This window comes from Zophobas morio, unplaced genomic scaffold (assembly GCF_036711695.1).
Source record: "Zophobas morio isolate AGI-343-1 ecotype UQ-CSIRO unplaced genomic scaffold, CSIRO_AGI_Zmor_V1 ptg000004l, whole genome shotgun sequence".
NCBI classification, from domain to species: domain Eukaryota; kingdom Metazoa; phylum Arthropoda; class Insecta; order Coleoptera; family Tenebrionidae; genus Zophobas; species Zophobas morio.
In genome coordinates this window covers 512,775-633,639 of record NW_026972109.1, presented here as the reverse complement: position 1 = coordinate 633,639, position 120,865 = coordinate 512,775, and the positions used below count along the sequence as shown (strand labels likewise).

The 120,865-nt window shown below is 34.8% G+C and overlaps 16 protein-coding genes and 1 pseudogene across 17 annotated transcripts; 14 read left to right on the top strand and 3 right to left on the bottom strand.

The window, feature by feature from the left end:
• Window positions 1-352: 352 nt before the first annotated feature.
• LOC135136751 (polycomb group protein Pc) lies at window positions 353-25,073 on the bottom strand. Its single transcript, XM_064066211.1, has 3 exons — window positions 24,598-25,073; window positions 8,810-9,337; window positions 353-1,322 (listed from the first exon to the last, which is right to left on the bottom strand). The coding sequence occupies exons 1-3, from the start codon at window positions 24,655-24,657 to the stop codon at window positions 747-749; spliced, it is 1,164 nt and encodes a 387-aa protein (XP_063922281.1). The 5' UTR covers window positions 24,658-25,073; the 3' UTR covers window positions 353-746.
• Window positions 12,694-14,265, top strand: LOC135136762 (uncharacterized). The gene is made up of 7 exons (XM_064066213.1): window positions 12,694-12,826; window positions 12,879-13,035; window positions 13,088-13,213; window positions 13,267-13,415; window positions 13,462-13,575; window positions 13,625-13,671; window positions 13,724-14,265. The coding sequence occupies exons 1-7, from the start codon at window positions 12,746-12,748 to the stop codon at window positions 14,196-14,198; spliced, it is 1,149 nt and encodes a 382-aa protein (XP_063922283.1). The 5' UTR covers window positions 12,694-12,745; the 3' UTR covers window positions 14,199-14,265.
• An 8,070-nt stretch (window positions 25,074-33,143) lies between the features above and the next one.
• On the top strand, window positions 33,144-34,227 carry LOC135133901 (protein BCCIP homolog). The gene is made up of 3 exons (XM_064062448.1): window positions 33,144-33,315; window positions 33,397-33,651; window positions 33,700-34,227. The coding sequence occupies exons 1-3, from the start codon at window positions 33,223-33,225 to the stop codon at window positions 34,195-34,197; spliced, it is 846 nt and encodes a 281-aa protein (XP_063918518.1). The 5' UTR covers window positions 33,144-33,222; the 3' UTR covers window positions 34,198-34,227.
• A 3,773-nt stretch (window positions 34,228-38,000) lies between these two features.
• LOC135133572 (uncharacterized) lies at window positions 38,001-41,384 on the top strand. The gene is made up of 9 exons (XM_064062024.1): window positions 38,001-38,291; window positions 38,394-38,708; window positions 38,756-39,178; window positions 39,228-39,396; window positions 39,443-39,601; window positions 40,169-40,575; window positions 40,627-41,034; window positions 41,085-41,247; window positions 41,297-41,384. The coding sequence occupies exons 1-9, from the start codon at window positions 38,249-38,251 to the stop codon at window positions 41,382-41,384; spliced, it is 2,175 nt and encodes a 724-aa protein (XP_063918094.1). The 5' UTR covers window positions 38,001-38,248.
• Window positions 41,385-45,661: 4,277 nt separating this feature from the next.
• On the top strand, window positions 45,662-52,649 carry LOC135133563 (uncharacterized). Its single transcript, XM_064062019.1, has 10 exons — window positions 45,662-46,109; window positions 46,163-46,236; window positions 46,283-46,403; window positions 46,454-46,653; window positions 46,705-47,136; window positions 47,187-47,605; window positions 50,742-50,847; window positions 51,580-51,972; window positions 52,024-52,299; window positions 52,346-52,649. Exons 2-10 carry the CDS (start codon window positions 46,197-46,199, stop codon window positions 52,588-52,590), a joined length of 2,232 nt encoding a protein of 743 aa, XP_063918089.1. The 5' UTR covers window positions 45,662-46,109; window positions 46,163-46,196; the 3' UTR covers window positions 52,591-52,649.
• A 95-nt stretch (window positions 52,650-52,744) lies between these two features.
• On the bottom strand, window positions 52,745-53,929 carry LOC135136743 (endothelial lipase-like). Its single transcript, XM_064066198.1, has 4 exons — window positions 53,840-53,929; window positions 53,425-53,775; window positions 53,004-53,378; window positions 52,745-52,953 (listed from the first exon to the last, which is right to left on the bottom strand). Exons 1-4 carry the CDS (start codon window positions 53,880-53,882, stop codon window positions 52,760-52,762), a joined length of 963 nt encoding a protein of 320 aa, XP_063922268.1. The 5' UTR covers window positions 53,883-53,929; the 3' UTR covers window positions 52,745-52,759.
• A 629-nt stretch (window positions 53,930-54,558) lies between these two features.
• LOC135136734 (serine/threonine-protein phosphatase 6 regulatory ankyrin repeat subunit A) lies at window positions 54,559-82,699 on the bottom strand. Its single transcript, XM_064066185.1, has 16 exons — window positions 82,347-82,699; window positions 75,319-75,569; window positions 75,109-75,210; window positions 68,655-68,756; window positions 68,225-68,341; window positions 61,615-62,118; window positions 61,439-61,537; window positions 61,299-61,392; window positions 59,584-61,217; window positions 59,103-59,268; window positions 58,370-58,947; window positions 57,624-58,293; window positions 57,436-57,531; window positions 56,906-57,135; window positions 54,976-55,111; window positions 54,559-54,927 (listed from the first exon to the last, which is right to left on the bottom strand). The coding sequence occupies exons 1-16, from the start codon at window positions 82,429-82,431 to the stop codon at window positions 54,569-54,571; spliced, it is 5,223 nt and encodes a 1,740-aa protein (XP_063922255.1). The 5' UTR covers window positions 82,432-82,699; the 3' UTR covers window positions 54,559-54,568.
• Window positions 82,700-84,171: 1,472 nt separating this feature from the next.
• LOC135136668 (medium-chain acyl-CoA ligase ACSF2, mitochondrial) lies at window positions 84,172-86,414 on the top strand. Its single transcript, XM_064066069.1, has 7 exons — window positions 84,172-84,334; window positions 84,377-84,916; window positions 84,964-85,081; window positions 85,132-85,376; window positions 85,424-85,589; window positions 85,636-85,892; window positions 85,946-86,414. The coding sequence occupies exons 1-7, from the start codon at window positions 84,279-84,281 to the stop codon at window positions 86,310-86,312; spliced, it is 1,749 nt and encodes a 582-aa protein (XP_063922139.1). The 5' UTR covers window positions 84,172-84,278; the 3' UTR covers window positions 86,313-86,414.
• A 78-nt stretch (window positions 86,415-86,492) lies between these two features.
• Window positions 86,493-88,787, top strand: LOC135136658 (medium-chain acyl-CoA ligase ACSF2, mitochondrial-like). Of its 2 annotated transcripts, XM_064066057.1 has the most exons (9): window positions 86,493-86,627; window positions 86,682-86,988; window positions 87,036-87,256; window positions 87,314-87,431; window positions 87,483-87,727; window positions 87,776-87,941; window positions 87,990-88,243; window positions 88,292-88,433; window positions 88,491-88,787. In XM_064066057.1, exons 1-9 carry the CDS (start codon window positions 86,584-86,586, stop codon window positions 88,716-88,718), a joined length of 1,725 nt encoding a protein of 574 aa, XP_063922127.1. In that variant the 5' UTR covers window positions 86,493-86,583; the 3' UTR covers window positions 88,719-88,787. The 2 variants fall into 2 exon arrangements, with proteins under 2 accessions (XP_063922127.1, XP_063922118.1); XM_064066048.1 differs by having other exon boundaries at window positions 87,990-88,433.
• Window positions 88,788-89,317: 530 nt separating this feature from the next.
• LOC135133895 (medium-chain acyl-CoA ligase ACSF2, mitochondrial-like) lies at window positions 89,318-91,534 on the top strand. The gene is made up of 9 exons (XM_064062435.1): window positions 89,318-89,437; window positions 89,493-89,802; window positions 89,851-90,071; window positions 90,119-90,236; window positions 90,282-90,526; window positions 90,578-90,743; window positions 90,791-91,026; window positions 91,078-91,219; window positions 91,274-91,534. The coding sequence occupies exons 1-9, from the start codon at window positions 89,394-89,396 to the stop codon at window positions 91,505-91,507; spliced, it is 1,716 nt and encodes a 571-aa protein (XP_063918505.1). The 5' UTR covers window positions 89,318-89,393; the 3' UTR covers window positions 91,508-91,534.
• A 338-nt stretch (window positions 91,535-91,872) lies between these two features.
• Window positions 91,873-94,463, top strand: LOC135133553 (medium-chain acyl-CoA ligase ACSF2, mitochondrial-like; annotated as a pseudogene).
• Window positions 94,464-95,293: 830 nt separating this feature from the next.
• On the top strand, window positions 95,294-97,435 carry LOC135133543 (medium-chain acyl-CoA ligase ACSF2, mitochondrial-like). The gene is made up of 9 exons (XM_064061998.1): window positions 95,294-95,337; window positions 95,388-95,685; window positions 95,734-95,954; window positions 96,018-96,135; window positions 96,189-96,433; window positions 96,482-96,647; window positions 96,696-96,952; window positions 97,005-97,146; window positions 97,208-97,435. The coding sequence occupies exons 1-9, from the start codon at window positions 95,294-95,296 to the stop codon at window positions 97,433-97,435; spliced, it is 1,719 nt and encodes a 572-aa protein (XP_063918068.1).
• A 362-nt stretch (window positions 97,436-97,797) lies between these two features.
• On the top strand, window positions 97,798-99,890 carry LOC135133534 (medium-chain acyl-CoA ligase ACSF2, mitochondrial-like). Its single transcript, XM_064061987.1, has 8 exons — window positions 97,798-97,841; window positions 97,892-98,198; window positions 98,247-98,594; window positions 98,648-98,892; window positions 98,942-99,107; window positions 99,157-99,413; window positions 99,463-99,604; window positions 99,663-99,890. Exons 1-8 carry the CDS (start codon window positions 97,798-97,800, stop codon window positions 99,888-99,890), a joined length of 1,737 nt encoding a protein of 578 aa, XP_063918057.1.
• Window positions 99,891-103,294: 3,404 nt separating this feature from the next.
• On the top strand, window positions 103,295-103,809 carry LOC135133527 (medium-chain acyl-CoA ligase ACSF2, mitochondrial-like). Its single transcript, XM_064061974.1, has 3 exons — window positions 103,295-103,365; window positions 103,414-103,555; window positions 103,624-103,809. Exons 1-3 carry the CDS (start codon window positions 103,295-103,297, stop codon window positions 103,807-103,809), a joined length of 399 nt encoding a protein of 132 aa, XP_063918044.1.
• A 3,053-nt stretch (window positions 103,810-106,862) lies between these two features.
• On the top strand, window positions 106,863-109,381 carry LOC135133518 (medium-chain acyl-CoA ligase ACSF2, mitochondrial-like). The gene is made up of 9 exons (XM_064061962.1): window positions 106,863-106,906; window positions 106,957-107,242; window positions 107,291-107,511; window positions 107,561-107,678; window positions 107,732-107,976; window positions 108,026-108,191; window positions 108,243-108,499; window positions 108,551-108,692; window positions 109,154-109,381. The coding sequence occupies exons 1-9, from the start codon at window positions 106,863-106,865 to the stop codon at window positions 109,379-109,381; spliced, it is 1,707 nt and encodes a 568-aa protein (XP_063918032.1).
• Window positions 109,382-109,949: 568 nt separating this feature from the next.
• On the top strand, window positions 109,950-112,116 carry LOC135136696 (medium-chain acyl-CoA ligase ACSF2, mitochondrial-like). The gene is made up of 9 exons (XM_064066106.1): window positions 109,950-110,029; window positions 110,078-110,375; window positions 110,423-110,643; window positions 110,694-110,811; window positions 110,867-111,111; window positions 111,165-111,330; window positions 111,379-111,635; window positions 111,686-111,831; window positions 111,886-112,116. Exons 1-9 carry the CDS (start codon window positions 109,986-109,988, stop codon window positions 112,107-112,109), a joined length of 1,719 nt encoding a protein of 572 aa, XP_063922176.1. The 5' UTR covers window positions 109,950-109,985; the 3' UTR covers window positions 112,110-112,116.
• Window positions 112,117-117,037: 4,921 nt separating this feature from the next.
• Window positions 117,038-119,515, top strand: LOC135133509 (medium-chain acyl-CoA ligase ACSF2, mitochondrial-like). The gene is made up of 9 exons (XM_064061950.1): window positions 117,038-117,072; window positions 117,480-117,777; window positions 117,829-118,049; window positions 118,098-118,215; window positions 118,267-118,511; window positions 118,563-118,728; window positions 118,777-119,033; window positions 119,084-119,225; window positions 119,288-119,515. Exons 1-9 carry the CDS (start codon window positions 117,038-117,040, stop codon window positions 119,513-119,515), a joined length of 1,710 nt encoding a protein of 569 aa, XP_063918020.1.
• Window positions 119,516-120,865: the final 1,350 nt, after the last annotated feature.

Genomic DNA, 120,865 nt, shown 5'->3' with positions numbered 1-120,865 from the left:
CATGAATGTGTCCAAATGATAAAACTGTACAACAATTACACTGTGACTTAATAAAACCATTAAAATGCGTATCAGAACTTACAAATAAGTCAACTCGACGAGTGCATTACTGTATTAAACACAATACAAAATAAAATAAGTTAAAATTAAAAAGTAATAAATAAGCTTTCAACAAGGTTTTCTAATACTAAAAGGTACAAAAAGGAGATATAAAAACTATGCTTAGTTAGTCTAAAGATGAAGTGACTTGATCATGGAATGAAATTTTACAACCAATCATGTTGCTGCTTACAAATAACTAGTAATTAAGTGGAAACCGACCTAAACGAGAGGACATGTCTATAAAAGAAAAATTGTGACCGAATTTCATCTAGTACGATTTGAATATCACAGTAAAAAAAAGAAAAAACGAATGAAGATTTGGGGTTGTATTTGGAGCAAACAAGCAGGACCTTTGGAAATGACAGCAGCGAAATATACACATTTATACAAAAATCGTCCTCGAACCACGACGTCCAGCCTCAGCACTACTACACAACAAGCAGTCAATGAATCGTGAAACCGTCCACTCCCTCAGGCTGGCCAATAAAAAAGCATATAGCACCAACAGTCTAATAAAACCTATCAGATCCTCGGGGAAACGTTGCTCTAAAACTGAGCTACCCTGTACGATACCCACCCTCGGATATCTAAAAAAGCCCATCACTGTCCTTACGACTTAAGCTTATCAACGAAATAAATAAAAGTCAAACAATATCACTAGAATGACTATTATCGTCCCGATCTTTGAAAAACCCCTTCTCGGTTTTACATTCCCGGATCGTGACAGTCTTCAGGTTCACCGTGACGTCGGTGATGAAAACCTGATCCGCTACGGGGTTCCTCGCCAGCCAGTACTCCGAGCCCGGACTCGTCAGCACCGGGAGTTCGTCAGTCACATTGTTATTGTTATTGTGTCCGTTCACCGTCAGCTCTTTATCGCCCGCTTTGCACTCGCCCTCCGCGCTGTCGGCCTTCGTGCTGACTTCGGGTTTCTTCGGAGGCGGCGACACGGGCGGCTCGGCGGGCGGCCGCTTGTCGTCGGTCCGCGACGCCACCGGCTTCGGCGACGCCGGCTCTTTCGTCGAGGAGTGGGGCAGAGTGGCGTCGAGGGGACTGCGACTCTTGTCAGTCGAGGTTCGGGGCGTCGTGGCGGTCAGAACGGCGGGACTCGACGCCGAGGGGATCGCCGACGAGGTTTCTTCTTCGCTTTTCTGGCGGCCGTTGGCGCGGTTCGCTGACGACGTCGAAGACTGCGGTTTGGCTGAGGAGAGTTTGTGGACCTAGATGAGAAAAACATTTTTAATCGCAATTTTTCATAAAATTTTCAGGAGCCAAAATGTGCGCAAAGCAATGTCAATGCGCACTTTTTTGGTTCGTGACAGTGTTGATTAATTTATGATAACTTTGAAAATTAATTTTCTGATAAAAATACACGATAAGTAATCCAGGTTGTTTGCTACATTTTCGTGTCGAAATATACACAAAGCAATTACAAAATAATAATTTGGAATGTGGTGACACAGATAAGTGTGATGGAATAATAGATTTCCGAGTACAAGGAAAATTCAAATTTTCAATTGTGGTGTTAATGTCATTTGAAGTTTCCTTGGCCTCGTGTTCTCCTACAAATGGAAATGTGCCTCATTTCTTGGATTAAAATACCAATTTAATCTAAATTGCAGTTTATAACTGTCAGCGCTGATGATAAAACCTCATTTTTTTAATCTGCATCACCTTTGTTTGGCCACAAAAATTAGGAAGTTCTATCTTTAACCATGACGATAATTTTCACGAAAATGAAAATACGCAATTAGAAATATCTGGAATAATTTTAACAACATTTTTGTCAAATTTATATTATCTTGTTACCATAAATAAAAAAACTATTATTATTTTTCACATACAATATATTTTTTAAATAATGGCAATGACTAATGCAAAAAACGTCTAGAGTGCACCGGAAATGGTATAATCGAGAAGATTCTGGTTATAGTCTTCCTGAGAAACGGAATCATTCTTGAAAAGTACAGTCGTATTAGTAATTATTCTATTCAGAGATTAAACTAAATTACTAATTTTTAAGAAATTAGTTAATACGGACCGAAGAATATCCTAGAAATCTGAACTGACATGACATTGAAATTAAAAAAATTGGTCGAAGGTTATTTCGACAGAACTTCTCGCGGCAAATCCCGCTACTTTAAAAATTATAAAATGTTTTTGTAAAAGCGAACAATATGAAATGTATTTAAAGCAGATAACCAACGGGAAAAAGGCTTTTGAAGAATTGAAAAACTTTAATATCAAAATCTCGAAAAATCGAAAAATTCGAAAATCAAAAAGTTGAAAAATCGAAACAGAGAAATTAGAAGTAAAAAACGTAAAATTTAAACAATTGAAAAACTAATAATCACAAAAACCAGAAATTCAAAAATTGAAAAATGGCAAAATTTTAAAATTCAAAAATCTAAAAGCGAGAAGGCGAAAAATCAAAACACCAAAAAATTTGAAAAAACGAAAACTATGAAATTTAAAAAGTCGCGAAATTTTGGAAAATTGAAAAAGTAAATAAAAAATCTAATTTTGGAAAATCCAAGCCGGAAAATCGAAACACTGATAAATCGAAACAGCGAAAAATTTAAAAACAAAAAAATTAAAAGAACTGAAAAATCAAAAAATTTAAAAGCTGAAAAATCAACAAATCCGAAAAATGAAAAAATTGGTTACTCGACAAATTGCGAGACCGAAAAATCGGAAATTCAGAAACACCACGAATTGAAAAATCGAAAAATTGAAAATCGAGAAATCGAAAAACCGACAAATCTAAGCATTAAAAAGAAACGAGGCCAGAAATGAGTTCCTACAAGAAAATGTATTTAGTTAATTTTCGAAAATGTCAAAAATTGGCCCAAAATTGAAGAAATTGAAAAAATTTCACTTTAAAAAAAGTTGTCTAAAAATTATGAAAAAAATTAGGGACGTAGATCTCGACATGCTGATTCCAAAAATATAGCGTATTGATGGTCACGGAGCAACATTTTCGCAAGAATCGGTACGAAATGAGAATTTTTGAAAATTTTTAAAAATTTCGATATTTCAATGGTCGATTCTGGAAAAAAGTTGGAGTTATTAAAGCAACCAGGCCCGAAATGAGTTCTAGAGCTCGAAATTTACAAGAAAATGTGTTTTGTTAAGTTTCGAAAATGTCGAAATTTGGCTGAAATTTGAAAGACTTTTGGAAAAATTTCACTTTTAAAAGTCGTCTAAAAATTGTAAAAAAAAATCAGGGACGTGGATCTCGACGTGCTGATTCTAAAAATATAGCATGTTAATGCTCATGGAGCAACATTTTCGAAAAAATCGTTACGAAATGCGAATTTTTGCAAATTTCTAAAAAATTCGATATTTCGACGGTCGATTCCAGAAAAATGGTTGGAGTTATCAAAGAAACGAGGCCGGAAGTGAGTCCTACAACTCGAAATCTACAAGAAAATGTATTTAGTTAAGTTTCAAAAAATTTCACTTTTAAAAAAGTCGTCTAAAAATTGTAAAAAAATTCAGGGACGTAGATCTCGACGTGCTAATTTTAAAAATACCGCGTGTTCATGATCTCGGAGCAACATTTTCGAAAGAATCATTACGAATTGCGAATTTATGAAAATTTCTAAAAAACTCGATATTTCAACGGTCGATTCCCGAAAAACGGTTGGAGTTATCAAAGAAACGAGACCGGAAGTGAGTTCTACCGCTCGAAATCTACAAGAAATCTATTTAGTGAAGTTTCGAAAATGTCAAAATTTGAAGAACGGGGGACCATTGGAAAAATTTCACTTAAAAAAAAGTCTTTAAAAAATTGTGAAAAAATTAAGAGACATAGATCTCGACATGCTGATTCCAAAAATATAGCGGATCAACATTTTCGAAGGAATCGGTACGAAATTCGAATTTTGAATTTTTGAAAATTTTGTAAAATTTCGGTATTTCAACGGTCGATTCTGGAAAAACGGTTGGAGTTATCAAAGAAACGACGCTGGAAGTGAGTTCCACAGTCCAAAATCTACTAGAAAATGTATTTAGTTAAGTTTCGAAAATGTCAAAATTTTACTTTTAAAAAAATTGTCTAAAAATTCTGAAAAAATTCAGGGACGTAGATCTTGACATGCTGATTCCAAAAATATAGCGTGTTGATGGTCACGGATGAACATTTTGGACAGAACCGGTATGAAATGCCAATTTTTGAAAATTTCTAAAAATTTCGATATTTCAACGGTCGATTCCCGAAAAACGGTTGGAGTTATCAAAGAAACGTGACCGGAAGTGAGTTCTAGAGCTCGAAATATACAAGAAAATGTATTTAGTTAAGTTTCGAAAATGTCAAAATTTGGCCGAAATTTGAAGAAAAATTTCACTATTAAAAAAATTGTCTAAAAATTGTGAAAAAATTCAGGGACGTAGATCTCGACATGCTGATTCCAAATATATAGCGTGTCGATGGTCACAGAGCAACATTTTCGAAAGAATTGGTACGAAATGCGAATTTTTGAAAATTTCTAAAAGTTTCGATATATCAGGAGTCGATTCTGGAAAAACGGTTGGAGTTATGAAAAAAAACAGGCCGGAAGTCAGTTCTAAAGCTCGAAATCTACAAGAAAATGTATTTAGTTAGGTTTCGAAACTGTGAAATTTTGGCCGAAATTTGAAGAATTACCATTGGAAAAATTTCACTTTTAAAAAAGTTGTCTAAAAATTGTGAAAAAATTCAGGGACGTAAATCTCGATATGCTGATTCCAAAAATATAGCATGTTGATGGTAACGGAGCAACATTTTCGAAAGAATCTGGACGAAATGTAAATTTTTGACAATTTCTAAAAATTTCGATATTTTAACGGACGATTCTGGAAAAATGGTTGAAGTTATCAAAGAAACGAAGTCTGAAGTGAGTTCTAGAGCTCGAAATCTACAAGCAAATGTATTTAGACAAATATAATAAAAAAAAGAAAAATCGAAAAGCCGAAATATCTAAAAACTAAAAAATCCGAAATTTGTAAAATCCAAACTTAAATAAAGCGACAAATCGAAAAATTGATAAATCGAAAAATTAAAAAACAGAAAAATCTAAAAGCTAAAAGACGAAAAACCGTAAAATGAAGATCCAAAAATCAAAATATCTAAAATTTAAAAAATAGAAAAATTAAAAAAAAAATGATTAATCGAGAAAATGAGAAATCGTAAAATCGAAAATTCAAAAACGCCAATACATAATTGAAAAATGGAGAACTCGAAAATATCAAAAAATTGAAAAATTAAAAAAATTGAAAAACTAAAAAATCCAAAATTTGGAAAATCCAAATGTTCGAAAAAAGGAATATTCAAAATTGAATATAGATCAATTAGTCCAAAATCGAAAAATTTAAACTTAAATAAACCGACAAATCGAAAAATTGAAAAATCGAAAAATTTAAAAACCGATAAATTGAAAAATAGAAAAATTAAAAAACAGAAAAGTCTAAAATCAAAATCGAAAAATGGACAAATCAGAAAAATCAAAAAATCGATTATTCGAGAAATTGAGGAATCGAAAATTCAGAAACGCCAAGAATTGAAAAATTGAAAAATTAAAAAATCCGAAAACTGAAATATCGGAAAACTGAGAAATCGAAAAATACAAAAAATGCGAAATCCAAAAATTCAAGAAACAAAAAATCGACAATCGAGAAATTGAAAAGCCGAAAAATCGAAAAATTGTTATTCAATTGTTTTTTCCACAAAAATCTCGATATATAATATAAAGAAAATGTATTTAGTAAAGTTTCGAAAATGTCAAAATTTGAAGAAGCAGGGACCATTGGAAAAATTTCACTTAAAAAAAGTCGCCTAAAAATTATGAAAAAATTCACGGACCTAGATCTCGACATGCTGATTCCAAAAATATAACGTGTTGATGGTCACGGATCAATATTTTCGAATGAATCGGTATAAAATGCGAATTTTTGAAAATTTCTAAAAGTTTCGATATATCAGGAGTCGATTCTGGAAAAACGGTTGGAGTTATCAAAAAAACCAATCTACAAGAAAATGTATTTGGTTAGGTTTCGAAAATGTGAAATTTTGGCCGAAATTTGAAGAAGGGGGGACCATTGGAAAAATTTCACTTTTAAAAAAGTCGTCTAAACATTGTGAAAAAATTCAGGGACGCAGATCTCGACATGCTGATTCCAAAAATATAGCATGTTGATGGTAACGGAGCAACATTTTCGAAAGAATCTGAACGAAATGTAAATTTTTGACAATTTCTAAAAATTTCGATATTTCAACGGACGATTCTGGAAAAGCGGTCGGAGTCATTAAAGAAACGAAGCCGGAAATGAGTTCTAGAGCTCGAAATCTACAAGAAAATGTATTTAGCTAAGTTTTGAAAATGTGAAGTTTTGGCCGAAATTTGAAGAATTGGAAAAATTTCACTTTTAAAAAAGTTGTCTAAAAATTGTGAAAAAAAATTCAGGGACGTAAATCTCGATATGCTGATTCCAAAAATATATCATGTTGATGGTAACGGAGCAACATTTTCGAAGGAATCTGGACGAAATGTAAATTTTTGACAATTTCTAAAAATTTCGATATTTCGACGTTCGATTCTGGAAAAACGATTGGAGTTATCAAAAAAACCAGGCTGGAAGTGAGTTCTAGAACTCGAAATCTACAAGAAAATGTATTTAGTTAAGTTTTGAAAATGTGAAGTTTTGGCCGAAATTTGAAGAATTGGAAAAATTTCACTTTTAAAAAAGTTGTCTAAAAATTGTGAAAAAAAATTCAGGGACGTAAATCTCGATATGCTGATTCCAAAAATATATCATGTTGATGGTAACGGAGCAACATTTTCGAAGGAATCTGGACGAAATGTAAATTTTTGACAATTTCTAAAAATTTCGATATTTCGACGTTCGATTCTGGAAAAACGATTGGAGTTATCAAAAAAACCAGGCTGGAAGTGAGTTCTAGAGCTCGAAATCTACAAGAAAATGTATTTAGTTAAGTTTCGAAAATGTCAAAATTTAGCCGAAATTTGAAGAAGGGGGGACCATTGGAAAATTTTCACTTTTAAAAAAGTTGTCTAAAAATTGTGAAAAAATTCAGGGACGTAGATCTCGACAAGCTGATTCCAAAAATATAGCGTGTTGATGGTCACGGATCAACATTTTCGAATGAATCGGTATAAAATGCGAATTTTTGAAAATTTCTAAAAATTTCGATAGTTCAACGGTCGATTCCCGAAAAATGGTTGAAGTTATCAAAGAAACGTGGGCGGAAGTGAGTTCTAGAGCTCGAAATCTACAAGAAAATGTATTTAGACAAATATAATAAAAAAAAAGAAAATCGAAAAGCCGAAATATCTAAAAACTAAAAAATCCGAAATTTGTAAAATCCAAACTTAAATAAAGCGACAAATCGAAAACTTGATAAATCGAAAAATTAAAAAACAGAAAAATCTAAAAGCGAGAAGGCGAAAAACCGTAAAATGAAGATCCAAAAATCAAAATATCTAAAATTTAAAAAAATCGAAAAATTAAAAAAAAATATTAATCGAGAAAATGAGAAATCGTAAAATCGAAAATTCAAAAACGCCAAGAATTGAAAAATGGAGAACTCGAAAATATCAAAAAATTGAAAAATTAAAAAAAATTGAAAAACTAAAAAATCCAAAATTTGGAAAATCTAAATGTTCGAAAAAACGAATATTCAAAATTGAATATAGATCAAGAAATCAATTAGTCCAAAATCGAAAAATTTAAAAACCGACAAATTGAAAAATAGAAAAATTAAAAAACAGAAAAGTCCAAAATCAAAATCGAAAGTCTAAAATAAAAGTCGAAAAAGGGACAAATCAAAAAAATCAAAAAATCGATTATTCGAGAAATTGAGGAATCGAAAATTCAGAAACGCCAAGAATTGAAAAATTGAAAAATTAAAAAATCAGAAAACTGAAATATAGGAAAACTGAGAAATCGAAAAATACAAAAAATGCATAAAACATCGACAAAACGTGAAAATAGCCAGTCGCTCAGAGAAAAATGTTATTCGGGAAGGACAATACAACGTCGACTATAAATTTTGAATTTACGATAAAAATGAGCAATAATCGTCATCAATGTTGAACATAAAGAAACAATTGTAAACAAAATCACTTTTATCTGCGCGACAATTTACTACCAAGCGCGGGTGCAGTGTTGTTAAGTTACGACGTCCTGCGATAAATTTATAGCCACCTTTGAAGCAGTTTTTATTCAACTTCGGTACGTATTACCCAAAAAACTAACAAGGACGCTATTTTGGTTTACTGTTTCTTCAAATTGATTATACGTTTTATTAACTATTTTCTACGACGTAAACGTATAAGATTCGAATTTACGTTTAACCTGCCATATAACACACATAACAATGGCCTATTATTATTTATTGCCACAAAAAAATGATGATAATCCCCCACAAATCCTTGATTGGAACATCTGGGGCTAATAAGGTGAAATTTATTTACTGCTTTCATAGTATTTATTATTTTGATCTGAATACAGAGTGATGCAGTGGCTTATTTTAACCATAAGTACCCATCATCTCCTGCTACAAATATAAATTTCATTGTGATTTCATTGTGCAAAATTTTTGCTAAACCGCCCGATTATACCATAATCCTTTATCGCGCTGAACGTCAGAAACCGGATTATTTTCGCCGATATTCAAAATTTCGCAAAACCCCTTATTCCCAAATACCTTGCTCGGTGGCGGACTCGAGCTCGTCGGACTGCTCGTCGTGATCGTAACCCCGATCTTCCCGCTCTCCTTCGACAACACTTCGGCCTTCCGCTTGGCCCCGATCTCCAGCCTGGCCAGAATCGGCCTCCTGTCCTCGCTGCTCGAGCTATTCGAATTCTCGTTGTCGTCCACTCCCGTTGGCACTGGCGACTTGGAGGACACCTCGGACCCGGCCCGCGTGTCCTCGTCGTCGGGGTTCGGCGTCGACTCCTTCTTGTTGGCGGCGGGCGTCGGCTTGCTCTGCTCGGCGCTGGTCACTGTGTCGTCCTGGCTGTCTTCGCCGCTCGCGCGCCCTTCGTCCTCGGTCTCCACTTGTTGCTTCTCGGCGTGGCGGTCTTTCTTCTTGGGGCCGCGCTTGTGCACGTCCACCTTCTGCGACCGCTCGAACAGGTCGATGAGCCGCAAGTCGAGGATGTTCTCCTCGGGCTCCCACGTGTTGTGCTTCTGGCTCCAGCCTTTCCATTTCACGTAGTACTCGACGACGCCCTGGAAGAGATAAATAATTCAGCTTTATTTATCTACATAAACGTGAATGTAACGGGTTCGGTAGTTCCATTATCTCTTTAATCCATACATGATAAAGAAACAACGGGAGTCTTCAGCAAATAAAAACTATGATCTTCTCTTATTAAACTGTCAAGCCATCACAGCAAATAAATGTGACATATTATATACGGATATTCTCCAAGAATATGGTAAGATAAAATTTTTGTGTCTTACTGAAACCTGGTGCACTGTTACCAACGTAGAAGCAGTACATATCCAGGGGTATAAACTGGCAGCATCATTCTCCAGGAAAAATTGCAAGGGTGGTGGTGTTGGTATTTGGTGTGCTACTGACTTATCAGTTAATGTGCTAAATTTAAATTTATCAGAACATTGCGTGGAAAAACATTTTGAAATTTGTGGAATATCTTGGTCCTTTGGAGAGAAAAAAATATTCTTATTTACTTGTTACAGGTCTCCTGACAGCGATATTCAAATTTTTTACAATAATATTGGTATTATCTTAGATTTATACTTTAAAAGAAATAATTATTTTATACTTTGCGGTGACTTTAATATTGATCCAAAACGAGATAAAAAACAATTTGAGTATTTAAATCAAATTTCTGCGTCATTTGGTCTTACAAATAAAGTTAATCGTCCCACTAGAGGTAGTAATACACTTGATCATCTTTTCACCAATCTTAGTAACTCTGATTTTTGCTGTATTCAGGATACTGTTTTGTCGGACCATAGGATTGCTTACTTTCAAACTGATTTGATAAAAATACAAAGTGATATAAGTTCTTATAAATTCACTCGCATATATGACGATTTGAAAATTCAAAACTTCTTAAGGGATCTTTATTATGAAAACTGGACTCCTTTGTACACATATAAGGACAGTACCGAAGCTTTTAATTACTTCCATAAAATTTTTATAAACTATTTCGAACAACATTTTCCTTTTAAAAAAATTAATGCTCGGGAAGGAAAATCCTGGTTAAATAACGAGGTCAAATTGTCCAGTACAAAACTAAGAGATTTATTTATCCTACAAAAATCTTTTAGTGAACTAGAACCGATCTATAAATTGGCTAAAGAGGAACATTGTGCTTTGATCAATCAAACAAAAAGAAAATTTTATCAAAATAAACTTGATAAATCGGATAACATAACAAAGACTGCTTGGGGCATCTTCAATGCGGTAACAAACCAGCAAAAACAGCCGCATAGTAACATTAAGTTAAACTTGGATAACCAAGTAATACAAAACGCGCACAATATTGCAGATGCATTTAACTCTTTTTTTGTCAATGCACCGAGAAACATAGTAAATCAGATAAAGAGTTCAGATCCTTCAAACACTCTAAGTTTCAGAGACTGCAAAAATTTATTTTTGACTCCGTTCACCGTCAGCGAATTGTCAAGTCTGCTTTTGGCTAGGCTTCATGCAAAAGGCTCTGGCGGTTTTGACGATGTGCCTGCATTTTTATTAAAAAAAACAGTCCCCATATTAAGTTCGCAATTTACGTACCTGGTCAACTTGTCATTTGAAACTGGCTGTTTTCCCGAAAAAATAAAACTTAATAAAGTCATACCACTTCATAAAAAAGATAATTCTTCAGACATGAATAATTACAGACCAATAGCACTAACATCCAGCTTTTCAAAAATATACGAATACTGCTTTCTATCGCGATTGCAAACACACCTTGAACGTAACAATATTTTAACAAAAAATCAGTTCGGTTTCAGGCCTAATACATCGACATTTCACGCCCTAAATCATTTTTATGACCACATTTTATCCTGTTTAGAGAAAAAGGAGTACCCAATTGGAATATTCTATGATTTAACTAAGGCGTTTGATACTATCTGTCATAAGCGTCTTTTAAATAAACTGGAAAATTACGGCATTCGCGGCGTTCCGTTAGAATGGATACAATCGTATCTACTAAAACGAACACAATATGTAGCGTACAAATATTTTGACACAAATACTAATTCAACAAAAAATGCATTTTCAAATATTATGGAAGTAAGTCTTGGAGTCCCTCAGGGGTCCATATTAGGGCCAACATTATTTATATGCTATATCAATGATTTAAACCACAATCTTGAAAGTAGTGTAAATACTACACTTTATGCTGACGATGCCACAATAATCATTTCTGACAGACTCTCTCACGAACTGCAACTTAAATGTGACAATACCACTAAAAATATGTCCAACTATTTTAACTCCAATAGCCTGTATTTAAATGAAACAAAAACCAAATATCTCAGATTCCATCAACATAATGTAAAAGCTGACATAAATGACGTAAGAATAATGCTTAATAATACGATTTTAGATAAAACAAATACTGTAAAATTCTTAGGACTAACTTTAGATGATAAACTGAATTGGACATTACATTGCAATCGACTTATCGTTCAGCTTTCAAAAGTATGCTGTTTGATTAGAAATGTTAGGTCTTTGTTGGATTTGAATCACTTGTTAATGATTTACTATGGACAAGTAGAGTCCCGTTTAAGATATGGCATCTGTTTTTGGGGTATGTCTCCATCTGCACAAGATGTCTCTGTTATACAAAAAAGAATTTTGCGTACAATTTTAAATGTTTCTCAAAGGCACTCATGCCGCGAACTTTTCAAAAAATATAATTTAATGACTGTACCGTCCTTGTATGTTTTTGAATGTTGTATGTACGTACATAAAAATAAAACAAAATTTGTTAAAAATAGTGAAGTCCACGACAAAAACACTAGACAAAAGAACTTATTCCACGTTCCTACAAAAAAATTGAACGTTACAAAAAATTCACTTTGTTCTTTAGGACTTGACTTGTATAATAAATTACCTAACGAAATAAAAAATCTTTTATTTATTGACGCCTTTAGGCGCAGATTGAGAGACTATCTTGTTACTAGATGTTTATACTGTGTAAAAGATTTTGTGTAGCATATGTCTGTATATATTTATCTAATTGTCTTTCATGTTCTGACGATTTTCCACACTGTATGTAATCTATGGAAATAAAGTATTATTATTAAAAAAAAAAAAAAAAACGTGTGAAATGTCAAGCCACCGTGAAATTAGGTGTTCATAAACGACTTTATTGCACTTCTTATTACAATCCAAGTTATCGCTTTAGTTTGATAAGCAATAAAATTGAAACGCAAAACCCAATAATTAGAGGAATTTTTTGAATTATGTTACAGGTCCCATTTTATTTAAGACTTTATCTGCACAATACCCTTATCTAGTGTATCATTCACAATAAATTAACTACGTTTTTCTTATCTGATAAGAAAATAACAGGGATTTATGTTTCATATTGGGTAACTAGAATTTCAGCCTCGATTGTTTCAACATGTACTGGTGACACACAAGTTTTGAAAATGACGCACGAACAACACAGAAAAGAAGTCAATAAATTACTGACGAAGCCGTTGGCTTACACCGCTGGGATTTTGGGACTGGTATGTAAAACAAAAAACACCGACAATAACAATTATTTTATTTTGTTTATAGATACAAGGGATTGCTTGGCTTGTTCTCTCAATTTTGAGTATATTGTGCTACTTCGAAAGTATATTCGTGAGCGGCTGTAACATTGAAATTGAGAATGGCACAGTAGTAGGTGGGTCGGACTATAGCAACTTACTATACTGCCTATTCCTTAAATCAGGTAACACACATCTTCGAATTTTTGATCACAACAAAAACAAAACAAATTCTAGATTTCAATAATTCAAATTTGACCAATATCAGCATCATAATAAAACCAGACGACTTTATCATTTTCGTGTGGTTCTATGTTATATTTTCAGCCATTTGGACATGTACTTCCGCCAGTATCATCTGGGGTAAGACTAGCCATTTACAAAGTCGATAATATGGACACAATTTAATGTTGTAGCGATGATCCACAATCAGTGGCAGCTGACGAAAACCCTGTTTGGAGCGTGGTCAGCCACAGTCATACTGACATCAATAGTGGATATTGTGCTCACCGGTTTAATCGTGGCTGACTATGTCACTATTGAAGAAAATCTAGTTCCAAATGAGGTGACTACAACATAACCAAATTCCCATAGAATACAATTTTTTCCAGATTGTGACCACCTACGGTATAGTTATGTCGCTCGCTGCGCGCGGCTACATCCTCTGGATTCTCAACGTCGTATTTGCCGCCATCATGACGAAATTTACAATTAAGATCCTTCAAGTACGACTAACAAAGTTTTAATTTTTCAAACTAAAATGTTAAATTTTAGGAAAATAACACGACTTTACCGATAATCCACGGATATGAATCAAACGAGTAAGTTTTTATTAAATCGATTGTTAAATATATTTAATAGTGACGTTGCTAGAATCAACCCCCCTTGGTTTAACGGTTCGGTGAAAGACTTCTGGGCAAGCCCCAACGATAACACGAACTCACCCGACAACGTCTACGACAACCAGGGATTTAGACGAAGTCAGTCTTTCTACCCCATGGATATGACCAACGAACATATCTATTCTACCCCTCCGACCGAGTCCTACATTAAACCCATCGACAACGCTAACTACAAAACTCCTAGTAATGTTTACTCGCCGCCCCCTGGCAACCCGTACAAGACACCCACCACCAACAAGAACAACCCAAGCAATAAAAACCCGATGTCGTTTTCTGAAGCCATCGCCCAGAGAACTGCTACTATTGGAAAAAATAAAGGAAAGAGATCTCCTTTGAATCACATTGCGCCACCGTATATACCCGATCCGGATTATACGCCGCCGAATTCTCCGCACGGGCTGAAGTCGGTGCTGAGGTCGAAAAGTAATTATAGTAATATGCAGTGATTGTTTAATAAATTATAAACCTGGAGGGATTATTTTAATAAAGTTAGCCCCAGCGGTTGTAACTAGACTAGTGGTAATTGTTGTCTTGTACGAGGATTTGTACATTATTGTACCTGATGGTTATTTTATTTATTAAAAGTAAAGGAATATTAGTTATAAAAGTTTCTCTTAAGTTTGTCAGTATTGAAACCTCAGGTGCCAAATTTATGGAATTTAAGCAACCCAAAATACACCCCATTTTTGAAATAAAAATCATAATAAAATTTTTTTATTACAACCCCTGACTGAAAAAATATGTTCGCAGTATACGCCTAACTTCGAAGGAATTCGACTATTGAGCACGTACAGATAATAATAATCAGCATCAGCGGCGGTATATCAAAGTGAATTTACGTCAAAAGAAAATGAAATTTGATTGATTTTGTCTCCTGGAAACAGAGGATAATACCGGGTGTCTGCAAAATCGCGGATTAACCCTTCAGTACGTTATGTACGGGGGTTTCGGGAGTTCCAAAATAATAATAAAAAAAATGTTGATGATGTAGATTACAAAAAACGCCATTTTATAAAAGTAAAATTGGTTTACTTTCTGATTTCTTTGTAGCGACAGTGACCAAAGTCCACCTTTTATTTTTTTTTTATGACAATAACCATAACAACCGCATTGTCATTAATAAAATAAGCTATTTTTCATTAATAAATAAAAAAAAACATTTAGTAAGACATTTATAGACCTCTAAATAAAACTGAGTTTGGCAAATAACATACCTTCCAAGGAAAGAACGGGTGGGTGGGCGGGGCTAGTAACTACTAAGATAAAACTGAATTTGGCAAATCACATACCCCCTAAGAAATAGAGGGTGGGTGGGCGGGGCTAGTAACTGCTAAGATAAGACTGATTTTAGCAAATAACGTATCCTCTAAAAAATTTAATTATAACATTATGCGGCACTCAAGACTTTTTTAATTCATAGAAAATAAAACTCTAAAAGCTCAAACAAATTTTTCAAGTTCATCCAGCAACAAAACACCAGATTCCTTTAAATTTATCCGAAAATAAAACACCAGGGGACCTAAAATTAACTGCGAACATTTTAAACGTTTTAAAGGTTTTAAGGGTTTTAAAACATTTGACAATTTTTGATACGTCAAAGACTCACCAGTTTTCAAATTTAATATAGTAAATTTTGTTTAAAAACAAAACACTCTGTATAGTTAAAAATTATTTTAGAGTAGAGTCCTCAAAGAACGGTGTAACTTTGGTCTTTGACTTTTTTTTTCTATTTTGAATAATTAAAGAGATATCTAGAAATGTGTGCTTAGTGATTAATCCTGTATATACATCGTGATCAAAAATTGGGGCACTAATTCTATGATACCCTGTTTCATCATACAAAATAATTTTGGTATGATCTCTTTAATCCATGGTGTTTCTCATTTTTGAACTTTAGATCTCGACTTGTGAACTTAATGTATTTTTGAGTTGGTACACAATTTTTTGATCACTAATCTGGTGTTTTGTTGTTGGATGAACTTGAAAAATTTAATTCAGGAGACTCTTGGGTATTTTGGGACCCCGTTTTTTTTTTAATGCTTTGGAGCCTCTAGTGCCTACTCTTGTAATAAGTTAGTTAAATTTCTTAAAGGATCCGTCATTTGCTAAAATCAGTCTAATCGTAGCAGGTACTAGCCCCGCCCACCCACCCTCTCTTTTCTTAGAAGACATCTCATTTGCCAAAATCAGTCTTATCTTAGCAAGTACTAGCCCCGCCCACCCACCCTCTTTTTTCTTAGAGGGTATGACATCTACAAAAATCAGTCTTATCTTAGCAAGTACTAACCTGACCTGACCTGACCTGATGGTTGTTTTATTTATTAAAAGTAAAGGAATAATAGTTATAAAAAGTTTCTCTTAGTTTGTCAGTATTGAAACCTGAGGTGCCAAATTTATTGAATTTAGGCAACCCAAAATACACCCTTTTTTTTTTAAATAAAAATTATAATAAAATTTATTTATTTTTATTTTATGACAACCCCTGACTGAAAAAATGTGTTCTCAGTATACGCCTAACTTCGAAGGAATTCGACTATTGAGCACGTACAGATAATAATAATCAGCATCAGCGGCGGTATATCAAAGTGAATTTACGTTAAAAGAAAATGAAATTTGATTGATTTTGTCTCCTGGAAACAGAGGATAATACCGGGTGTCTGCAAAATCGCGGATTAACCCTTCAGTACGTTATGTACGGGGGTTTCGGGAGTTCCAAAATAATAAAAAAAATTTTGATGATGTAGATTACAAAAAACGCCATTTTATAAAAGTAAAATTGGTTTACTTTCTGATTTCTTTGTAACGATCGTGACCAAAGTCCACCTTTTATTTTTTTTATGACAATAACCATAACAACCGCATTGTCATTAATAAAATAAGCTATTTTTCATTAATAAATAAAAAAAAACATTTAGTAAGATCTCTAAATAAAACTGAGTTTGGCAAATAACATACCTTCCAAGGAAAGAACGGGTGGGTGGGCGGAGCTAGTAACTACTAAGATAAAACTGAATTTGGCAAATCACACGCCCCCTAAGAAAGAGAGGGTGGGTGGGCGGGGCTAGTAACTGCTAAGATAAGACTGATTTTAGCAAATAACGTATCCTCTAAAAAATTTAATTATAACATTATGCGGCACTCAAGACTTTTTTTAATTCATAGAAAATAAAACTCTAAAAGCTCAAAAGATTTTTTCAAGTTCATCCAGCAACAAAACACCAGATTCCTTTAAATTTATCCGAAAATAAAACACCAGGGGACCTAAAATTAACTGCGAACATTTTAAACGTAGGGTTTTAAAACATTTGACAATTTTTGATACGTCAAAGACTCACCAGTTTTCAAATTTAATATAGTAAATTTTGTTTAAAAACAAAACACTCTGTATAGTTAAAAATTATTTTAGAGTAGTCCTCAAAGAACGGTGTGACTTTGGTCTTTGACTTTTTTTTCTATTTTTAATAATAATTAAAGAGATCTAGAAATGTGTGCTTAGTGATTTACCCTGTATATATACATCGTGATCAAAAATTGGGGCACTAATTCTATGACACCCTGTTTCATTATACAAAATAATTTTGGTATGATCTCTTTAATCCATGGTGTTTCTCAGTTTTGAACTTTAGATCTCGACTTGTGAACTTAATGTATTTTTGAGTTGGTACACAATTTTTTGATCACTAATCTGGTGTTTTGTTGTTGGATAAACTTGAAAAAGTTAATTCAGGAGACTCTTGGGTATTTTGGGACCCCGTTTTTTTTTAAATGCTTTGAAGCCTCTAGTGCCTACTCTAATAATAAGTTAATTAAATTTCTTAAAGGATCCGTCATTTGCTAAAATCAGTCTAATCTTAGCAGGTACTAGCCCCGCCCACCCACCCTCTCTTTTCTTAGAAGAAATCTCATTTGCCAAAATCAGTCTTATCTTCGCAAGTACTATCCCCACCCACCCACCCTCTTTTTTCTTACAGGGTATGACATCTGCAAAAATCAGTCTTATCTTAGCAAGTACTAATCCCGCCCCCTCCACCCGCACTCTTCTCATTCAAAGAACTAATTTTATTTCTGTTCAGTAAGGGGTCCACTTTCTATCAGACCATACCACGGTGTATAATAAGTTAGGTGTTCCGACGAGCGCGTGAAACGTGTCCCCAACTAGTCACAGATTTGGAGTGAGAGAAACAGAAGAGGGCGGCCATCATTTAATCGCACGGACGGGAAAGAGACGGGAGAAGTATTTGTCGGAATTAAAGCCATTTAGGTCCAAAAAACATCAAAACTAATTATCCGTTGTATTAAAATAAAAACTTTAAACATTTTTAAAATAATAATTTATTTAAAAAGATTAATGTAAACTCGTTGTTAAAGATAGTTCTTTTCGCCTTCACATATTATATTAGTATCACTCACTTCTGTTCGTTTCACAAGACAACTAAAAAATATCCATTAACCATTATCTGCTTTACTGTTTGAGAAATAAAAAGTTACCATTATTACGTAGTCTGTAATCGAGACTCTTTCCTTTTTTCTGCACATGCCTTGGTTGTTTTCTCTTGTTTCTGTTTATAAAATTGTGTAATTTACATAATTGTGTAAAAATATATTGCCTTTGAAAATATTTCCATTCTATGCTCTTCACAAGAAAAAGGAAAGTAAATAGTCATACAAATTTTTGTTGCGAATAGCTCTTCAATTGTTGCATCGAATACATCCACAAAATCGATATATTTCATAAATATCCCTTCCACCCATCGGAACATATTAAACATTAACAAATCTGGATGGTTTAACCACTCCCTGGATTTTGTACTAGTAAATTCAGATGTACTAGAACATGGATCTTCTTTGTTATATAACTGTTCAAGGCAAATATTACATTTTGAAGTATTGTACAATTTTTTTTGCGACAAATCCAGCTAAGTAATAAATGATGTTGTCAACAATTTTAGTTGTAGTGACATCTTCAAATAGTTGTTCGTCTATTTCGTTAATCGGTGAATCTGTATCTAAAATATATTCAATTTTCCTTTTTATTTTCTCAACATGATTTTTCCCGCAGTCTGGTATTTGTTTCAAAAATATTTTTGGAGTCATTAAATGATAACGAATGATTTGCATTACTATTTTCCTGCATCCGTGTGCAATTACCAAATTTCGGAGGTTTTAATAATTTATAAACCGATAACATTCGGTATAGCTGCAAAGAGTTATAGATAAGGGATGTCCATTGGCACAACCTGCTTGTCGAATTGTGCCGAAAAATCTCTGCAAAAAATATAGTTTATGTGGAATAAAGAAAAAATACATATCGCATTCAAAAACCTTCTGAAAATAAACATAAATTCTGTTTCTTGAATGTTAAAACATAACACATAACCGATAAAAAGGGAGTAATTGTTTTAAGTAAAAATAAAATTCAACATAAAATGCCTACTATTACTATAGCGACGAACAGTATTTTTTAGTGCAAAGTGTTGTTCAAAAGCAGCAGTTCACTACTGCAATAAAAGTGCCATTCCAGTAATCTGTCTTTAGGTACCCGAAACACCGACACTTTTTCGGGATTACCATTGTATCCGCTAGAACAATTAGGCACAACACATTTTCTACCCATTTTTATTGATAAATCAAAAAACAAGTAAGAAACCGCAGAGAAAACCTAGCAAAATCTGTCACACCTAGAGAGGGAAAAAGCCCGCCAAACGCTGCTAAACAGATCTAAGTGAGAGGTTACAGGCCGCCGCTGTCTGTCTCTCTCGACCGCTCATTGTGACTAAACCGGCGTCAAGTCGATGCACGGTGAGTACGCTTCGTCGTAACACCTAACTTATTATACACCGTGGACCATACGAAATGAATCACTGAAATGGAGGCGGGGTTAATTATATGTTCTTCTGTAGAATGGGAGTGAGGCTATTAAAAAAAGAACTAACCATAATTTTTTGTTACACTATTTACTTTAAAATTTATTTCTTATTTTCCAAGAAAATATGACAACGGGTGGGTGGGCGGGGCCAATTTTAACTTTTTCCTGTGGAATCTTTGATAAGGAAGCGACAGCCCCGCCCACCCACCCTTTCTCGATTGTGATAAATTTTTTATTCATGGTGAGCTGAAGGGTGGAGCTTAGTTGCTAAATCCTCATTTCTCTACAGGAAATTACCATACGAAATATGTTTTAAAAGGTAGAATTTTCTAGAGAAATTTTGATGTTACAATTATTAAACTCCGCCCCTCCGTCTAACAACGAATGAAAAATTCATCACAATTGAGATCGGGGCGGGTGGGTAGGGTTTAATCTTTGTTTTTTTTTTAATATATAGAGTTTGCCAAAATCGATCTTATTTTAGCAGGTAATCTTTGACCAGAACTTTTGTGCGGAGTCTGCCTCAGGCGTCTATTGACTTCCACTAATTTTTATGAGGGCTTAACTAAAGACGCTTGTAAATTTGTCGCAGTCGAGATGGCTGGGAGAGGATTTATCGAGATGAACCGTAATGAAAATTTCACTGCCATTTGTGTTACTCAAAATTAGTGGAAGTCAATAGAAGCATGAGGCAGAATCCGCACAAGAGTTCTGGTTAAAGTATACTAGAACGGCCCACTGACCCTTCCTATTCTTACAAGTTATACCAGACGCAAACTTTTAGTGCGTTTATGGCTTCACACTAATTTAACTCCCATTATAATTCAGTAGGCCGTCACAGCAGGATGTTTTAAACCCGCTTATTGATAACCTACCTGAAAATACCTTTTCTGGTAAAAGCACAGGGTCGTACTGTCTCGGGCGTCCCCGACAACTGCCATTTGCTAACTTTTATGAAAGGCTGTAAAGTACTTTAAACGTTAAAGCCATAAAAGCACTAAATATTTGCGTCTAGTATATCTCATTTGCCAAAATTGGTCATATTTTAGTAGATACTAGCCCCGCCCACCCACCCTCACTTTTCTTTAAGGGTATGACATCTGCCAAAATCAGTCTTGTCTTAAGGACTAATTTTATTTCTGTTCAGTATGGAGTCCACTTAGATCAGACCAGACAAACTGAATCACTGAAATAGAGGCGGAGTTAATTATATGTTCTTCTGTAGAATGGGAGTGGAATTATTAAAAAAGAAAAAAAAAAGCTAACCGTAATTTTTTCTTACACTATTTACATGAAGATTTATTTCTTATTTTCCAAGAAAATATAAGCACGGGTGGGTGGGCGGGGCCAACTTTAACTTATTCCATGTACGTCCTCTTCATTCTAATGACTACTCTTAATATTGTTGAATCCTATCTCAGCAAGTAGTAGCCCCGCCCACCCACCCTCTCTTTTCTTACAGAGTATGTCATTGCCAAAATAGTTTTATCTTTGACTAACTTTTACAAAAAAATCGTCAAAATTTGGAAAAATTACGAGCTTTTTTCTTTTGTTGGTTTTGTTTTTGTTTATAATTCCTAATGTCTTATTAAATGTGTTTTCTTGTGTTTATTTATTTATTAATTCCCATAACCAGCACTAGTAATCTATTGTTAAAGTCAATCGCTACGTTTTCTGAGTGGAATTTTCGATCTATGGTTTTGAAATTTAAAATATATGTTGTGCATAACTTTCTTTATATAACGCACGAGCAAATTTTGTTAAAAAGTTTGTGATCATATTTTTCTTTTAATTTTAGTAAAATTTTTGCATAACGTATTTAAAAAAAAACATCTCAATTATTAAAAGAAATTTCAGAACACGGTTTTCAACACTGTTTCAGCTTACAAAACTCCAGAAATCATACCAGATATATCGTCGATTTTTTTTGTTAGAAACGATACATAGTAAAAAAAAGCTTCCGTCATAGAAGTGGCTAACTTTTATTTTTACTATATCTCAGCCTCAACAAATAAAGTCAAAGATACACCTAGTACGATTTCTAAAGTTTTGCAGGCTGAAAACAGTGGTGACAACGCAGTTTCAAAATTTCCATAAATAAATGAAATATTGTTTTTTTAAAATACGTTATGCAAAAATTTCAACAAAAAATCGATAGAGCATACTAGGATAAAACTGATTTTAGCAAATGACATACCGTCTAAGAAAAGAGAGTGTGGGTGGGCGGGGCTAGTAGCTACTAAAATAAGATTTAGAATTTTTGAAAATTACAGAAGCTTCGTCACTTTAGAAAATCATTGTACTTTTGTAAAATTATTCAAGAAATTCTTTTAATGAAAGATTTGTACGCGGTATACCTACAATTCAACAATGCAATTGAAGTATTTACTACCAGAACGTTAGGGGTCTTTCTCTAGTCGCGCCAACTCGCCCTTTATTTGCTTAGAAGGTAGGTCCTTTGCCAAAATCAGTCTTATCTTGGCAAGTACTAGCTCCACCCACCCACCTTTTATTTTCTCAGGAAGTCATTTGACAACATCAGTCTTATCTTAGCAAATACTAACCCCGCCCACCCGCCCTTTATTTTCTCATAGAGTAGGCCCTTTGCCAAAATTAGTCTTGTCATGGCAAACAAAAATCAGAATGTAAACATTTGTCTACAGATTACAAACCTGTAATTGTTTGTGTGACACTTTTTAAATAACCGAAAAAATGAGATTTTAATTTCCAACAATTTCCCAAAAAAATCATGAAGTTTCCTGTATTTAGACGGGAAAAGATGTTTTATAAAAAAAACAAAAAATTGAGGATTAGATTTCCAATATTTTTCCAAAAAAACAACCAGAAAAAGTGACTTTGGATAGAAAAGGTGGCAGTGAATACTAATTTATTTTCCAAAAAGTTTCCAAAAAGATTAAAAAAATTACCTGTATTTTAGTGAAAAATAACTGTAGCAGCTTTTGCGACACCTATTAAATAAAAAAAAAAAAAAAATTAAAACAATTTCCAAAAATTAAAAAAAATATATGAAAGCGAAAAATTCACCCTACATTACGAATTTCTAATCTCATTTGTGATGTCTGTATTACTGAAAATTCACTCTAAATTCAGAATATGAAGTTTTTTTAGGACACCTATTTAAGTCTTTGATTAACTGAAAGAGTTCGGTTTTAATTTTCCAAAAATTTTCAAAAAAAAGGTGAATGTGCAGCTTTTGCGACACCTATTAAATAAAAAAAAATTAAAACTAAATTTCCAAAAATTAAAAAAAAAAAATATGAAAGCGAAAAATTCACCCTACATTACGAAATTCTAATCTCATATGTGATGTCTATATTACTGAAAATTCTCCCTAAATTCAGAATATGAAGTTCTTTTAGGACACCTTTTTAAGTCTTTGATTAACTGAATGAGTTCGGTTTTAATTTTCCAAAAATTTTCAAAAAAAAGGTGAATGTGCTATTTGATCGGAAAAAACATCGGTCTGTAGACACTTTTCCAGGGATTACGAATCTGAACTGCTTTTTGTGCGACACTTCTTTAAATAACCGAAAAACTGAGACTTCGATTTCCAAAAATTTTCCAAAAAATTATGAAGTCGGCCCTATTTAGCCGGGAAATGATAATATTTTATAGAAAATTGATGCTAGATTAAAATATGAAAATAAATTGTTTAAAAAAAAAACTGCCCTCGCATGATGTAGTGAAAATTCTGGACAAGTTACATTTAAAATTTCATAACCATTTTCCAGACACCCGGTATATTAAAAACAGCACGGGTAAAAACGCATATTACACTGGATGTTTCATAGAGATATTGTAATTATGATCAATACATGTTTGAACCACGTTCTATTAATTTGAAGAGATTTACTTCACGAAAATTTTAAATGACGTCATCAGCTTTTAAGAGGGGATATGTATATAAATTCAAAATAATTATCTTTAGCTGTATAACAAATCGCTACGGACATATTTTTTTGTGAAATTGTAAAGTTAAAAATCCCACGACTACCTACTTTACTTTTCAAATAAAAATTACAGTACTTATGAAACCGTACGAATGCTGAGTATGATAGTTTAAGCCTTGTGATCAAGATAAATTATAATTAAGTCATCGTCAGACATAGGATGAATAAAGATCTGTCGATAAAAAAATCACCTTGATCAAGCAGTTGCCTTTAACCTGTTTAAAAAATCCTTTGACCTTCAAAAATTTCAACCGATCGTAGAAAAAGTTGTTTGTAACACGTGTGGCAAGTGTATGAATTTATGTACATTTTGATGGCTCAATCAAAAAACACAGGCAGAAGACATGCTTATCACGATAAAGCAAACATTCTTGTTGATTTATATCAGATTTCACTTTCTGACGCAAAGATTTAAATATGCAAAGTAACTTATCTTTCTGGTGAATTTATCTGCATAGAAATTAAGTCAGTCAGTGCTTGGAAGACCCAAGTCCATAAAAACCAATGCTACTCATCCTTCGATCCGGTCGTAAATTTTATATAATGGCCTTGAATTATTTTATTGACTTTAAACCTCAATAAAGTATCTTACCAGTGTCAGTCAAATCGCCAAACTCGTTTTGTCGGTTTTGTTATTATTTATTCAGATTTCGAGTCAGGTAGTTTTTTTTCAATTAGCAACACCAGCTGTTGGTCGCAGCATCAATTCGCAAACACAACCACCACAATGATCCACCAGAACCAAGTTAGCTGTGGACTCTTCACTGACATTAAAACAACCCCCCAAAGCCACACTTGAATAAAGGCTTCCTGGTGACTCACGTCTTCGGCCCCACGAAAAGGGGTGACGAGGAAACCCCAATTACGTAAGGAAATACCCCTTGACTCACGATCCCGCAACAAAAATAAAACAACGGCCCTGGCGTCACCAAAGTTTCGTTGCGAAAACGCTAACTTGTGGGGACACATAAACAACAACCGCGGCAACTATTTAAAAGACAACCTTACCCGTCGGACTCTTTTTTTTATAATCCTTTCGGCGGCATAAACATGGTCACCAAGTTCCATTGTTATGGCTGGAGCGGTCACAAATAAATACCCCGAATTTCACTATCTACGTCGCATTAATCGCCACAGCGTACAACCACACACTAAACTGCTTCTTCATCAACATCTTCCGAAGAAAAACAATGCGGCGTTTTCCGCGAAACTCTAAAATTGCGTCCGCGACATCGCTGGTGCTCACATTTGCTGTTGGGGGATTTTGGCGTGCGGTTGGCGGCGCTGCGAAGTGCCTTCATGGCTGACGTCAGAGACGTTTATTTTTTCTCGAGTTTGGCGGTGCGAAGACGAGGTGAAAGGGGCGGCGATTTTGACTATTTCGTTGACACGGAGCGCTTCATTTTGACTGTTTTTGATACAATTTTTGCGGTTTTGTGCAACGACGCGCGACTGCAGTACCCTGTCAAAAATGGACTCGTCCGACTGGTGTCTTTGTCAGACGCGCTGACGAGCTGGGAGGGGTAACAAAAGCGACAAGGATGGAAACACACTAGTTCGAACAAAGTGCCTTCACGTAAACCGATGTAGCCATTAATTTAAATGATGTAGAACGACATGACAAGATTAAAAAAAAGAAACACATGTGTTCTAGTCCGTGTTTATTATTATTATGTAATACTCGGCAGTTTTTTCTTTTTTTTATGGTGGTATTAATTAAAATTCTGGTTGAGGTGTCTGGTTGAAATTGAAAAACGAAATTCTTACTAACCGCACAATTTAGCAAAAATTATTTTTTGGAGTTCGAAAATTTGTTTGTGTAAGTTTTTTCGTCACTTTAAAATTTTTCACACGTAAAAATCAAGTTTTTTAATTGAAAGAACGTCCAAGTTTAGGGTTATATAACACTAAAAAACACAATGCAAAATTTCCTCGAAATTGACCGAAAAGCCCCGAAACATAGATTAATATAGATGCGACATACAGGCTGATTTTGCAAAACCACTCTTATTGACATTGGAGTCCTCAACCGCCAAAGGCAAGCGCCAAATTTAAATAGTCGATGCCAATAAAAAAACTTGTTTGATCTACAGACCAGAGCGCGCTCAAGCCAATGTCGACTCTAATATAACTGATATTAACAGTAAAAAAAAAAAAATGAAAAATTAAAATTATCGAGAATTCGAAAAATCAAAACCTTAAAAAATCGTAAAACCGAAACATTGAAAATCGAAAAAATGTAAAATTCAAAAATCTAACATTTAAAAACCGAATAACGAAAAATCGAGAAATCGAAAGATGAAGAAATCGTGGAGTCGAAAAGTCGAACAATTGAGAAACCGAAGTAGGCCAAAATCGAAAATCGAAAAATTAAAATTTGAACAATTTCCAAACTGAAAAATTGACAATTAAAATATGGAAAAATCCAAATCTCGATGAATCGAGAAATCAAAAAACTTAAAAATTCGAATAATTGAAAAATTGAGAAATCGACAAACAAAAAGTTAAAAGTTGAAAAATTGGAAAAGCGGAAAACTCAGAAAACGAAAAAATGGAGAACTGGAAAAACTAAGAAACCGAAATAGGTCAAAATAAAAAATTGAAAAACTGATTAATCGAAAACCTGAACAATCAAATCTCGTTAAATCGGGAATGAAAAATTAACAAATCGCAAAATTGAAAAACAGAACATCTAAAACCAGGAAGTCGAAAAATCGAAAGATTAAGAAATATTGAAAAATTAAAATATCAAAAGATTATTATATATCAAATTAATTATTATTATTATGATTAATTGAAAAATCGAAAAATTTTGAGTTTATGAAAGTCAAATTTGAAAAATTAAAAAATCGAAAATTCGACAAAATGACAATTGAAAAACAGAAAATCTAAAACCGAGAAGTCGAAAAATCAAAAGATTAAGAAATCGAAACATTTGAAAAATTCGAAAACTTGAAAAATTGAAATATCGAAGAACTGAAATGAAAAATCGTAAAATCTAAAATTTTAAAAATTAAAAAATCTAAAATTTAAACATCGAAAAAGTAAAAAAATCGACATCGAAAAATCCAGGAGTCAAAAATCGAAAAGTCGAAGAATCGAAATATTGAAAAATGAAAGAAAAACTGAAAAATGGAAAACCTGAAAAATCTGAAAACTGAAATATCCAAAAACTGAGAACCTAAAAAGTCGAAAAATTAAGCAATCGAAAAATCCAAAAAGTCAAGTCGAAAAATAGAAACCTTAAAAAACCGAAAAATTGATAAATCAAAAACCTGAAAAATCAAAAAATTAAAGAATTGAAGAGCAGGAAAATCGAAACACTCGAAGGTCAAGAAATGGTAAAATCAAAACATCGATTAATTGAAAAATCAAAAAATTGAGAGTTTATAAAAGTCAAATTTGAAAAATTAAAAAATCGAAAATTTGACAAAATGACAATTGAAAAACAGAAAATCTAAAACGGGGAAGTCGAAAAATCAAAAGATTAAGAAATCGAAACATTTGAAAAATTCGAAAACTTGAAAAATTGAAATATCGAAGAACTGAAATGAAAAATCGTAAAATCTAAAATTTTAAAAATTAAAAAATCTAAAATTTAAACATCGAAAAAGTAAAAAAATCGACATCGAAAAATCCAGGAGTCAAAAATCGAAAAGTCGAAGAATCGAAATATTGAAAAATGAAAGAAAAACTGAAAAATGGAAAACCTGAAAAATCTGAAAACTGAAATATCCAAAAACTGAGAACCTAAAAAGTCGAAAAATTAAGCAATCGAAAAATCCAAAAAGTCAAGTCGAAAAATAGAAACCTTAAAAAACCGAAAAATTGATAAATCAAAAACCTGAAAAATCAAAAAATTAAAGAATTGAAGAGCAGGAAAATCGAAACACTCGAAGGTCAAGAAATGGTAAAATCAAAACATCGATTAATTGAAAAATCAAAAAATTGAGAGTTTATAAAAGTCAAATTTGAAAAATTAAAAAATCGAAAATTTGACAAAATGACAATTGAAAAACAGAAAATCTAAAACGGGGAAGTCGAAAAATCAAAAGATTAAGAAATCGAAACATTTGAAAAATTCGAAAACTTGAAAAATTGAAATATCGAAGAGCTGAAATCAAAAATCGAGAAATCGAAAAATCTAAAATTTTAAAAATTAAGAAATCTAAAATTTTAAAATCGAAAAAGTAAAAAAATCGACACATCGAAAAATCCAAGTCAAAAATAGAAAATCCGAAGAATTGGAATATTGAAAAATCCTAAAACTGAAATATCTAAAAACTGAAAAATCGAAAAATCAAAAAAGTGAAGTTGAAAAATAGAAACCTTAAAAAATCGAAAAATTGAAAAATCAAAAACCTGAAAAATAAAAAAATTAAAGAATTGAAAAACAGGAAAATCGAAACACTCGAAGGTCAAGAAATGGGAAAATCAAAACAACGATTAATTGAAAAATCGAAAAATTGAGAGTTTATAAAAGTCAAATTTGGGAAATTAAAAAATCGAAAATTTGACAAAATGACAATTGAAAAACAGAAAATCTAAAACCGGGAAGTCGAAAAATCAAAAGATTAAGAAATCGAAACATTTGAAAAATTGAAATATCGAAGAGCTGAAATCAAAAATCGAGACTTCGAAAAATCTAAAATTTTAAAAATTAAAAAATCTAAAATTTAAAAGTCGAAAAACTAAAAAAATCGACATATCGAAAAATCGAAAAAATGTAAAATTCAAAAATCTAAAATTTAAAAACCGAATAACGAAAAATCGAGAAATCGAAACTACCAAATTTAAAAAATCATATAACTGAAAAATCGAAAAATCAAAAGATCAAGAAATCGTGAAGTCAAAAAGTCGAACAATTGAGAAACCGAAGTTGGCCAAAATCGAAAAATCGAAAAGTTAAAAATTGAACAATTTATAAATTGAGAAATTGACAATCAAAATATCGAAAAATCCAAATCTCGATAAATCGAGAAATCAAAAAACTTAAAAATTCGAAAAATTGAAAAATTGAGAGATTGAAATATCAAAAGAACGTGAAATCGAAGAGTGATGAAGTCGAAAAATTGAAAATAGAGAAATCGACAAACAAAAAGTTAAAAGTTGAAAAATTGGAAAGGCGGAAAAGTCAAAAAATGGAAAACTGGAAAAACTGAGAACAAATCGAAAAATTGAAAAACAGAACATCTAAAACCAGGAAGTCGAAAAATCGAAAGATTAAGAAATATTGAAAAATTAAAATAGGAAAAAATTTGAAAAGTCTAAAATTTATAAAATCCAAAAATTGAAAAATCGAAAAAGTAAGAAGGTAGACACATCGAAAAATCCAGAAGTCAAAAATAGAGCCGGAGAATTGAAATATTGAAAAAACCTAAAACTGAAAAATCGAAAAATCAAAAAAGTGAAGTCGAAAAATAGAAATCTTTGAAAATCGAAACATTGAAAAATTAAAAACCTGAAAAATCAAAAAATTAAAGAATTGAAGAACAGGAAAATCGAAACACTCGAAGGTCAAGAAATGGGAAAATCAAAACATCGATTAATTCAAAAATCGAAAAATTGACAGTTTATAAATGTCAAATTTGAAAAATTGAAAAATCGAAAATTTGAAAAAACGGCAATTGAAAACAGAACATCTAAAACAGGGAAGTCGAAAAATCGATAGATTAAGAAATCAAAACATTTGAAAAATTCGAAAACTTGAAAACTTGAAGGTCAAGAAATTGGAAAATCAAAACCTCGATTAATTGAAAAATCGAAAAATTGAGAGTTTATAAAAGTCAAATTTGAAAAATTAAAAAATCGAAAATTTGACAAAAGAACAATTGAAAAACAGAAATTCTTCAACCGGGAAGTCGAAAAATCCAAAGACTAAGAAATCGAAACATTTGAAAAATTCGAAAACTTTAAAAATTGAAATATCGAAGAACTGAAATGAAAAATCGAGAAATCGAAAAATTGACAAAATGACAATTGAAAAACAGAAAATCTAAAATCGGGAAGTCGAAAAATCGAAAGATTAAGAAATCGAAACATTTGAAAAATTCGAAAACTTGAAAAATTGATCTAAAATTTTTAAAATTAAAAAATATAAAATTTAAAAATCGAAAAATTGAAAAATCGAAAAAGTAAAAAAATCGAATCATCGAAAAATCCAGGAGTAAAAAATAGAAAAATCGAAGAATCGAAATATTGAAAAATTCCAAAACTGAAAAATGAAAGAAATACTAAAAATGGGAAACTAAATCCGGAAATTAAAATATTGAAAAATCGAAAAATTTAAAACGACAATTGAAAACAGAAAATCTAAAACCGGGAAGTCGAAAAATGGAAAGATTTAGCAATCGAAAAATTAAAAAATCGAAAAAGTAAACAAATCGACACTGAAAACTCCAGAAGCCACAAATCGAAAAGTCGAAGAATCGAAATATTGAAAAACCTAAAACTGAAATATCGAAAAACTGAAAAATGGAAAACCTGAACAATCCAAAAAACTGAGAGCCCAAAAAGTCGAAAAATTAAGTAATCGAAAAATCCAAAAAGTGAAGTCGAAAAATCGAAACCTTAAAAAAACTAAAAAATGAAAAATCTAAAAAAACCTGAAAAATCTAAAAATTAAAGAATTGAAGAACAGGAATATCGAAAACCTCGAAAGTCAAGAAATGGGAAAATCAAAACATCGATTAATTCAAAAATCGAAAAATTGACAGTTTATAAATGTCAAATTTGAAAAATTGAAAAATCGAAAATTTGAAAAAACGGCAATTGAAAACAGAACATCTAAAACAGGGAAGTCGAAAAATCGATAGATTAAGAAATCAAAACATTTGAAAAATTCGAAAACTTGAAAACTTGAAGGTCAAGAAATTGGAAAATCAAAACCTCGATTAATTGAAAAATCGAAAAATTGAGAGTTTATAAAAGTCAAATTTGAAAAATTAAAAAATCGAAAATTTGACAAAAGAACAATTGAAAAACAGAAATTCTTCAACCGGGAAGTCGAAAAATCCAAAGACTAAGAAATCGAAACATTTGAAAAATTCGAAAACTTTAAAAATTGAAATATCGAAGAACTGAAATGAAAAATCGAGAAATCGAAAAATCTAAAATTTTAAAAATTAAAAAATCTAAAATTTAAAAATCGAAAAATTGAAAAATCGAAAAAGGAAAAAACCGATACATCGAAAACTCCAGAAGCCAAAAATCGAAAAGTCGAAGAATCGAAATATTGAAAAATCCCAGAACTGAAATATCGAAAAATTGAAAAATGAAAGAAAAACTGAAAAATGGAAAACCTGAAAAATCTGAAAACTGAAATATCCAAAAACAGAACCTAAAAAGTCGAAAAATTAAGCAATCGAAAAATCCATAAAGTGAAGTTGAAAAATCGAAACCTTAAAAACGCTAAAAAATGAAAAATCAAAACCCTGAAAAATCGAATAATTAAAGTATTGAAGAACAGGAATATCGAAACCCTCGAAAGTCAAGAAATGGGAAAATCAAAACATAGATTAATTGAAAAATCGAAAAATTGACAGTTTATAAATGTTAAGTTTGAAAAAATGAAAAATCGAAAATTTAAAAAAACGACCATTGAAAAACAGGAAATCTAAAACCGGGAAGTCGAAAAATCGAAAGATTAAGAAATCGAGACATTTGAAACATTGAAATATGGAAGAGCTGAAATGAAAAATCGAGAAAGCGAAAAATCTAAAATTTAAAATATTGCAAAATTAAAATACCAAAAAATTGAGAAATTTAAAATTTAAAAATCGAAAAAATTAAAAGTCGACACATCAAAAAATCCAGAAGTCAAAAACAGAAAAGTCGAAGAAGAGAAATATTGAAAAATCCCAAAACTGACGAATCGAAAAACTGAAAAAACCCAAAATTAAAAAATTCAAAAATCCAAAAAGTGAAGTCGAAAAATCAAAACCTTAAAAACACTAAAAAATGAAAAATTAACAACCTGAAAAATCGAATAATTAAAGTATTGAAGAACAGGAACATCGAAAGTCAAGAAATAGGAAAATCAAAACATTGACAGTTTATAAATGTCAAATTTGAAAAAATGAAAAATCGAAAATTTGAAAAAACGACCATTGTAAAACAAGAAATATAAAACCGGGATGTCGAAAAATCGATAGTTTAAGAAATCAAAACATTTGATTTGGTTTTTTTTGATTGAAATATCAAGAGATGGAAAAATCTAAAATTTTAAAAATTAAAAAATCTAAAATTGGAAAATCGGAAAAAAACCGACACATTGAAAAATCCAGGAGTCAAAAATCGCAAAGTCGAAGAATCGAAATATTGAAAAATCCCATAACTGAAATATCGAAAAACTGAAAAATGAAAGAAAAACTAAAAATGGGAAACTAAATCGGGAAATCAAAACATTGAAAAATCGAAAAGTTTAAAACGAAAATGGAAACAGAAAATCTAAAACCGAGAAGTCGAAAAATCGAAAGATTAAGCAATCGAAAAATTGAAAAATCGAAAAAGTAAAAAATCGACACATCGAAAACTTCAGAAGCCAAAAATCGAAAAGTCGAAGAATCGAAATAATGAAAAATCCCAAAACTGAAATAATCGAAAAACTGAGAAATGAAAGAAAAACTGAAAAATCTGAAAACTGAAATATACAAAAACTGAGAATCTAAAAAGTCGAAAAATTAAGCAATCAAAAATCCAAAAAGTGAAGTCCGAAAAATCGAAACCTTAAAAACACTAAAAAATGAAAAATCAAAAACCTGAAAAATCGAAAAATTAAAGTCGAAAGTCAAGAAATGGAAAAATCAAAACATCGATTAATTATTTTAAATTAAAAATCTAAAATTTTAAATCAATCGAAAAATTAAGTAATCGAGACATTTGAAAGATTGAAATATGGAAGAGCTGAAATGAAAAATCGAGAAATCGAAAAATCTAAAATTTAAAAATCGAAAAAGCAAAAAGTCGACAAATCGAAAAATCCATTTAAGTCAAAAATGGAAAAGTCGAAGACCAGAAATATTGAAAAACCCCAAAACTGAAATATCGAAAAACTGAAAAATGAAAGAAAAACTGACGAATCGAAAAACTGAAAAAACCCAAAATTAAAAAATTGAAAAATTTAGAAATTGAAAAATCAAAAAAGTGAAGTTGAAAAATCGAAACCTGAAAAAATAGAAAAATTGCAAAACCGAAAAACCTGAAAAATCAATTAATCAAAAAATCGACAAATAAAGAGTTTATAAAAGTCAAAAATTGAAAAATCGATATACATATTTAAAAATCGTAAAATTGAAGAGAAAAACTGAAAACCGAGAAATTGAAAAATTGAGAAATTGTAAAATCCCAAAATCGAATAATAAATAGAAGTAAACTGAAAAGTCCCCAAACTAAAATTTCGAAAAACTGAGAATTTGAAAGTTAAAACCAACATTTTACATTTTTTCGGGTTAATGTTATTCCTAATTAGAAATAAACACTGTTGCCAACATAAGTCGAGGAGTTAAGTTCCCTGGCAACCTTGACACGCTACCCATCTGGCAACACTGCCCCAACTCCCACTTGCTATTTGACATTCATGACAACCTAACCTAAAAATCGTGAACCATAACAGCGAAAAACGTGTCGACAAAAATGGCCGGTGCCAAAAAATCGAAACGAATCGTGAAACCGGAGTCCGATGAAGAATACCAAAGCGACGAATCTGGCAGTTATCACGGACAACAGGTAACATTTTGCAATAATTATTTCCACATTAACACGTGTTTCGCAATACAGACTAATTGTTAAATCTACCCGTGTTTGCAGGAAATCCAGGCCACTTTTGAGGGTCGAAACCCCGACGGTCAAGATTTCCACGGAATCAAGCAATTACTGCAGCAGTTGTTCGTAACAGCACACGTGGATTTGTCCCAAATGAGCGACATGTTGATCGCTCAAGCCGGCATTGGATCAGTATTAAAACAGAGCTATAATGACAGTGACGACGAGGAAGATGTGGACATGGTAGATGAGTCTGACGTGTTTGGAATAACAAGTGTTATCAATTTAACACAACATAAGGTAGGTATAAATGGATTTTTGTGTACCAATTGTACTAATAGTTTATAGGAAACACCATGTGTTCAACACTTATACCAACTCATAGACCAAGAAATCAAAAAATCTGAAGATAAAAATGTGGAAACACAGTTCAAAGAAATTTTACACGGGTGTCACAAGCTTGGCTTTTTAATAAATGAGAGGTTTGTGAATATCCCGTCGAAAATTTCATACCCAATGTTGAATTCGTTGCAAGATGAAGTACACAGAATGAAGAAAAAAAATGATAGTTATGATTTTGACTATTATTTAATGATCTGTAAAATGTGGAAAGGGAAAAGCGCAGGGGATAGTGAAACTGTATTTTCCAATGATGAGGAGGAAATTATCTACAACAAATGTGATTACTCTTTCACTTACAGTGTGGCTGGTAAAACTGACACAGGGTTAACAGGAAAGTGGCAAAGCGAAGACAAAGAATTAATTCCCTACCGTGGAGTAATTTTATTTAAAGCAGACAAATTTCCCAGTATATTGAACCAAATTCAGAATTTTGTTTTAAATTAGCTTAGTAAATAAATTTTATTACGCTATGCATTGTGGTGTATTTTTGGTTGCATAAGTCACGACATTTGCTATAAAGGTGCGCTTACACAGGCGTGCTGCTGGAAAACCATCACCAGAGCTGTGTAAAGTGTTATTAATTAATAAATATAATTCTTCTTTTGCGTTGGTTTATCTTGTCTACCATTATTTCAACAACAAACACTGTAGTGGCCAAACTATAACCTATAACCAAAATTAAAAACCAAATGGCAGTTACATCCAGTGACAGCGGTCTAGCACTTCTACCATCGTCGCACCCTTCAGGAAACAAAAACCCTTCAACAGTCGCATTAAAAATGGTCTTTTTGGCCCACAAACCAATAAACCCGGCCTCTTCCAACCGTCTCAGTTTCTTATTTAAAATCGGGAGAAGAGGAGAATTGTGAATGACTTTGTACGACTGAAAATTCGGAATGATGCTTTCTTTAACCAGATGATAAACTTGTGCCCCATTTTTTCGAAAATTTTTGCACCTTGAAATGAACACAGCGATGTCATGCTCTGTCAAAAACGCCGGCATTTCATCCACATCCGCACGATAAATCATTTGATCCATGAGACCTTCGTTACTACTTATAGAAATGAGGGAGTCAGCGTAGGCCTCATATTTGGTCCCGTTATATTTCTTTTTCACTTCGACGATCTGATTCGGGATTGAGTACAGAGGCAAACCCGACGAAAACAATTCTTCGATGGTGTTGATTTCCGGGTAGTATTTTTTTATAGCTAGGAAACTCGTGATTTTGGTTTGCAGGAAAATGTTTATTAGGAAACACGTGAGGACCCAGCTGAAAACTAAAATTCGTTCTAGGGATATTTTCGGGAAGGGGAAAATACTGTTGGCGATGACGATTCGGTGAATATCGAAGTACAAATTTAGTATATTGACACTGTTCCCTAGGGCTTTCTTAACGATAATCCAGATCGTCAGTACCACTAAAAAAGTTACTAAAGGTGGTTACTTTGTTAAAAATTGAGCTTACTTAGCGTTATTAAGGCGTTCACTAGCCAGACGGTGGGTGTGTACACCATCGTCAAGGACACCCCCATCGGGACTTCCGAGCTTTTCGGAGCTAAACTACACAAGTCGTTTTGTGCATGAGGGTATAGATTTTCCACAACTTCGTCTTCTATAATATCAAACTGTTCCGACTTAACTAAAATTGAAATATCTTTGTCTTGTAAAACGCGCATCTTGCGGTCGTTTTTGTCCGGTATAAGTAAAGATTCAAACCACGGGTTCAACAACACATTATCCATCTGAACGACTTCTATTTTTCCATTTAAATGCGTTATTAAAGTATGAATCGCTTCATAATCTTTACCTACGTACGACACCCCGTACGGAGTCTTCACTCTTGTTACTTTAGTTCTGTCGCGGAACGGCAACAAACAATTAATAGTAGAACCAAGAAGGTTTGTAGTTTTATCATAAAACAAGTCTCCCACAGAATTTGTTAAGTTTACCAATTTTTTGCGACTTTGTAAATACGGATTGTACGTGATTATTTCGATTTTCCCGTCAGACTCGTACGCCAAAATAACATTAATACTTCTAACTTTCCAATACGAGTTGAAAATATAATCCACCACAATTGGAAGCGGTTTTTTGGTCAAAATTAACACAACTCGCGCTCTCGAAATTCTAATTTTTCGAAAAATGTCGCCAGAGTTGGACAACTCGTCCTCTGGATCGGTGATAGCGAATTTAAAATGGTGCGGGTTCAGCTAAAAGCCAACTCTAAACCAAAATGTTTTCGATATTTGGAACTTACTTCAAATTCCACGTCTCTATCCTGGTAAAAATTTAAAATAATCACGGCGGAATATTTGTTGAGTTGTTGGGTTGCAAAGTCGGAGTATTCAGCTTCGATGTTGTTAAGCGCGACAAACAAGTAGCCGCTTTTTTCTTGGCTGTTTTCTTGGATTACTCGAGTCATGAATTTTTTCATAACGGGGGTGAGACAAGAGGGCTCGATTTCGAGCAATTTGGGGTTCGTGGGGGTACAAAAGTGACAACAGGAAAGAAAACTCAAGACGGAGAATAATTTCATGATGAAATTCCTAAAGCACAAAGAGTACGATGGATGGGCAGACATTAAGAAAATGTTAGGCGAGCATAACGCAGAATTATATTAAACGTGGATGGATGCGGTCAATTTTGTTTGGATCGTTTTAATCAATTTTGTCACATATAACGTATTTTCAAAATTACCCAATTACCTTTTCTTTACAATTTTAGATTGGATACTTCTGTGCAGGCGCGGATACAGGATTTCGTTTAGGGGGGGGGGCAATTTTTGTGTGATTTTATCTCCCAGAAATTCGTTCTAAACAAAAAAAATTATAAATTTTTAGCTAGTATACTCTTTTTCACATAACACGGGTGACATTTGGTTGTTTTCGTTACACGTATAGAGTACAGTAGAACCTCGATAATCCGAATTAATTGGCAAAAAGGTGTGTTCGGATTGACGATTTGTTCGGATCAGCGATTTTCCCAAAATCTGAAAGGGAATTGAAAAACAACTTCATATACAGTTGAAAACAAACTTCAAGAAATAAACCTTAATTTTATTAAACAAAATTAAAGAATTCTTACGCAACAATGATGGATAATAGACACATTTTAAAAAAATATTACACCGTGACCATAAACACGCTATCCTTTTGGAATCAACACGCCGAGATCTATACCCTGAATTTTTTCAGAATTTTTAGATGAATTTTTCAAAAACGAAATTTTCCGTGTTGTATTACCTCTATTATGCAAATTTCGACGATTTTCGAAACTTAACTAAATACATTTTCTTGTAGATTTTGGGCTTCAGAAGTCATTTCTGACTTCATTTCTTCGATACTTTAAACCATTTTTCCAGATTTGTACAGTTGAAATATCGCAATTTTTTAAAATTTCGAAAAATTCGAATTTCGCACCGAATTTTCCGAAAATATTGCTCGGTTACCATTAATATGCTATATTTTTGGAATCAGCACGTCGGGATATACTGAATCCCTGAATTTTTTCAGAATTTTTAGGAAACTTTTTCAAAAATGAAATTTTCCTCATGCAAATTTCGACCCATTTTCGACAATTTTCGAAATTTAACTAACTTGTATATTTCGGACCTCATTTCTTCGATAACTTCAACCTTTTTTCCAGAATTTAATTAGTTAATTAATTCAGTGCATTGAAATATAGCAATTTTTAAAAATTTCTAAATATTCCATACAACATAATATGCAGAAAGACCTTGCGTCATTTTTGCAAGTAGGTTTCCAAGTTCAGTTCGGATTGCAGAGCTTTTGTTCGGATTAAAGAAGCATCGACTTCAAATAGCCTCTGCTCGGATTACTGGATGTTCGGATAATCGTGAATTTGGATTATAGAGGTTGTATTCTATTTACAAAATGAAATTCGATTTCAAAATTTTGAAATTGGTCAAAATAAAGCCCCTCGGTCGTGTGTCAGGGGGGGGCAATTGCACCCATTCCCCCCCCCCCCCCCTGGATCCGCGCCTGCTTCTGTGTTTATTTTGTTTATAACGTCATCACAACCAGAAAAAACCCACAAAGCATAAGTGGGACGACGGAATTGCCCAGATCGGTTCATCACACTATCCACAACCAAAATGTAAATCAGACTCTTTATTATGCGAAACACTTTCTTTATCTAACAGTACCATTTTCCGAATGTACTCGTGAAATTTTAATCAAGCGTTAGTTGAAAGAAAGTGGTTTTGATTCTATTGCGATAAAAATGATTGTTTTGAGGTTTATTGCTTGTCTGGTGGCACAGAACGCAATTTCCGCTTTCCTCTTGTAATTCGATTTTTAAAATCGCTTCAAGAGGCGAATTTAAATATTGCAGTACCGCTATCCTTAAGCGAATGACTCGATACTTACTTCTAGCCGGATTTTTAATGATGACACTTAAGTCTTTAAATTCTTCGGTGTACAGCAAGTGCTGTGTTTTGTTTAGGTTGCATTGTTTATAAGTTAACAGGTTAGGATGTACAAAAGGTTCAGTGCCGGCTTAATCGTAATTTACGTTTGTGAGTATACAAAAACGTTTTAGACGAAATTTGAATAATTGGCGCGCTTTCACCGGTGACGTCATTGCCATTTTTTTAATACTAATATATAGTTTTCAACAGGTTCGTGCTGGGGCGAATTTAACCTTCCAACTTTACCCAACCAACCCATCAAGGACGCGCTCTACCTCCACAACACTAGCTCGTCGAACCTAACCCTGCGAGACTGCTCTTTCAGACCCACCGACTATAAGCAGAAGTGCCCAGATCCAGATATTCGTTTCATACTTTACAGCGACGACAAAAAGCAAAATGTTGACTACACCCAAAGCGACTGGTTGAGACAGAGCGCCTGGGATCACACCAAAGAAGACGTGCTTTTGGTCCACGGTTACGCTGGTGGTGACAACACTCTACCCATGACGGTGCTACGAGACGGTATTCTGGATTAAATTTACCTTCCAGACAAATATTGATACTTGTAGCTTACATCGCCAAGGGGTCCTACAACGTCTGGATCCTGGACTGGGGAAACTTAGCCCAGCCACCGTGCTACCGCGCAGCCGTCCATAATCTCAAAGCTGTGGCTCGCTGTACCGGGGAGTTGTTAATGGCGCTACGAAATAGTGGCTTCCCGGCAGACAAAATGACCTGTATTGGACACTCTCTAGGGGCACACGTTTGCGGGTTAATCTCAAACTACGTGCTTTTCCGAATACACAGAATCGTAGGGTTGGACCCAGCCAGACCCTTGATTGCGTCGTCGTCCAGACTTACTAGTGGTCACGCAGCCGTAGTCCACGTTCTTCACACCAACGCTGGACACTACGGGGAAGCTGGGAAAAGCGGCCACGTGGATTTTTGTATCAACGGAGGGCGCGTTATGCCCTACTGTGAAAACGCCGACAGTAAGTTCGTAATCGTCACCAGAAGCCCGAATTTTTGTCTTGTTTGTAGTCGATGAACAACTGTGCAGTCACGTTTGGGCCGTCTGTTATATGGCGCAGAGTTTACAGGAAGACTCGGTTAAAATGGCTGAGCCGTGTTCGAGGAGGTGTCCCACGGGACCTAGGCCCGGTCACAGAATCGGGATACCCATACCAATGGGACACTCCACCCCTCTAACGTAAGTATTATCTTCAGTGAGTCCCAAAATCCACGAAAAATTGCAGGGCTAGTGGATCGTACTGCGTCCACGATAAGTACCCACCGTTTTGTCCCAGTCACGTCGGTGCTGTAGGAGACAAGAGGTGTTGTCTTAAGGCTCCCAAAATCAAACCACCCACGACCACGGAACCGAGTGATTACGAAACCTCGACCCTAGGGGAAGGGTTTTAATGTGCATAACCCAATATGGGTGCGGAAACTTCCGATGAATCTATTAATAAATCAATTTAGAAACCTAAATATTCTCTGTTTTAGTTCCATTATGCAAATGAAGGGTCATTTTCAAGTCAGGTTCACGTTTAATCACTTTAGAACCGTTAACAACCTGTTCCAAATTTTCGATTAACGTTCCGAGATAAAATAGAAACCATCGAGCTTCAGATCTGTTTAAACAATTAAGAAACCGATTGAGGTGTCAATAAACAATATATCATGGTGCATTGGGTTAGGTCGCCCGATTGAATCCATTATCATTATTTTATCATTGTAATATATTACATCACGACAGCCCGCACAGTACACCCAAAAAATTACGAAACACATCTATTTAAATATGAATAATGCTAGCAATGATGCCATATTAAACCCATTTAAATGATCCTTATTAGAATTCAGCAGACTTGACATTGCTACCTCTACCTATCCAAACTTTCGTTTTATTTGGTTAAAGACCATCGAAGCCAACTGATGCACGAGATAATTTTCTCATTTCGTGTTAATTATGGCTGAAGAAACGAGTTGTGCCGTTATCAGTTTCCTTGGTGTGGTTCTCAATATGTGGCGGGAAGAAGTGACCAAGTGATTGAAAATAAGATGGTAATAAGGTGGTTCATAGAAGTGATAATATGTCTAGAAGTGTCGTGTTGGGTGCAATGTGTGCAATTCGTTTTGGGCGAGTGTCCGATACTTTATAATGAACCTTGTAGTACCGAAATGATTAAGTTCATTTTGAGCACTCGTTCCAACAACGGGACGAGTTTGCACCAGTTGGACCCCTTCAAGGTACGACTACCCGAAAATTTCGACAACCAAGTACCAACGAAAATCCTGATTCACGGTTACGGGGGTTTAATCATCGATAAAGCCATTATAAGCATCCAGAAAGCGTACCAGGAGTTGGGGTACAACGTCATTTTAGGTACGTATTCGTCTAAAAACGTAGCGAGTTACGAAATCGCAATTATTTTAGTCGATTGGGGGCCCCTGGCCGAGGTCCCTTGCTACACCACTGCGTATTTAAACACCTGGCACGTCGGACAATGCATTGCTATTCTAGCAGTGAGTTTGATACCGTTCGGGGTAAATCCAAATTTTTTGCATTTAGTGGGGTTCAGCCTTGGCGCACACATAGCGGGTTTCACAGGATCTAACCTCAAAAATGTCTTGAACGTGGTCCCGGCAAGGATAACTGGTCTGGATCCCGCTTTACCCTTTTTTGCAACCCTGAACAACGACTGGAAGCTGGATTCGGCGGACGCTCAATTCGTGGATGTGGTCCACACTAGTGCTGGTAGTTTCGGGAAAATTGAGGCTCTAGGGCACGTCGATTTTTACATGAATGGGGGTGTTTTGCAGCCGTCTTGCTACCAAGCTCCTCGTATGACCGCAGTTCGCATATTATCCAAAAATGTAGCGATTTGGTTGCAGATCCCCCTATTTGTAGCCACGTGATGTCGGGACTTTACTTCGCGGAGTCCATCACCAACGGGAAAAGTTTCGTCGGACTACAGTGTGATAATATTGCCAGTTATTTGCTAGGACTGTGTTCGGGGAGGACGAAAGCCGTAATGGGGGAATTTGTAGACAAGAGGTGCGTTACATTCTAACAACTATAATTTTTTAATTGGACTGTATTGTAGCATCCGGGGAAGTTTTTATGTCGAAACTTCAAACACAACCCCATTTGCCCTGGGTTACATTTACGACAATTTTATTACCTCAGTTTAAATATTTCTTTTGTTGTTTAGTAATAAAGTCAAATAAATTATGTTTTGTGACAGTGGCGTAGGTAACTTCCACTGCGCCCCCCTTTCAAACCTATCTTTAATTTGAATATTTAAAATATCAAGAGCAGGATAGAAAACGGTTGTTTTAAATTTTCCAGTGGTATCTTTGAAAACGGTATCTTCACATAATTCGTCATGAAACAGTTTTACTTTTTTTATACGTCTATTTGAAAAAGAATTGTTAATTTTCCAGGTATCAGCACATTTCCTTGATTCCTCCATTATTTGTTCAAAATTGTCACGCATACTTTGAAATTTGTCTTTTAGATGTTCCATCCATTTACAAGCCTCATCTAAAGTGATATTTGAACTCTGTAAAGTTTTTGAGACCAAATTGACATTTTCTAAAATTTTGCATTGAAATACTAATAGAGCAACAAATTCAAATGAATCCATTTTTTTACGAAGATCTACAGCTCATATCTGTTGAGATTATATCTAATGGCAATTAGGGAATCAAACCTCGACGACCATCTGGTGGGGCATAACTTTTTTAAAGTTTTTTTTATAACACACTTATCATTTTTTTTCATCTCAATGTTATGTTGTTGCCATCGATTCTTAACAGAATCATTAAGGACTAAATTGAGGTTATGTGTAGCGCAATGAACATATTCGGCGTAATGATGTTGTTTCAAGTTCTTCATTTTTTTTTATATCATATTCCCGATTTTTTAATTTTCATTTTCTGGATTTTATATCACAATTTTTCGTTTATTCAATTTTTCACATTTTCAATTCCTCGATTTTCCAATCTTCAATATTTAGATTTTACAATAATTTTCGTGTTTTCCACCGCAATTTTTCGATCTTTAAGTTTCTCAATTTTTAATCTTTCGATTTTTGAATTTTCCGTTTCTTCAATTTCTCAAGTTTTTAGATTTCTCGAAGCTTTCCTTTTATATTTTTGCGTTTTTTCATTTTGAGTTTTCAATTTTACAATTTTTCTATTTTATAACTTTTCCATTTTGTTTATTCGGAAAGTAGAAACTTCGAAAAATTGAAAAATCGGCAAATTAAAAAATTGGAAAAAATTAAAAAAACAAAAAATTGCAAAATCGATAAAACGGAAAATCGAATGGAATTTGTTTTTACGATTTTTTAACTTGGATTTTTTAAATGTTTTAATCTGTATTTCAATTTTTCGATTTTTGGAATTTTCTGTTTATCGATTTTTTTAGTTTTTCGACTTTTCCGTTTATCTTTTTTTAAGTTAATATTTCAATTTTGAATTTTCCGATTTCGAGATCTTTTGAAGTCTCAAGTTTTCGATTTCGATTTCTTGGTTTTTCGATTTTCAAAATTTTCGATTTCCCGATTTTTATTTTTTAATGTGTTTCAATTTTTCCATTTTTGGAATTCTCGATTTCTCATATCTCAATTTTCCAATTTTAAAAATTTTTCGATTTCTCGATTTTTAAATTTTTGGCTATCTCAATTTTTCAACATCGCAATTTTGGGAATTTTTCAATTTCTATATTTTTCAGATTTTCCATATTTTCATTTTCCCGATTTTGTAATTTTCATTTTCTTGATTTTATATCACAACTTTTCATTTTTCCATTACCTTTATTTTTCAATGTTTCTTTGGATCTTATAATTTTTTGTTTATTCAATTTTTTACATTTTCAATTTTTGATTTTTTAAGTTCTTGATTTCCAATTTTTTTATTTTCCGAAGCTTTCATTTTGTACTTTTTCAGTTTTACAATTTTTCTATTTTATAATTTTTCGATTTTGTTTATTCGAGAAGTTAAAAACTCGAAAAAGTGAAAAATTGAAACAATGCAAAACTAAAAACCGAGAAACTTAAAAATCTAAAAAAAATTAATGAATCGAAGAATGGGAAAGAAGAAAAACCATTCGAATTGAAAAATTGGAAAATCCAAAAATTGTAAAATCGAAAAATTATAGAATCTTGAAAACTGTAAAGTCCAAAAACTGTGACATTCAAACACCGAAAAATTGAAAAATTCCAAAAACGAAAAACTGAGAAAGTGAACAACTTTAAAAATTATAATTATTAGGAGTGTTACATAATTAAAATGAAAACTAGAAAAACTGTAAATGAAAAATTAAAGAAACGGAAAATTGAAAGCCGAAAATTGAAAAAATAAAGAAAATTAAAAACCCACACGAAAAATTGCAAATCGAAAAATTGACGAAATTAAAAACTGAAAACTCTTGAAATTTGCAAACTCTAAAATTTGAAACATCTAAAAGTTGGAAAATCAAAAACTGAAAAATCGAGAAATCAAAAATTTTCAAAACTGAAAAGTCGAAAGATTGAAAAATCGAAATTTTGGAAAATCGAAAAACCGAGGAATTCAAACTGAAAAAAGCTCGAGAATTCAAGATGTCGAAAAATCTAAATATCTAAAATTTAAAAAATAGAAAAATTACAATAACGAAAAATTTAACATTAAAAAAAAACACAAAATTAATAAGTCGAAAAATCGAGAAATCGAGAAATGGAAAAATGAAAATTTAGAAAAACCAAAGATTGAAAAGCATAAAAAAATTAAAATCGGGAAATCGGAACGTAAAAAAAATAAAATCGAAAAATTGAAAAATTTTATATTTAAAAATTCGAAAACTTGAAAAACCGCAAAACTGAAGAAATGAAAAACTAAAAAATCGACAAATTGAAAAATCTCAAAACTGAAAAGTCGGAAAATTGAAAAACCCAAAAATCGATTTCCGGTAAGTCGAAAAATCAAAATTTAAAAAGTTGAAAAATGAAAATATCAAAAAACTGAAAAATATAAGACATTCTCAAAATTGAAATGTTGAAAAATTGAGAAACCGAAAACTTGAAAAATCCAGAAATCGAAAAAAAGAACGAAAACTAAAAACATTTTAAAATCGAAAAAACGAAAAATCGGGACGCAAGAAATCGAAAATTCCAAAATCGAAAAATTGGAATACACATTAAAAAGGTTAAAATCGGGAGATCGAAGCATTACAAAACACAAAATCGAAAAATAGAGCATTTTAAAAGTCTAAAAACTTGAAGAAATAAAAAATTGAAAAATGGAAAAGCCGAGAAATCGAAATTAAAAAATTGAGACATCAAAAGATCCGTGAAATGGAGAAATCGAAATAGCCCGAAATCGAAAAACCGGAAAATTTAAAACTGAAATACACATTTAAACTTAAAAAAAAAACGATAAATCAAAATATTCAAAATTCGAAAAATCAGAAATTTTAAAAATCGAAACATCGAGAAATCGAAATATCAAAAAAGTGAAAAATTTTAAATTAAAAAATTGGAGATATTGAAAAATCCCAAAATTGGAACAACGAAAACTTCAAAAATCGATAAATTGGAAAGAGAAAAAATCGAAAAATCAAAGAATTGATTACTAGAGAAATTGAGAAATGTAAAAATGAAAATTTAAAAAAGGCAAAAATTGAAAAATTGTAAAACTGAAATATCGAAATCGAAAAATTGTAATTCAATTTTGTTTTATTTTTCCACAAAAATTTCGATGTCGAAGATAAAAATTCAAACGGATTCATAAACCGTAAGTACACTGTTACTTTTTTTTAATTTATATAACATTTATTTGACAAAACTGTAGAACTGAAGAAACGAAAAATAAAAACATTGAAAAACTAAAAATCGAGAAAAAATTAATGAATCAAAGAACGAATTAAATCGAAAAATGTGAAGTCCAAAAACTAACATTCAAAGATCGAAAAATTAAAAAATTCCAAAAACGAAAAATTGAAAAAGTGAACAACTCTAATAAAAATTATAATTATTATTACATATCTAAAATGAAAACTAGAAAACCTGCAAATCAAAAATTGAAGAAACGAAAAATTGAAAACAAAAAAAATTGAAAAATCCAAAAACTGAAAAATTTCAAATTGAGAAAAAGAAAAAATACAAAAACTCGTTCCTCGCTCGTTAAAATATCTCGATTATTAATCGCCTTTATTAACAAACTTGTTCGTTAAATAGCTATTAATTGACGCCCCCCCCCCCCGCACTGCGGGGTCTGCGGGGGTGCTATTTACGCCACTGTTTTGTGATAACGAGTACTTTGCCTTCCCACCGATGACAACAATACTTTGTTTAACTCCACGAATTTAATCTTCAGCGGCGACTTTTTAAACGTACTAGACGACCTTGGCAAGAGTGACCGAAGAACGTTGAAAAGTGAGCTCTGTGTATACTGTTTGCATTTGTAACCCGAGAGCGCACGGTTTTTCCCGTTTTCGCAACTTTTGCTATCAATTTTGCTGATAAACACGTTTACATAAACATGTTTTTTCCTGTGTTTCGCTGTTGACCACGATAATTCGGGAGTCATTTCGACTGGCTTAATTTTGTTTTAACCGCGGGCTACCGTAGTGAAATGATCGCAAGAAAAGCGTGACGTAACGACTTCAACACGCCTGATTTATTGTATTACTGATTTTTAGCAACTTCCTGTAGATTACTGAGTCGATGTATGTTTTGTACAGTTCCGTGACGTATTAAGTAGGCTAATTTCAATTTCGTCCGACGAGTTATTCCACCGCCAGTTTTCCCATTTTTATAACAAAACATCTAAGAAGATAACAGTCCGAGTCGTCCTCCGAGCGGAATAGCAATTAATTGACCTGAACGAGACGTGCGTACGTAATTATCACAATTGTGCATCGTTGTGAATGATGTTATATTTTCTCTGTCCAAACTTTCTTTAAATTGTAACCGTGAAATTTGTAGGTGAAGAATGCGCCCGAACATTCGGTGACGAAAAATGTGGAAGCAGTTCTTTGTGATCTTCACGTATTTTCATTGTGAGTAAAAGTGCGTGTTTATCAAAATCGTCATAATTGTTTACAGGTGTTAAGTCACTACCTCAAGTTATCACAGTTCCTGCAGATGACCACCTGAGCACGAAACAGGGTACTTTATCCCCTAGAGACACCATTAGCATAGGTAGTTGCAAAATAGTTATAAATAAGTGAGTATGAATAAGCATGTGGTGACGCATCACACTGAAGGTTCTTGTAGATTATGTCCCGATCCCGACGTTACGTTTTACTTGTATTCGAAAAAACACCCCGAGGAACCTGAAGGTGTCCGAATTGGGGCTGATCCAGGGGTTTCTAATTTGACTGCAACCGCTTTCAATCCGGCCCTGCCTACTAAAATTATTATTCATGGGTATAACTCGGATATGTACTTGAATGTTTTGATCGAAATAAAAAAACGTGAGTAATGAATAGCAATAAAGTTCCAATTGGTAAATTGTACCACTTCAGAATATTTTCTGAAGACCCAAGACCTCAACATCTTCTTCGTGGATTGGGCCTCTTTAGCTGCAGGTCCGTGCTACCCGGCTGCCGTCTGGAACACCAAACACGTGGGGGAGTGCACAGCCCAACTGGTCGAACGAATCCGGGAGTTCGGGAACGAAGATATCCACCTCGTGGGTTTCAGTCTAGGTGGACAATTAACCAATTTCGTGGCCAATACTCTGCGACCGTACCAAGTCCCGAGAATCACAGGCCTGGATCCCGCAGGACCTGGGTTTCTCACCGTAAGCCCTGAAAACAAACTGGACAAAGGGGACGCTCAATTCGTGGACGTGCTTCACACCAATGCTTTTATTCAAGGTACGGTGGAGGAGAGTGGCCATGTGGATTTTTATCTCAATGGAGGAGTGATCCAGCCTGGGTGTTGGGCCGAAAATAGTGAGTCTCGGTTCAAATATAGGTTCATTTTTCGACATTATGCGTTCCAGGATTTTTCGCCTGCAACCACCACAGAGCGCCTATTTACTTCGCCGAATCCATCACGACGAAACTGGGTTTTTGGGGCTGGCCTTGTCCGTCGTATGGCGACTATTTATTCGGACGGTGTCCACCAAAAGAGCCCCAGATTATCATGGGCGAATCCATTAATGCAACGTCGCGCGGGGTCCATCTAGTGATCACCGACTCGGTTTCGCCTTTCGCAGTCGGGAAGTTTACCGGACCGGCGATTGAAATCTACCTCAAGTCGGAAAAACACAGACTCAATATTTTGCGCAAATACAGAAAGCAAGTTATGAGTTATATCGACGAAGATGACGTCGTTGAAGCTTTGCAGCAACACAGCAAGTCGAAAAATCCAAACAGGAGAATTCTCTATCCAGATTTTGAGAATATAACTGAAATCTATGATTTCATTTGACGATAAATTATGTAAAAATAGATCAGTATTGTGTGTTTTTTTGTAATCTTTGTTGTATAATAATAAACTTTTTGACACTTTTAAAAATGTCTTTATTCATTCCATCTACGAAAATTGTGACGCATAATTTAGATTTGTGTCAAAAATTGGCAACTAATACACATTTTAAAAATTGGTCTAAAGAGTTTAGACAGTACTTCCCTCGCTGTCGGAAACTTGACGACTGCATGCCTATTGTGTTTTTTTCTGATTACATTTTTGTAGTCGGAATTTAAAAAAAAATTGCGATGACGTCATCAACATTTTTGCAAGGACACATATATCAGTTGGGATAGATGTAGTGTAATACTAAGAATAAAATTATTATATTCTCAAATTTTCGGGAAAATGAATTGGGTCGTTTTGAATATTGATTTGTAATAATCAATAAAATAACGAAACAATACGTATCAGAGGCAACTGAAAATCGTGTATGTATAAACATTCTTAATTTAAGATGACAGGCGTAACAGCATACGTGAGAGTCAAACAGAGAAACTGTAAACAAAACGACCATCGGTTTTATTGCTTCGACTTCCGCTTATTATATAAAACATTGGGTTTTATTTTAATTCTTGACGGTGAAATTCACAATTGGTTGATTATAAACATGTCTATTTCACATTCGCGGAACCAAGTGAACGCATAAAACAAATGCAGGTCTGTAATGTTAAAGTCGATGTAAATAAGCGTGCTACCCTTATGTTTCAACCGAGTTTTTCCTTTAACAAATTTTGTGTCTACCAAATTGGGTTGGTTGGGGTGTAATACTAATAATAAGTGTTGCCTTTAATTTAATCAATAAAATAAATTGACTTCATTAATTTTTTTGAACCACCTCTTAAGAAAATCTAAAAAATATGAATGGAATGATAAATCACAAGTACAAACTCATCATATTTTTTGCATTTTAGATAGGATTTATTCAGCAAAATTTAAGGGTGACGTCATCAATTTTTTTAGGAGGGATGAACAAATACATTTTGAACAAAAGTTTACCATGCTTATAATAACTTTAAAATATTCCCAAGATTTCAAAGCATTCGGTTTTGTAATTCCTGATTAAATCGATAAAATAAATTCACGCCTTCATTAATTTTTTTGAGTCACCCTGCATATGCAAATCCAAAAATATGAATGGAATGATAAATCACAAGTACAGACTCATCATATTTTGTACATTTTAGATACGATTTATTCGGCAAACTTTTGAGCTGACGTCATCAGGTTTGTGTAGAAGATAACCAAATATATTTTGACTAAAAATTTATTATGCTCTTTATAACCTTAAAACATCTGCAAGATTTCAAAGCATTCGGTTTTGTAGTTCCTGATTAAATCAATAAAATAAATTTACACATTCATTAATTTTTTTGAGTCACCCTGTATATGCAAATCGAAACAATTTGAATGGAATGATAAATCACAAGAAGAGACTCATCATATTTTGTACATTTTAGATAGGATTTATTCAGCAAAATTTTGTGGTGACGTTATAAATTTTTTAGGGGGGACGACCAAATACGTTTTGATCAAAAAATTACCATGCTTATGATAATTTTAAAATATCTTCAAGATTTCGAAGCATTCGGTTTTGTAGTTCCTGAGTAAATCAGTAAAATAAATTTACGCTTTCGTTTATTTTCTTGAATCACCCTGTATATGCAAATCCAAAAAATATGAATGGAGTGATAGATCACAAGTACAGACTGATCATATTTTGTACATTTTAGATATGATTTATTCGGCAAATTTTCGAGCTGACGTCATCAAGTTTTTGGAGGGGATAAGCAAATATATTTTGACTAAACATTTATTATGCTCTTTATAACCTTAAAACATCTGCAAGATGTCAGAGCATTCTGTTTTGTAGTTCCTGATTAAATCGATAAAATATATTTACGCATTCATTAATTTTTTTGAGTCACTCTGTATATGCAAATCCAAAAAATATGAATGGAGTGATAAATGACAAGTACAGGCTCATCATATTTTGTACATTTTAGATATAATTTATTCGGCAAACTTTCGAGCTGACGTCATCAAGTTTTTGGAGGGGATAAGCAAATATATTTTGACTAAACATTTATTATGCTCTTTATGACCTTAAAACATCTGCAAGATTTCAGAGCATTCGGTTTTGTAGTTCCTGATTAAATCAATAAAATATATTTACGCATTCATAAATTTTTTTGAGTCACTCTGTATATGCAAATCCAAAAAATATGAATGGAGTGATAGATCACAAGTACAGACTCATCATATTTTGTACATTTTAGATATGATTTATTCCACAAACTTTTGAGCTGACGTCATCAAGTTTTTGGAGGGGATAAGCAAATATTTTTTGACTAAAGATTTATGATGCTCTTTATAGCCTTAAAACATCTGTAACATTTCAAAGCATTCTGGTTAGCAGATTAAAAATTAAATTTCAAAATGTTGTTTTATAATTTTGATTTTTTTTCCAAAAATTTGGACGTTTCGGGTGAAAAGTCGATTCAGAGTTGTAAACTACATGTGTAGGACTATGTTATTTTATACAATTGAAAACCCATTTACTATGTACAATTTTGAAGTGACGTCATCGCATTAGTGGTGGGGATGATTAGACAAATTTTGGTTAGCGTTTTACCATCTACATGATATTCTTAATATAAGTACAAAATTTCACAACAATCGGTCGAGTACTTTCGGAGATTATCTGTCTAATAAAAATCCGGGACGGCAGACGGACAGACAGACGGACGGACAGACGGACAGACGGACAGACGGACAGACAGACGGAAATGGGAGACCTATTTCTTCGTCTTCTAGGGGTCATGAAAGATCGAGAAAACGTAAAAGTAGAGAGTCGGCCGACGGACTCGATTACAATACTTCCTTTGCTTACGCTCGGGAAGTAAAAATCAGATTGACGAAGATTCACGTAACAATGCTTTTACGACTTGCCTTCGTTGATGAACTGGATTATAAAACAATCCATTAATTTTACGGTCTATGAATTAAACTGAATCCACTTTGATCCTCTACATTAAGTGAAACGCTACGAATTACTGTACAGTCACGTTAATTCTGATGTAAGGTGAGCATTTCGCGGAATGGAAAATTAAACGAGGTAAATGTGTGTCGACATATAAAGTTTAATTTTAGTTCGTCATGTGCCACTAGCGATAAAAATAGACAAATGGGTAAGTACATTTTACTAAACTTACGATTTTGTGCAAAATTTCGCGATTGAAGTAATTTGTTTAGTGATACACGTCATCCGAGTTGCACGTGTTGTTGTTTTTAGTTTTGGGTTTAGGGACATGTTGGAATTAAATTTGGTTAGGTCGGGCTTCATTTTCAGCCAAAATGGGTTTAGCAATAAATAGACGTGCAAACACTGATAAGAAAAGTAACATTTGTCGTATTAAAGTGCTCAGACTGATAACTATAGTGAAGTTTGGACCTACATGATTATCGTTATTACATGCATGTTCTTTATCATTATTTAATAGCATGTTCAGACTATTGATTAAATTTTCCCAAATTGAAAGTAATGAGGATTATTATTCACGACTGGGGTTTTATTGATGCGGTAATCAACTTTACCGCACTAGTGCAATTTTACTAGTTTTTGTAGAAGAGCAATATGAGTACCGTAATTTGTGATTATTATTGAGCGTTTATCACGTTACGACCTCATTATTTACTCATTGTATGTTTACTAGTCTGGCGACTTTTATCACTATTTCGTCCGAAACTATGTCCATGTCTCAGTTATGTCATAACTCCTGTCAGTCACTGGTCTAAATTAATTTAGTACGATATTTCAAACCATGCGTGTCGTATTAGTACTTATACATTTCTTACCGTTCGCCGTTCAATGTAAGCACCTCTTCGTTTTTTGAACACCACCAACTTTTTGTATTTTTCAGTTTACACACCCGAAGTTTTGGAAAAAATTCCATCCGTCGACTTCTGCCTAGCCGACGCCAAAAAACACCACGTCTTCTTCTACTTATTCAAGAGTAGCCACCAAACCACGGCAATAGTTTTAAACGAGAATTATGAGTTACCCGAAGACGATAAAAAACTTCCAATGAAAGTACTAATGCACGGATTTACCTCAAACGTGACCACGCCATGGTACAAAGAAACGAAAAAAGCGTATTTCCAGAAGGGTCCCCACAATATCGTTTACGTTGACTGGTCCATAGCAGCCAACAAAAGTTTTGCGGTATCAGGAGCCAATATTAAACCCGTGGGAGAATTTATAGCCGATTTGATACTAAGTCTGAAAGTTCCACTAGAAAATGTACACCTAATTGGTAAGTAATTAATTTATCATCTACATCTATGGTTCCGTTTTTTTCCCAAAGGACATTCTCTTGGAGCTCACCTGGCAGGCTTCGTCGGCAAAAACTTATTCGCAAGAACAGGCAACAAAGTCGCCCGAATTACCGCCACTGATGCAGCCGGACCTGGCTTCGAGCGCTCAGAAGCCGAAGCCCGATTGAGCAAACACGATGCGAGTTTTGTCGACGTGATACACACAGATGTGGGGTATTTTGGCATAATGAAACCCATAGGACACGTGGACTTCTACGTGAATTATGGGTCAATCCAACCCGGTTGTCCTCCACGCCAAGTCGATGGTGCGTTATCAACCATCCTGTATACTTTCACGTCGTTCTTTTTCAGACAACTGCAGCCACGCCCGTTCCAACGACTATTTCATCGAAAGTATTAACACACAAGGTATTACGGCAAAAATCGCAAAATTTGGCGATGCAGGAAAAATCGTTTTGGCCAATAAAACCGACGAGGTTGTGTTCGGAAATGCAACCCCAACAACCGCTAGAGGGATCTACGTTTTGGAAACTAATTCAGCGGCGCCGTTCCTGGCCCCCAAGAAGAAGAAGAGAAAGTTTATGTTTGCGCATTGAAATCGGTTATTTTTATTTATTTTTGTTGTATCACACATACGCAGTATACGTTTCGTGTATATTTGGGTTTAAGTGTTACGATTGCCACAGGCAATCCAGGTGTGGGATTATGTGCTTCGGGACGCCATAGTAATGAAACTTACTACATCTCAGTAGTTATATTTATTGATTATTTTGATGTGTCCACAAAACATACACCAGTATACGTTTCGTCTATATCTTCAGCCCCAAACACGTACTTCTTGTTTAAATTACAACTATCTAGCATCTGCTGGAACAAAGAACCACACTTTGCACAAGTGAATTTAGTGCTATCCACAATCTCCGTGAAATAAACGTAAGATCTGGTGTGGCTACAATAAACTAAAAAAAATAATAATAAGGTTTGTGATACTCTTGTTCAGTTGACTTACGTTCTTCAAATAATAATCCAGCGGTAAAATTACCAAGAGCTGATCTACAGTCGGGCTGAATTCTTACGCCACCGTTGATATAAACATCGAAAGATCCGAGTGGTATGAACAACCCAAGAAAACCACCATCAGTGTGGTACACATCCACCACTTCCGCGTTTTCACGAACCAGTGGTTTTTCTAACCCCAAAACCACGCTGCTGAAACCCGGTCCAGCCGGATCTAACGCCGAAATTCTTCTAATTTTGGTGGTTAGGTTCTTTTCAACTATATCGGCTGCATAGCCTGCGATATGCGCACCTAACGAGTGCCCGATTAAGTGGACCTTTTTTGGTGGAAACTGATGATTTAGAAGGAAAGTTGCCACGTATCTGCCTGTTAATAAAGTCAGTGATAAGGTATTTTTGTGACAATGACGTACCAACGATTTGAGTGTTAGCGGCTGAAGATGCATAAAATGACTTAGAAACCCTCCCCCAGTCCACGTGGATGACGTTGTAATCACCGTGGGTCAAATAGGCGTCTGTTAAGTGGTGATACCACGACCTATTGTGGTTGTCAATCCAGCCGTGTATTATTAATTTGCTGTTTTTGCTTAAGTCAATGGTGGTATTTCCTTGTAGAGGTATCGGTACGTTGGATTCTTGTCTTGTGAATAAGTAAAACGTGACGTCGTGGTCGTTGACATCGTTAGGTCTGTATTGCGCTAGATCTTTAAATAGCCTAAACAGACGCGACGCGTTAAAATCTCTTACATCTTCGTCGGATATAACTGCAAGTGAGAGACGATTTAGTGGTGACAAGAGGTCTAGAATGTTTAGTAACAAATATCTTACCTGACTGCACACTAAACAGGACCAGGAACCATGCGACAACCATGGTTGGTACAAAATCTGGCTAGAAAAGTGACTTCAAAATATGTGTAATGGTTATATTAAGTGAAATTAGCTTGTTATTGTGGTCATTTGGTCGAATCTTGCATGTTAACGTTAATTTCCGGAACTGTCCAATGCGCAAAAATCACTCACGTTTAACCTCTAACTCCATATTACTTATTTTAACAACATGCACCAAGAATGGATTATTCAAGAAAATAACGACTACAAATTGTGATTTATCTCATGTCAACTTTGGGAACAAAAACACCTCCATTTTATTGAAATCGGCGAAACAATGGATATGTGGTTCGATGACGAAATTTTGCCTATCTTCATTCAAGAAAAAAAATGAGTGGCGTAAGTATGAATTTATTTAAAAAATAAATATCGCTATCTTTACATGCTATGACACAGAGTAACAATTCATGTATAAATAACCTACAATTTATGTAATTGTATCTAAATTACGCACACTAATCTTTGTACACATGAATAAGTTGATTGCTCTAAATGAAACTCATCTATCACTTTTGCTAATAAGCATTACGAAACAACGTCGTATAAAAACTTCACAATAGTCTACGTTACAAAACATTAACCATTAAACCTAAAATAGAGTAGGTAGACATAGGATTTGGTCAAGAAGAAACCACTAAAAAGTGTTCACGAATTGTTAGCACTTTAAATTCAAGACATGGGTTGGACACTATTTCCCGGCGCACCGTCTTCGTCGCTGTCGCCTTCCTCTTCATTCGTCTGTTCTTTAACCTCATCAACCTCACCCATCAGCGCTCTATACTTCTTAGCGATGGCTTCCCAGTCAGTCACGTGCTCGATCCTTGTAGTGTGCGCCGTCAGACTCAACTGAGACCCTAAAGGACTAAGATGTGCTACCGACAACGCCACGGACTCCTTAGGAGCAACCTGACTGCCCTTCTTCACTTTCGACAACCATTTGGCACCAGCTTTGGATCTAGGGCTTAGCTGCTGAGGACGCTGGAAGCTGCCCATCAAATGGACTAAACTCTGGCGTTTCCGAGCTTTGACTGAAACAAACCACCTTAGTTTCGACAAAAACCAAACATGGTTCTAACCTCGTTTTTTGCAAATGTTAACCAGATAAAAGAGCCACGTTGTTATCAAGTTAATGGGGCTGGGTGCAGTTGTGGTTCGGTGCATGGATCTAATCAACTTGCTCAGGCCAAACTTCCACTCTATGTCGGATTGCGCCTAAGAAACAGAAAAGCAGTTAAAAATGAACATTTGTAAAAGCGAAGATTGACCATGACTGACGGGGTTCTCATGAAACTGAATTGATTTAGTTAAGTCAATAATCGCTACCGTTTTAGGATGGTACTGATATGTGGGATCGTCACGCCATCAGCTTCGCTTTAGATACAAGTCCTACTGGTCGCAGTCATTTTTTTTAGTTGTACGAATCAGTAATGGTCCAGATTTTTAGTAATTTTGGTTTTTATACAATCATGAAGTTTAATAACGTATCTACAGGTTTTGGATTTTTTAACAAAAACTTGGATGCAAAAACACTCAAAACACAAAAACGTGCTACCAACTTCTACAAAAGTTCGTTGGATTGAACTGCGCCGGCTGGTTTTCTCGTCGATTTGGGGCACAAATCGAAGAGAATTTTAATTATCTCTGTACAGACCAAAGCGCAGATCATTTCCATGTATAGCTTGAAAAATCTACATTTTCTAACAAACAGTTATGTACACAGCGATGGGAAATCTATGGTACTCCAGACAGTTTGATCAGTGGTTACACTTATATTACTTTAGGGACACATTTTTTTTTAACACACAATTATCTTCTTTTTAGATACTTACCTACGTAATCGTAGGTCGTGAAGATGCTTTTTAAGAGTAAGAAACAGATAGAAAGATCTATTGTGTTTTATAGAAACTACATAGATGTGCAAAGGAAATGCACCAAACGACAACCTACTGTCATTTTAGCTATTCTTAGGCACTTCTTTAAAATTATCAAAGTCACTAAGAGTGTTGCTAGTGACGTGTTAATGTTAAGGAAGTGATTCGGAATACGGTCGATTATTTGGTAACCGTGAGAGAAGGTAGAGATAGATTTTAAGTTAGGCAGATGCAAAAGCAGTTATAGTTACATATCTACCTACCTATTAGGAATACTATAGGCAAAACAGTCGGACAGTTTACTCAGTAAAGGTGGTAAATGTAGATTTTCCAACTCGTTAAAAAATACCAAGCAAAAATATTCCAAAAAGTGTTTGTGCTTTTCAAAAAGGCAAAATTCTCTACAATACATCAGTAGAACGATGTAAAAGTACAGTTTTAACGTAACGAAGTAAGTTTACAGTACATATTTTAACTACAACACAGCGCATTTAGTAATAATTTTCTGCTGTTTGAACTTCGACTATGGTGTTAATGAAAATTACAAGCTAGCATCAATACAATACGAAGCACAACTAAACACACTAAACACCTATGACTGGTAGAACGAACACATAAACTGACCACATCCGAATCGAAGACACCAAAAGCTCAAACGGTACTTTCATGTAGTGACTGTGGAGGAAGCTATGAAGCTGTAATGACTTTGGGTATAATATGGGCATGGAGTAGATGTTGGAGTTAGTCTAAAAAGCTTCTATCTGTCCTGCGTGTTTCTACTATGATCCAGTCCAAGAGAACTGGTTACGCGAAGAACAACGAGCAAGCAGCGTGTTGTGGTGCTACGTACATGGGCTACCTTGGCGTTACCTGGATACGCTGATAGGTATCCGTCATCATAGCAATGAGCAGATTAATCAGCACTACGACAGAGACGAGCATGTATACGCCGAACACTATCTTAAATAGGACCTCAGTCCAGCTGGGTTGATTATTATTTTTCGTAGTTGGGTTATAAGTGTCGATTTTCAAGGAGTCTGTGGTGGTTTGGCCAAATACCGCAAAAAACAGCAACTCGAAAGCTCTGATCGGGTTCTTTTGGACTGGAATCATAAAACATACAAATAGTGATTACCTGGATGCGCTGGTACGTATCGGACATCATGGCAATTAGAAGGTTTATCAAAACGACGACGGACACCAACATGTAGACGCCGAACATAATCTTGAAGAGGTTCTCCGTCCACTGGGGGCGCAGTAACCGCTTAACGTCGGCCTTATTCTTCGTTACCAACTCGTCGTACGTGGTCATGCCGAAAACGGCGAAAAATAACAGCTCGAAGGCTAGCAGCGGGTTCATTACCACTGGGAACATCACACTAGTCAATGCCCACAAGACAAAACCTGAGCGCAACGACACCACGCGTTTCATGCTGACGAGGACAGGAAGGATCCTTCTCAAAACAGTACACACTCTTTGAAAAAAATCCTTTGACACAAGAGACGTTCACAGACACAAACAACATACGTTACAAAGCACGACGAACAGGTGGCGAGGCACCTAAAAGGACAACTATTAGCTATACACCTATACACCTAGTAAAACGGTTAAACATAGAAACAGACGACACGTTGCTACACTCAGCTGGCCACATCGGCACTTACTAGACGGAGGGTGCTTTTTACGAAGGGACGCCCTGGATATAGGGCTCTCAGCTGGAGGAGCGATCCACTCGGCCTCTTCCAACAACGCTTCCTGCTCTATATAAGTATATACACACACTATTCACATTATGTACACAAGACGCGATAAACACTAACTTAAAGTACCAAATAGAAAAAGTGCCACTTACCATCGACAAAATATTTTCCTCTCTTCGGAGCGAGGTCGCCGTTCTTGAACGGTTGATTGAGAGCGACGAACTGCATGGAAAAACCAAACACGAAGATGGCTAAGACTGCCAAAAACCTAGCTAGATCCTTCATCAAGTTACCTATAATGATAGCCCACGGACCGAATAAGTGATGGAACGACAAAAAGTCCAAAATTTGAACACAAGCCAGAACGAACGACAAAGCGAACAGTTGGTTCCTGCAGTACATAAGCGTAGGCCAGTAGTTTCTTTCGATGAACAAAATCCCCATCAAATGAACCCCGACCCCGAATATACTGAAAAGTAGGACCGAAAGCTTGATCCACCCTAAACCCGATTTGTCACTAGGATTGGTTAATTCGAAAAGAAGAAGGCCGCTGAGCCACACCAAAAGAATCCACTCGTACGAATATGGAAGGAGGTTTTTTCGCACGACCGCGTAGGGTGGCGTGATTCCGACTATCAGCAGAAACAACATCAAGTAAATGTGGGAAGTCAAGTACGACATGAACTTAATGATTGGTACTTTATAGTATTTATGACCTAGAGGAAGCGTGAAAGCTATCCAAACCGGTGGACAGATTACGAACAAAACGAAAAGCAGGAGCGTTCGCCACGCCGCCCAGTTGAGTGCCCCTCGCCAGAGTTCCTGAAAGAATCGCACCAATCAGACTCGAGTCACACTAAAACAACGTGGCAAAACACGACTTTTACCTAGTCTTTACCTGGAGATAGCGTTGGACGACCGTGTGAGCAATCACCTCCTTTTGTTCGTTTTCGATTAGGACGTCTAAGAATTCCACGTTGCGTCGATCCGTCGCGGTTAAAATCTTCCCGGCTGAATCAGCTCCTGCGGCTAGCGCCAACAACTCAGTCGCCATCGCTTCACAGAACTTCCCCGCAGCAATCAAATCCTTCGCACGTTCCTTCTCCTTCGAGGACAACACTATCAAAATATTGGACAACTTCGCCGCGGTGTCCACCGGTGCTGGTGACACCAGGATGAACTCCTCGATGGGTTTGTTGTTGTGGTTTTTCGAACAAACCATCAGATTATAGACGAAGCGCCGATCTTCCATCAGTGCGTACGTGTCGTGCTCTTTCGTCATGAGGTACTCCAACACGTCGTGGTGTCCCTCCGACGCGGCGAACCAAATCGGGACCGCGCCGAGGTTCGTTTCCGACTTGGGGGAGGCTCCCGATTCCGTTAGTAGCTTGACCACTTCGAAGCAGCCCGCCCTTGACGCACAATGCAAAGGTGTCCAGCCGTTCTTATCAGGCGCGTTGATCTCCGCACCTTGACCTGCAAGTATTGTCGTAACGGTTATCTCGATCTTAATTCTTGGTGTGACCTTAAACTTAAATGGTAACTTTCGGTGGGTTTCGTTCCAGATGGAGGTTAGTGGAACGAAAGCGTAGGCACGCGAAGTGGACTTTTGATCTAATATTTCTGCTCACCTAGCAATACTTCCACCATCTGATAGTGGCCCTGTGTTGCGGCAATGTGAAGGCCGGTTTTGCCGTGCTTGTCGTGGCTTTGGAGCAGCTCGGCGGCGCGGCTGAGGAGGAGCCCGACGACGGTGACGTGGCCGCCGAAGCACGCCAGGTGCATGGGGTTGTAGCCCTAGGTTCAAACAAAGAAAAATTCAATTTTGGTTCAATCACGCAATAAACGGTATTGAAACGATGAAATAATGTGGGTACCCATTATTCATCATCGAACAGTCCCTCTGACTATTGATTACCCTTAACGTGTTACAAAATAAATTACCATAATCGCTTGTTCTTTGAATAATGCTTTGTTAGCATGCAGATTTTTAGTTATAATCAAAGGTCAGCTAGTTCCGCTAAATCACCGTCATTCACTCATTCTGCGGAAAAAAATCGTTATCGCAGACCCATCTGTAGAAATTAGAATAGAAATAGAAATTATGCTTACATTTTCGTGGGTGGCTGCGTCCACCTGAACCCCGGCGCTGTTCAGCAGCAACCTTACGACATTTTCGTTCCCAGAAAACGCCGCCAAGTGTAACGGGGTCATCCCTGACTCATTCCCGAGGGCTGGAACTAACGACGCCCCACTCGGTGGGTCCGATTTAACAGTACCGGGAACATGGGTCAATAGTTCTCTCACGGTGTCCGCTTGACCGAAGTACGCCGCTACGTGCAATGGCGTAACCCCGAGTTTCTTACTGGTGACCCTCAAGGTATTAGAGGAGCGTAAGACCTCAAGAACTTGTCCGTGCCCATTTTGTGCCGCTAGATGCACCGCAGTGAAACCCCCTTTGTTTTCGTCGGTGACTGAAGCACCAGCTCGCACTAACGCTTTGACCACTTCGGCGTGACCTCCTTCAGCCGCTATCTGCAAAGGGGTAGCATCTGTCAATTTGTTTCGTGCCGAAATCACTCCAGCTCGGTCAAATTTCATCAGTTCTTCGATCACAGTGACACTCCCTTGGGCCGCAGCAATGTGAGCACAAGTGTTTCCATCTTTGGTGGTGGCCATCACAAGACTCGGGTGTTGTTGCAAGAACAACTTGGCCACTTCTGAGTGGTTGTTTTGGCAAGCGGCGTGAATAGGTTTTTGTCCTTGTTCATCGGTAGCATCAATATCGGCACCTAGTTCTAGTAACAGTCTGCACACTTCGATTTGTCCGGCGGCTGCCGCTAAATGCAACGGTGTTTGCTTCTTTAGGGTTAGAATATCGATGACAGCGTTGTGGTCCTTGATTAGATACTGCACCAGGTGGATGTAGCCGTTCATAGCAGCGAGATGCAGTGCAGTTCTACCGTTCCGAGACTTCGAGTTAATGAAGGCTTTGTTTTGGAGGAGGGAGTCGCACACTTGGAGGTAGCCATGTTCCGCGGCTAAGTGAAGTGCAGACCGGCCTTCACTATCAAAGACATCCACCCTTGCATGGTTGGACAAAAGATTGTTGACCATTTCCTTGTGACCTTTATGCGACGCAATCAAAAGCGGGGTCCACCCGTTCATGTTTTGTTTGTTCAAAGCCTTTTGGGCATCGGTGGGTGTCATATGGGTGATCATCTCCATCAGGACGTCGTTATTTCCGGCTTTCGCCACGTAGTGAAAAGCCGTCTCGTGGTGTTTCGTTTGCAACTTAACATCAGCCCCGTTTTCTAACAAAAGCTTCACCACTTCTTTGTCTGCTAGAGGCAACTCGACGTCCTCTTTCTTCACCGTAGACACGTAATGTAAGGCACTTTCGTCGTGTTCGCTGACTTCGTTAATATAATTGGCTGCCACTTCATCACCTTTGTGTTCTTTCAAATAGGTGATGAGGTGTCGGACGACGTCGGGTCTGCAACCCCGACTAGCCAAATGAAGAGCGGTTTCGCCGTGTTTGTTTTTGAACTGAGGGTCGCCTCCATTTGCTAGAAGGAGTAGCAAGGTTTCTAAGTTTCCGTACTTCGCGGCTACGTGTACGGGTGTCTGTCCGTCGTCTGTGTTTAAGTTAGGGCCTGCGCCTGATTTTAGAAGCATTAGGACGCACCGATCGCCATCTTTGACTCTCGCTCCGATATGTAAAGCTGTTTCTTTTAATTTGCCTCCTGGAAAAATGACGCAACGTAGATCGATTTTCGGGGAAAATTAAATCAAGGGTTATTATGTTATTACGATCCATCACTCACCCCTGATGTGTACATCCGCTCCGTAACCCAGAAGGGTTTCCACCACGGCTGGTTTGGCCGACTCAACAGCTATATGAAGCGCGGTGTAATTTTCCTGAAAATCATAGTCAAAAATAACACAAAACATAAACCCGACTCACGTTAGTAGTGACATCGACTTCTTCCCCTTTTTGAAGTAGCGTGGTGATTATTCCGACGTGACCATACCTCGCGGCGGTATGTATACTCCTGGCGCCATCCTACAAAACATTATTCTTATCTCCTCCATTACCATAACAAAGTGTATCAAACAGACTTTGCAAGTCTAACGATCTACCTTATTAGGCATATGGAGGTACACCCCCTTCTTGAATAGCATATTAACACAATCGGCGTGTCCGTTGAGGGAGGCGATGTGCATAAGAGTCGATCCATCTTTCGTTCTTTCGAAAATGCTAGCTTTGAACTTGTCGGCTAGGAGTTCTATGATGTTGGCGTGGCCGTACTCCGCTGCCAAGTGCATGGGAGTCCGGTCCTGGTTGTCGATGACGTTTGCAGATGCCCGAACGCCGTAGAAGTACTTCACCAGGACCTCATCTCCTTCACCGGCGGCTATGTGGAGCGGGGTTTGGCCTTCGCCGTTGCGGATGTCTACGCTGGTACCGTAGTCGACCAGGATTCGTACCATGTCGATGTCCTTGCGACGGACCGCCAAGTGGAGAGCTGTGTCGCCATTGGCGGCAGCGGCTTTGACTTGTTCGGCCGTTTGTGCGCTGAGGAGTTCTCTGCACATGGACTGGTTGCCGGCCTCGACGGCCAGGAGCAGAGGGATTTTCCCCCGCTAAAATAACAGTTAGATAGATTTAGCTAGGGAAAGAGGGAGGCGGCAAATATTTGTTTGTGTAGTAACGACTTTAAACAAGGTATGTGGCACGTGATGCTAAATGCTGTTATTGAGGAAATCCTCAACAACAGGTGCGATTATATGTGGAGTTAATCAATCATTTAACGCTAAATACAACCACGTAATCAGACACAAGGTTTAACAAAGCATATGGTATTGTAGTAAATAAATTGTCTGCTAGACGTGTCCATTAAATATTTAACTTCGAACTTTCCCGCCACTAATTACTAAACCCGACCCTGATTAATAATGGTCGTAGTGTAGGAGGTTTTAAAAGACACTTAATTTCTTTGGAATCTAAATTCATTATTTTTTGTATTTCCATTGGTAAAATTAATTTTGAAATAATCACTTTGGGAAAACCAAGTCAATTATTTCGGGGCTCTGAAATCATTTTAATTCGAAAAGTTTGCCAACAATTTTACTCCTGAAATTGAAGAATGATCATGCGGTTTATGCCACGTTTAAATAATTATCTGAAAAACAAAGAAAGAGCGTGCTGAAAGTTGTGAACAAATCAATGCAAGGATTTATCCAAGTTCTTCGATTTACCAGATAGGATGGATTGTTTTTTTTTAAATATGGCAATGAAATGAATCAATAATATCAATAATATGAGTGAGTCAAAAAAATTTCTTTGCCAAAATTTTTTTAAACTCAATTTTTTTTAAAAATTTACCTGCCAAATACATACTAAAAAATTTCAAAACTAAAATCGAGAAACCGAAAATTTAAAAAATTTGAAAATCAAAAACCTGGAAAATCGAAAAAACTGAAGAACTGCAAAAACTGAAAAATGGAGAAATCAAGTAATCGGAAAATCGAAAAATCGAAAAGCTGAATAATCGAAAAATCGGTTAATTTAGAAATCGAAAAACCGAAAATTTTAAAAATCCAAAGTTCAAAAACTTGAAAAATAGAAAAATTACAAAATCGAAAAATGAAAAAAATCGAAAAGTTGGAAATATAGAAACATCACAGATTAAAAAATCGAAGAATCAAAAAATCTAAAATCTAAAAAACCCGACAATAAAATACCAAGAAATTGAAAAAGTGGAAAAATTGAAAAATCGAAAAATTAAACATTTAGAAAATCGAAAAATCGAAACGAAATATCCAAAAATTGAAGAATCGAAATACATTCTGAAAAATTTAGAACTGAAATATCGAAAAATTGATTAATCTAAATATGAAAAATCAAGAAATCGAGAAGTCGTCAAGTTGAAAAGCCGAAAAATTAAAAAATTGTAAAATCAAAAACTTGGAAAATCTAAATATTGAAGAATTTAAAAACTGAAAAATCGAGAAATTAAGTCAAAAATCGAGAAATGGGAAAAATCAAAATATCGAAAAGTCTAAAAGTCGAAAATTTAAATTTTGATCATTTTTTGTAAAAGTTAGTCATCAGTACTTGCTCAGATAAAACTGATTTTGGCAAATGACATACCCTCTAAGAAAAGAGAAGGCGAGTGGGCGGGGCTAGTACCGCTAAGACTGATTTTGGCAAATGACGTACCTTTTAAGAGAATAGAGGGTGGGTGGGCGGGGCTAGTACCTGCCAAATACATACTAAAAAATTTCAAAACTAAAATCGAAAATCCGAAAATTTAAAAAATTTGAAAATCAGAAATTTGGAAAATGTTTTTCGATTTTTCGATTATTCAGTTTTTTCACTGAATAATCGAAAAATCCGTTAATTTAGAAATTGAAAACTCGAGAAATAGAAAAATCGAAGAAATGAAAAATCGAGAAATCGAAAAATCGTAAAGTCGAATAATCGAAAAACTGAAAATTTTAAAAATCCGAAGTTCAAAACCTTGAAAAATCGAAAAATTGCAAAATTGAAGAATTGAAAAACTGAAAAATGGAGAAACCGAGGACTCGAAAGATCGAAAAATGGAAAAAATAAAAAAATAGAGATATCCAAGAGTTTAAAATTTAGAAACACTACAAATTAAAAAATCGAAGAAACAAAAAATCAAAAATTAAAAAAACCCGACAATAAAAGATCAAGAAACTGATACATTGAAATTGAAAAATGGAAAACTTGAAAAATTAAAAATTTAGAAAATCGAAAAATCGAAACGAAATATCGGAAAATTGAAGAATTGAAATACATTCTGAAAAATTTAGAACTAAAATATGGTAAAATTGATAAATCTAAATATGAAAAATCAAGAAATCGAAAAGTCGATGAGTCGAAAAACCGAAAAATTAAAAAATGGTAAAATCAAAAATCTGGAAAATCGAAATATTGAAGAATTGAAAAACTGAAAAATCCAGAAATTAAGTCAAAAATCGAGAAATGGGAAAAATCAAAATATCAAAGTCTAAAAGTCGAAAATTTAAATTTTGATAATTTTTCGTAAAAGTTAGTCATTAGTCCTTGCCAAGATAAGATTGATTTTGGCAAATGACGTACCTTCTAAGAAAATAGAGGGTGGGTGGGCGGGGCTAGTACCTGCCAAATACACACTAAAAAATTTCAAAACTAACATCGAAAAGCCAAAAATTAAAAAAGTTTGAAAATCAAAAACCTGGAAAATTGAAAAACTGAAGAATTGCAAAAACCGAAAAATGGAGAAATCAAGAGGTCGAAAAATTGAAAAGCTGAATAATCTAAAAATCGGTTAATTTAGAAATCGAAAACTCGAGAAATAGAAAAATCGAGAAATCGAAAAATCGGCAAGTCGAATAGGCGAAAAACCGAAAATTTTAAAAATCCAAAGTTCAAAAACTTGAAAAATCGAAAAATTGCAAAATTGAAAAACTGAAAAATGGAGAAACCGAGAACTCGAAAGATCGAAAAATGGAAAAAATCAAAAAATAGAGATGTCCAAGAGTTTAAAATTTAGAAACACCACAAATTAAAAAATCTAAGAATCACAAAATCAAAAATTTAAAAAACCCGACAATAAAAGATCAAGAAATTGATACATTGAAATTGAAAAATGGAAAACTTGAAAAATTAAAAATTTAGAAAATCGAAAAATTGAAACGAAAATTGAAGAATCGAAATACATTCTGAAAAATTTAGAACTAAAATATCGTAAAATTGATAAATCTAAATATGAAAAATCAAGAAATCGAAAAGTCGATGAGTCGAAAAACCGAAAAATTAAAAAATTATAAAATCAAAAATGTTGAAAATCGAAATATTGAAGAATCGAAAAACTGAAAAATCCAGAAATTAAGTCAAAAATCGAGAAATGGGAAAAATCAAAATATCAAAGTCTAAAAGTCGAAAATTTAAATTTTGATCGTTTTTCGTAAAAGTTAGTCATCAGTCCTTGCTAAGATAAAACTGATTTTGGGAAATGACATACCCTCCAGGAAAAGAGAGGGTGGGTGGGCGGGGCTAGCAGTTGCCAAGATAAGACTGATTTTGGCAAATGACATACCTTCCAAGAAAATAGAGGGTGGTGAAAAATTTCGTAGTGGAAAAATTCATTTTTTTAAAAGTCGTCCAAAAATTCTCGACAAATTCGGGGTTATAGATCTTGATGTTCTGATTCTAAAAATATAGCGTGTGTAGGGTCATTTTCGAAATTTTCGATATGAAAATAGAAATTGTTGAAATTTCTCCAATAAATTGCGAAATTTCAATGGGTGACTCCGAAAAAACAGTTAAAGCTATCGAAAAAATGTACCTACGAATACAAGATCGATTTTGGCAGATCACATATCTTCCAAGAAAGACAGGGTGGGTGGGCGGGGCTAGTACTTGCTAAGATAAGACAGATTTTGGCAAATGAGATCTTTCTATAAGAAAATAGAGGTCGGGTGGGCGGGGCTAATACCTGCTAAAATCAGTTTTATCTTAGCAGCTTTCGTCCCACCCAACCACCCTCTCTTTTCTTAGAAGGTATCTCATTTGCCAAAATCAGTCTTATCTGAGCAGCCATTAGCCCCGCCCACCCACCCTCTCTTTTTTTGGAGGGTGTCACTTGCCAAAATCAGTTTTATCATAGCAGCTTCTAGGAAGGATAAAACTGATTTTGACTAATGAGATCCCTCTAAGAAAATAGAGGGCGGGTAGCAGGGTTTAATACCTGTTAATATAAGATCGATTTTGGCAAATGATATACCTTCCAAGAACGAGAGGGTGGGTGGGCGGGGCTAGTGCTTGCTAAAATAAGACTGATTTTGGCAAATGAGGTCCTTCTACGAAAATAGAGGGCGGGTGGGCGGGGCTAGTACCTTCTAAAATCAGTTTTATCTTAGCAGCTTTCGTCCCACCCAACCACCCTGTCTTTTCTTAGAAGGTATCTCATTTGCCAAAATGTGTCTTATTTTAGCAAGTATTAGCCCCGCCCACCCACCCTCTCTTTTTTAGAGGGTATGTCATTTGCCAAAATCAGTCTTATCGCAGCCCCGTCCATACATCCTTTCTTTTTTCATAAGGTATCACATTAGCCAAAATCAGTCTTAGCTGAGCGGCCACTAGCCCCGCCCACCCACCCTCTTTTTTTTTAAGGTTGTGTCATTTGTCAAAATCAGTTTTATCTAAGCAGCTACTAGCTAGGATAAAACTGATTTTGACTAATGAGATGTCTTTTAAGTAAATAGAGGGTGGGTGGGCGGGAATAGTACTTGCTAATATAAGATCGATTTTGGCAAATCACATACTCTCTAAGAAAATAGAGGGCGGGTGGGCGGGGCTAGTACCTTTTAACACTGATTTTAGAAAATGACGCATCCTCTAAGAAATTTAATTAAATTAACTATTATAAGAACAGACACTAGAGACTCCAAAGCAGTGTCAAATTCTTTTCAAACAGGAATACTTAGAACTTCAAGATTGTTTTAAATTAAAAAAAAAGACGGTGTCCCAAAATTAACTCAAAAACAGGGCAGCTCAGAATTTTCAAAAAATACTACACCAAAGTCCCCCAAAATTATTTTAAATAATTTGCAAAAAAAAAATTGCGTGGGTATCCAAGACTCGCCGGAATTAAAAAAAGCACTGCGGCACTCAAGACTATTTCAGATTTCTAAAAAATAAAACACTAAAATCTCACCAGATTCCTTTAAATTTTTCCGAAAATAAAATAGATCTTGACGTGCTGATTCCAAAAATATAGCTTGTTTATGGTCACAGAGCAATATTTTCGAAATTTTCGATATGAAAGTCAAAATTTTTGAAATTTCGAAAAAACCGATAAGTATTTCAGTGAACAATTGTTGGTGTAATCGAGTAAATAAGGCCGGAAATAACTTCTGCCACCCGAAATCTAAGTTTTTACATAAGAGGGATATACATAGGGAAAATTTCATTTTTGAAAAAGTCGTCTAAAAAATTTCAGAGTTATGGAAGTTTTGTAATATTATCTTTTAATAAAATAAAAAAAAAACAATTTAAACAAAAAACCCGAGAAGTTATAATATTTAAAAAAGAATCTCTGTTAATTACAATAATATAATCGATTTTTTGCAATCGACTTCAGTAGAACAAAGATCCGAGCAATTATTATTTATTATGGATATAGATATTTCCATCGGTAAAGCTTTGTAATGAGCAATGTTAGTGCCAGTCACGACAAAGCCTGAAAACAGGTTTAATTCGATCATTGCTCTTTCAGCAGACAAATGTATCCACAAGTGAAACGTATCGTGAATCAACTAAAATTACGGCATTCACACGAGCCTGCAACAAAACGAACAATCCAGATTCCATCATGCACCTGTATGCAATCCCCAACCCATTACCCATAATTCCTCCCATCGCAAATAAAAAACCCGTCTAAAATTAACTGCAGCCGAGCTTATGCAGGTACTCGAAAGTGAATGCGGGCACGCCAATAAAATCCATAGGCTGAATCCATTGACATTCGTATTTTGTGAGTTTTTTCCGGAGGGTCTCAAAAGCCATCTTGTACCAGGTGCTGGAAATTTCGACACGCGAATCCATTGGACGGAGCGCCGGATTTTGTAGACAGAATCGGATTCGATGAAAAAGGATAAATAAAATGTCAACTAATTATTCTATACACGTAAATCTCGATTGATTTTTTTATAGCGAATTATTCCTAGCGGAACTCACCCCGTCTGGTTTCAGCCGGATGTCCTTGCCGGCGGCCTGCAGCAAAGCTCTTAGGATGGCGGTTGCAGTTCCGGTCTGTCTGGAAGCCACTAAATGGACTGCAGTTTGGTTCCGGCTCTGGAAGCAGAAATTCTGGAATTAGTTGAAGGTGGAGGGTTGCGAGATGACACTGGAGTATTTCAACACTTGGAGTACAAGAAGTACAAGTTGGCATGGAAACTGACAACAATTTACTCACCAACTTAACATTAAGACTTTCGTTTTATTACAATGTTTAAACTTTGTAAACATGCGAAAGTTGAATCATTTTGGCTCTGCTCGTTTAAATGGAGTTAATCACGTCTGAAGTTGCTTTCATGACATCCGAAGGATAATTAAATTACTTTTGAGTCTTTACACTTTTACTACGAGTAGTGAAATAATTGCTTACCCCACCGGTTGAATATGGGTCCACTCCTCGTTTGGTCAGCAGGAGTTTGACCACGTCCTCCCTGGAGTACATCGCTGATATATGGAGGACATTGTAGTTATCCTTAAAAAAATTACCAAAATTTTAGGAACATCGTTTTTCTGAGAAATGCAGTGACAAAACGTTGTTTACTCAATTTGTTAAAACCCCCTTTGTCGTAGTTGTAATTAATTACACCTGCCCCAGGTTCATCGATCTTTCATTGTTTGACAACAAAATCACCAATTTTTCATTAAGAAAAAGGGAAAGCCTTTTGTGTTTTTTGAAGGGGGAAACCGGCAACGACAGCTAACGACGTGCCTTTTCCGGTATTGATTTGAAAATGAGCCCTTCCAAAACTAATTTTGGGTGCTGAAAATACAACCCTAAACACTACCATCGGTTCTAGTCTCCAGAAAATTAAATTCTCAGTCGGACCCATCTACGAAACGAAAAAATTAATATGGGCACCTAAGGCTCCATTGCGTGACGCAGTGTCCTAGATTTTAAAGCACGCCTTGAGTAACACGCTCCTGATAATCATGGAATCTTAGTCTTACATGAATATTAATGGGTAATTGATCTATCGCCTCAGCTTTCAAAGCGCTGAGTCCTGAATGAGGTTGTTGTTGAACTAATAGTGAATAAGTTTTGACACAAAAGCTCCTCAGTAATTAAGACAGCACAAACAAGCTATTTCGACTAGTCTTTTCAGCGATTTAGGGTAGTTAGTATGTGTGTAATTCGAACTAATGGCAGTGCAGTATGCAATCAGATATTATCGATGCAATGGGTTCAACTGCAGTACGCCATTATTCCGCACAACTGCGTATAAATTTCACGAAATAAAAAACTGCAGTTTTTTTATGCTCTCTGGTGCTAATTTTATGAAATGTTTCCATAAATTCGAGCAAAAGTAGGACACATTAAAATAGAAAAGGACATTATCGTAAAAAATGAAAACTGGTGGTAAATATTTCTGAACGTACGGGTGAGAAAAATATGCAAATTTAAATAAGTTCATTTGTGTGCTAATGTATTCATTAAAATGTTTCAATGTAGCGTTATTTATTTTTAGCGTGGGTTTGTAGGAGTTTCAAGGTTAGTGCAATATATTTTTTTTTTGTTTATGGGTTTAATCTAGGAATTGTGGTCCAGTTTGCAGGATGATCCTAATGTAATTGAGCCTTCGAGATAATTGGAAGCTTTTTAAATGAAAATATCTGTGCAATTAGTTTAATTGAACAGATTTTTATTCTAAAGTTATACAAGTATCTTAGCAAAAATTTCAATTTCTTTAGTGTTTCATAAAATATTTTTGTTTAAACACTGTGAAAAAGACTTGAGAGCTTTCGGTATTTAATTTTAAAAGAGTTTGAAATAATCTTGGTACAACTGGGGCTCCCTTTGGATCATAAGAATCTCTTGAATTTTGCTTTCTAAAAAAAAAAACTATTAATATTTTGAACAACACCATACTCAATAACGTGTTTTTATTTTTTTTTTTAAGAAATAAGTATTTTGTAGTTAAGCTCCGTCCCCTTGGATCACGGCGAATAAAAAAAATCATCACAATAGGGATGGGGTGGGTGGGTGGGGCTTACATTTTGTCCATTTTGTTTTAATATGTGTAGACTTATTACAATATTAAACTTAAAACATGCTTAAAATGGAAAATTTGTATAAAGAAAAATCCATATTTCTTTGCAAAAATGTACCATTTTAAGATTCATGTTGTGAAAAGATGGCTATGTATATTAAGAAAAAACAGACAAAATATAAGCCCCGCCCACCCACCCTATCTCAATTTTGATTATTTTTTTTAATTCGTTGTTAAGCGAAGGGGCGGAGCTTAATTGCAAAATCGTTATTTTTTTATGAGAAATTACCATGTGAAATATGTTCTTAAGTAATCGTGTTATACAAAGAAAACCAAAAGAGAAGCTCCACCCATCCGTCTCGATCTCAATCGTGATGAAATTTTCATTCGTTGTCAGACCGAGGGGCGGGGCGTAATTGCAAAATCGATATTTCCCTATACTAATTTACCATTTTAAACATGTTTTAAGTTTCTTGTTGTGAAAAGATGACTACACATTTTAAGAAAAAAATACAAAATGTTCGTAAGCCCCGCCCACCCACCCCATCTCAATTGTGATGATTTTTTTTTATTCGTTGTGAGCCAAAGGGGAAAAAACTGTTGTTTGGTTTTTGAAAACTTTTATAAAAATCTTTGAATTTCCAAGTGTTTTTTTTATGTGAAATAATAAAGAACGAAAAAGGACGACAAGGACGAAAAAGAATGCTAAGGACGAAAAGGACCACAAAGGACGAAAAAGGACGAAAAGGAAGAAACAGGACGAAAAGGACGATAAAGGATGAAAAAGGACGAAAAGGACGAACAGGACCAAAAAGGACGACAAAGGACGAAGAAGGACGAAAAGGACGAAAAGGATCAAAAAGAATGAAAAGGATCAAAAAGAATGAAAAGGACCAGACAGGACGAAAGGGACGCAAAAGTACGAAAAAGGACAAAAAGGACGAAAAGGAACGAAAAAGACGAAACGGACCAAAATGGACGAAAAAGAACGAAAAGGACGAAAAAAGACGAAAAGAACGAAAAACGATGAAGAGGACGATAAGGACGAAAAAGGACGAAAAGGACGAAAAAGGAGGAAAAGGATCAAAAAGGACGAAAAGGACTTAAAAGAAAGAAAAAGGACGAAAAAGGACGAAAGAAGACGAAAAAGGACGAAAAAAGACGAAAAAGACTTATAAGGACGAAAAAGGACGAAAAAAGACGAAAAAGGACGTCAAAGGACGAAAAAGGACGAAAAGGACGAAAAGGACCAAAAAGGACGAAAAGGACCAAAAAGGACGAAAAGGATTAAAAAGGACTAAAAGGACCAAAAAAGACGAAAAGGAAGAAAAAGGATGAAAGAGGACGAAATAGGACGAAAAGTATCAAAAAGGACCAAAAGGACGAAAAGGACCAAAAAGGACGAAAAGGACGAAAAGGACGAAAAGGAAGAAAAAGGACGAAAAGGACGAAAAGGAACAAAGATGGCGAAAAGAACGACAAAGGACGATAAAGGATGAAAAAGGACGAAAAGGACGAACAGGACCAAAAAGGACGACAAAGGACGAAGAAGGACGAAAAGGACGAAAAGGATCAAAAAGAATGAAAAGGATCAAAAAGAATGAAAAGGACCAGACAAGGACGAAAAGGACGAAAAAGGACGAAAAAGGACAAAAAGGACGAAAAAGACGAAAAAGGACGAAAAGGCCCAAGAGGATCAAAAAGGACGAAAAAGGAGGAAACAGGACGAAAAAGGATGAAGAGGACGAACAGGACGAAAAGGACGAAAAAGGACGCAAAAATACGAATAAGGACGAAAAGGACGAAAAAAGACCAAAAAGGACGAAAAGGACTTAAAAGAACGAAGAAGGATGAAAAAGGACGAAAAGGACCAAGAGGACGAAAAGGACGAAAAGGATAAAAAAGGACGAAAAGGATCAAAAAGGACGAAAAGAACGAAAAAGGACGAAACAGGACGAAACAGGACGAAAAATGATGAAGAGGACGAAAAGGACGTAAAAGGACGATAAGGACGAAAAACGACGCAAAAGCACGAAAAAGGACTAAAAGAGCGAAAAAAGACCAAAAAGGACGAAAAGGACTAAAAAGGACGAACAAGGACGAAAAAGGACGAAAAGAACGAAATGGATGAAAAAGGACCAAAAGGGTGAAAAAGGACAAAAAGGACGAAAAAGGGCGATAAGGACGAAACAAGATGAAAAAGGACGAAAAGGACGAAAGGGATTCAAAAATACGAAACGGACGAAAAAGGACGAAAGGGATCAAACAGGACGAAAAGGACGAAAAAGGACGAAAAGGACGAAAAAGGACGAAAAGGACGAGAAAGGACGAAAAGAACGAACAAGGACGAAAAGGAAAAAAGGATCAAACAGGACGAAAAGGAGGAAAAAGGACGAAAAGAAGGACAAAGGACGAAAAGGAGGAAAAAGATAAAAAAGGACCAAAAACTGCGAAAAGGATGAAGAAGGACGAAAAAGAACGAAAAGGACCAGAAACGACGAAAAAGGACGAAAAATGACGAAAAGGACGAAAAGGATCAAAAAGGATGAAAAGAACGAAAAAAGACGAAAAGGACGAAAAAGGACCAAAAGGGACGCAAAGGACGAGAAGGATGAAAACAGGACTAAAAAGGACGAAAAAAGACGAAAGAGAACGAAAGAGGACGAAAAGGACCAAAAAGTTCCTTATTATGAATTGTTTTTATAGTTTTGAGGATTATTTTCGATGTAGAAATTTTAATAGTTTATTGGTTTAATTTATTATTTGACTTGTGTAAAACTGTATTTGTAAGTTTTTAACACCAATAAAGTATTGATTGATATTGAAGGACGAAAAAGGACGAAAAGGACGAAAAGAATCAAAAAATACAAAAAGGACGAAAAAGGACAAAAAGGACGAAATGGATCAAAAAGGACGACAAAGGACGAAAAGGACGAAATAGGACGAAAAAGGACGAAACAGGACGAAAAAGATCAAAAAGGACGACAAAGGATGAAAAGGACGAAAATTATCAAAAAGGACGAAAAGGACGAAACAGACCAAAGAGGACGAAAAGGACCAGAAAGGACGAAAAAGGACCAAAAAGGACGAAAAAGGACAAACAGAACGAAAAGAATCAAAAAGGACCAAAAGGGCGAAAAAGGACGCAAACGAGTTCTTTGTGTTTTATTTTTTACGGAATTTTGAAGATTTTTTCAAAGAATCTTGGGGACGTTTTGTATCTCCTTCACATTAGTTTTAAACAAAATAAAAGAAGTCATTCGTGTTTTGTTTTTGAACGAGTCTTCGAAGAGTTTTCAAAAAATGTTGGGGGCTTTTTGTCGCTTTTGGTGTTTCATTTTCTTAAAGAATTTGAAAGTCTTTTCTTAAAATATGTGAAAGAATCATAGGAATCCTTTGGGTTTTGAATTTTCGAGCCCCCAGATGTCTTTTTTTTAAATGTGCATAGATCTTCCGGGCTTCTTGTGTTTTATTTTTGAAAAAAATTGAAAAATCTCTCGAACACTTGATGTTTCCTTTTTGGAAGAATTTGAAATGGTCTCGGGAATCCTTGTTATTTTCTTTTGTAAAAAGTTGGAAAGAATCTTGGGGTTTCGTAGAGTATACGAAATAATCTTAGGAGTCATTTGTGATTTTGTTTTTTTCTTTATTGAATTTTTAAAGATTTTTCAAACAATCATAGGAATTTTCGCGTCTTCTTCATATTAAACAAAATTTTTATTTTAAATTATATTTTCAAAGAACTTTGTTTTTGTGTATTTTTCATTTTAACTTATAGAGTTTCCCATAAAAAAAATGAAATTCGCAAAATCAAATAAAACAAAAATAATTTTAATAAAACATGCTTTTGCGCGATTTTTGGCAATAAACATAACGATTTTTGCTCTAAACCATGCAAGGGCAATAAATAAACGTTTTTTACGATCAAGGTAACTAATCCAGGCAATAAATTAATTAATTCCGCAGCCTTAAATTTTTTTAATTGGCGAAAGATAATATTTTTGAAGGAAACCTAGATTCGGAATTTTATAATGTGTTCATTTTATACGCATTATCAAGATGAAATAAACGAAAACAAGCAAGTAATGTTTTATTTCTGAAATCTTTATTACTGTATTACTTATAGTATCATGCAAGGTGAACGTTAAAAAATCATGCGGTCGCAAACTTGACCGGTTAATCCATATTTTCAATGTCTTCGGCGAAGATAACGAATTAAATACGCCAAATAAAAATTCATCGAGTAATCTTGCGAAAATTGTAAAGATAAAATTTTGACTAGTCAAACCGCCTGTACACAAACCGCAGCAGATAATGCAATTATTTTTATAATCTTATCCTAAATGTTGTTGACTCAGATATTTGGGTTATATAATTTTACACTACAATAAAAATTTTAAAAGATAAAGTTATGGTTTTGGACAATGCTGCTATAAATAAATTTGTTGCGTTTTTGTGTGCGATTTGCTTTTGGGAATAAATCACAAATTACAGCTGTGCACTATTTAGCCCGATTAATGCACCGTTATATTTTTAGCACCCTATAACTTCCCATCATGATCGAATCGAGGCGCGCCCTTCCGTTTTTAATAAATTACTAAATATACCCCAACATGTACCACTTTCATCCCAGCCTCACTACCCCCTTTCGAAATTTTTCTCTATCAATATCCTAAATCATGCAAGCTCCTAATTACCTCTACACCCAATGCATTAAACGTTATTGGTATAATATCGACAATTTTTGTATTTGGGTCAGTTGCGTGTCTAAATTACGCCAAATTGCGGCCAACCCCTATTTTTAGTCCGATTTTTGCAAAAAGCCGCGTTACTCACGTTGTTTCTGGCGCCGACATCCGATCCCAAGTCGATCAATTTGTCAAGAAGCGAAGTCCTGTTGTCTTTTACTGCGTACATGAGAGGTGTCATGCCCGTCGCCTAGAAACAAAAAAGCATTTTTGGCTGTTGGTTCGATACATCATCCTTTTAAGAATATTAAACGGGGCACAAACAACGAGATTCATTAGGGGCTTGATTGATACTCACTATGTCGGCGACGCCTGCGAGGGGGACGGTGTTGGCGTCCTCTCCTGCGGCGGCGATGGACTTCTCCATGGACTTGAGGACCTGGTCCACGGGGGCCCACTCGCCCTTTTGGCAGAGCACCAGGATTCGCTGGGCGGCATCGCGGATGTTGGCACCGGCACTCTGGGGCTTGGAGCTGGGGGTGCTGTCTTCACCCTCGGGGTTGCTGGTGGTTTCCTCTTTGTCTTTTTCTTTTGATTCTTTGTTGGCAGCTGAGAGTTAAAAATTTCATAAAGTCAACAAAAAAAGTTGACTGGACATTTTTAGAATTATCTTTTCAATTAGAATCGAAATTTTGAAAACAACTATTCTAGATTAATAAAATACAGGATGTTCTATGTGAAAAAACTGGAATATTGATATATGAAAATTGTAAATTTTATTTTTTTATAAACACTCTGTATATTATTATTTTTTATTTCATATCCTAACAAAACGCGCACCTCTGTTCATCTTTCTATAAAATATTGCAAAACAGATCTTAAAATATGTTACCGCGATTTTTGTGAACCATTGTTTTGCTAAACAAATAAAAAAAAGGAATGACGTGGCAACGTCGCTTCATACTTTCAAAAATAAACTAGGATTATAAATCCTACGGAGCGGATAATAATAATATGTTAAAATATGTAGAATGTTCTATTTAAAAGAACTCAATTGTGTCCTATATCTCAAAAACGAAACACTCTGTATAGTCGACAGTACTTTTAATTTATGCTATTCAAAAAGCCATAGAACTTTAGTCTGTGTTTGTTTTTTCATCTCTCTGTAATAATCAATGAGATATCGAGGACCGCACCCTTAGTGATTCACACTGTATATAAAAAAATTGGTTCCCTTAAAAAAATTTGAGTTACTTGACTAAAAAATGATTTCATCCATTTCAGCAGCTTAGTTCTTTTGAATGACGAATTTTGATTGAAATTTGCTATTTTGATTTTTTAAATATACTTAGTACAATTGATCAGAATTTTGGAAATATTTACGAAATTGCTAGTTTCAGTTAAATTAGAATTCTATTAGTTGTATTTAAAAAAGATATTTTATCTCATTGTATCCATATACAGTATGGAAATAGTTACTTCGATTGACGTTTTTTGATACTTTTGAATTACATTTGGGGGATTTACCAGGTAATTCAACAGTCTTGTTTTTAGTATATCTATAGAGTGTCAGGTTAGATCAGGTCAAGTAGGGTCAGATTTTAAAAATAATGTTATTGCGATTTTTTTGTGAACCATTGTTTTGCTAAAAAAATTGAAAAGAAAAGGAATAACGTGGCAACGTCGCCTCATACTTTCAAAAATAAACTATGATTATAAATCCTACGAAGCGGATAATAACAATATGTTAAAATATGTAGAATGTTCTATTTAAAAGAACTCAATTGTGTCCTATATCTCAAAAACGAAACACTCTGTATTGTCGACAGTACTTTTAATTTATGCTATTCAAAAAGCCATAGAACTTTAGTCTGTGTTTGTTTTTTCATCTCTCTGTAATAATTAATGAGATATCGAGGACCGCACACTTAATGATTCACACTGTATATAAAAAAAATTGGTTCCCTTAAAAAAATTTGAGTTACTTCTATAAAAAAATTATTTCACTCATTTCAGCAGTTTAGTGCTTTTGAATGACGAATTTCGATTGAAATTTGCTATTTTGATTTTTTAAATAGGTATACTTAGTACAATTGATTAGAATTTTGGAAATATTTACGAAATTGCTAGTTTCAGTTAAATTAGAATTTTATTAGTTGTATTTAAAAAAAAGATATTTTATCTGATTGTATCCATATACAGTATGGAAATAGTTACTTCGATTGACGTTTTTTGGTACTTTTGAACTACATTTTGGGGGATTTACCAGGTAATTGAACAGTCTTGTTTTTAGTATATCTATAGCGTGTCAGGTTAGATCAGGTCAAGTAGGGTCAGATTTAAAAAATAATGTTACTGCGATTTTTTTGTGAACCATTGTTTTGCTAAAAAAATTGAAAAAAAAAAGGAATAACGTGGCAACGTCGCCTCATACTTTCAAAAATAAACTATGATTATAAATCCTACGAAGCGGATAATAGTAATATGTTAAAATATGTAGAATGTTCTATTTAAAAGTACTTAATTGTGTCCTATATCTCAAAAACGAAACACTTTGTATAGTCGACAGTACTTTTAATTTATGCTATTCAAAAAGCCATAGAACTTTAGTCTGTGTTTGTTTTTTCATCTCTCTAATAATTAATGAGATATCGAAGACCGCACACTTAGTAATCCACACTGTATATAAAAAAATTGGTTCCTTTAAAAAAATTTGAGTTTCTTCTATAAAAAATTATTTCATCGATTTCAGCAGTTTAGTGCCTTTGAATGACGAATTTCGATTGAAATTTGCTATTTTGATTTTTTAAATATACTTAGTACAATTGATTAAAATTTTGGAAATATTTACGAAATTGCTAGTTTCAGTTAAATTAGAATTCTATTAGTTGTATTTAAAAAAGATATTTTATCTCATTGTATCCATATACAGTATGGAAATAGTTACTTCGATTGACGTTTTTTGGTACCTTTGAATTACATTTTGGGGGATTTAGCAGGTAATTGAACAGTCTTCTTTTTAGTATATCTATAGAGTGTCAGGTTAGATCAGGTTAAGTAGGATCAGATTTTAAAAATAATGTTATTGCGATTTTTTTGTGAACCATTGTTTCGCTAAAAAAATTGAAAAAAAAAGGAATAACGTGGCAACGTCGCCTCATACTTTCAAAAATAAACTATGATTATAAATCCTACGAAGCGGTTAATAGTAATATGTTAAAATATGTAGAATGTTCTATTTAAAAGAACTTAATTGTGTTCTGTATCTCAAAAACGAAACACTTTGTATAGTCGACAGTACTTTTAATTTATGCTATTCAAAAAGCCATAGAACTTTAGTCTGTGTTTGTTTTTTCATCTCTCTGTAATAATTAATGAGATATCGAGGACCGCACCCTTAGTGATTCACACTGTATATAAAAAAATTGGTTCCCTTAAAAAAAATTGAGTTACTTGTATAAAAAAATTATTTCATCCATTTCAGCAGTTTAGTGCTTTTGAATGACGAATTTTGATTGAAATTTGCTATTTTGATTTTTTAAATGTACTTAGTACAATTGATTAGAATTTTGGGAATATTTACGAAATTGCTAGTTTCAGTTAAATTAGAATTCTATTAGTTGTATTTAAAAAAGATATTTTATCTCTTTTTATCCATATACAGTATGGAAATAGTTACTTCGATTGACGTTTTTTGGTACTTTTGAACTACATTTTGGGGGATTTACCAGGTAATTGAGCAGTCTTGTTTTTAGTATATCTATAGAGTGTCAGGTTAGATCAGGTCAAGTAGGGTCAGATTTTAAAAATAATGTTATTGCGATTTTTTTGTGAATCATTGTTTTGCTAAAAAAATTGAAAAAAAAAGGAATAACGTGGCAACGTCGCCTCATACTTTCAAAAATAAACTATGATTATAAATCTTGCGAAGCGGATAATAACAATATGTTAAAATATGTAGAATGTTCTATTTAAAAGAACTTAATTGTGTCCTGTATCTCAAAAACGAAACACTCTGTATAGTCCACAGTATTTTTAATTTATGCTATTTAAAAAGCCATAGAACTTTAGTCTGTGTTTGTTTTTTCATCTCTTTGTAATAATTAATGAGATATCGAGGACCTCACCTTTAGTGATTCACACTGTATGTAAAAAAATTGGTTCCCTTAAAAAAATTTGAGTTACTTGTATAAAAAATTATTTCATCCATTTCAGCAGTTTAGTGCATTTGAATGACGAATTTCGATTGAAATTTGCTATTTTGATTTTTTAAATATACTTAGTACAATTGATTAGAATTTTAGAAATATTCACGAAATTGCTAGTTTCAGTTAAATAAGAATTCTATTAGTTGTATTTAAAAAAGATATTTTATCTCATTGTATCGATATACAGTATGGAAATAGTTACTTCGATTGACGATTTTTCGTACTTTTGAATTACATTTTGGGGGATTTACCAGGTAATTGAACAGTCTTGTTTTTAGTATATCTATAGAGTGTCAGGTTAGATCAGGTCAAGTAGGGTCAGATTTAAAAAATAATGTTATTGCGATTTTTTTGTGAACCATTGTTTTGCTAAAAAAATTGAAAAAAAAAAAGGAATAATGTGGCAACTTCGCCTCATACTTTCAAAAATAAACTATGATTATAAATCCTACGAAGCGGATAATAACAATATGTTAAAATATGTAGAATGTTCTATTTAAAAGAACTTAATTGTGTCCTATATCTCAAAAACGAAACACTCTGTATAGTCGACAGTACTTTTAATTTATGCTATGCAAAAAGCCATAGAACTTTAGTCTGTGTTTGTTTTTTCATCTCTCTGTAATAATTAATGAGATATCGAGGACCGCACACTTAGTGATTCACACTGTATATAAAAAATTGGTTCATTTAAAAAAATGTGAGTTTCTTCTATAAAAAATTATTTCATCGATTTCAGCAGTTTAGTGCCTTTGAATGACGAATTTCGATTGAAATTTGCTATTTTGATTTTTTAAATATATTTAGTACAATTGATTAGAATTTTGGAAATATTTACGAAATTGCTAGTTTCAGTTAAATTAGAATTCTATTAGTTGTATTTAAAAAAGATATTTTATCTCATTGTATCCATATACAGTATGGAAATAGTTACTTCGATTGACGTTTTTTGGTACCTTTGAATTACATTTTGGGGAATTTACCAAGTAATTGAACAGTCTTCTTTTTAGTATATCTATAGAGTGTCAGGTTAGATCAGGTTAAGTAGGATCAGATTTTAAAAATAATGTTATTGCGATTTTTTTGTGAACCATTGTTTTGCTAAAAAAATTGAAAAAAAAAGGAATAACGTGGCAACGTCGCCTCATACTTTCAAAAATAAACTATGATTATAAATCCTACGAAGCGGATAATAGTAATATGTTAAAATATGTAGAATGTTCTATTTAAAAGAACTTAATTGTGTCCTATATCTCAAAAACGAAACACTTTGTATAGTCGACAGTACTTTTAATTTATGCTATTCAAAAAGCCATAGAACTTTAGTCTGTGTTTGTTTTTTCATCTCTCTGTAATAATTAATGAGATATCGAAGACCGCACACTTAGTGATCCACACTGTATATAAAAAAATTGCTTCTTTTAAAAAAATGTGAGTTTCTTCTATAAAAAATTATTTCATCGATTTCAGCAGTTTAGTGCTTTTGAATGACGAATTTCGATTGAAATTTGCTATTTTGATTTTTTAAATATACTTAGTACAATTGATTAGAATTTTGGAAATATTTACGAAATTATTAGTTTCAATTAAATTAGAATTCTATTAGTTGTATTTAAAAAAGATATTTTATGTCATTGTATCCACATACAGTATGGAAATAGTTATTTCGACTGACGTTTTTTGGTACTTTTGAATTGCATTTTGGGGATTTACCAAGTAATTGAACAGTCTTGTTTTTAATGTATCTGTGGTGTATCAGGTCAGGTGAAATCTTAAAAATGAGTTATTGCGATTTTTTTATGAACCCTCGATTTGTTAAAAAATATTTAAAAAATGGGAACAACGCCGCAACGTCGCATCGTAATTTCAAAATTAAATTAGATTATAAAGCCTACGAAGCGGCTAATAAGGATATGTTAAAATATGTAGGGTATTCTACATAAAAAGAAACTAAATTGTGTACTATGCCTCGAAAATAAAACACTCTGTACAATCGAAAATAATTTTAATGTATGCTATTCAAAAGCCGTACAACTTAAGTCTTTGTTTTTTTTTTGGTCTGTAATAAGTAAAGAGCTATGGAGGACCGCACCCTTAATGACTCACCATGTATATAAAAAGTATGCTGCCTAAAAAAAATTGGGGTTGCTTGTATCAAACATTATTTGATCAATTTCAGCAGTTTTTCCAAATTTTGAATAACCAATTTTCATTCCGATTTGATATTTTGATTTTTTACATATAGTACAATTAATTACAATTTTGGAAATATTTACCGAATTGCTACTTTCGATTAAATTAGAATCCTATTAATTCTATATGATAAACATATTTTATCACGTTGTATACATATACAGTATAGAAATAGTTTTTTCGATTGACGTTTTTTTTTTTGGTACTTTTGAATTGCATTTTGGGGATTTACCAAGTAATTAAACAGTGTTGTTGTTAATATATCCATGGTGTGTCAGGTCAGGTGAGATCTTAAAAATGAGTTATTGCAATTTTTTTCTGAACCCTTGATTTGCTAAAAAATATCAAAAAAATGGAAACAACCCGGCAACGTCGCATCATAATTTTAAAAATAAATTACGATTATAAAGCCTACGAAGCGGCTAATAAACATATGTTAGAATATGTAGGGTATTCTACATAAAGAAACTAAATTGTGTCCTATATCTCGAAAATAAAACACTCTGTATAATCGAAAATAATTTTAATGTATGCTATTCAAAAGCCGTACAACTTCAGTCTTTGATTTTTTTTCTGTTTCTATGGCTACAAGCACAGGAATATGTTATTTCATAAAATTTAAATAACATTTACCAAGCAAAATTTTGAGGTGACGTCATCAAATTGTTGATGGGGATGATTAGACCCATTTTGGTTATTGTTTTACGATCTACACGATATACCTAAGATAGACATAAAATCTCACAATAATCGGTCTTTTGGACAGACAGACAGACAGACGGAAACGGGAGACCTATTTTTTCGTTCCCTAAGATGCATGAAACGTCGAGGAAACATAAAACAAATTTATAATTCAGAATTTCTAGTACATTTTTTAACCAGCTCAATATTTGTAAATTTCTGATGCCCTGTATTTATTATTTGAATTTTAAATTCCAGTTTTTAATAGTCCACGAATTAACGAAAAAATCAAAAGCACTCCTACCTTTATTATTTTGGTCTTTGTTCTCGTCATTTTTCTCCTTGGGAGGCCCCTTCCCGCCCCCCTTTTTTCCGCCAGCTTGCGACATACCGCTATGTAATCATGATAATTTTCAAAAACTTCCAAATCAAAAAACTGTTTTTTCCCTTAAACGCCAAACTCACAACCAACATAACTACGCCAACCCGAACTTCCACATCCCCTTACTTCTTCTTCTTATGAATTTTTTTAACAAGAAACGAGACGATAATTTGCAGACATTTCACGATAATATCGCCCGAAGACAGCATATTTCAGCCACCGCCACGATATTCGCCCGTTTCCGACTCGCCGGTGGCGGCAACCACCACTTTATCTTCTTAATGTTCTTTATCAAACTAGCGGTGTTTTGAAGAAATCTCAGCTGAAAGCTGAAACATTAGCTCATTCTTGGCCAATCGCGACGCAGAAACCCCCACCACAACCCCTCGCGAGGGTGTTGCGATTCAGCATTTCAGCGCTGAAAAGCTCGCAGACACATTGACCTACTGAAATAATACTCTAAATTAGGGGGCATAGATTAAGTTCCCCTAATTCCACCACAAAACTAGTTTATGCTTACGTGGCCATCATTACGATTAGCGAAAATAGTTTCACTTGTCACACAAACCCCATTGCATTTTGAGTTATAGATTTTATGCAAATGGCCGAAGCGACACAAATAAAACGAAACACGTCAGGAATATTTTTATGACCGGGAATAGGTGTTTTTGAAATAATAAATCATGAAGTGGACGCTTTCGCAGCGCTTTTTTAATTAGCAGGAATATAGTCGACTCATTACTGAAAAAAAACTACCATCTAGAATTATGGGGTGTTTATTAATATTAATACCCAGAATGGTGCAAGATTTTTTTTGCATACATTACACCCTTTGACGTCCACTTGTTTACTCGAATTCTCTTTTTAATGGTTTGTTTGAAAAGTTTTAGCGCTTTTAATTCGACCAATCGCGAGTCGGTAAAGTCGAGTGCGTGTTTAACGTCCGCACGCGATTTCCGGCGGCGGTTCCGGTCAACCACGGCCTTCTGCGACCGACAACATTCACCAATAAACCCAAGAATCAAGACAAAAATGATAATGGTAGATTGGCTTTTTTGTGGAGGGGCGCCGCCTACGGGACGGATCGATGGACTTCAGGGCCTATTTTTGACGGTAAAAATAGCTACATTTAAGATTTTACAAGGAGATAGCGCCACGAAAATAAAACTGTGCTCAAAAGTTTGAGGGTAAATTGCAGTGGCGGTGGATCCTCAAAACTCGTGGTACCTGTCAAAAGTAGCTAAAAATATCGTAACTGATGTCGAAAATCTTTACTTATCTGATAAAAATTGACTTTAGTGGGAAATATTTTTTTGTTAGGTAGAGTTTTAACCAAAATTAGGGAACCATATGGACCCATTTGAGTGCTGACGTATTGGCACTATGTTATAAATCTTGTGTCTACTCTCACGATTACCAAACTTCACAAAACTTAATTAGTTATACCGGCGCAGTAATCCTGTAAAAACAGTGAACAGTACATAACAAGCACGAAATGAATAGCAGTATAATCCTAATGCGCTGGAGATAGCGATTTCAATAAAAACATTATTTTGGTAATCGCAGGATGTAGATAATAAAAAAATACGAAAAAACAATTTACATATTTTTTTACAATACAAAGAAAAACAATCAATTGGAACTATAATTGAATGCATACAACCAATAAAGCATTCATCGCTCCCAGTATTTATCGTCCACTGGAATCCTCCAAGTATATAGTACTCATTATCACCAGATTCACAAGGTTAACCATTATCGGGCAACATTATCTCAGCAAACAATTAACAACTGTCTAATATAATTCTCTCTACTTTTTTATAACCCGCATTTTCACTCCATTCATTCCTAACCATGCTTCACGGGATCAGTGTCCGAAACCCTCCGTCAAAATTCTTCGTCAAAAAAATGTAAGTACTGTTACAACAGTGTCATTCTAACCCCAAATCAAGTATCAATTTCAGAAAATGTAGCTCCTTTTCGACTAAACTCAGCTACAAACACCACCTAGGTGAAGAACCTCTGCGTCACATCACAATCGGAACACTATTGGAAGAGTCAGAATCGAAATTCGGCGACCGAAACGCTGTCATATCGCGAGACCAAAAAAAATCTTTGACTTTCAGCCAAGTCTTAGTCGAAGCTGATAAGTTAGCAGCTGGTTTGAAATCCCTCGGCCTGGAAAAAAATGACCGTGTGGGGATTTGGGCGCCAAATTTGGTAGAATGGTACGTCACGAAAATGGCTTGTGCGAGAGCAGGCCTAATCATGGTGGGTCTAAATCCCGCCTACCAACCAACCGAGATGGAGTATTGCATCAACAAAGTAAAAATAAAAGCGCTAGTGTGTGCAGACAAATTTAGAAAACAAGACTTTTACGAGCATTTGGTGACTTTGGCGCCCGAGTTACCGAAGACTGAACCCGGAAAGCTGAGAAATAGTAGAATTCCGTCGCTCCAAACGGTAATTACGACGAGCGAAGACACGAAAAAGTAACTATTGTATAGTAAATCGTACAAAAGTTAGAGTTTAATTTCAGAGGTACGTACAACTTCAACGAGGTACAAGACTTTGGTACTAACGATGGTGTTGCCAATATTAAGAAGTATCAGAGTTGTATCAGTCCTGATGATCCGTGTAACTTACAATTTACTTCAGTGAGTGTCTAAATTGTCACAAAGCAGATGATATTGTTGTTTCCATTTAGGGTACCACCGGGAAACCCAAAGCCGCCCTAACCTCTCACTTTATGTACGTCAATAATGGTTACTACGTTGGAAAACGGAACGAATTGGGTCGTAAGCACCACACTATTTGTGTCCAAGTACCACTGTTCCACGCCTATGGCACTATTATCACAGTCATGGCAGCACTAAACCACGGCAGCACTTTAGTACTACCAACCGCGGGCTACAACCCCGATAAAAGTCTGGACGCCATCAAAGAAGAGAAGTAATCGCTTCAAACTTTTTTACCCTTGGCCACTATAAATGTTCTAGATGTACCATCATCCACGGTACTCCAACCATGTACGTAGATCTAGTCCACAGACAAGAAGAGCGCAAAGAAGACATCTCCCCTGAAATCGCGTTATCAGGAGGGGCGTTGTGCGCACCCCACTTATTCAAAAAAATGTTAACAGTACTGAACGTGAAAAAAGTCAAAGTATGAAGTCAAAACTGTGTTTCAACTTTTCAGTTTCAAATTCTAGTCAGTTTATGGTCTCACAGAAACGACTGCTGTTGTATTCCATTCGTTGTGGGGCGAATCTGAAGTAAAAGCCGTGTCGACGGTGGGACACGTCGGCGAACACCTTGAGGTCAAAATCGTCGACAAAGACAACAATGTGGTACCGTGTGGTACGGCTGGCGAGTTGTGTGTTAGAGGTTATTGCACGATGTTAGGCTATTGGGACGATGTAGACAAAACCAAAGAAATGATAGGGGACGACATGTGGTTGAAAACGGGGTACTACTTATATTAATTTTTGTAAAAACGTTCGTCTAAGTTCGTGTTTCCAGTGATCAGTTTATTTTAGAAGAAAACGGCTACGGGAGAGTCGTTGGAAGGCTCAAAGAGATGATCATCCGAGGCGGGGAAAATATCTTCCCGAAAGAGATTGAAGAGTTCTTAAATTCGCATCCGCACGTTTTGGAAACACAAGTGATCGGTCTACCCCACGAAAGACTGGGTGAAGAGGTGTGCGCTTGCATTCGAGTCAAACCAGGCACGACTTTAACTCAAGAGGACGTGAAAGAATTTTGCAGAGGAAAATTGTCGCACTTCAAGGTACCATCGAAGATCAAAATCTTGGAGCAGTTTCCGAAGACGACGTCGGGGAAAATCCAGAAGTTTAAGCTGCTGCAGACTGTCCTTGATTCCTCATGACGAACAATTATAGCCATTCCTAAGAGACTTTTTTATTGTTTATATTCAGTTTTGTACTTTGAAATCCATATCTAGTAAATGAAAAAATAGAACCACGAATAATATTTACCTATTATTTGTAGTAAAAATATGCAAATGGTTTGCCTTGAAATGATAACATTGTTGCGATATTGTGGTCATTTGTTAAGCAGGTTATAACATTCATTATCTACCCTTTCCTAAAAACCTTTAGGACGATATATATACAATTGACATCAGTGCACAAGTCAAAATGTTTGCCAAAAGTACCACTCTGAAAACAATTAAAACAACAATGTGAGTTTTTTGAAACCACTTTCATTTTTGTGATCGTACTTGTAACATTTTTAGAAAATGTGCCCTATATTCCACAAAGCCCAGTTATATTCACAAACTTGGTGACCAACCTTTGAAATATATCACAATCGGGCAACTTTTACAAGAAACAGCTTCCAAATTTGGCGACCGAAAAGCCGTTATTTCAGTACATCAGAACGAATTTCTCACGTTTTCTGAGCTTCTACAAAAAGCTGATAAATTGGCAGCGACTTTAAAAAATTTAAATTTAGAAAAAGGTGATCGCTTGGGACTCTGGGTTCCTAATTTGGTTGAATGGTACGTCACGAAAATGGCAAGTGCAAGGGCTGGTTTGATTACGGTTAGCAAAATAACCATCTGTTGCAACTTCAAACCACGCTTTTTTAGGTGTGCTTAAACCCTGTTCTTGAAGCTCCGGAAATAGAGTACTGTGTTAATAAAACGGGAATAAAGGCTTTAGTGTGTGCTGATGAATTTAAGCACCACGATTATTACGAATCTCTGTTGAGTATAGCCCCAGAATTGGAAAATTGTGACCCTGGAAAGCTTAAAAGCACGAAAGTACCGTCACTTAAAACCGTGATTCGCATTGGCGAGGAAAATAAACGGTACCTTGTAACGACTACGAGAATTGTAATTTAACTAGTTAACAATCGATTTTCTAGCGGTACTTACAATTTTGGCGAAATTTTGGACCGTGCGAATAGTAGTGAAGTTGCCAATATAGCGAAATTGCAACACATGATTAGTCCAGATGATGGCTGCAGCCTCTATTTCACTTCAGTACTATTTCCTAGTCATTCTGTTAAATATTTGTTCCACGAATCATTTCAGGGTACTACCGGAAAACCCAAAGTTGCTTTAACCACCCACTTCAAACTGGTAAACAGTGCATTCTTCACAGGAAAGCGGCTACAATTATCGTCCAAACACCATAAACTATGTGCACAGGTACCACTTTTCCATATTTATGGTACTGTCGTTGGCATTATGGCTGCGTTAAATCACGCTAGTACTATAGTTTTGCCAACAAACGGGTACCAACCCAGTAAAACTTTGGACGCAATCAAAAACGAAAAGTACTCACTCTCACACTGTGGAGTACCTTATAATTTTTGAAAATTCAGGTGTACGGTGATCTATGGAACCCCCACGATGTATACTGACTTAATTCAAATTCAAGAAAAACGTACAGATCCTATAGCTGCAGAGATAGCTGTGATAGGTGGTGCTCCAGTCACACCATATTTGATTCAACAGATCTCAGAAACTTTAAATGTGACTAAAGTTCATGTAAGTTAATTCTTTACTCTTCTATGTGGGTTAGTTTTTGTGTCTCAGCCGATGTATGGGATAACAGAATGTAGTGGAGCAGTGTTCGAATCAGTACCAACTGAGTCTGAAACGAATCACGCACCTGTGGAATACGTAGAAGACCATTTCGAAGTTAAAGTAATTAATGAAAGTGGTGGTGTGGTACCTTTCGGTACTGCTGGTGAACTGTGCGTGAAAAGTTACAGTACCATGGTAGGTTATTGGGAAGACGAAGAAAAAACCAACGAAATATTAGGGAGAGATGGTTGGCTCAAAACTGGGTCTGTTTCGTTTCTCAATTGTATTGTAATTAAAGTTTGCTTTATTAGAGACCAGTTCATTCTGGAGGAAGATGGAAGCGGGAGAGTTGTAGGGAGATTAAAAGATGTGATCATTCGTGGAGGACAAAATATTTTTCCCAAAGAAATCGAAGAATTTTTGGTCACACATCCGAATATTCTAGATGTACAAGTGGGTGTACTTATTCATAAAGGAGACACTAGATAGTTAAATTATCAATTTTTTTAGGTAATAGGTACACCACATACAAGGCTGGGGGAGGAAGTTTGTGCCTGTATAACAATTAAACCCCAGTCACATTTAACACTAGAAGACATCGCAACTTTCTGTAAAGGAAAACTGGCGTATTTTAAAATTCCCTCAAGAATGGAAATCTTCGATAATTTTCCTAAAACGGTTTCAGGGAAAATTCAGAAATTCAAGCTTAAAGAAATCCTATCAGAAAAAAATCTTTGAAGATAGACACTTTTGGTTTTGTTAAATTTTCTGTTAGCAAAATATTCGTTAATAAAAATGTAAAAATTGTGATAATTTTTTTCTGATTTCCCATATCATACGACGGAAAGTCTAAATAGGAACCTCGATTGAATATCGCAATAATTAGTTTTAGATGCTCGCAATGTCAACGGGTTCAAAGGTCCAAAATCACTTTTATCCATTAGATAAGTGCAGCAACAACATGCGAAGGCTTTGTTTTATGGCAGTATTGTTATCAGTGGCGGTCCGTCGAGGTGGGCATAGTGGGTCGTTTTTTTAGTGTCAGTACAGTCATTGCACATATAATATCTCCAAAAATAAATAATGGCCTTGTTTTTTCCTCGTGTTTATCGCAGCCATTTTCAAAATTTTATAGGAATGTTATAGACCATTTCGTCGTTGGAATTAATCTACATATAAAGTGGCTTTGTATTCCATTTTAATGAGGCTTTAAATAACCAAAATGTTATTTTTTGTTTCACTTAAAATTTTAATTTTACTGAGTCCTCAGCGAAAATTTCCACGAGCCGCCACTGATTAGCTTGTTGTGTCGTACTTGTTAAACGGGTCATAACATTCATTATCTACCCTCACCGTAAGCTACCAACATTAATAAAACTTATATTCACAGTTGAAATCAGCACACAATTAAACATGTTTTCAAAAAGAGTCATTCTGAAAACACTTCACACAGCGAAGTGAGTTCGTTGAAACCGCACTTTAGATTTTCATCAACAGTTTTTACATTTTTAGAAAATATAATACCCCATATTCCACGAAACCTAGCTACATACACAAAATTGGTGACCAGCCGTTAAAATATATCACAATCGGGCGACTTTTGGAACAAACGGCTCAGAAATTCGGTGAACGAAAAGCCGTCGTTTCAGTCCACCAGAACCAATTTTTGACGTTCTCTGAACTGTTACACAAAGCTGATAAGTTGGCAGCGAGTTTCAGACTATTAAATTTGGAAAAAAATGACCGCCTGGGAATCTGGGCTCCGAATTTAGTGGAATGGTACGTCACGAAAATGGCATGTGCAAGAGCTGGTTTGATTGGGGTTAGAAAATAAATCAAATCTGCAACTTCAATCATTTCTGGTTTGTAGGTATGCTTGAATCCCGTTTCTGAAGCTCCGGAAATACAATATTGTGTTAATAAAACCGGAATAAAAGCCTTAGTGTGTGCTGATAAATTCAAACACTATGACTATTACGAGTCTCTGTTGACTATAGTACCAGAAATGGAAAAGTGCGACCCTGGGAAAATTAAAAGTACTCAAGTGCCTTCTCTAAAAACCGTCATTATTATGGGCGACAAAAATAAATGGTACTATTCAACAAGAAATAGTCGTTTTAATAATCAATTTTTCCTAGTGGTACTTACAATTTTCACGAAATTTTGGACCTAGCGACTAGTAATGACGTGGCTAATGTACAAAAATTGCAAGACTATATTAGTCCAGATGACGGCTGCAGCCTCCATTTCACTTCAGTAAGACCTCCTCAAGTGTAAATATTCACCCAAAAATAATTTCAGGGAACCACAGGAAAACCAAAAGCGGCTTTAACCAACCACTTCAAAATGGTAAATACTGGCTTCATAACCGGAAAACGACTAGACTTATCACACAAACACCACACGCTTTGTGTGCAAGTTCCACTATTTCACATCTTTGGTACCATCGTTGGTTTCATGGTTGCATTAAACCACGCCAGTACTATAGTTTTACCCTCAAACGCGTACCAACCCAGCAAAACTTTGGACGCAATCAAAAACGAAAAGTATTTAACTACCACACCAATAGATCGTGTTTATAGTTTTTGAAAATTCAGGTGCACGGTGATTTATGGTACTCCCACGATGTTTACCGACTTAATCGAAACTCAAGAAAAACGTAAAGATGCTATATCTGCAGAGGCAGTTTTGATAGGTGGTGCCCCAATCGCACCATATCTGATGGAACAGATTTCAAAAACTTTGAATGTATCGAGGGTCCATGTAAGTTACTTCTTTGCTTCTCTACAAGCTTTAACTTTGTGTCTTAGTCGGCCTATGGGTTAACAGAATGTAGTGGAATAATGTTCGAGTCAGTACCAACATCGCATCTGAAACACGTACATGAACATATTGAGGTTAAAGTAGTAGATGAAAGTGGTTGTGTGGTACCTTTTGGTACTCCTGGTGAGTTGTGCGTACGAAGTTACAGCAACATGTTGGGTTATTGGAACGACGAAGAAAAAACGAAAGAAATGATAGGAACAGACGGTTGGCTAAAAACTGGGTTTGTTGTTTACTACTTATTTATTACTATTTATTTTATTTTAATTATCAGAGACCTGTTCATTCTCGAGGAAGACGGAAGTGGGAAAGTAGCAGGGAGAATAAAAGATATGATCATACGAGGAGGAGAGAATATTTCTCCGAAAGAAATCGAAGAATTTTTGGTCACCCATCCAAGTGTGGTAGAAGTACAGGTCAGTTATGGTGTTTTTGTAAAAGGTAAACGAATTAACAGTCTTTGTTTTTAGATAATCGGTACACCACACCAAAGGCTGGGAGAAGAAGTTTGTGCATGTGTGAGACTCAAACCTCAGTCGAATTTAACACTTGACGACATCGCAACTTTCTGTAAAGCAAAGTTGGCGTATTTTAAAATTCCCACGAGGATGGAAATTTTCGATAATTTTCCGCGGACGCTTTCAGGGAAAATTCAGAAATTTAAGCTCCGAGAAATGCTAGCAGAAAAAAGCTGTGAAGATTGATTAGTAAAATAAATAAACTTTACACTTTTGGTTTATTTAATTTTGTTACCATAATAATCATTAATAGATTGTAAAAAAGGCAATGGAACTGACGACTATGCAAAATTTTGAAAAAACGTCATCAATTGTTGGTGGGGATTGTAACTTCCAACAAAAAAAAAGAGAACAAAAAACCAAAGGTTCATGATAAATAGTAGCGATTAGGCAGAACAGAAAACATGAAAATCCTTTACAACATGTGTCTGTTTGAGGTTTCATTTAAATGATAATATTGTTATCGTGTGTTGTTTACTACTTGTTTGTTACGTAACATAATATAAATTATTGCGTGACACTCGATTCGCCGAAGGAACATAATTTACGAGATGATAAATATTTTGTTTCCACTATCAGTGCGGCTTTTTGCTTTGGGTAATTATTTAAAACATTGTCTAGCCATTTCGAAGACAAAACAAATTACATCCATCATCGATCCATCGAGAGGAGTCGTGTAAATTTGACTTATTGAGAAATAAATTGTTGAGTTTTTCCCACGCCGATTTTATTCACCGATCAACGTAACAATACTTTTTTCAGTATAATCAACAAGAATTAAACTAATTATTATAACTAAATAAGCTTTCTAATGAGCAACGCCATAATATTGTTTCGTTCCCAACGTCTTAATCACTATTTCATGTAAATTTAAAATATGTAAAGGTAACCAACAGCGTCAAGGATGTTATTATAAACTGAAATAGTCAACTTACCTACTTGCGACATCTTAATGTCTATATTAATAAACACGTGACATGTAAATGCCCCTGATAACTAAGTATTTCATATTTAATGTCAGGCCGTTGACAATCAAGTCATTTCCATTATCTACCTCTGCCTACTTACTATGTGACACTTTGAAACTAAAATTTTGCAAACTCTACCATGCCTTCCACAAATCCCAGTTACATACACAAAATATATTACTAATTAGACAACTACTAGAAGAAGCGTCTAACAAATTCGGGGCAAGAAAAATCGTGATTTCGGTACACCAGAATAGATTTTTGACGTTCTCCGAGCTTTTACAAAAGGCGATAAGCTGGCAGCGGGTTTCAAAATATTAAATTTGGAAAAAAATGATCGCTTGGGAATATGGGCTCCAAATTTACTGGAGTGGTACATCACATATACCGCATGTGCAAGAGCTGGTTTAATTGCGGTTAGCACAAAAAACACGTCTGGTACTTCAAACAATTTTATTTTTTAGGTGTGCTTAAATCCGGTTTATGAAGCTCCGGAAATGGAGTACTGTGTTAACAAAACTGGAATAAAAGCTTTGGTGTGTGCCGATAAGTTTAAACACCACGATTATTACGAAACTCTGTTAGCTATAGCGCCAGAATTGCAACATTGCGATCCTGGAAAACTTGAAAGTAAAAAAGTACCATCTCTTAAAATCGTCATTCGCATCAGTGAGGATGTAAAAAGGTACTTAGTAACGAGATACACGAGATACCTCAAAAATTTCACTAACAGTACTATTGTTTCTAGAGGTACTTACAATTTTCACGAACTTTTAAACCTAGCGGATCCTAGTGAAGTCGCTAATATACAAAAATTGCAACACAGTATCAGTCCAGATGATGGCTGCAGTCTCTACATGACTTCAGTCAGGTTTCTTTTATATTTTGAACGACAAGTACTTATGCAACGACATTTCAGGGTACTACCGGAAAACCAAAAGCCGCCTTAACCACTCACTTCAAAATGGTGAACAATGGTTTCGTGACAGGAAAAAGAATGGAATTATCGAGCAAACATCACACACTTTGTGTACAAGTACCACTTTTCCATATTTTTGGTTCTGTTTCTGGAATCATAGCATCGTTAACTTACGGCAGTACTATGGTTTTACCAACGGACGGTTATCAACCCGATAAAACTTTGGACGCACTCAAAAACCAAAAGTATATCATCATCATACATCCAGTACGGTTTTAATGTAGACAATTTAGGTGTACGATGATTATGGGTACTCCGACGATGTATATAGACTTAATTGAAGTTCAAGAAAAACGTAAAGAGCCTATATGTCTAGAGATAGGCCTGTTAGGTTCAGCCCCAAGCACACCACATCTGCTACAACAGATTATAACAACTTTAAATATATCTAAACTTTTTGTAAGTTCAGTACTTTCCCGTCCACATGATTCAATTTTTTTGTCTTAGTCGGTCTATGGACTAACGGAATGTTGTGGATCTGTGCTGCAATCGCTACCAACGAAAACTAAAGAAAAAAATCCAGTGCTTGTGAATTACGTGCAGGAAGATTTTGAGGCTAAAGTAGTAGACGAACATGGTGATGTGGTACCTTTTGGTACTCCTGGTGAACTGTGCGTACGTGGTTATGCTAACATGGTGGGATACTGGGAAGACAAAGAAAAAACAAACGAAATGTTAGGAAAAGATGGTTGGCTGAAAACTGGGTTTGTTTATCTTTTCCCAATTTTACTATAGTCTTATAATCTGCTTTATTAGAGACCAGTTCGTTCTTGAAGAAGATGGAACTGGTCAAGTGGTCGGGAGGTTAAAAGATATGATTATACGAGGAGGAGAAAATGTTTTTCCGAAAGAAATCGAAGAACTTTTGATCACACATCCAAATATTTTGGAAATATATGTATGTTATGATTACATATACGTATATAAAAAAGGAAACTAATTTGACTTATTGTTTTTAGGTGATAGGGACACCACATAAAAGACTAGGTGAAGAAGTCTGCGCATGTGCAAGAATCAAACCACAATCAAATTTAACTCTTGAAGACCTGGTCACTTTATGTAAAGGAAGGTTGGCGTATTTCAAAATTCCCACGAGACTGGAAGTGCTCGATAATTTTCCTCGAACATCTTTAGGGAAAATACAAAAATTCAAACTTAAAGAATTGCTATATGAAAAAAATCTTTGAAGATTAAATCACCCTCAAAAAAGTATTTAAAACATGGGGACTCTGTTTGTGGTTTCGGCAACATTCGACTATCAGTGGCTTATCTTTGTAAGACAATATATTTGATTGATAGTTTATATTGGTGTTTTGCAAATAAATAATTCATTTCCTGTAATGTAATTAAATTAGCTTCCAAGTTTCTAAACGGATATAAACACGAAACGTGGACTTAGTGGGCAGTGGGTTTGCATCTAGAGTCTTTACGGCTATCTAACAGTTCTGAGTTTATGGTTTCTTGGAAAAATGAGTTTGTATCAATGCAAAATTTAGCGGAGCAGCCGTTAACAAACCACTCTATTCTTTGATTTTTCGATGTATGGTTGACGTGAGTGACACCTTATTTAGAATTACTTATACAGAATGACTCAAAAAAATTAATAATTGGGCAATTATTACTAATAAGTAGCCATAACATTGACTTGCTTGCAAATATCTTAACAAATGTTACACGCATGTCAAAGCCGCATACTTAAAAACGTAACTCATGAGTGATAAGTGGATTGAAATACGTCAATGATACTTAAAAAAATATATTTTTTGCAGTTTTTTTTTGAAAATATAGTGTTGTTGTTTTGAATTTTCAACATATCGTCTTTCAACATTACAACTCCATTTGCGAATTATTTTTATTGTAGCAATACACTGATTTTCCATTTACAAATTGATTTATGGTAAATGCATCCCACAAGTGTAGCTTGCGTGACGACAAGCTTTTTACACCCACACTTTGCGTCCACTTACGACATTGCAAGTCAATGAAAAAGATCAAAACGTAACTAATTACAGCAAATCAGCAAAAATGTTTTCGAAAGGCGACTTTTCCAAGAGCTTTGAATCAACAAAGTGAGCTTATGACATTGAAAGCTACATTTTCACCAACAAAACATTTTCAGAAAATTTTGTACAAAGCCCAGTTATATACACAAAATTGGTGAACAGCCCTTACGATATATCACAATTGGACAACTACTAGAAGAAGCGTCTAAGAAATTTGGGGCACGAAAAACCGTCATTTCAGTACACCAGAATGGATTTTTGACGTTCTCTGAGCTTTTACAAAAGGCCGATAAGCTGGCAGCGGGTTTCAAAATATTAAATTTGGAAAAGAATGATCGCTTGGGAATATGGGCTCCAAATTTACTGGAATGGTACATCACATATATCGCATGTGCAAGAGCTGGTTTAATTGCGGTTAGTAAAAAAAACGTATTTGGTACTTCAAAAAATTTTATTTTTTAGGTGTGCTTAAATCCGGTTTATGAAGCTCCGGAAATAGAGTACTGTGTTAACAAAACTGGAATAAAAGCTTTGGTGTGTGCTGATAAGTTTAAACACCACGATTATTACGAAACTTTGTTAGCTCTAGTTCCAGAATTGGAAAGTTGCGAGCTTGGAAAACTTGAAAGCAAAAAAGTACCATCTCTTAAAATCGTCATTCGCATCAGTAAGGATGTAAAAAGGTACTTAGTAACGAGATACACGAGATACTTAAAATTTTTCACTAACAGTACTATTGCTTCTAGAGGTACTTACAATTTTCACGAACTTTTAAACCTAGCGAATCCTAGTAAAGTCGCTAATATACAAAAATTGCAACACAGTATCAGTCCAGATGATGGCTGCAGTCTCTACATGACTTCAGTCAGGTTTCTTTTATATTTTGAACGACAAGTACTTATGCAACGACATTTCAGGGTACTACCGGAAAACCAAAAGCCGCCTTAACCACTCACTTCAAAATGGTGAACAATGGATTCGTGACAGGAAAAAGAATGGAATTATGGAGCAAACATCACACACTTTGTGTACAAGTACCACTTTTCCATATTTTTGGTTCTGTTTCTGGTATCATAGCATCGCTAACTTACGGCAGTACTATGGTTTTACCGACAGACGGTTATCAACCCGATAAAACTTTGGACGCACTCAAAAACGAAAAGTATATCACCATGGTACACACAGTACTTTTCTAATGTTGACAATTTAGGTGTACGATGATTATGGGAACTCCGACGATGTACATAGACTTAATTGAAGTTCAAGAAAAACGTAAAGAACCTATATGTTTAGAGATAGCCCTGTTAGGTTCAGCCCCAAGCACACCACATCTGCTACAACAGATTATTTCAACTTTAAATATATCTAAACTTTTTGTAAGTTCAGTACTTTCTCGTCCACATGATTCAATTTTTTTGTCTTAGTCGGTCTATGGTCTAACGGAATGTTGTGGATCGGTGCTGCAATCGCTACCAACCAAAACTAAAGAAAAAAATCCAGTGCTTGTGAATTACGTGCAGGAAGATTTTGAGGCCAAAGTAGTAGACGAACATGGTGATGTGGTACCTTTTGGTACTCCTGGTGAACTGTGCGTACGTGGTTATGCTAACATGGTGGGATACTGGGAAGACAAAGAAAAAACAAACGAAATGTTAGGAAAAGATGGTTGGCTGAAAACTGGGTTTGTTTATCTTTTCCCAATTTTACTATAGTCTTATAATCTGCTTTATTAGAGACCAGTTCGTTCTTGAAGAAGATGGAACTGGTCAAGTCGTCGGGAGGTTAAAAGATATGATTATAAGAGGAGGAGAAAATGTTTTTCCGAAAGAAATCGAAGAACTTTTGATCACACATCCAAATATTTTGGAAATATATGTATGTTATGATTACATATACGTGTATAAAAAAGGAAACTAATTTGACTTATTGTTTTTAGGTGATAGGGACACCACATAAAAGACTAGGTGAAGAAGTCTGCGCATGTGCAAGAATCAAACCACAATCTAATTTAACTCTTGAAGACCTGGTCACTTTATGTAAAGGGAAGTTGGCGTACTTCAAAATTCCCACGAGACTGGAAGTGCTCGATAATTTTCCTCGAACATCTTTAGGGAAAATACAGAAATTCAAACTTAGAGAAATGCTGTCTGAAAAAAATCGTTGAAGATGAATGCAAACACAAAAAAATATTTTAAAACGTAGAGATAATGTTGGTGGTTGATGGTTTATAGTGGTCTTTTGTTATTTACAAGTGATTATTTCAAATTCCGGTTTTTAAATTGTTGTTCCATGACACATACACATAAGTAAACAATGATAATATAAACATAAACAAATAAAATAAACGATGGTTTTGTGTTTTTGTAATCCTTAATGGGGAATTGTACAAGGTAAATCTGATAAGTTCTAACAAGATGTTCCTTGAGATGTTTTTTTTTTAATAGTTATTCTTAAGCAGTTAACTTAAAAGTATAGTTTCATTGTTTCGAATATTATAAACATTAACACAACAGTAAATCAGTTAAAATGTTTTCAAAGAGCGACTTTTCGCAAAGTCTAGAAACACCTAAGTGAGCTACATGAAACTGAAAGTAACACTTTTTTGAAAAAAACATTTCAGAAAATTTTGCACAAATTCGACTAAGCCCAGTTACTTACACAAAATTGGCGAACAGCCTTTAAAATATATCACGATCGGACAACTTTTGCAAGACACGGCGGACAAATTTGGTGAAAGAAAGGCGGTCATTTCGGTACATCAGAACAAATTTCTGACATTCTCTGAACTTTTAGAGAAAGCCGACAAACTGGCAGCAGCTTTCAAAATATTAAATTTGGAGAAAAACGACCGTGTGGGAATATGGGCTCCTAATTTATTGGAGTGGTATATAACGATGATGGCATGTGCAAGAGCTGGTTTGATTGGGGTTAGGCAAAAAAGAAATCTGTTCCCTCAAGCAATTTTTGTTTTTTAGGTATACTTAAACCCGGTTTTTGAAGCTCCGGAGATCGAATACTGTATCAATAAAACCCAAATAAAAGTTGTGGTGTGTGGTGATAAATTTAAACACCACAATTATTACGAGACTTTGTTAGCTATAGCTCCAGAACTGCAAAAGTGCGACCCTGGAAAACTTGAAAGTAAAAAAGTACCATCCCTTAAAACCGTCATTCAAATCAACGAAGACAGTCCGGTTTATTCTAGCGGTACTTACAATTTTCACGAAATTTTGAACCTAGCGAGTAGTACCGAAATCGCTAATATACAAAAAATGCAACTGAGTATCAGTCCAGATGATGGTTGCAGCCTCCATTTCACTTCAGTGAGGTTTTTGTTTTATTTGAAACTACAAGTACTTATATCACGTCACTTCAGGGTACCACAGGACAACCCAAAGCGGCTTTAGCAACCCATTTCAAAATGGTAAATAATGGATTCTTGATAGGAAAAAGAATGGAATTTTCTGCAAAGCGTCACACAATTTGCATGCAGGCACCTCTTTTTCATGTTTTTGGTACTATTGTTAGTATCATGACGGCAGTGAACCACGCAAGTACTATAGTTTTACCAACAGACGGTTACCAACCCGATAAAACTTTGGATGCTCTCAAGAACGAGAAGTATATCACTGTCATAAGTATAGAGTACTTTTGTATGTTGAAAATTCAGGTGTACGGTGATTTATGGTACTCCTACGATGTACTTCGACCTCATTGAAACTCAAGAAAGACGTAAAGAAGTCATATTTGCAGACATAGCGTTCATAGGTGCTGCCTCCAGCTCACCATATCTGCTAGAACAGATTTTAAAAACCTTACATATATATAAGTTTCATGTAAGTTAACTGATTGTATTTTCGTAGTGCCTCAGTTTATGTGTTTCAGTCGGCTTATGGGCTGACAGAATGTACTGCATCAGTGTTTCAAACAGTACCAACAGAATTTAATGGAAACTCTCCAACAATGGTGAATTACATACAAGAACACGTTGAGGCTAAAGTAATAAACGCAAATGGTGATATGGTACCTTTTGGTACTTCTGGTGAACTGTGCGTACGATGTTATAGCAACATGCTAGGTTACTGGGCAGACGAAGAAAAAACGAACGAAATTTTAGGAAAGGACGGATGGCTCAAAACTGGGTTTGTTCTGATATTACCTTGTTTTCTTGATAATGTAAATCTTTGTTAAAGACCAGTTCATTCTTGAAGAAGATGGAAGTGGAAAAGTTGTTGGTAGACTAAAAGATATGATTTTACGAGGAGGAGAAAGTATTTTTCCCAAAGAAATCGAAGAAGTTTTGATCACCCATCCTAATATTTTGGAAGTACAAGTAAATTATGATAATATAATAGAAAGAAGGACACTCGATTAATTGTTATTGTTTTTAGGTAGTCGGTACACCACATCAAAGACTGGGAGAAGAAGTCTGCGCGTGTGTGAGAATTAAACCACAATCAAATTTAACACTTCAAGACGTAGTAACTTTCTGTAAAGGAAAGTTCGCGTATTTCAAAATTCCCACGAGAATGGAAATTTTCGACGATTTTCCTCGAACAGCTTCAGGGAAAGTTCAGAAATTTAAGCTTATAGAAATGCTGACTGAAAGAAACCTTTGAATATGGATGCATCCACAGATATGGTTTTTGTGGTTTAGCTTTATTAACAAAATATATTAATATAATAATTTATAAAAGAGTTTGTGGGGTACATTGTCATTAACACGAGAAATAAATTCAAAGAAATATGTTTTAATACATTTAGTCCGTATGAATTAAAGTCCCAGAAAAGATTGTGTTCAAAGTTAATAACTTAGGGTAAACACCCAGACGTAAATAATGTATTATAAGTAAATAATTACCTGATATTAGACAAGAATGATAATAGGATAATAATAATAAAATAATTGGTTGAAAGTTATTTCAACAGAACTTCCCTCGCCTCTGAAGTGCAGCCTGATAAATCCCACTTTTTCAATTTTTGGTTCCCTCAAATTTTTCATTTACAAATTTTTAATTTTTCTTTTTCTTTTTCTTTTCTACAATTCTGCGATATCTCTTCGAATTTTCATTTATAAGTCTTCCAGTTTACCGATTTTCCTACTTTCGAACGTCAATTTTTAGATTTTCTAATTTTTCGATCTGAAATTGCACGAATTTTGAATTTTTTTTTTAATTTTTACTTTTTTCAATTTTTCATTTTTTCGGTTTTTCGAGAAAAACGTGGCTTACATTAGAAGTACAGTCCAAAATTATTGAATAATATATTGACACTATATGTTTTATTATATCTCTTAATCTTTGTGCCAAAAAATTGTTGAAAGAAAACTATATACATAAGGAAAAAAAAATGAAAATTAAGATCTCAATTGTGATGAGTTTTTCATTCCTGATTAGACCGAGGGGCGGAGTTTAATTGTAACATCGAAATTTCTCTAGAAAATTCTACCCTTTTAAAAACATGTTACATGTGGTAATTTCTTGTAGAGAAATACGAAATTTGCAACTAGCCTTCACCCTTCAACTCAAGATGAATAAAAAATTCATCACAATTGAGAAGGGGTGGGTGGGCGGGGTTTATATTTTGTACATTTTTTCTTAATATACGACGTTTTTTTTGCCAAAAAAAAAACTGAAAACATGTTAACTATCTTGTTGTTGAAAGAAAACTCTATATATTAAAAATTCATTACAATTGAGAAGGGGTGGGTGGGTGGGGCTTATTTTTTGTACATTTTTTCTAAATTTACAAAGTCTTTTTTGCCAACAAGAAACTGAAAACATGTTAACTCTCCTGCTGTTGAAAGAAAACTCTATATATATAAAAAAAAACACAAAAATTAAACACCACCCACCCGCCCCGATATCAATTGTGATGAAACTTTCATTAGTTGTTAGACCGAGGAGGGGAGTGTAATTGCAAAATACATTTCTTTGCAAAAAGTTACCATTTTCAACATATTTTAAGTTTCTTGTTGTGAAAACAAGGCTACACGTATGATAAAAAAGACAAACAGATCTGTCAAATTAAACAGAGCATGACGTTAATCAGGTGATTAGAAGTATAGTACAAACGGACATTACAAATCGAAAATAACTACAAAACCGAAATACTGTAAATTAAAAAAAATCAGAAAATCGGATAATTGAGAAATTCAAAAATTGCAAAATTAAAAAATTTGAAAATTGGAAAATTGAGTAATTGAAAATGTAAAATTTGAAGAATGGAATAAACGAACAAAAATTGTAGAATCGGAAGAAACATTGAAAAAGTAAAGGAAATGAAACTAAAAATTGTGAATAATATCAAGAAAATGAAAACTAAAAAATCGGGAAAACGAAAAATAAAAGTAAAGAACTTGAAAATTGAGGACACAAAAAACTGAAAAACCGAAAAATTAAACGTCGAGAAAATGAAGACGCCAAAAATGAAAGATTATAATATCGAAAAATTCAAGAAACCATAAACTGAAAAATTTGCAAGCGTGAAACTGAAAAATCGATGGTCGGTTTATGGAACGCGAATTAAATATGGAATCTTCGATTAATTTAACATAGGATTAAAATGTAGAATAAGAGCCCGTGATTGGTTAAAACATGCACGTTGCATAGCAACGGACCTCAATTAATTTAATTCACTTTCCATAAACCGGATTTTAAATTTGCAAAAACGAAAAATTATGAAACCAAAACTTTGAAAAATGGAAAAATTGAAAAACGAAAGAAAATGGAAAAACATCTCAAACATTGATTAACGGTAAATATAAATCCAGATTTTTCGAAAAATTATAAGATTTGATTTTGCGAATTTTGTTTTTTTTTGATAACCCTTGTAAGTTAAAATAAAAATGTGTATGTAAATATACAGAAGCGTATTGGGCGTACGTTCCAAATGAGTTTTCCCTTAATAAAATTTCTGATAATCAAAAATGACCTCTAAAATAAGTGAATTGAAAGACTTGCTATCTCGCTGTAGAAAAAGTAAATGTATTAATATTTTATAAAAAAGTTTGTCATTAACACGAGATATAAATTCAAATAAATATATTTTAATACTATTCGTCCCTGAATTAAAATCCCAGTAAAAATTGTGTTCAAAATTAATAACTTAGGGTAAACACCCTGACGTAAATAATGTATTATAAGTAAATAATTACCTGATATCAGACAAGTTTCGCAGGGCTTAATGTAGATAAGGCAGAAGTCCTAAATTACACACAACAAATCCAGTTACAAAATAATAATAATAATAAAAAAATTGGTTGAAGGTTATTTCAACGGAACTTCCCTCGCCTCTGAAGTGCAGCCAAATAAATCACACTTTTTCAATTTTTCGTTTTTCTTTTCTGCAATTCTACGATATCTCTTCGAGTTTTCATTTATAAGTCTTCCAGTTTACCGATTTTCCAACTTTCGAACGTTTCAATTTTTAGATTTTTCATTTCTTCGGTTTTTCGAGAAAAACGAGAAAGTACAAGTTGGCTTACGTTAGAAGTACAGTCCAAAATTGTTGAATAATATGTATATTGACACCATATTTTTTACTATAATATCTCTTGTTCTTTGTGCCAAAAATTGTTGGCAGAAAACTATTTGCATAAAGAAAAAGATTGACCCCCACCCACCCGCTCCCACCTCAATTGTGATGAGTTTTTCACTCCTAATCACACCGAGGGCCGGAATTTAATTGTAACATGTTTTATATGGTAATTTCTTGTTGAGAAATGAGGATTTTGCAGCTAAGCTCCACCGTTCAGCTCACGGTGCAGAAAAAATGCATCACAATTGAGAAGGGGTGGGTGGGCGGGGCTTATATTTTGTCCATTATTTCTTAATATACGAAGTATTTTTTTCCCAACAAGAAACTTAAAACATGTTAACCATCCTGTTGTTAAAAAAAACCTACATATTAAAAAAAAACAAAAAAAGATTAAACCCCATCCACCCGCTCCGATTTCAATTGTGATGAGTTTTTAATTTTTCCCGTTGGTACCGTTTGCTACTTCTGAAGAGGTTATAGTAACATGTTTGGTTACTGGAACGACGAAGAAAAAACAAATGATATATTAGGACAAGACGGTTCGCTTAGAACTGGGTTTGTTCCATCGTTACCTCTTTAATTGTAACTTAAATGTTTTATTAGAGATCAGTTCACTCTTGAAGAAGATGGAAGTGGACAAGTGGTCGGAAGACTAAAGGATCTGATTATACGAGAAGGAGAAAATATGTTTCCAAAAGAAATCGAAGAATTTTTGACCACACCTGCGAACATTGTGGAAGTGTGTGTAAGTTATAATGTGTCAATATAAACATAAGGGATCAAACTACAATTACTAAGTATTTTTCTTTTTAGGTGGTAGGTACAAAACACAAAAGGCTAGGGGAAGAAGTTTGTGCGTGTGCGAGAATTAAACCACAATCAAATTTAATCCTTGAAGACATCGTAACTTTCTGTAAAGGAAAGTTGGCGTACTTCAAAATTCCCACGAGGATGGAAATTTTCGACAGTTTTCCTCGAACAGCTGGAGGGAAAATTTAGAAACTTAAGCTTCAAGAAATGCTGTCTGAAAGAAATTTTTAAAGAAAATTTGTAATGGTATTTTGTTATTAGTATGAGTTGACAAGCAAAAAATTGGGCGAAGGTTATTTCAACAAATAAAAAAATAAATCCACTTTTTCGATTTTTTGCAATTTTTGTTTTCTGATAACCTCTATAAAGCAAAATCCAGTGGCGTAAATAATGGTTCCACAGCTTTTTTGACTTAAATTTTCCAGTTCTTCAATCTTTCATTCTTTGTTGCGTTTTTCAACTTTTGAATTTTTCAATTTATTGATTTTGCAATTTTTCGAATTGAGTTTCTCGAGTTCTGAATTTTTAATTTTTCCATTAGCAATTTTTCGATCTCTTGTTTCTCTTTTCTACAATTCTGCGATCTCTTCGAGTTTTCATTTCTAAATTTTCCAGTTTTCCGATTTTCCAACTTTCGGACGTTTCAATTTTTAGATTTTGCAGTTTTTTGATTTGAAATTTCACACGAGTTTTGAATTTTGAATTTTTACATTTTTCAGTTTTTCATTTCTTCAGTTTTTCGAGAAAAACGAGAAAGTATAAGTTATTCCATGTGACTTAAATTAGAAGTACAGTCCAAAATTAATTTTTTTATTATATAATATCTCTTGTTCTTTGTGCCAAACAAATGTTGAAAGAAAACTATGTACATATAGAGAAAAAACAAAGATTAAGCCCCACCCACCCGCCCAGATCTCGATTGTGATGAGTTTTTCATTCCTAATCATACCGAGGGGCGGAGTTTAATTGTAACATCAAAATTTTTCTAGAAAATTCTACCCTTTTAAAACATACTCATATTTCATATGGTAATTTCTTGTAGAGAAGTGAAAATTTTATAACTAAGCTCCCCTTCAGCACACCATGAATAAAAAATTCATCACAATTGAGAAAGGGTGGGTGGGTGGGGTTTATAATTTGTCCATTTTTCCTTAATATACGAAGTCTTTTTGCCAACAAGAAACTGAAAACATGTTAACTATCCTGTTTTTAAAAAAAACCTATACTTATATTAAAAAAAAAACAAAAACCCCACCCACCCGCCCGGATCTCGATTGTGATGAGTTTTTCATTCCTAATCAGATCGATGGCCGGAATTTAATTGTAACATGTTTCATATGGTAATTTTTTGTTAAGAAATGAGGATTTTGCAGCTAAGCTCCACCGTTCAGCTCACGATGCAGAAAAAATTCATCACAATTGAGAAGGGGTGGGTGGGCGGGGCTTATATTTTGTTAAATTTTTCTTAACATACGAGGTCCTTTTTTCCCAACAAGAGACTGAAAATATGTTAACTATCCTGTAGTTGAAAGGAAACTCTATATATAAAAATTAAAAAAAAAAACAAAGATTAAACCCCACCCACCCGCCCCGATCTCAATTGTGATTAATTTTTCATTCGTTGTTACAGCGAGGGGTTGTAGAGAAATATGTAAAATACATATTTCTCTACAAAAATTTACCAATTGCAACATGTTATCTTTGGTTCATTATTTCTTAATATACGAAGTCTTTTTTCCCAACAAGAAACTGAAAACATATTAACTATCCTGTTGTTGAAATTAAACTCTATATATTATAGAAAAAAGATTAAAATTAAATCTGAAAATTGGAAAATCGAGGAATTGAAAAATGAAAAATTTGAAGAGTGAAATAAACGAACGAAAAATTGTAAAATCGGAAGAAATATTGAAAAAATAAAGGAATGTCTCCATTCCCTTCGGTTTTTTGTGTTCCTTCTCCATTCCTGATGTATTTGTGTTTCTGCTAGGTCTTCCTCTATCGCTTCTTCCTTGGCATGCCTCTTTTCCTTTTGTCCTCCAGAATTTTCCACGCTACTCTCTTAACTTCTCTTTCTTGGGTCATTCTTTCTAGGTGTCCTAACCATTGCATTCTTTTTATTTTTATAAAATTGTTTACAATTGTGTCAGTATATAAATTATATATTTCTTCATTAGTTCTTCTTTCCCATCCTCGTTCTGTTTGTTTCCCTCCAAAGATTCATCTAAGTATCTTCCTTTCCCAAATTTCCAGTCTTTATTCCATTTTATTTGTCATAATCTAAGTCTCGCTTATATACCTATTCTTAGTTTTGTTTGCCTTAATATTTCTTTACTTTTCATAACTTTTCTTAATCCTCCTGCACAGTTATTACTTTTAGCAATTCTCAGTTCTATTTCTTTGTCTTCTTGGCATTTGTTGGTCATCAACACCTCTAAGTACATAAATATTTCCACTTCTTCAAATTCTACTTTTATTCCTTCTTGTCTGTCTATTTGTAGGTTGTTTTGGTTTCTACTTCCACAGTTATTCTTTAGTTCCAGTTTTCTTTTTACTATCGATGCCAGTAGTTTGTATGTAACGTTTAAGTACGCAATCCCACGGTTTCCGTTTCCCAAATTTGGTTTATTACCAGCTGAATATGGTCTTTCAGTTTTTGACCTCCATATTTTTTGTTTTCTTTTGTAATTCTATTTCTCCCTGGACTTTTGTTATTCCTCATCTGATTTATGATCTCCTCTATCTCTTTACTTGTTGGCATTGCTATACTTTCACTACTTAAAGTTCTTTTTTTATCTCTTTCTTCTGGTAGCTTCCTCTATATTTTTTTTTTTGTCTTTTTAAAAAATCCCTTTTTTTCCTGCGACATATTTACTTAACTATCTTTCTTTGACTGTTATAATTCCTTGTATTTCCTTAGTTTCTTATCTTCTTGAAAAAAAAAACATTCTGCCACATCAAAAATGTTGAATGTTTAAGATAATCGAAAGTGACCTCTAAAATAAGTGAATTGAAAGTGTAGAATTTTTTACAAATTGTTATATTCTTGCTTTAAATGGTCAAATTATCGCCTCGTAACGTCAATTTTCCATTTAAGCATACTAAGTGTATATGTACCAGATAAAAGTGCATTTAACGACTACCTAATAACAAAAGAAGTCACACTCACTACTAGTGTCCACTTACGAAATCGTAAACAAACACAAAACATTAAAATCTAACTAACAAGACCAAGCTCAACAATGTTTAGAAACTGCGACATTCCGAAAACTTTAAAAACCGCTAAGTGCGCTATATTAAACCGAAATTTACGTTTTTATGCACAATCATTTTCAGAAAACCCAGTTACATACACAAAGTTGGCGAACAACCTTTAAAATATATCACGATTGGACAACTTTTGGAAGAAACGGCCAACAAGTTCGGCGAACGGAAAGCCATAATTTCGCTACACCAGAATGAATCTCTGACATTCTCAGAGCTTTTACAGAGAGCCGACAAACTGGCTGCAGCTTTGAAAATCTTAAATTTGGAGAAAAGTGACCGATTGGGAATCTGGGCTCCGAATTTATCGGAATGGTATATAACCATGATGGCATGTGCGAGAGCTGGTTTGATTGGGGTTAGCCAAAAAACCAAATCTGGTACTTCAAGCAATTTCTGTTTTTAGGTATATTTGAACCCGCTTTTTGAAGCTCCGGAGATAGAGTACAGTATTAATAAAACTCAAATAAAAGTAGTGGTGTGTGGTGATAAATTTAAGCATCTCGATTATTACGAGAGTTTGTTAGCTATAACTCCAGAACTGGAAAACTGCGAACCTGGAAAACTCAAAAGTAAAAAAATGCCATCCCTTAAAACAGTCATTCGCATTAGCGAAGATGTTAAACGGTATGAGACACCTCTAAATAACTAAAACTGACATTCCGGTTTATTCTAGAGGTACTTACAATTTTCGTCAAATTTTGGACCTGGCAACTAGTAGCGAAATTGCTAATATACAAAAATTGCAACACAGTATCAGTCCAGATGACGCCTGCAGCCTCCATTTCACTTCAGTTAGACTTGTTTTTGATTTTGAATCATAAGTACTTATTCTACTTAACTTCAGGGAACCACAGGAAAACCAAAAGCGGCTTTAACCACCCATTTCAAAATGGTAAACAACGGATTCTTGGCTGGAAAAAGAATGGAATTTTCTCGCAAACATCACACAGTTTGTCCGCAAGTACCATTTTTTCATGTTTTTGGCACCATCGTTGTTATCATGACGTCACTGTATTACGCTAGTACTATAGTTTTACCAACAGACGGTTATCAACCCGATAAAACTTTGGATGCAATGAAAAAGGAGAAGTATATCGTTGTAATATATAAAGTACGCTTATATTGGTTGAAAATTTAGGTGCACGGTCATTTATGGAACTCCTACGATGTACATCGACCTCGTTGAACGTCAAAAAAGACGTAAAGAACCTGTATCTGCAGACATAGCTTTCTTAGGTGCTGCCCCAAGCTCACCATATCTACGAGAACAGATTTTAGAAACCTTAAATATTTCGAAGCTTTATGTAATAAGTTAGCTTCTTAGTTTTCTCTATACTTTACTTTTTGTGTTTAAGTCGTCTTATGGGCTAACAGAATGTAGTGGATTAGTGTACCAAACGATACCAACAGACTCTCAAGGAAAGTCTCCAATAATTGTAGACTATGTACAAGAACATATTGAGGTTAAAGTAATAAATGAAAATGGTGATTTGGTACCTTTTGGTACTCCTGGTGAACTGTGCGTACGAGGTTACAGCAACATGTTAGGGTATTGGGAAGACGAAGAAAAAACAAACGAAATTTTAGGAAAAGACGGCTGGCTGAGAACTAGGTTTGTTCTGTCCTTATCCATTTTTATTTTATAATTGAAACCTTTTGTTAGAGACCAGTTCATTCTTCAAGAAGATGGAAGTTTAGAAGTGGTCGGGAGACTAAAAGATATGATTTTACGAGGTGGAGAAAATATTTTTCCAAAAGAAATCGAAGAAGTTCTGATTTCACATCCTAATATTTTGGAAGTACAGGTAAATTATGATTATACAGGGTGTTATTGAAAGGTACGTACAACAAAATGGACAGTTCTTTGCGAAGTCTAAAAAGTCGAAAAAAACGTATTTTGTGTTATCAAAATTATAAGGGGAAAATTAACCCTTATCCAACCTTTTTAGACACTACTGAAGGATAAATAGGTAAAATTAATTTATTTCAGTAAATCCTAGCAACCTAGCAATAAAACTATTGTCAAGACTAAATGTTGCTATAGAAACGAAAGATGATCTTTTTATCAGAGGCGTACAACGAATTTGGACATAAATTTGAATAATTTTTATCTCTAAAAGGAAAACACTTTTACCTATTTTTTTTTTTAACTTTTAGCACCCGTACTTCGAGACAAATTGCCGATTTTATTTTGTACGTACCTTTCAATAACAGGCTGTATAATGTACAGAAGGCAGGACACTAAATTAACTATTATTGTTTTTAGGTAGTCGGTACACCACATAAAAGACTGGGAGAAGAAGTCTGTGCGTGTGTGAGATTTAAACCACAATCCAATTTAACCCTTGAAGACCTGGTAACTTTTTGTAAAGGAAAGTTGGCATTTTTCAAAATTCCCACGAGGATGGAAATTTTCTATAATTTTCCTCGAACAACTTCAGGGAAAATTCAGAAATTTAAGCTTATAGAAATACTGTCTGAAAGAAAAATTTGAAGATGAAGGCAACCACGAACATTTAATTCAAAACATAGTGATTCCACTTCTGGTTTCGGCAACATCGACACTTTAGCTTTGCTTACAAAATGTATTAATATTTTATAAAAAAGTTTGTAGGGTACTCTGCTATTAACACGTGATGACAGAAAATAAAATGAGACAAATAAATTTAAATCTTTTCATACCTGTAAAGTAAATTCCCCAAAAAGTGTATGCTAAAATTTGGCCACATTAACTTACAACATAAACTCCAAAAAACCCAAATGTAGGTGTTTTTTCTCATTGTCATTGTTCATGCCACATCAACAAAAAATCTAAATACATTGTAAATAAATGGGAAATGGTTGTGAACGAAGTAAGACACTTAGAGAATGGCGACTATTTCGCTGAAACATTGTAATGTCGTTATTTTGAACAGCCAATTTATCGTTTCGTAACGTCAATTTTCCATTTAGTCATACTAATTGAATATGTATCAGATAAGCCGACTTGATGTCAGACTACTGGCAGCAAACAAGTCACATCCATTATGTTGTACCCAGGTACGACACTGAACAAATACAAAAGATCAAAAGTTAACTAACAACAGTAAGTTAAAAAAATGCTTAGAAACAGCGACACTTCGAAAAGTTTAAAGGCAGCTAGGTGCGTTAAATCAAACCGAAATTTCCTTTTTCCAAAAAAAAATTTCAGAAAATCTATCGCGGATCCGAGTTACGTACACAAAATTGGCGAACAGCCTCTAAAATACGTCACGATTGGACAGCTTTTGGAAGAAACGGCGAACAAGTTCGGCGACCGAAAAGCCATCATTTCAGTACATCAAAATGAATCCCTGACATTCTCAGAACTTTTACAGAAGGCTGATAAACTGGCTGCAGCTTTTAAAATATTAAATTTGGAGAAAAACGACCGCTTGGGAATATGGGCCCCGAATTTATTGGAATGGTATATAACGATGATGGCATGTGCTAGAGCTGGGTTGATTGCGGTTAGCCAAACGAATGTGTGTTCCTTCAAACGATTTTTGCTTTTTAGGTATACTTAAACCCGGTTTTTGAAGCCCCGGAGATAGAATACTGTATCAATAAAACTCAAATAAAAGCTTTGGTGTGTGCTGATAAATTTAAATACCACGATCATTACGAGTCTCTGTTAACTATAGCCCCGGAACTGGAAAACTGCGAAATTGGAAAAATGACAAGTAAGAAAGTACCATCACTAAAGACCGTGATCCGCATCGGTGAGGAAAATAAATGGTACTTGCTAAAGAGTACTCAAAAGTTTAGGTACTAACTATTTTTTGTAGCGGTATTTACAACTTTTGCGAAATTTTGGACCTAGCGAGTACTAGTGAAGTGGCTAATATACAGAAATTGCAACACAGTATCAGTCCAGATGATGGCTGCAGCCTCCATTTCACCTCAGTAAAGATTCTTTTCTATTGTGATCTGAAAATATTTGTTCCACAAATCTTTTCAGGGAAGTACCGGAAAACCAAAAGCGGCTGTAGCCACCCACTTCAAAATGGTAAATAGTGGATTCATGGTTGGAAAAAGACTAGATTTTTCGCACAACTACCACAAGATTTGCCTTCAGGTACCATTTTTTCATGTTTTTGGTACTGTCCTTGGTATTATGGCATCGTTGAATCACGCTAGTACTATAGTTTTACCTACAGACGGTTATCAACCAGGTAAAAATTTCGATGCAATCAAAAACGAGAAGTATTTAACTATACTAACATTATATAGACTATAGGTAATGTTTGACAATTCAGGTGCACGGTCATCTATGGAACTCCTACGATGTATTTAGATCTCATTCAAATTCAAGAAAAGCGTAAAGAACCTATTTCTGCCAACATAGCGTTCTTAGGTGGTGCCCCAAGCTCACCACATCTACTAGAACAGATTTTAAAAACCTTAAATGTTTCGAAGCTTCATGTAAGTTAAGTCCTTGATTTTTTCTACGATGTACTTTTGGTGTTTCAGTCGGTCTATGGACTAACAGAATGTACTGGATCAGTGTTCCAGTCAGTTTCAATAAAATCTAAAGAAAAGTTTCCAATTCTTGTGAATTTTCTCCAAGAACATATGGAAGCTAAAGTAATAAATGGAAATGGTGGTATGGTACCTTTTGGTACTCCGGGTGAGTTGTGCGTACGAGGTTATGCTAACATGGTAGGCTACTGGGACGACGAAGAAAGAACAAACGAAATTTTAGGAAAAGATGGTTGGCTCAAAACTGGGTTTGTTTGTCCTTTCCCAATTTTGTCATAGTCTAAATCTGTTTTATTAGGGACCAGTTCATTCTTGAAGAAGATGGAAGTGGAAAAGTGGTCGGGAGATTAAAAGACATGATTTTACGAGGAGGAGAAAATATTTTTCCAAAAGAAATCGAAGAAGTTCTGATCACATATCCTGATATTTTGGAAGTACAGGTCAGTTATGATGTATAAAACAGAGGACACTGAATTAGCTATTGTTGTTTTTAGGTAGTAGGTACACCACATAAAAGACTAGGAGAAGAAGTCTGTGCGTGTGTGAGAATTCAACCACAATCAAATTTAACACTTGAAGACCTGATAACTTTTTGTAAGGGAAAATTGGCGTATTTCAAAATTCCTACGAGAATGGAAATTTTCGATAATTTTCCTCGAACAACTTCGGGGAAAATTCAGAAATTTAAGCTTATAGAAATGGTGTGTGAAAGAAACTTTTGAAGATAAATGCAGCGACAAAAATTTAGTCCAAAACGTGGCAATTCCATTTCAGGTTTCGGAAAATCAGAACTTCTGTGATTTAGTTTTGTTAACGAAATATATTAATATTCAAAAAAATTGTGTGGTGCATTGTTATTAATACGAAAAATAAATTGGGAGAAATATATTGTAATGCTTATCATCCCTATCATTCAAGTCCCAAAAAAGAGTGTTATTATTTGCGATTAAAAAAAACTAATTTAAAAACCACCCCCTTCTGAAGTGTGCATGCTACGCTACTGACTGACAGTCCGTCGTCAGATTCGGATGACTCACCACGTTGAACTTAAAATAATCCATCTCAAACAACCCTTGTCTTTCAACACTAGGTAACAGCAATCTGATGCTCAAGTGTTTATTTATGTTTATGCATCGAAAAAATGTCACGTAGAAATTAATTTAATTTGAATGAGTTTGTCTTCTCAAAACACAGGACTAAAACTATTAATTAAACTACAAATAAACAAAATTTTCTGAATATTGTAATTCGTATTTTATCATTATTATCCCGGGTGTCTGGATAATGGCGCATTAACTCTCCGCTGCGCTCTTAACAATCAACTGGTGAGTATGGGAAAAATAGTAAAAAAATTCCTTCTCACATTTTCGTGGAGTTATAATCACTAGTAATAAAACTTGTAGTTAATATTTCTCTAGCCCATGTCCATGTTTAATTACCATTTCACTAATTTCACTAATGTACAAAGATAGCGTTGTGTTGTTTATGCAAAAATTTGATAAATTTCCTTTTGACAACAAGTATTAGCCCCGCCCACCCACCCTCTCTTTTCATAAAGAGTACGTCATTTGCCAAAATCAGTCTTATGGTAGCTAGTGGCTGCTAAGATAAGACTGATTTTGGCTGATGAGATCTCTCTAATGAAAAAGAGGACGGGGTTAGTACCTGCTAAGATAAAATCGATTTTGGCAAATGACATAATATTTAATAAAAGAGTGGGTGGGTGGGTGGGTGGTTGGGGCTAGTGGTTACTAAGAGGTTACTTTGGCAAATCACATACCCTCTAAGAGAAGAGAGGATGGGTGGGCGGGGTTAGTACCTGCTAAGATAAGATCGATTTTGGCAAATGACATACTCTCTAAGAAAAGAGAGGGTGGGTGGGTGGGGCTAGTTCCTGCTAAGATAAGAGTAATTTTGGTAAATGACATATCCTCTAAGAAAAGAGAGGGTGGGTGGGCGGGGTTAGTACCTGTCAAGATAAGATCGATTTTGGCAAATGACATACTCTCTAAAAAAAAAGAAAGGGTCAGTGGGCGGGCCTAGTACTTGCTAAGATAAGACCGATTTTGGCAAATGACATACTCTCTAATAAAAGAGAGGGTGGGTGGGTGTGCCTAGTGGCTACTAAGATAAAACTGATTTTGGCAAATGACATATCCTCTAAGAAAAGAGAGGGTGGGTGGGCGGGGTTAGTACCTGCTAAGATAAGAACGATTTTGGCAAATGACATACTCTTTAATAGAAGAGAGGGTGGGTGGGTGGGGCTAGTGGCTACTAAAATAAAACTGATTTTGGCAAATCATATGCCCTCTAAGAAAAGAGAGAGTGGGTGGGCGGGCTTAGTACCTACTAAGATAAGAGCGATTTTGGCAAATGACATACTCTCTAAGAAAAGAGAGAGTGGGTGGGTGGGGCTAGTGGCTACTAAGATAAAACTGATTTTGGCAGATGACATATTCTCTAAGAAAAGAGAGGGTGGGTGGGCGGGGTTAGTACCTGCTAAGATAAGAGCGATTTTGGCAAATGACATACTCTAAGAAAAAAGAGTGTGGGTGGGGCTAGTGGCTGCTAAGACAAAATTAATTTTGCAAATGACATACCCTCTAAGAAAAGAGAGGGTGGGTGGGCGGGGTTAGTACCTGCTAAGATAAGATCGATTTTGGCAAATGATATACTCTCTAAGAAAAGAGAGGGTGGATGGGTGGGGCTAGTGGCTACTAAGATAAAAATTATTTTGGCAAATCACATACCCTCTAAGAAAAGAGAAGGTGGGTGGGCGGAGTTAGTACCTGCTAAGGTAAGAGCGATTTTGGCAAATGACATAGTCTCTAAGAAAAAAGAGGGTGGGTGGGCGGGGTTAGTACCTGCTAAGATAAGAAGGATCCCATTTGCCAAAATCAGTCTTATCCTAGTAGGTACTAGCCCCGCCCACCCACCCTTTCTTTTCTTGGAGGATGTGTCATTTGCCAAAATCAGTCTTATCTTGACAGCTAGTAACCCCGCCCACCCACCCACTCTCTCTTTTCTTAGAGGGTATGTCATTGCCAAAATCAGTTTTATCTTAGCATGTACTAATGACTAACTTTTACAAAAAATGATCAAAATTTGGAAACATTATAGCATTAAAGCACAAGGCAGGAATTTTGAACATCTTCTCTAGTGTTTAGTCTGTTGTGCTTTAATGGATTTTTCTTTCGTTGGTTTTGTTTTTGTTTACAATTTATACATGTCTTATTAAATGTTTTTTGGTTTATTCATTAATGAAAAATAACAGCACAACGATCACAGCGGTACACAAAAATTGACAACATTATCTGTCTAATAAAAATCCGGGACGGCAGACAGACAGCCACACGGAACGGGAGATCTATTTCTTCGTACTCTAGGGGCCATGAAACGTCGATAAAACGTAGAAGTAGAGAGTCGGTCGACGGAGTAAACCATTTTAGTATTATTACTTCCCTAGCGTAAGCAAAGGAAGTATTGTAATCGAGTCCGTCGGCCGACTCTCTACTTTTACGTTTTCTCGATCTTTCATGACCCCTAGAATACGAAGAAATAGGTCTCCCATTTCCGTCTGTCTGTCCGTCCGTCTGTCCGTCTGTCTGTCCGTCCGTCTGTCCGTCTGTCCGTCTGTCTGCCGTCCCGGATTTTTATAAGACAGAAAATCTCCGAAAGTACTGGACCGATTGTTGTGAAATTTTGTATTTATATTAGGAATATAATGTAGATGGTAAAACGCTAACCAAAATTTGTCTAATCATCCCCACCACTAATGTGATGACGTCACTTCAAAATTGTACATAGTAAATGGGTTTTAAATTGTATAAAATAATATAGTCCTAAACATGTAGTTTACGACTCCGAATTGAGTTTTTACCCGAAAGGTCCAGATTTTTGGAAAAAAAATCAAAATTATAAAACAACATTTTGAAATTTAATTTTTAATCTGCTAACCAGAATGCTTTGAAATGTTGCAGATGTTTTAAGGCTCTAAAGGGCATCATAAATCTTTAGTCAAAATATATTTGGTTATCCCCTCCAAAAACTTGATGACGTCAGCTCAAAAGTTTGCCGAATAAATCCTATCTAAAATGTACAAAATATGATGAGTCTGTACTTGTGATTTATCATTCCATTCATATTTTTTCGATTTGCATATATAGGGTGACTGAAAAAAAATAATGAATGCGTCAATTGATTTTATTGATTTAATCAGGAATTACAGAACCGAATGCTTTGAAATCTTGGAGATTTTTTAAAGTTATCATAAGCATGGTAAATTTTTTATCAAAATGTATTTGTTCATCCCTCCTAAAAAATTGATGACGTCAGCCTTAAATTTTGCTGAATAAATTCTATGTAAAATGCAAAAAAGATGATGAGTTTGTACTTGTGATTTATCATTCCATTCATATTTTTTAGATTTTCTTAAGAGGTGGCTCAAAAAAATTAATGAAGTCAATTTATTTTGTTGATTAAATTAAAAGCAACACTTATTATTTGTATTACATTGGACCAACCCAATTTGGTAGACACAAAATTTTTAAAGTAAAGTAAAAACTCGGTTGAAACATAAGGGTAACACGCTTATTTACATAATCTTTAACATTACAGACGTGCATTTGTTTTGTGCGCTGACAAGGTTCCGCGAATGTGGTATAGACATGTTTATAATCAACCAATTGTGAATTCCACCGTCGAAAATTGAAATAAAACTCAATGTTTTATATAATAAGCGGAAGTCGAAGCAATAAAACCGATGGTCGTTTTGTTTACAGTTTCTCTGTTTGACTCTCACGTATGCTGTTATGCTTGTCATCTTAAATTAAGAATGCTTATACATACACGATTTTCAGTTCCCTCTCATATTACACGCCGGCGCCGTATACGTGAGTAAATTGTTTCGTTATTTTATTGATTATAACAAATCAATATTCAAAACGACCCAATTCATTTTCCCGAAAATTTGGGAACACAATAATTTTATTCTTAGTATTACACTACATCTATCCCAACTAATATACGTGTCCTTGCAAAAATGTTGATAACGTCATCGCAATTTTTTTTAAATTCCCACTACAAAAATGTAATGAGAAAAAAAACACAATAGACATGCAGTCGTCAAGTTTCCGACAGCGAGGGAAGTACTGTCTAAACTCTTTAGACCAATTTTTATTATTATTATAGCCTCGCTAGCAAACGCCTTAATAAATATTTCATACATGTTTAAGCAACGCAAAACTAACTGATAACTGTACAAAAATACATCAAGGACACTTCGGAATAGTCGTTTTTTGCAGGCTTTTTGAAATTGTAATGTTGGTATTTTGAATAGCAGTCAACTTATCGAGTTGCAACATTAATTCTCCATTTAGGAATAAATGTAAATGCGTCCGATAAACGTACCGTACTAAACGACAAGCTGTATTTACAACCACGGCAGTTTGTGTGACAAAGACGGCAACAGCGGGTTTATAATACGTATTAATATTTAATTAAAAAAAAAAATCACGAGGCGAAAGACAAATAAACAAAAACTAACAGAAATAAAAATTAAAATCCTGATTTCTAAATGGATACAATTAACACAAAAATATATCTGTTGATATAACATAGGCAATCATCTATGTTTATTGCTTAAACAAAAATGAATCGCATTCGAACCCACTGTCCTGAACAAGTGTAATTAGTGTAAGACTAGTTAATTAGCGATTAGCGAAATATTACTCATTTCTTTGACCACCTCTAAAATAAGTGAATTGAAACGCAGCTATTTCGCTCTGGGATTTTTTAAAAATTGTGATAGTCAAACTATCGTCTCATAACGTCAGTTTTCCATTTAAGCATACTAAGTGTATATGTACCAGATAAAAGTGCATTTAACGACTATCTAACAACAAAAGAAAGAAGTCACACTCACTATTAGTGTACCCCTACGATATTGTAAGCAAACACAAAACATTAAAATCTAACTACCAACACCAAGTAAACAAAAATGTTTAGCAAATGCGACATTTCGAAAACTTTAAAAACCTCAAAGTGCGCCATATTAAACCGAAATTTACGTTTTTATGCACAAACATTTTCAGAAAATCTATCACAAAACCCAGTTACATACACAAAGTTGGCGAACAACCTTTAAAATATATCACGATTGGACAACTTTTGGAAGAAACGGCCAACAAGTTCGGCGAACGGAAAGCCGTCATTTCAGTACACCAGAATACATTTCTGACGTTCTCTGAGCTTTTACAGAGGGCCGACAAACTGGCTGCAGCTTTCAAAATATTGAATTTGGAAAAAAATGACCGCTTGGGGATATGGGCTCCAAATTTACTGGAGTGGTATATAACGAAAATGGCATGTGCAAGAGCTGGTTTAATTGCGGTTAGCAAAAAACATATTTCTAATCTGTTACTGTTTATTTATAATTTTTAGGTTTACTTAAATCCTGTGTTTGAAGCCTCGGAAATAGAGTACTGTATTAATAAATCTGGAATTGCAGCTTTGGTGTGTGCCAATAAATTTAAACACCACGATTATTACGAAACTCTGTTGAGTATAGCTCCAGAACTGGAAAACTGCGACCCAGGAAAACTTAAAAGTACGAAAATACGGTCTCTTAAAACGGTTATTCGCATCAGCGAGGACGTTAAACGGTACGACATACCTCCAAATAACTAAAACTAACATTCCGTTTATTCTAGAGGTACTTACAATTTTAATCAAGTTTTGGACCTAGCAAGTAGTAGCAACATTGCTAACCTACAAAAAATGCAACACAAAATCAGTCCAGATGATGGTTGCTGCCTCCATTTCACTTCGGTGAAGATTTGTTTATTTTAAAACATAAGCACTTATTCCACGTTATTTCAGGGAACAACAGGAAAACCAAAAGCCGCTTTAGCAACCCATTTCAAAATGGTAAATAGTGGATTCTTGATAGGAAAAAGAATGCAACTGTCTCGCAAACATCACACAATTTGTATGCCGGTACCGCTTTTTCATGTTTTTGGTACTATCGTTGGTATCATGACAGCACTGAACCACGCCAGTACTATAGTTTTACCAACAGACGGCTACCAACCCGATAAAACTTTGGATGCAATTAAAAACGAAAAGTATGTCACTATTATATGTTGAATATAAGTCTGGTAATGTTGAAAATTTAGATGCACGGTGATTTATGGAACTCCTACGATGTATGCAGACCTCATTCAAACTCAAGAAAGGCGTAACGAACCTATTTCTGCAGACTTAGCGGTCATAAGTGGTGCCCCAAGCACACCACATCTGCTAGAACAAATTTTGAAAATCTTGAATATATCGAAACTGCATGTAAGTTAACTATTTCCTTTTCGTTATGTTTTAGTTTGTGTGTTTCAGTCGGCTTACGGCCTAACAGAATGTACCACGACAGTGTTTCAAGCAGTACCAACAGAAACTAATGCCAAGTCTCCAATAATTGTGGATTACGTACAAGAACATATTGAAGTTAAGGTAATAAACGAAAATGGTGATTTGGTACCCTTTGGTACTCCTGGTGAATTGTGCGTACGATGTTACAGCAATATGTTAAAATACTGGGACGACGAAGAAAAAACAAACGAAATTTTAGGAAAGGACGGATGGCTCAGGACTGGGTTCGTTTTGTCGTTGCCTGATTTTTTTTATAATTTAAATGTTTTGTTAGAGACCAGTGCATTCTTGGAGAAGATGGAAGTGGAAAACTGATCGGGAGATTAAAAGATATGATAATACGAGGAGGAGAAAACGTTTATCCAAAAGAAATCGAAGAAATTCTGATCACACATCCTAATATTTTGGAAGTACAAGTAAGTTATGATGATATACTAATATGAAAGGAGGACACTGAATTAACTATTATTGTTTTTAGGTAATCGGTACACCACATAAAAGACTGGGGGAAGAAGTCTGTGCGTGCATGAGAATTAAACCACAATCAAATTTAACACTTGAAGACATCGTAACTTTCTGTAAAGGAGAGTTGGCGTATTTCAAAATTCCCACGAGGATGGAAATTTTCGATAGTTTTCCTCGAACAACTTCAGGGAAAATTCAGAAATTTAAGCTTACAGAAATGCTATCTGAAAAAAACTTTTGAAGATGGATGAAACCACAAAGATTTAGTTCAAAACGGAGCAAGTTTGGAAAATGAGGACTTCAGTGGTTTTGCTTTGTTAACAAAATGTAATAATATTTTATAAAAAAGTTTGTGAGGTACACTGTTATTAACATTAACATTAACATCCCCATGAGCTGAAATCCCAAAAAAGAGTCTCGTGATCGAGGTCTTTCTGGAATCCATGGAGACTTCCGCTTCCAGCCATCCCGACGCCGCACGATGAGTCATCCTCGCTATACATACTAGAACCCATAGGCGCCGTACCGAGGCGGGGTACGGGTTTCTTTCAGTACAATACTGACGTCAATAATGTATTATAATTACCTGCTATCAAACAAGTTCCACAAAGCTTCTTGTAGATAAGGAACAAGTCTTAAATTACACACAAACAAAACTCAATAGTTTATAACTACGAATTGTATTATTATAGCCTCGCTAGCAATTGTCTTAATAGTATTTCATGCATGTTTAAGCAACGCTAAGTTAACTGATAAGTGGACAAAAATACATCAAGGACACTTCAGAATAGTCGTTTTTTGCAGGTTTTTTTGAAATTGTAATGTTGGTATTTTGAACAACAGTTAACTTATCAAATTGGGACATAATTTTCCACTTAGGAATTAATGTAAATGCGTCCGATAAACGTACCTTACTAAACAACACAACGCATTTGAAATTGAAAAAAATAACGTAACGGAGGCAATCATCCATGTTTTAGTGCACTTGGGAGAATGTTTGTTTGTAATTTCACCAAAGGGGAAAATGAATCGCATTCGAAACCACTGTCCGTTTCAGCAAGTGTAATTTGTATAAGAGCAGTTAGTTAGCGATTAGCGAAATATTTGACCCTATTATGAAATTAGTCATAGAATAATAAAAACGATTTGATATTTTATTGATATTACTTGTTTTGAAATTTAAGCTTATAGAAATGCTGTGTGAAAGAAAACTTTAAAATTTAGTTCAGAATTTAGTGATTCCATTTATTAACAAAATGTAATAATATTTTAGAAAAAAGTTTGTAGGGTATGTGTTTATTAACACGTGGTGACATTGGGAAACCCCAACTGTTGTGGGTGTCAACAATATATTGTATTACCGATTCAATTGTTTCTTTCTACTTCAATACATGATTGTTCAGATTCCGTTTCTAATTGTGACGCTGACAGGTTATGTGCCCAGAGCGCGAGTAGACGGAATCTCGTGTGTCCAAACAATATAGTTGGGGTGGCGCCTCTTTTCCCTCTCCGGGGAAAAGAGCGCCGGGGTTGCTCTCAAGCCGGAGACACGGAATTCAGGTGGTGAGCGCCCGCGAAAACAAGACAATAA

What these genes read in the sequence shown, in the direction of transcription:
- LOC135133901 (XM_064062448.1), top strand. Translation starts at nt 33,223, where the DNA reads ATGGCCGGTGCCAAAAAATCGAAACGAATCGTGAAACCGGAGTCCGAT. An exon ending in GCAGTTATCACGGACAACAG is followed by an intron (nt 33,316 to 33,396) that starts GTAACATTTTGC and finishes CCGTGTTTGCAG; the next exon opens with GAAATCCAGGCCACTTTTGA. An exon ending in TCAATTTAACACAACATAAG is followed by an intron (nt 33,652 to 33,699) that starts GTAGGTATAAAT and finishes AATAGTTTATAG; the next exon opens with GAAACACCATGTGTTCAACA.
- LOC135133527 (XM_064061974.1), top strand. Translation starts at nt 103,295, where the DNA reads ATGTTTGGTTACTGGAACGACGAAGAAAAAACAAATGATATATTAGGA. An exon ending in GACGGTTCGCTTAGAACTGG is followed by an intron (nt 103,366 to 103,413) that starts GTTTGTTCCATC and finishes ATGTTTTATTAG; the next exon opens with AGATCAGTTCACTCTTGAAG. An exon ending in CGAACATTGTGGAAGTGTGT is followed by an intron (nt 103,556 to 103,623) that starts GTAAGTTATAAT and finishes TTTTCTTTTTAG; the next exon opens with GTGGTAGGTACAAAACACAA.
- LOC135136743 (XM_064066198.1), bottom strand. Translation starts at nt 53,882, where the DNA reads ATGGTTGTCGCATGGTTCCTGGTCCTGTTTAGTGTGCAGTCAG. An exon ending in CCTGTTTAGTGTGCAGTCAG is followed by an intron (nt 53,776 to 53,839) that starts GTAAGATATTTG and finishes TCTCACTTGCAG; the next exon opens with TTATATCCGACGAAGATGTA. An exon ending in TGGATTATTATTTGAAGAAC is followed by an intron (nt 52,954 to 53,003) that starts GTAAGTCAACTG and finishes TATTTTTTTTAG; the next exon opens with TTTATTGTAGCCACACCAGA.
- LOC135133534 (XM_064061987.1), top strand. Translation starts at nt 97,798, where the DNA reads ATGTTTTCAAAGAGCGACTTTTCGCAAAGTCTAGAAACACCTAA. An exon ending in GATGCTCTCAAGAACGAGAA is followed by an intron (nt 98,893 to 98,941) that starts GTATATCACTGT and finishes TTGAAAATTCAG; the next exon opens with GTGTACGGTGATTTATGGTA. An exon ending in TACATATATATAAGTTTCAT is followed by an intron (nt 99,108 to 99,156) that starts GTAAGTTAACTG and finishes TATGTGTTTCAG; the next exon opens with TCGGCTTATGGGCTGACAGA.
- LOC135133895 (XM_064062435.1), top strand. Translation starts at nt 89,394, where the DNA reads ATGTTTTCAAAAAGAGTCATTCTGAAAACACTTCACACAGCGAA. An exon ending in GCAGCCTCCATTTCACTTCA is followed by an intron (nt 90,237 to 90,281) that starts GTAAGACCTCCT and finishes AAATAATTTCAG; the next exon opens with GGAACCACAGGAAAACCAAA. An exon ending in GACGGTTGGCTAAAAACTGG is followed by an intron (nt 91,027 to 91,077) that starts GTTTGTTGTTTA and finishes TTTAATTATCAG; the next exon opens with AGACCTGTTCATTCTCGAGG.
- LOC135136668 (XM_064066069.1), top strand. Translation starts at nt 84,279, where the DNA reads ATGCTTCACGGGATCAGTGTCCGAAACCCTCCGTCAAAATTCTTCGTC. An exon ending in AAATTCTTCGTCAAAAAAAT is followed by an intron (nt 84,335 to 84,376) that starts GTAAGTACTGTT and finishes CCCCAAATCAAG; the next exon opens with TATCAATTTCAGAAAATGTA. An exon ending in TGAACGTGAAAAAAGTCAAA is followed by an intron (nt 85,590 to 85,635) that starts GTATGAAGTCAA and finishes TTCAAATTCTAG; the next exon opens with TCAGTTTATGGTCTCACAGA.
- LOC135133543 (XM_064061998.1), top strand. Translation starts at nt 95,294, where the DNA reads ATGTTTTCGAAAGGCGACTTTTCCAAGAGCTTTGAATCAACAAA. An exon ending in CAAGAGCTGGTTTAATTGCG is followed by an intron (nt 95,686 to 95,733) that starts GTTAGTAAAAAA and finishes TTTATTTTTTAG; the next exon opens with GTGTGCTTAAATCCGGTTTA. An exon ending in ATCAGTAAGGATGTAAAAAG is followed by an intron (nt 95,955 to 96,017) that starts GTACTTAGTAAC and finishes TATTGCTTCTAG; the next exon opens with AGGTACTTACAATTTTCACG.
- LOC135136658 (XM_064066048.1), top strand. Translation starts at nt 86,584, where the DNA reads ATGTTTGCCAAAAGTACCACTCTGAAAACAATTAAAACAACAAT. An exon ending in CAAGGGCTGGTTTGATTACG is followed by an intron (nt 86,989 to 87,035) that starts GTTAGCAAAATA and finishes ACGCTTTTTTAG; the next exon opens with GTGTGCTTAAACCCTGTTCT. An exon ending in GACGCAATCAAAAACGAAAA is followed by an intron (nt 87,728 to 87,775) that starts GTACTCACTCTC and finishes TTGAAAATTCAG; the next exon opens with GTGTACGGTGATCTATGGAA.
- LOC135133572 (XM_064062024.1), top strand. Translation starts at nt 38,249, where the DNA reads ATGTACAAAAGGTTCAGTGCCGGCTTAATCGTAATTTACGTTT. An exon ending in GGACACTCCACCCCTCTAAC is followed by an intron (nt 39,397 to 39,442) that starts GTAAGTATTATC and finishes GAAAAATTGCAG; the next exon opens with GGCTAGTGGATCGTACTGCG. An exon ending in GGGGTACAACGTCATTTTAG is followed by an intron (nt 40,576 to 40,626) that starts GTACGTATTCGT and finishes CAATTATTTTAG; the next exon opens with TCGATTGGGGGCCCCTGGCC.
- LOC135133509 (XM_064061950.1), top strand. Translation starts at nt 117,038, where the DNA reads ATGAATCGCATTCGAACCCACTGTCCTGAACAAGT. An exon ending in GCTGCCTCCATTTCACTTCG is followed by an intron (nt 118,216 to 118,266) that starts GTGAAGATTTGT and finishes ACGTTATTTCAG; the next exon opens with GGAACAACAGGAAAACCAAA. An exon ending in GACGGATGGCTCAGGACTGG is followed by an intron (nt 119,034 to 119,083) that starts GTTCGTTTTGTC and finishes ATGTTTTGTTAG; the next exon opens with AGACCAGTGCATTCTTGGAG.
- LOC135136734 (XM_064066185.1), bottom strand. Translation starts at nt 82,431, where the DNA reads ATGTCGCAAGCTGGCGGAAAAAAGGGGGGCGGGAAGGGGCCTCCCAAG. An exon ending in ACGCAGCCACCCACGAAAAT is followed by an intron (nt 59,269 to 59,583) that starts GTAAGCATAATT and finishes GTTTGAACCTAG; the next exon opens with GGCTACAACCCCATGCACCT. An exon ending in TCGTCCAACGCTATCTCCAG is followed by an intron (nt 58,294 to 58,369) that starts GTAAAGACTAGG and finishes CGATTCTTTCAG; the next exon opens with GAACTCTGGCGAGGGGCACT.
- LOC135133563 (XM_064062019.1), top strand. Translation starts at nt 46,197, where the DNA reads ATGTGGAAGCAGTTCTTTGTGATCTTCACGTATTTTCATT. An exon ending in TGGGTGTTGGGCCGAAAATA is followed by an intron (nt 47,137 to 47,186) that starts GTGAGTCTCGGT and finishes TATGCGTTCCAG; the next exon opens with GATTTTTCGCCTGCAACCAC. An exon ending in AGAAAATGTACACCTAATTG is followed by an intron (nt 51,973 to 52,023) that starts GTAAGTAATTAA and finishes TTTTTCCCAAAG; the next exon opens with GACATTCTCTTGGAGCTCAC.
- LOC135136696 (XM_064066106.1), top strand. Translation starts at nt 109,986, where the DNA reads ATGCTTAGAAACAGCGACACTTCGAAAAGTTTAAAGGCAGCTAG. An exon ending in ATCGGTGAGGAAAATAAATG is followed by an intron (nt 110,644 to 110,693) that starts GTACTTGCTAAA and finishes TATTTTTTGTAG; the next exon opens with CGGTATTTACAACTTTTGCG. An exon ending in GCAGCCTCCATTTCACCTCA is followed by an intron (nt 110,812 to 110,866) that starts GTAAAGATTCTT and finishes AAATCTTTTCAG; the next exon opens with GGAAGTACCGGAAAACCAAA.
- LOC135136751 (XM_064066211.1), bottom strand. Translation starts at nt 24,657, where the DNA reads ATGGAACTTGGTGACCATGTTTATGCCGCCGAAAGGATTATAAAAAAA. An exon ending in TAAAAAAAAGAGTCCGACGG is followed by an intron (nt 9,338 to 24,597) that starts GTAAGGTTGTCT and finishes TATCTCTTCCAG; the next exon opens with GGCGTCGTCGAGTACTACGT. An exon ending in CGAGTCCGCCACCGAGCAAG is followed by an intron (nt 1,323 to 8,809) that starts GTATTTGGGAAT and finishes TTTCTCATCTAG; the next exon opens with GTCCACAAACTCTCCTCAGC.
- LOC135136762 (XM_064066213.1), top strand. Translation starts at nt 12,746, where the DNA reads ATGACGCACGAACAACACAGAAAAGAAGTCAATAAATTACTGACGAAG. An exon ending in CCGCTGGGATTTTGGGACTG is followed by an intron (nt 12,827 to 12,878) that starts GTATGTAAAACA and finishes TTTTGTTTATAG; the next exon opens with ATACAAGGGATTGCTTGGCT. An exon ending in AAAATCTAGTTCCAAATGAG is followed by an intron (nt 13,416 to 13,461) that starts GTGACTACAACA and finishes AATTTTTTCCAG; the next exon opens with ATTGTGACCACCTACGGTAT.
- LOC135133518 (XM_064061962.1), top strand. Translation starts at nt 106,863, where the DNA reads ATGTTTAGAAACTGCGACATTCCGAAAACTTTAAAAACCGCTAA. An exon ending in AAAACTTTAAAAACCGCTAA is followed by an intron (nt 106,907 to 106,956) that starts GTGCGCTATATT and finishes AATCATTTTCAG; the next exon opens with AAAACCCAGTTACATACACA. An exon ending in GACGGCTGGCTGAGAACTAG is followed by an intron (nt 108,500 to 108,550) that starts GTTTGTTCTGTC and finishes ACCTTTTGTTAG; the next exon opens with AGACCAGTTCATTCTTCAAG.